The following is a 136,731-nucleotide window of genomic DNA, read 5'->3' as shown; positions in this document are numbered from 1 at the left end:
TCAGTACGCTGATGACATGCAGCTCTACTTCTTCTCATCTTCATCAGGTGAGGCTGCGGATGTGCTGAACTGGTGCCTTGCTGCAGCAATGGACGAAATCTAATAAACTGAAACTCAATCTGGACAAGACTGAGATGTTGTTAGTGGGTGGTTCTGCTGACCAGATGGAGGGTGCTTAACCTGTTCTGGATGGGGTTACGCTCCCACTGACAGAGCAGATTCATAGCTGGGGGTTTGTGGTGGTTTTATTAAGGGTTTAATTTTTGTGAACCGCCCAGAGAGCTCCGGCTATTGGGCGGTATAAAAATGTAATAAATAAATTCTCCTAGAACCATTTCTGTCACTTGAGGCCCAATTGGCATCGGTGGCACGGGGAGTGCCTTCTGCCAACTTCAGTTGGTGGCCCAGCTGTGCCCCTATCTGGACAGGGATAACCTGGCTTCAGTTGTCTATACCCTGTAACCTCCAAGTAGGATTACTGCAATGCACTCTAGAAGGGGCTACCTTTGAAGACTGGTACGATGCCGCAGCTTGTGCAAAATGCAGCAGCCATATTGATAACAGCGACTAGAAGGTTTGAACATATAAGACCAACTCTGGCCCACTTGCATTGGATGCCTGTACATTTCCAAGCTCGATTCAAGGTGCTGGTTTTAACCTATAAAGCCCTACGTGGCTTGGGACCGCAATACCTGATAATGCCTCTCCCGACATGAACCTATCCATACACTACCCTCCACATCTAAGGTCCTCCTCCATGCCTACTCTTAGGGAAGCTTGGAGGATGGCAACAAGGGAGAGGGCCTTTTCTGTAGTGCCCCCCCCCCCCCAATTTTAGAACGATCTCCCTGATGAGGCCTGTCCGGCACCAGCGTTATCTTTTTGGCGCCAGGTCAAGACTTCTTTTCTCCTAAAATAGCATATGTTGAGTTTTAACTGATTCCAGGACTAGCTTTGGCCTGGCTGATGGTTTAAAAATTGTTTTAAGTGTTAGGTGTTTTTATGGTTTTAAATTTTGTATATTGATTTTTTAATGTTCAGTCTTTAATCTTTGTAAACATTCCAGAGAGCTTCAGCTATGGGTCTGTATATAAATGTAATAATAATTTTCCGTCATCTGTGCTGATAAAACGGGTGCGGGGAGCTGATTAGTAGCGTGGGATGAAGCGCCTCTGGCTATGGAATGAAAAATGGATGCAGATCTGGGGGCAAAGAGGGGGGGCTCTGTCAGCTTAAGGCTGCAGGCTGGGGACGAAGGATGCCATGGATCTTCGGCACAATCACGGTTTCTAAGACTGTGCAGGCCTCCCTCCCCCACCCCTCCAGATAGGGTGTTCTTGAGTCTGCAAGGCAGCCTGACTCAGCTTGGTGCCCTGAAGATGTGCTGGACCTGCAACATAGTGGCTGGGGATGATGGCAGTTGTAATCCAACATCTGGAGGGCCCCAGGTTGATGAACGGGTACGAATGAACCACTCTTGGAAGTGTCCATGTCTTTCTCCTTCAGGACTGGCTTGAAGGGTCCACTCACACCCAAGGGTCAGAATTGTGCCCCCACCCGCAGTGGAGTCTGGAAGGATTTGAGGTCAGAGGATGAGATGATGGGGGCAGCCTTCTCCTGGGTGGGGGCACTCTAAACTCGCAGGAGCCTTTCATTGTGTTTCGTTCCTTGAAGCACATCAACAGCCCTCCCACGGCCCACATTTTGGATTTACAGCCGATTTTCTCCATAATTCTGGCCAGGATGTTTGGCATGAACTATGCAAGACCAACATCGCCGGTTAGGCTGCTTGCTCTCCGTAGGCCAAATCTAGCCCCCTGGCCCATCCCCTCACCAACGCCCTTTTAGTGACTCAAAGGAACCTTTCAAGCCCAGCCAGTCTCCATTAGCCAGTGTGGTGTAGTGGTTAGAGTGTTGGACTGGGAGTCAAGAAATCCAGGTTCTAGTCCCCACTCAGCCATGGAAACCCACTGGGTGACTTTGGGCCAGTCACAAACACTCAGCCCAACCTACCTCCCAGAGTGGTGGTTGTGAGGATAAAATGGAGAGGATTATGGTCGCCGCCTTGGGTTCCTTGGAGGAAAAAAAGGTGGGATATAAATGCAATAACTAAAAAAATAAACCGCCTTCTGGCAGAAAACAGCCAGAACCATTTGGCCGCCCCACCCACTGGCTTTCCTTCCCAGGGGTGGCCGGTCAGGCGGTACCCTCTGGGTCGGAGCTTTTGCCTTGCCTAGCTGTGAAAACGTCGGCACAGAGAAGACAACCCACTGCCTGCCGCCTCTACTTCTGCTTTGCTCTCCTTTCACCCTGCTCCCTTTCATATGTTTAGAGAGATGGAAAACGCAGGACATATGGTGGGAATTTGGTCCCATATTGACGGTAGACCCTTCCATGCAGCCCCATCCCTTGGTTGCGCGCACTGCTGTTCTAAAGGTTCTGTTCCTTCTCCCACAGCCATGGAAGATGTCTGTGCTAACTGTGACTCGAAAGCCACAGGATACGCTTGACGTGGGGGCGAGGGAGCAAAGCTCCTGCTCCCTTCTGTCATCTTTGTAACAGAATGTGTATGTGTGGGGTGTGTGAGATTTCCTCTGCCCCCCCCCCTCCATCTCACGTTGGTTTTACTTGCTGATATCTTGACAAATTCTATTTGGGAGCGAGACATGCACACGAGTCATCTTCATGTAGTGCGCCTATTTTGCCTCCTCTGCTCGTACAGGACGGCTGCTTGCTTGCTTGCTTGCTTGCTTGCTCGCTCGCTCGCTCCTGATCCCAGGTGCAGCTTCAGTCTGAGCAGCAGATGGTTCTGAATTCAGGCCCGTTAAATCTGTCAGCGCATTTGGCTCACCCCAGAGAGCTGGCCTTGCTCGTGCATCCCCGAGTCGCCTGTAGCATTTCCCCAAAGACTTAGCTGCTTCATGCTGTCCGTAAAGACACCACGGTTCTTCCCTGGTCTCTCCTGCCACCCCCACCCCCCTTCCCATCAGTTTGCATTTCTTCTCCCTAATCATGAGCCTGGAATATTGTAGGGGACCCCACTCCCCCTCTCCCATCCTTGATTTCTGTGACAGAAGGCTCTGATGCGAGTCTTGCTCCAAGAACCAGTAGTGGATTGCTATGGCAATGGGAAACATTTTGTCCCCATAGCAACTACCCAGCTGTGGACCACAAGGACGTTTCCATGGCAAAGAGATGCTCATTTCTTCCCATCTCCCTTTCCTAGCTGGATGCTTGAGCCACAGGAAGGTGTTGAGGAGGGGGGGGGCAGGGAGAGGGTGAGAAAGAAAGACATTTTCCTTCTTTGTTTTCTCAAGTGTCTTCACTTGCAGAGGAAGGGAGTGTGGCTCAATAGCCACAAAAACCTGGGCGGGTGAAAATGATGCCAAAGCATCCTTCCCCAAACATCAGCATCCCCCAACCATTGGCTGGAATGGTTTAAATCAATGCAATTTAAAACACTGATGTAAGAAAATGGATGTGCAAGGGAAAACAAGTTCATTAAAATCAAATTTCTCATGGGAACGTTTTCATATATTCCCCAAACAATGGTGCAAATTTGACCGTTAAATCATCTTAATTTACAGCTCAAAAGGATCTTATTTACACGGTTTCATTCTTGCAATCAGGCTTTCCATCTCTTTGTTTCATTGTATATATTTTGCACACTTTCCATTTTCACTCATAGAGGGAATGACTTTAAAATATTCCCATATAGGGTCTGTTTTATGACCGGCATCCATGACTGTTTGAGGCTAACAGTGCAATCCGTTGAGTGAAAACAGGCTTACTCCCAGATACGTGGTTATAGGATTTCAGCCTAAGCACAGGTAATACAGGATTCACACCGGAGAATTTTGTCTTTTTCCTCTCTTTTCAGTGTTCCTCTTCTCTGCTTTGCTCTGCCTCGGCCCAGCCTTGCCCTCACAAAAAAAATTAATAAGAACAAAAATGAAATGGCCATGATTGATAGGTCAAAGCATAGTTTGATCATTAATGGGCAGACTAGAAGAGTTTATTTTCGTCAGTCGAAAATGAAATCCCTCTGTTTGGATAGATTATAAGTATTCCTGTTTGAGAAATGATTGGGTCTTCATTTTGATAGAAAAGCCTCCTTACGTATCTGGCTGAGACATTAATTCAGTTTAGACATTTACTGTATGGCTAACATGGTTATTATATCCAGATTATTTAAATGTTAACCTAGTTATTATTTAAGAGATACTTAGTATTTACATATTTAAAAATCCTTTTTAAATTTTTTAAAGGTCAATTTTTTTCTGATGTAAAGAAATATTTTTATCCGCTGTGCTACAGCTCCACCACCACATATGTACGGAAATACACATCGTATCCTGCCTATGTCTTACACCACCATTAATGTGCAAAGGCTTTCATAATAACAACTCTGCCCCCACTGACCAGTCATTAACCTCCTGCTTTTGCAGATGGGGAAACTGAGTCAGAGACAGCCTCCGCTTCCTGAGACTGTGATGTTTCATAGTGTGGCTTTCAAATGAGAGCAACTGGTCAGGCGGCCATGCGTCCCCTTTTACAGCGGCCAGTCCTCGATTTGAAGAGCTGTCCAGTCCAATTCCGGTTTGAAGATAATAAACCGTAAGAAAAGTTGCCCATCAACAGCATGGGCGTGTTGACAACAGGTACCATCACCTGCACTATGGGGAGATGGACCGTAGTTCTATTTAAATCATCATCATTTCTAAATGTGTATCAATACACAAATTAGCATACGCAAATTTTATGCAAATAGATGTCCTTTTGGGGGGGCAATTTGTAAGTGGCCAGCATACCAATGGGGCCCTGCAAAGCCTCCTTCAGAATGAGCTGCTGAAAGTCTTCCACCACTTCCCCCTTTCTCTGTCGTCCCCCTGCCAGCCCTCAACTTTCCCCATGCAGCTGCAGGGACAAGGTTAGATGGGGAGAGGGGGTCACTGGGGGCACCCAGCGCTTGAAACATTTCTCGCCAGGGACGTCTGCCTCAATGCGAGGCAGAAGTTTCATAGTTGGCAACAGAGAAAACGCTAAGGATCTGTGCAAAGGTAAGGCTGCAGAAAAGCGGAGTTCGAAAAGGGGGGGGAAGAATGGCGTTCTTTGTTGCAGGTGCAGCTCATTTGAGAGCAGCGTAGGAGGCCCCCCTGGAAGGCTCTGACAGCCTGAGCCTCCAGCTTGTCTCCTCTGCTGACAAGGGGAGGCACGGCTTGCATCTTAAACAGGCTCCCCGTACTGTCTTTGGCTCCTAGGCCTGCTGCCTTACTCCACTTCTCTCTCTCTCTCTCTCTCTCTCTCTCTCACACACACACACACACTGCTGAACAGGCCATCATAGAATAGCAGAGTTGGAAGGGGCCTACAAGGCCATCGAGTCCAACCCCCTGCTCAGTGCAGGAATCCACTCTAAAGCATCCCCGACAGATGCTTGTCCAGCTGCCTCTTGAAGGCCTCTAGTGTGGGAGAGCCCACAACCTCCCTAGGTCACTGGTTCCGTTGTCGTACTGCTCTAACAGGCAGTTTTTCCTGATGTCCAGCTGGAATCTGGCTTCCTTTATTGAGCCCGTTATTCCTTTATTGAGCCCGTGTCCTGCACTCTGGGAGCATCGAGAAGAGATCCTGGCCCTCCTCTGTGTGACAACCTTTTAAGTCTTTGAAGAGTGCCCTCATGTCTCCCCTCCATCTTCTCTTCTCCAGGCTAAACCTGCCCAGTTCTTTCAGTCTCTCTTCATAGGGCTTTGTTTCCAGACCCCTGATCATCCTGGTTGCCCTCCTCACTTCACTTTCCCAGCTTGATACCTTTGCTGGATTGCAATTCCCATCCTCCTCAACACGAAGAGACAAAGCCGTGCAGCCCTGGAGACCCGTTCCCTCAGGTGTAGGGAAGGGCTCATACCCAATTGCACATGGCACAGAGAGGATGTGCCTCTGAGCTTCTGTAGAAGGCCTTTCTCATTGCTGAGGGAGCCAGTTCCTCCCACATCAGTAACAAGTTCAGCTTTCCCCAACCCTGGTGCCTTCTAGATTTTATTTATTGTATTTCTACAGCGCCTTTCTAGACCAATCGAGGTGGTTTAAAAAAGGTCTGAAACATAAAAACACAGTAAAACAGTAAAAATGCCATTACAAACCATAGAAAATTTTAGAAGCCAAGTTAAAAAGATGGGGTTTGACCCCCTTCCTGAACACAAGACCCTCTCCTACTGGCAGTAAAGAGCATTAATCTATCATTAGTTGCAACTCCAAAGGGAGGGCGTTCTGGAGGTTGGGAGAAACACGGGAACCAGTGCAGGCCTTCCAGTATTGGGTTGATACTATAGAATGAGGAAGAGCAATGGCTGGGAATTATAATATCCAGTGCTGGCCCTGTGTTAAAGTTAGGCCCAGTGAAATGATTAAGAATTAAGTTAGTCACAACTAAATTCCCATTCATTTCCATAGGTCTACTCTATATAGATACTCTGTTAGCTATTTTATGCTTTTGTTTTTAAATTTTGTATATTGAGTTTTAATGTTCAGTATTTTTAATCTAATCTTTTTAATCTTTGTAAACCGCCCAGAGAGCTTTGGCTATGGGGCGGTATATAAATCTAACAAGTAATAATAACAATACGTAGATCCTACGCTCAGGGAGTTGCAGTCCAAGGGCTTCTCTAAATGAGTGATTTTTAGCACGTTCAACGGTCATTCATGGAAGGTTGTGGGTCAATTTCATGACGCTGTCAACAAACAGGATGTCTCCCGCAGTTTCTCCCCTTTGTTCCACTTTTAAAAAGACCAGAGATAAACTGGAATAAACCCATATAGGGGGTGAAATCGGCAGTGTGTAAAGCGCATTGCACTATGAACTTGCTGAGGAAGGATTTTCCGTGTCTGCAATTGAGGAAGAAGAGTAAAATGCCTCCCTGCAACAAAGGGGGGTGGAAATCTGATACCCCACCCCACCAAGAGTACCCATTTTTCAATGGGACTACCCCAAGTAAGTGTGCCTAGGACTGCAGACTTATAGCATGATCTTACATCTACTCAGAAGTAAGTCCTGGCTTTCCTGGGGGCTGCGAGGAAACAGTACAGCACATGAACTAACAAAAATAAGACCCCTCTCCCATTCTTTGCACTCATACCAGGGAGGTGCTCCCTCGATTCAAACTCCATGTGTCTGCTGTATAAAGGTGCAATCCTAATACCGCAAAGAACCTAAAAGCAGAAAGCCATGGTAAGGATGCAGGGTGGGTGTGTTGCTTAATGTAGAGACAGCCCAAGATATCTAGAGGGCACCAGGTTGGGGAAGGCTGAACTAAAGGCTTTTATTCCATCACAGAGGAAATTGCATCTAAGTTAGGGTGACCCTATGGAAAGGAGGTCCGGGCTTTATTATTATTATTATTATTATTATTATTATTATTATTATTATTATTATTTATTTATTTATTTATTTATTTATATAGCACCATCAATGTACATGGTGCTGTACAGAGTAAAACAGTAACTTTAACAGTTGTATAGAAAAAGGAATTTCAGCAGGTGTCATTTGTAGGCCTGCAGCACCTAGTCATCACAACAGCAAGAGCTGCAGGAGCCCTGCCCTCTTGAGCCGATACAAAAGAGGACAGGGCTCCCGCAGCTCTAACTGTTGTGACGAGGGAATTTCACTAGGTGCTGCATGCATGCAAATGACACTTACTGAAATTCCCTTTTCAATGCAACTGTTAAAAGACACAGCAGCCTGGTCCTCCTTTCCATAGGGTCACCCTAAAAAGTGGGCTCCAGCCCTCACATCTGTCTTCCCCAATATACTAATTTCTGGGTTTTAGCTACACTGTTGTGGGATCACAGAAGTCTACACGGTGTTCTTTCAGCAAATATTTGCCTGACCTACCACCGCCTTGCCTATCACGGCCCTGCCCTCCTCCTCCTCCACAGCCCATCTGTTAACATTTCTTTTTCTTCCTCGTTGCCCTCTGCACACATGCCAGGTTTTTTTAGTGTTCTGAACAGCCTCTAGCATAACAGGCGCTGACAAATGAAGGTGTCGTGTAATAGAAAATGGCTTTAATTGAAAATAAGCACACAGCGTTGTTAGGCACACCGCCTCAAGTATTATTATTTTTTCTTCTTTTGGTGGAGGGGTGGATACACAAGGCTACATCCTTAAAATCCCTGTCATTTCGGAATCTGAAGGCAATCTTCTCTAAGGAATAAGCGTCCTGTCTCTTTAAGACTTTTCTTAAAAAGGGGCAGGGCAAAGCTGGTACATCATGAAAGGTTCCCATTCATTGGCAGTTGCTGCCTTTAAAACAGAAAGATCTAAGGGCAGTGGGCAGTCACAAGCCCCCAGCCCGGCTGAGAGTCCTCAAAGTCCATTGCCTTTAATGGGACTTTTAAAGGGGAGGTGATAAACTGTCGGCATATGGCGATTTCTGTCTGATTTTAAACTGAATTAAAAGTGTGCTGCGGCCGGGCATTTTAGAAGTTTTTTAAAAGTGATACGCTGCATATTGAGGTTAAATAATCATCTTCTAGGACAGCCTTCCTCATCCTGGGGCGCTCCAGATGTGTTGGACTGCATCTCCCAGAATGCCCCAGCCAGCTGGCTGGGGCATTCTGGGAGTTGTAGTCCAACACATCTGGAGCGCCCCAGGATGAGGAAGGCTGTTCTAGGAGAATGTTTCCTGGTTCTGTGCCTTTAAGGTGGTGATGCACTTAAAGGAGAAGTGCATGTGTTTGGTGTATAAAATGGCAATTTTTCCTTGGCTGAAGTCTTTTTAAAAGAGTTGGCTAAAAGGTAAGCATTGACATGAAGCATAAATAAGCAACTGAAACACGCTTTCCAAGGCAGCTGTTAGCTGGTTGATTTGGGCACACAGAGGGGTGCCCTTAAGTGCTCTTTAAAGTGAGGTACACAAAGCGTGGAAACCTATATTATGCAGAAGTATGAAATTCAAAACGGTTCCCCTATTTGGTGCCTTTAACAGCCTCTTAACGGTAAGGGCAAATATTTAAGCAAACACAAAGCATTGTTGGACCCTGTAGAGACACATTCTGAAGTCGGTGCCTTTAAGCAGGATGTCTTAAAGGTGAGGTGCACAAATGTAGAGAAAAATTATTTCTCCTACCACAAGCCCATGGATTTTAGATTCTCTTCAAGATGTTGTGTGTGACCACAGAGGTCAGCGTGATACCTCTAAAAATATCTCCTACGCTATAGCAAAGGAGCACAAGTAAGGCTTTGTGCAGAAGTCTAGACAATTTGTACCCAAGTACTGTAGACAAACACTTGACTCAAGATTTCGTGCCTTGAAAAACCTCCTCTAAGGGAGTGTGGGCACCTGAGTGTGACAGACAAAAAGATACACAAATCAAGAACAAAATCCTGAGTCTCTTGACACAAGCATCTTGTACCAGTCTGGACCCTTTAAGACGTCTTTAAAGGTGACGTTCAAAATTATGGTGGACAAAAATAAATAAAACCTCACAACAGTGCCGGGGAAAGTCTTTGAAAAGGTGAGTGAGGCACGTGAGTTTGGAGAACAAGCTGTTATTTCCACCTTGTATAAAGCCGTCCACGCGTAGCTCAAAAGTTTTTATAAAACTGGATTTTTAAATAAATCCTTTAAACGGTCCGACATTGTGCAGAAGACGAAAAACATGTAAAGCTCGCCAGGTAATGCGTCAAAGCTGATTGGAGAGTTGAGCCAAGGAGGATTATGGGAGTCTTGCTATGGTCCAAAACAGCTCCTCCTCGGGTCAATATGGCCGCTGTCCTGAGCCAACTGGAGTTGGGCTTTGGGGGAAGTATGTGGTGCAGGGTCTTTTCTTTTCTTGCAGGGACTTCTTGGGTGTTGAAGAAGGCGAACGGGAGCCTCATAGCACGGAAAGGTCGTTGCAGGATTTTGACCTTTGCTTAAAGAAGCGTCCGTTCCGTGGCACAAGGCTGGAGAGGAAACGTTTGGCTTTCTTTGTGATGCTCTCACGCCGGCCGACGGCTCCCTCCCTGCTGAAGCCCTCGCCTTCGCGCCGACGGCGGCGTAGGCGGATCTGGCGCACGACGCCTTCAAAGAGCTCTTCCGTGTTGTGATGTAGCGCGGCCGACGTCTCGATATGTTTGCAGTTCATCATAACTGCCAGGCTGCGGCCCTCTAGGTCCCGGGATGGGGAGATAAGAAAAGAGAAACAGAACGGAAGAGAAAGATTTAGTAACCTCTCCTGGTTCCTCTCTCCATTTTTCGCCGCCAGGAGAATGAATGAATGAATGAATTCCTCCCCACAGCTTCTAAAAACAGTGGAGGAAAAGCCACGTCTATGGCTGTAGGGCCGGCCCAATTTTGCTGCCTGAGGCAAAAAACCAAGATGGCGGCCATTCCCTTTTCATCTAAAAAAGCCAACTGGATTGACAGTTGAATCTTTCTACAAGACTGGCAATGGGACGGCGTCCTCCACTGCACCTGAAGGGAGTAAAATAACTTAGGATTCACAGGGAAGGCCATGTAGCCCACAGCTCTCTCTTCAACACCTTGCTGCCACCTCCAAGCGTCTGCCGCCTGAGGCAGCCGGCTCACTCTGTGTAGGGTAAACCCACTCCTAGTGCTTAGGTAGCAGTATATATGTAACTCACCTTCCCGCGAGACCTCCCGGGATCGTGCCAGGTCACTCTTGTTCCCCACCAGGATAATGGGGGGGTCCATTCTTGGGCTACCTGCCCGCAAGCGTAGGAGAGTAGGGGGCACCCGTGTGAAGCTGCGGCGATCAGTCACCGAAAAAACCACCAGGAAGGCATCTCCGGTCTGGAGGCAAGATTCCTGCATCCATCCTCCGGGATCTCCCTGTGGAAAAGTTTGTGGGGAGGGAAAGAAGTGATGTTGTGCATGCATTTTGGGAACCCAACCCACAGCCATCCTTCACTCCTACATATAAGCATTGCTATGGATGTCACTCAGTTAAAGAAATCTTAGCTTAGGGTGGGGAACCTCAGGCACGCGAGCCAAATCCGGCCCTCATAGGGTCTAAATCTGCCCCTCCAAGGTGCCTCAAGACACCCTTTCCCCTGACATATTATTCATTGATTTTATTATAGCTTTTTAATGTTTTATTTATCTCTGGTCTAAAAGGCAGAAGTGCCTCTCTTAAGGCTTAGTTACTAGCAGTAAGACCTTTTAAGCTAAAATATGCAGATATATTCCATGCCATTGGAAAGTGCCCATCTGAGAGGTTCTCTGAAAATGAATTTAGCCTTCAGAATGAAAGAGCCAGCCCTGTCTTAGCTGATAAATGGTATGAGTTTTAGATCTCCATCAGACGAGCATTTTATTGCACGCTCGCTACTGGGCACTCACGGATTTTCGCGGGTCCCTCTCATGATGTTGCCTGCCTCCCACACGCCTCCTGCCCCTCCTAGCCGCCTTCATGCCACAAAAAAACCCCAGTAAGTCCAACTTATTTTTAAATACGGACGTTGCCGCTATCTCCTGCTATGTGCAGGAGAAGCAGCGGGATCAAAATGGCCGACTGAATGGGCCACGTGCAAGTTGTTTGCCTCCTCTTTCAAAAGAGGGTGTAATGAGGGACAAACGCGTGGGCGGAGAAGTGATGATAAGCAGACGCGATTTTCCCCTGTGTGATGACCACGTCGCTCTTAATTTATGAACAGAGCGCTCCTACAGAGAGGAGGGAGAGGGACTGTGAAAGAAGAACCACCACTCTAGGCCCAAATTTCTCCCCACGCCAGTTACAAATCCTTCCAAGGCAGCTTACAACTAAAATCAAAATACACTAACAAAAATCCAAATGGGTTGGATCCAGATTTAGTTATACTTACTGTAGACTCATTGGCAGCAATGTGACTTAAGTTTTCATGATTAAAGTCCCAATGATTTCAATGGGCCTACTCGAAGTCTGACTAAATACAGATCCAAAACATCAGGATCTTTGGCCACAGGCATCATGCTATTTGAAAAATGGTGAATTTGGTTAATCAAGATGCAGATAACGGTGACACTTCTGCAGTGGAGGCTGGTGGCTCCATTGTCGGTGGGGCAGTGAATCCGCTCTGTGTTTCAGTCAGAACCAGTCCTGACTGGTTCTGATTGAAATCCAGAGCAGATTCACTGCCCCACCGACAATGGAGCCTCCCTGTCTAATTTTCTGTGGTTTTGCATACATTTGCATGCTACCTTCCCTGACTTCAGGAATGCTGTGAATTTTTAGAACACATTTCCATATGGCTGCACGTTAAAACCAAATAATATTTTTTTAAAAATCCCAGACCATTCCATATGGCTGATTAGATTTGCATAAATGTTGAATATAACTGCATACATTCCACATAACTATACTGAAATAGTAGCTAGAACGTCTTGGGATTTGATCCATATTCATGGGATTTCTTTCCCTCAATATTTACTGGAAACCTTAGTTAGGGTGACCATATGAAAAGGAGGACAGGGCTCCTGTATCTTTACAGTTGTTTAGAAAAGGGAATTTCAGCAGGTGTTCATAGAATCATAAAATAGCAGAGTTGGAAGGGGCCTACAAGGCCATCGAGTCCAATCCCCTGCTCAATGCAGGAATCCACCCTAAAGCATCCCTGACAGATGGTTGTCCAGCTGCCTCTTGAAGGCCTCTAGTGTGGGAGAGCCCACAACCTCCCTAGGTCACTGGTTCCATTGTCATACTGCTCTAATGGTCAGGAAGTTTTTCCTGATGTCCAGCCGGAATCTGGCTTCCTGTAACTTGAGCCCCTTATTCCGTGTCCTGCACTCTGGGAGGATCGAGAAGAGATCCTGGCCCTCCTCTGTGTGACAACCTTTCAAGTCTTTGAAGAGTGCTATCATGTCTCCCCTCAATCTTCTCTTCTCCACACTAAACATGCCCAGTTCTTTCAGTCTCTCTTCATAGGGCTTTGTTTCCAGACCCCTGATCATCCTGGTTGCCCTCCTCTGAACACGCTCCAGCTTGTCTGCATCCTTCTTGAATTGTGGAGCCCAGAACTGGACGCATTACTCTAGATGAGGCCTAACCAGGGCCGAATGTATGCATGCTGGACATGATGGAATACCCTCTTCATCAAAACAAAGCTGCAGGAGCCCTGCCCTCTTTTGTATCAGGTCACTCTAGTATAGCTCCTGCAGCTTTAACGGTTGTGATGAAGGGGGAATTTCACTAGGGGCTGCATGCATACAAATGACACCTGCTGAAATTCTCTTTTCTATGCAACTGTTACAGATACAGGAGCCCTGTCCTCCTTTCCATAGGATCACCCTACCTTAATATTTTCTCATTTTTGCATATATTTTTCTTCTGTTTGCTCCTTGCCATAGCTAAGAGCTAGATGAAGTCTTTTGAGCTCCTTCACTGGCAATCCCACTCAGCAACCTCTCCACTTTCTGAGATTTGGCCTGTCATTGCCCACACATTTCCCAAACCTTAAGGACTAGGAACTTGGCTGGCTCTAAAATAAAATTAAAAAAATATTCTCAGAATGTTGGATTTGTTATCAAGTGCCTATTTCTATGCATGCGCAGAATCCTGGAACGCGCCAACTTTGAAAGTGGAAAACCAGGGCAGATCTTGGAACATTGTTATAATCCCCTCCTAGGAAGCTAACTCCTGCCAGGATACAGTTCGCTGTGTTTTGCACTACTCTGCTTAGATTGGGGCTGTTACCCAGTTAAATAAATCTTAGTACACCCCATACGCTTCCTTTCATGGGGCAAATATCTGCTTTGGTGGAGAGGTAATTTTCATTGGAAGAAAGATTAAATTTCCCTCAGCACCACACCTACCCCCACACACACACACTATTTTAAACAAATGGAAACTCAAATCGCCAGGTCTACACTGTATTGTCTAGCTATGAGTTTAAATTGATTCAAGCTGCAAGCATTTGCATATGACTAAACCAATAGTTTTGAAGACAAGAGCATATTTTCTTTGTTTTAGATTACACATCTATGCATCACGGAGCAGGCGCCATCTTAGAAGAGGTCTGTCTTCCGGCACTTCTAAGACAGTTCTGCCCTCTATGGTTGATGTCACTAATATTAAAAATAATTTAAAAAGCGTTTTTAAGCGTGTCGCCAAATTCATCAGGCAGGCAGTTTTTAAGTCAATCAAAAGTCTTCTAATCAGTTAATCTAGCCAATTGAATGACTAACAGCACAATCCTATAAATTCTCAGAAATCCCACTTTTGGTCAGGCTTATGCCCTACTGAAGTCACCCTATATAGGATAGTTGTAGGCTAAGTACGGTAGCCTTAGATTGGATAGCAAAGTTCTCTCTTTCGGTTTAATAACACTTCCCCTCACTGGGAATGATCCTCTGGGCAAAAGAGATGTGCCTACCTGGTCCCAGATGTCGTATAATATTAGGGTGACTTCTTCATCATCCACATAGAATCTTCTTTCGTAGGAATCCTCTGCGGGACGAAAGGAAGTGTGTGTGAGTGTGTGGAGCAAACGGTGGAATTATTGGAAAGATACCATTTATGGGAGCAAAGGATTTACACAATGGTAGGGTGACCCTATGGAAAGGAGGACAGGGTTCCTGTATCTTTAACCGTTGTACTGAAAAGGGTATTTCAGCAGGTGTCATTTGAATGCATACAATTCCCTCTTCATCACAACAGCTAAAGCTGCAGGAGCCCTGCTCTCTTTTGTATCGCTAGTATAGCAGGGCAGGGCTCCTGCAGCTTTAACTGTTGTGATGAAGAGGGAATTTCACCAGGTGCTGCATACATACAAATGACACCTGCTGAAATTCCCTTTTCTATGCAGCTGTTAAAGATACCGGAGCCCTGTTCTCCTTTTCATGTAGTCACCCCACACAATGCGTGCAACCCTGATTTTTGGAGGAGATTCAAGGCAACTTGAGAATGGCTGATGAAAGTGTTTCCAGATAACTGCATGCTGTCTCATATTTACCGGCTTTGTGGTTGATTGGTTAAATTGCACATGTTTGATAATTTGAACATCGGATTTTACTTTATGCAAACTGTCCAAGATAGCTTTCTGGATAGAAACGTGGGATAGAAATTATGTAGATTAAATTATTTTGGAGGGGCACCACAAGGTGGTCCAAGCATTCTAGCAAGACTCATTCTAGCAAGACACACCCAATTATAATAGGATAAGTTTGTGATATATGGGAGTGCTGAGGTGACCTCCATGTTTTTAAGACATGAGAAGTGTCATGTTCATGTAGGGTGACCATATGAAAAGGAGGACAGGGCTCCTGTATTTTTAACAGTTGTATTGAAAAGGGAAGTTCAGCAGGTGTCATTTGTATATATGGAGAACCTGCTGAAATTCCCTCTTCATCACAACAGTTAAAGCTGCAGGTGCCCTGCCCTCTTTTAAATCTGGTCACTCTAGTATAGCTCCTGCAGCTTTAATATTATTATTATTATTATTTATTTATATAGCACCATCAATGTACATGGTGCTGTACAGATAACACAGTAAATAGCAAGACCCTGCCGCATAGGCTTACAATCTAATAACTGTTGTGATGAAGAGGGGATTTCACCAGGTTCTCCATATATACTAATGACACCTGCTGAAATTCCCTTTTCTATGCAACTGTTGAAGATACAGGAGCCCTGTCCTCCTTTTCATATGGCCACCCTATGTTCATGTCCATCCCTCATCCGTTCATTCAGTATTTAAGAGTCCAGGGCAAACATGAGCTATTTTCCTCCCGCATTTTGAAAATGGCTAAGAAATTCAGCACAAAACCCACCTTCTTCCCATATAGCTCTGTGTCAAGAAAAGCCGCATGCGTTTGAAGTTCTACCTTTCTCACAGTCTTTAGTAGGAATAAGACAGCTACCATATAAAAGATGCCGCCTTCCACGCTATCCTTTAACTCACCTGTATGCTCCTCCTCATGATGGGCAGCCCCTTTCAAGCCTCCGAAGATGGCTGCCAACGTACTTTTCCCTACACCGCCCTCGCCAAGCAACATGATTTTGTAAGGGCCTCGACCCCCTGCAGGGCTTGCTCCTGCGTTGCTGCCCACCTCCGGGGAACTTGGGGGCGAGTCCAGTTCATCCACCGCTGATGCTCTCACTAGCTGGTGTTTAATGGGCAAGGGCATACTGCCACGCCGTGGTCCGGCACCCGCTAGTGCTGGGGGCAACGTCATGGCGGACAGGGAGCTGCAGGAACAAGGTTGAGTGAGGGACATAAGAGACATTAACTAGATGGCCACCACCACCCCATTCCCCCAACTACTGAGGGTTGAGTAATTTCCTGGCTTTTGAGTATTTCCCCCCAGTTCTGAACCTCCTAAGACTGCAAAACTGCAAGGGTTTCTTCCCCCTCCTGTATCTTTAACAGCTGCATAGAAAAGGGAATTTCAGCAGGTGTCATTTGTATGCATGTCGCACCTGGTGAAATTTCCTCTTCATCACCACAGTTAAAGGTGCAGGAGCTATACCGCAGCTATACTGTGACCAGATTTAAAAGAGGGCAGGGCACCTGCAGCTTTAACTGTTGTGATGAAGAGGGAATTTCACCAGGTGTGACATGCATAAAAGTGACACCTGCTGAAATTCCCTTTTCAATACAACTGTTAAAGAGGACAGGAGCCCTGTCCTCCTTTTTCATATGGTCACCCTAATTTTGATGTCTGAATGTGGCCAGTGTCTGGCAGTAAGAGCTTCCACCTGGTACTGGAACTTGAAGGAGAGCCCACCTCCACCTGTGTGTACACTGAGGTAATCTGAGGCCCTTCTCCAGCTGCAACTGTTGACAGAGGCATGGTACCTCCAAGAGGGCCTTTCCTGCAGTCTCCCAGGAAAGCACAATTGGCACCCACGCCGTTGTGTTTTCAGGGGTAAGTGAAACCCTTTTTATTTTCTGAGGGCTTCAAACGCATTTTGAACAAAGAATTATATGAAACTATTATTATTTAGATTGTGTGTGTGTGTGTGTGTTCACCTTCTCAAGGCAGCTTATAAAGTAATCTCTAAAGCAATGATGTAATAGGATTACAACCCAGGAGAACAATAAAATAGCGAACAAGAGCGTTAAATAATATTAAAATAACAGCAGCAGATAAAACCATGATTAAAATGTAGTGCCATAAAATCACCCCTGAGCAGACTGAATAAATGTCTGCTTTTTAGAACCCTTCTAGATTGTGGAGTAAAAATTGATCAAATAAATAAATACAAGCCAGCAGTTTATGTTCACTGAGTGGCCTATTACCACAAATTAAGCTTAGACTGCCTGTTAAGTAAATTTTACCACACGATGTAGAGATACCACAAAATTCTCCAGAGATACTCATAGTACGCTCTGCTACAAAAGGAATGTGTGAAAAAGAGTGTGGATATGGGTAGGGTGACCATATGGAAAGGATCTGGTCACTCTAGCAAAAGTGGGCAGGGCTCCTGCAGCTTTCACTGCTGTGATGAAGAGGGAATTTCACCAGATGCATGCACAGAAATGACACCTGCTGAAATTCCCTTTTCTATACAACTGTTAAAGTTGCAGGAGCCCTGTCCTCCTTTCCATATGGTCACCCTAGTGATGGGGATCACGGTTTTGTCATAAGTATTTTTTGTTGGTGTGACATCCATGAGTATCTTTGAGGAACTCATGACCTTCTCTGCATGCCACAATGGCCCTGTTCAGAAGACACCTTAAACCATGATGGTGAACCCAGAAAGCTGGGCTGTATTCAGAAGACACTTTAAGCCACAGCTTTAACCATGGTGAATAAAGCAAAAAGGCTTATTCACCATGGTTGAAGCCGTGATTTAAGGTGTCTTCTGAACATGGCTTCACTTTCTGGCTTAACCACCATGGTTAAAGCCATGGTTTAAGGTGTCTTCTGAAGGGGCCCAATGTGTTGGAAAACCTATTTTCACCACAGTGCCATACAACTCAAAGGATACACAGCTACGGTTCCATGTCAGGCTAGTAACACTGAGGGAATGCTTATTTACACACACAATGTCTTACGACTAGCGAGTCATGCAGGATATGTGTTTAAAATTACAGACACACTCACACAATGTCTCCATACACACTGTGGAAAATGTATTCACCAAGGAAGAGAAATGAGAGAGAGAGAGAGAGAGAGAGAGAGAATACATGAAGCAGATTTTCAACATCGCACACACACACACACACACACACACAACACCTTCTGTCATAAATTTAGAAGCAGTTAAACTCATCTCTCTCTCTCTCACCCCATACACAGAGAGTGAGAAAAGCACATAATGTACAATTCACAAATATTTCTCTCTCTCTTTCGCCCTCGCTCTCTCACACACACTCTCCACCTCGCTATCACATTAATCCTTGTTACACTGCAGAGTACAAAGACAGACAGACAGGCGTGCGTGCACACACCATTGTGGCTAGTCTAGCCTCTTTTCTTGCTCCACAGTAAAAATGAATTTTGGGAAAGACCCCAAGGGATGTGTGTCACTTTGTTTAGGCATCTGGATTACCATAAACGCGGTGGAGGTTGGTTCTTCCCCCTACTCCCCCAATGCTGATTATTTGAGATGGTGGTCATTTTGGCATCCCTTGTAGCTTGGCTCACTTTCTAGAGTTATCAGGAGATGCTTTCAGGCACCTGGATGGGAACTAAGATGTCCGTTCTTGCTCTTCACTGGTGACTTGCATGTGTGATACTTCCTTTTTTCTTAATTTGAGGGGTGAGAGAGGAAGTAGTTGCCTCTCTTTTTCTGACAGAGCTCCTGCTCCCTTAACAGCTGCAAGACACCCAGAATTTCAACAGTCAAAGCTTTCTCCAGCCTGGAGATCCAATAATGGGAAACACTTTACTTCTTCCATTTCTGCTGGTGTGCAGCTTATGCAAGGCACAGGAGCCCTGCTGGGAGATGGGGGAAAGATGGCCATCTTGAAGGAAAATGATTAATAAAGGTAGCACCCTGGCTTTGAACAGGACTGTTCTTGCAGCTCTGGGATTCTGCACATGCTCAGCAAACGGGCAAGTCACCCACCTCTCCCGCTTCTCACCTGCAACATCTTCCTCCCTAGTACGTGGCAACACATGCACTTTTAATAATTACAGTCAGTAAACGTATATAAGATGCACAGAAAAAATGGGCAGTTTCCTTTTTGCGGAAACTCCCTCGCCCAGAAGCATAAACAAACAGATTAATAAGGGTAAGTCGCAACCACAAAACCATACCCCGTCTGCTCCTGTAAGAACACAGACACACCCACCGCTTCATGTGCAGCATTCACACAACCCCCAGCCGAGGACACCTTTCCAGTTTGCCACGGCTGCACAACAGCTCATGAACAAGATGCAAAGGGTGAAGGGGGAAATCGTCCCTGGAAAACACGCACATGGTTTGCACACACACACACACACACACACGTAAGAACTCTGTTGAGATGCTGGTGCGTGCACACTATTGTGTGCTTGCGAATGTTGCATATGCTTGGAATGCAGTTATGCCTTCATTTGATCCCTCAGATGGGTGGTTTGCTCTGAGACACAGAAAACTCAGAAATGTTCTGTGTATATGAACAGAGGCAGGTGTGCAAACTGATTCAAACAAACACAACATCTCACGTATAACTGTGTACTTTATGCTTATGTTGCCTAATGCACACCGGTACAATGTGGCATGGACAGTAAAATCACACACAAGCAAATACAGTGACATTTTCCACTGTATGTACCTGCGCACTCACCAAAGAAGAGACAAAACCCAACTTTAATGCCTACGTGAACCCAATTCAAAGTGCTGGTTTTAACCCATAAAGCCTTACACGGCTTGGGACCACAATACCTGACGGAACGCCTCTCCCGACATGAACCTACCTGTACACTACGCTCAACATCTAAGGTCCTCCTCCGAGTGCCTACTCCGAGGGAAGCTCGGAGGATGGGAACAAGGGAGAGGGCCTTTTCAGTGGTGGCCCCCCAATTATAGAATGATCTCTCCGACGAGGCTTGCCTGGTGCCAACATTGTTATCTTTTCAGCGCCAGGTCAAGACTTCTCTCTTCTTCCAGGCAGTTAACAACATATGCTGATTTTTCTAACTGACCCCAGAATAAAACGATACAATTTAAACGATATTGCTGTTTTTATGTTTTTAAATTTTTGTATATTTGTTTTTAAAGTTCACTGTTTTTAACTTTTGTAAACTGCCCAGAGAGCTTCAGCTATGGGGCGGTATATAAATGTCATAAATAAATAAACCCAAACACCTTCAGTTCCATTGACTACTGGAATGACTGTGAACCGCCCAGAGAGCTTCGGCTATTGGGCAGTATAAAAATGTAATAAATAAATAAAATAAATAAAAATAAATAAATGACACCTATCCACAACATATCTCTGCACAGCCACACATGAACCCACAAAAGGAAAGTCAGCTATACAACCAGTTCATGGATTGTATATCCTGCAATGACTTCCACTGAGTACACACATCAATGGGCATGCACTGTGTGCATACAAATCTCACTGCCATGTAGACATGCTCTTCCGTTCACACAAAGACAATCACACTTGTTCCCTGCGGATGCTGATTGTGAGTGAGGTTATATGCACACACGTCCAGTGCATACGCTCTAACACAACCATAAACACAGAAATACGAACACACACACACACCTCCCTACTTGTAACGGTTGCAATTCTGAGTGGTGGGAACCCGGAGGGAAGTGGAAACAGATTGTCTGAATTCGAAGTTGCGGATACCAGGGTAGAACCAGCAAAGCGCCATCCATCAAACTCCTTTCAGACAAATCTGGTTCTCCTGGCTTCTCAGCTGCTTGGATGCAAAAAGCCGCCGTGAACTGTCAAGGCACACTGAGCTAAAGTGGGTTGTCTGAAGTGTATTTCTAGTGGAACTCGGTTGTATGAAGGGGTCCATCATGAGGTCAATTGTGACATCCTCCCCTCCACCCCAGCTTTGTCAAAATCCGCCTTGCTGGGAGCATTATAGCCTGTTGCTAGTCCCTCAGAGAAATCGTTTTTCACTTAATCATTTACTACCGCTCTGCGACTGGTAACAATATCATGCATTATTGGGTGGCGGGGAGAGATGCAGTTGGAATCACTGCAATTGTTTTGTGCAAAATCCCAGAAGCAAGGTCCAGTTAATCATAAAGTCCACACACACACAAAAAAGTGCACCCCAAAGAATATCTGCTCAGCTGGTGGCGCAAGATCCTTCAGGAGGCAACAGCCTACTTTGTCAGATGCCAAGGTGAAGATGCAGGTTTTAAGGTAGGGGCTTTCTCCCTGGCAGGCGCCAGCAACTCTAATCTCGTGCATACCCTGTCTCAGAGAGCAGCACACATGCTCTGCCATGTTCTTCTCATACCCACGCCGGCTGGCACGCTCATGCTAGGTAACCCTGACGGCTTGACATGCCCTGTCTCTCACCGAGACATCTGTTGGAGACGTGTTGACAAAGACACAAGTAACAGCTACCCACGGAAGATAAAAACCCCTGGATCCCACATTTCCTTCCTGCTCCCTTGCTTTGGGGTGGGGGTGCAGGGGCTCCCCATTACCCCCAGCTCACCACCTGCTTTCCAGTAGGAGGTAAAATGGGGGAACTGCCTGTCATTCTTTCTCTGGCAGATCTGTCTGCTTTCTCCTCTCTCTCTCTCTCTGCTTTCAAAGCCGTCAGCCTTTAAAATGCCTTTCTTTCCCACCCCTCCAGGTCCAAGAAATCTATCTATCTATCTATCTATCTATCTATCTATCTATCTATCTATCTATCCATCCATCCATCTATCTATATCTGGGGATGCCCCGCCCTGGAGAGGTCAGGCAGTGTCCCCCCACCTGCCCACGCACACACACACATATATATATTTAAAAAATCCCAACCCACCTGTTCGCCACACACCAGAATCCAAAGCAAGGGTGTCCAATTTGGAAGGGATCCCAGGCGGTGCCCACAGCTCCCTGCAGCCCAAATGTGGAGGGAGGAAGGAAAGGGAGGAATTAGCAGCAGGAGGGATGTGTTTGGATGATAGGCAGGTAGACCTAGGAAAGGGGGTGTGGTTCTGGAGAAGGGGCAGCAGCATGGAGGGAGAGGGTGGGGGGAGAGTGAGCGATTGGAGGATGGCTGGGGAGGGAGAGGAACACGGCAGGAGGCGCAGCCAGATGGAGAGCTAGATTAGAGCATGTATATGGGGATTAAGAAAGCATACATCGAAGCATACAACTGCATGGATTGGTGAAGGGCGAGGCAGAACGTTTGCACGGGAAGGGTCAATAGGCTGATTAAATGTAGGGCAGAAGGATGGAGAGAGGAATGAGCAGAAAGGAGGCGAGGATGAGATCCACTCCACCTTTTGGCCAGAAAACTGGTCCAAGACATCGCTTATGACTCAACGTGATGAAAAGATCTAAAAACACACTTCTGGCCTGGCGTGGAGGCAATGCAGTTCATTGCCTCTGCTGCAGGGCAGAGCCAGCTACCTCCCTACTAGCGCCTTCTTCTTCCCACACCCCATCAACCCACACAATCCAGACTGTGTGTCTCAATTAGAAGGTGCCCTATGGGGTAAAGGCACCTGCAGGTGACTCAAGGAAGTGAGCCAAGCTGCGCAGGGCAGTTAGAGCAATGAAGGCACAGGATAAGAGTAATTGCAGAGGTGTTTATGCAGGAAGATACACAAAGACACACTCGGCTTTGCACCGAAGAGAAAGAAGGAGGGGATGTCAGAAGAATATTTCAGTAAAGCACAGAGAAAGAAAGGAGGTGGGTGGCGGAGCAGAGAAGATGAGGTGAAAAGATGCTTGGATGGATGAACAGAAAGAGTACAGACATGAATGGATGGCTTGCGTGTGATTGAAGAGGGGAAATTGTGCATGAGTGGATGTAGCTTGTAAGGTTCGTGGGTTGGTAAGTGCAGTGTACTCAGAGGCAGCAGTGGATAAAGTTGATAACACAGGAAGGGAGCGAACATAAAATGGATAAATGAACAGCCAAAAAGGAAGGAAGGAAGGAACCGTAAATGAAATCATTTCATGGGGAATGGTGTTCATCGATGAACAGTTTTGTATGGGAAGGAAGGGGTGGGCAGAGATGAGAGACAATTCACAGGAGAGGTTTCCTCTCTCTCCCGCTTTAAAGATGCTGAATTAGCTGCTCAGTCTAATTAGGCAAAGGGGGGGAATTATACCATTAGTCACGGGTGGGAGGATGCTAATAAGGCACAATTAATGCCTGCCAGAGGGTGAGAGCCCCGGCAAACAAGGTTGAGGCTGACTGAGGGGTGTGTGTGAGAGAGAGAGCCCAGGGGGACTAGATACAAGGGTGTGCGTTTGTGTGTGTGCATTTATTGTATGTATATGGCACACATCTCTGTTTGCTTGTTTTGCACACCTGAATTTAGTGGTGAGGGATCAATTAAAAAAAAAAGCGTCTAAGTCTCACGGTGCATCTGGTTGCTTTCTAAGGCCCACCTTTCTTTTGTGCACTCCCTACGTTCAGCGATGTGGAGGCTATGGAACCTTGTCCTACTCCATCGGTCAAGAGAGGATTTGAACTCACGCCCACCTCGAAGATGGTTTCCAGACTGTTGACAGGACAGCAAGCGAGAGATGTCTGAAAGGAAGGACTTATTCATTTATTTATTTATTTATTGAATTTCTATATCGCCCAACAGCCGAAGCTCTCTGGGTGGTTTACAATCAACTTACACTCTGTGTACCATTGCACCTCTGCCATTTCCCCTCTGTGTTAAATAATCCAGGGAGTTCCATACCCACTTCAAATGTCTCTCTGCAGCAATGCGTGTGGCTCTGTTGTGGGTTCTTAACTGCACGGGAAGCCGTCTGTGTCAACAAGGTCCCTGGGCTGGTTTTAACAATGCAAAGGAAACCACCTTCACCCCGTCCCTATAAATCAGAGGTTTGGTTGACATAGTTCACTTCGCCTCTGAATGCATGTTCTGAGATCGTCTGCTTCCCATGCGCTCTTGGTTTCCACGCCAACTGGGCCCAGATGGTTAGTGAGGCCCACCTCACCCACAAGCATGATAGTGGGGTGGGTAAAGAGCATTAAAGGGTCACGAATGCGGGTAAAGCAGGAAGGCTGAATTCCATTTCTGATAAACTCTTGGGCCTTATTCCAAAAGAAAAGGGGTCAAGCCCAAATCTTGAAAAAAAAAGGCCAGCATATTTTAGTTTAGGATGGGGGAAACTGCTCAGAAACTAGGAAAACATACAAATTTAGTGGTGGTGGGAAATGGGACACAAGGGAAGGGATCGTTGCCATCTAGGGAACTTTTGAGGGCCGGATTGGGCCCAAAGAAGGCAAGATTTGCCTCCCAGGCCTGGGGTTTTGCACCTCAGGTGTAAAGGAATTGGGGGGAAAGTTGAGAAGGGACTCCAAAATATTCAGTTTGGGCCCCTATCCAAAGGTAGGTCCAACCCATTGCTGGTTCCTTCAGAGCCTTCACAGATTGGCCCATAACTGTGCTGCAAGGAGAGATACTACCCAAAGGACCTTCCTTGTTTTACAGCCGATAAGTGGTGCCATGGCAGAATCCACAAGTGCTGGGTTTCTCCTCAGGCTTGCCGACTCCTCTTCAACTCTTGCAAAGCTGTTACTATTGTTCTCATCTTTCATAGAGTAAAGTGAGATAACAAAGAGTCATTCTCTGCTGGCTTCCATAACCATAGATTATGGGGTTGTCATCTCAGGATTAACGTAAAACAGAGATGGGCAACTTTTGGCCACCTTGGGTTGTTTTGGGCTACCACCTCCATTACCATTAGCTCTAGCCAGCACAGCCAATGGTGAGGGATCATTCGAGTTGTAGGCCCATCTGGAGGGCCACAAATTGCTCACCCCTAAGCCACGTTGGATCAGACCAAGGTGTAGTTCAGTTTGTTCTCACGGTGGCCAGCAAATAGCGTCCTCCTGCTGGTGTTCCCCAGCAACTGGTATAGGGAGACATACAGTCTAATCCCCTTTTAAAGCCATCCAAGTTGGTGGCCATCACTACGTTGTGTGGCAGCTAATTCCATAGTTTAACTATGCACTGAGTGAAGAAGTACTTTTTTTTACCTGTCCCGAATCTCCCACCAACCAGCTTTATGGGATGTCCTAGGTTCTAGGATTATGTGAGAGGGAGAGAAACGTCTCCCTATCGATTCCATATTGTGCATAATTGTCTACACAACCCCTTTACTCGTCTTTTTCCTAACTTAAAAAGCTCTGAAGGTTCTAACCTTTCCTTATGAGGGAGTTGCTCTAGCCCCGTGTTTTGATTGCATCTTTTCCACCTCTATATTATTATTTTTGAGGTGCGGCAACCAGAACTGAACACCGTATTGCAAATGTGCTCATACCATAGCTTTGCATTATAGAATCATAAAATAGCAGAGTTGGAAGGGGCCGACAAGGCCATCGAGTCCAACCCCCTGCTCAGTGCAGGAGTCCACCCTAAAGCATCCCTGACAGATGGTTATGATATTGGTGGGTCTGTTTTCAATTGATTTCCTAATGATTTCAGTGATTGTCACATCAATCTATAAGACCAAAGGATTCTAGTGCATTTTACCCATGGACATTTTGCTACGTACTCTGGGATAACCACAAACTATTCTGCCTCTCTGTGAATCCTCCGTTTCAAAGGATATTGCACTTTTAAATTCTAAATTTAAGTAAACTCTTTTGGGAGATATTGCAGATTCTTGTTTTAGGTTGGCTAATAATAAAGCCAAGGTCATGGGTTCAGTTCCTGTAAGGGCCATACTCTGTTTGAGATGCAGCACAGTACACGGTTGGATTAGGATCTAGAAGACGCAGTGTGAAGGTTTGAGGCCTACATAGGCAAAGTAAAAAAAACACCTGGCTTTAGTGGCCTGGTGTTTTTTCATGTTGGAAGGCAGGGTGGGTGGTATCCCTGAGAGTAGTTTAATTTCTCCGGTTAAGAGTCATTCTCTTGTTAAGTTTTATTTCTCCAGTTAATCTTCATTTCTTCAAAGTGGGAACAGTATTTTCTGTTTTGGGGGAAGAGGGTATAAAAGAGTGAGAGAACCAGAGCCGGGGAAGATCAGACCATAGTTGTTGTTTATTTGTTCAGTCGCTTCCGACTCTTCGTGACTTCATGGACCAGCCCACGCCAGAGCTTTCTGTCGGCCGTTGCCACCCCTAGCTCCCCCAAGGTCAAGTCTGTCACCTCCAGAATATCATCCATCCATCTTGCCCTTGGTCGGCCCCTCTTCCTTTTGCCTTCCACTTTCCCTAGCATCAGCCTCTTCTCCAGGGTATCCTGTCTTCTCATTATGTGGCCAAAGTACTTCAGTTTCGCCTTTAATACCATTCCCTCAAGTGAGCAGTCTGGCTTTATTTCCTGGAGTATGGACTGGTTTGATCTTCTTGCAGTCCAAGGCGCTCTCAGAATTTTCCTCCAACACCACAGTTCAAAAGCATTATCTTCCTTCGCTCAGCCTTCCTTATGGTCCAGCTCTCGCAGCCATAGGTTACTACGGGGAATACCATTGCTTTAACTATGCGGACCTTTGTTGTCAGTGTGGTGTCTCTGCTCTAAAATGCAGCCTGAAGAAGTGCATCTTAGGGTAAACAAACTTATGTTTTTGCAAGTTTTAATTTTCTTTTAATATATTTTGCATCACTCTTGACTAAATACCTTTAGTTGTAAATTGCTTGTTTTACTTTACTAGTAAACTGCTGTGTTAAACCCAAAGTGACTGGAGTGTCACCCCCCCCACACACATTTACTGCCTAAACCCCAGATTTTTAGGAAGTTGTTCCGGGGAGGGTGGGTGTCCAGGTCGCAGAAGGAAACCTGACACCCAGATTCAAGTCCTGCCACATTTGGGCCAGTTAACACTCTCTTTCCATCACAAGCAATTGTTCCCCGCCCAGCCCGAGAGTCCGTAGGTCTCTGAAATCCACAATTAGGTCTCTGAAATCCACAAGCCCAGATTGGCCCTTAATTAATTAGCTGACTCAGAAATTGAAAAGTCAGGGGGGAAATTACTGCTACAGTTCAAAATTTCTTGTTTAATTCTTAGCAAAACTTTAAAGGCAACAAAAGGTGAAATAACAAACAGAACGGCACCAGTTAGTGGTCACAGCTCAATGACAAAAATACACAGTGCAAATATTTTCTCGTATAACTCAACACTACCACCGTTATCCACACTCATACCCAGAGAAAAAACAGAACAGCAGGAAAACATGAACTCCTGCTTCCCATTAAATATCACCACTGATTCACAGATTTGAGAAGAATCTCTGCCAGAAAAAATCTCAAAGGTATAGACACATTCTCTCTCTTTCTCTGTTGTTTCGTTGGAAAACAAAGTAAAGGGCACCAAATCCACCATAAATTCATTTTGACGTGGCTTGCACAGGAGAATATCCTGGTGGATTGGGCCCCTGAATTTGTTTTTCTTGGGGATGGTTTCCATCATGGCAGAACAAGGGCAGGTAAAACAGTAGCATTTTCAGAATCCCGGTTTATTTCCTTCAAATGGAACTTCCAGATTGTACGATTAAAAAGGCGCCAATTCTTTCGAGAGGTTTCCTTTTTACCATTCAAATAATTTGAATCATAGCCATCATTTTGATTTGGAGTGTATCTGTAGTGTGTGTGTGTGTGTTTAATCTAGTGGTTCATTTGGTGAACCACTAGATTAAGTGGTGTATTTGCAATGGGACCATTCGTTCCCAACATTTTGCCATGATGGCTACCGCTTTTGAAACTATCGTTGCAAAATTGAGTCTTTGAACAGGGAATCGTGTCAGGTAGAAAGTGGGTATATACTTATTTCTTTTAACAAACGTGTACTATCCAAGTCCAACGCATTACAATTTATACCTAAAACCTCCTTTTCAAATTATTTTCAATTTGCTAACATTATTGGGCAGAGATTCAACACAGATTTTATGTTTCCCTTTTACTTATAAACACCTGTGTAAGAAGTAGGCTTAAAACTGAACCGTCACCTATTATTTTTATCACATACTATTAAGAGTTATTGAGCTGGATCCAGATTCAGTCATATGTAGGTTTGGTTCACACAATACACTAACCTGCTATGTGTTATCATGTTGTCTGAATGCAGCACATTTTCCGTAGTTTGTTAACCATGCAATGTGGTTTTATTTCCCCCCCCCCCAACAAGCCAGCATGCCTTGTTGTTAATTTGTTCAGAGTGGTTAACAAGCCACACTAAATGATTAACAAGCAACCCTGAGGAAAAAGCGCTGCATTTAGACAACACAATAAACCACGGTTCAACAACAACCCATGCTGGGTGGGTTAGTGTGTTGTGTGAACACAGGCTCAGAGAAGATTCACTGAAATCAATGGCACTTCAGTTATTCATGACTAATTTTAGTCCAATTGCTTTCAATGGATAAATTCTAAGTATATTGTTCCCTGTCCACTGTTAACTGCTCTGAAACCATATTTTGGATAATGTCTTCCTTCCACTTTTCACTGGCTTGAATGAAGGCTTAACCTCACCCCAAAACAATCTTTTAAAATGATTTTTTTTAAAAAGTAGGCAGACATCTTCATCTTTTATATTCTATTTTTTAAATTAACTATATACATTTAAATTGAATCATGTTCATTTTCTAGGTATTTGGATGTGTATTGTCAGTTTTCCTTCTTTTTGTCATTGTAAAAGAAATAATTTGCAATTGTAACTACTAAATCCTTACTCATTTCTTATATCCTCCATACAAAGTTTATCATATTTACAGCTGATTGGATATTCCATGTGCAAAATGTTAACTTCTTTCATTTGATGTGCTTTTAAAAAATAATTTACTTAAAAATATTTATCAATAAAAGATCAAAATATTTCCCAGCTTTTTTTTTCTTTACCTAAGCCTGAAATCATATACATGCTTACTTAGCAGTAAGCCCCAGTCAACATAGTGGGATTTACTTTTGAGTAAACATGCATAGGATTAGACTGTTAAAATTTTATTTTCCAACTACTGCAAAAGTAGTTTCAGTGGAGTCACTGACTTTATTTTCCGCCTCCTCCCTTTCTTTTAACAGTTCTATAGCTTCACAAACATTGACACTCAGCCAATGAAGTCATTGCCTTTCAGGGTTACAATGCCTTTCAAGGTTACTTTTGATTACTACACAAATATTTTTGCTTCCTTCGCTTTTAAGAAGACAAATATCTGCAGTGTCTCCCCACAGAACGTATTCCATTTCCATCCCTTCCTCTTCACTTTTTAAGAACATTTCTTAAAATGTCAAGTGCATGTACTTTTGTACGAGCCATAATTGCAGCGCCAACTGAACCAAAACCTGTTCCACGTAGCTCTCAAAAATGTCAAGATAATTTCGGTGGACCCCATACCCCTTTTCTTTCTTGCCTTATTACCCCAGATCTGAATAGCAATGATTCCAGATAAGAATCATGATTTATCTGGCACACAAATACTATTTCCGTATTCAATGAAGAATTATTTGCAGGCCCCAGTAAATGAAAAAAGCTGTTATATCAACTCTGATCATACAATTTTCCTTCTCAAATGCCAAGCATAGAAACAAAACTTTGAGAACTTTTGTTGTTGAACTGGCAGAGAATTATTTCTTTTCTTCCTGTTCCCACTGATTTACAAATTTGCTCCTTTTGGGGATGGAGACGGGACGGGGGTTTGGAAGTGGGGAAGCTGACCAAGTCCAATCCGGTCATTTCTGTGCATTTGTAACTGGCTGTGAAGTTCTTATTCCATGCTCAGAATGGGAGGAAAGAGACCCCTCAGCCTAGGTTACAGGGAAGGCTTCTCATGTGAGGAGGGGTTCATCGTCAGCCTCCCAGTTGGCAGAGGTGTTGACGTTCTCGAGTCGTGGCTCAGTGAGAGGCACCAGGAGCACGTCATCCTCGTCCACAGGGGATGGAGGAGCACTCAGGGGGTCGCCTGCCTCCCCAGAGCATGGCGGCATGGGGTAGAAGAGCCGCACCCGGAGGCTGTTCATCATTCCGGAGAGCCGCGGAGTGGGAGGGGCAGGAGGCCGGGGCTCCAGCACAGGTTCAGCACGAGGAGGTGGGACTTTCTGAGGAAGAGGTGGGGCTTGCTCTTCCCGTTGACCGGAAGTTGTATTTTCCTCCCCAGAAAACGGCTCAGGCAGGGCGTCAGGAACTGAATGCGATGAAGAGTTCGTGGTGGTAGCGTTGTTATTGTTGGCGGTGGTGGAGGAGGAGGAGGACGACGAAGCGGGCCGAGGTAGCAATCCCAATCGGCGCATGCGCCTCGCCATGCGACGTACGAAGCGGCTGCGATAGGGGCGGTGGCTTCCGTTGGCGGCAGTGGTGCTGGCTGGGTCACGTCGTAACAAGTGCAATAGAGACCTCAAACTCCCCAGCATGGAATTCTGCAAAGAGACGAAGAGCAGGGAGGAGAAATTACTACAGACATCAATCAAATACACGTGTGTCTAACTGTCAAAAATCCCCTCAAGGAATCTTGGGAGCTGTAGTTTTGTGAGGGTGTCGAGTTCTCCATCAAGATATTCTTGTTCTCCCTCAACAGAACTATATCCCATGGTTCCTTTCGGTGAGAGGGAGCACCCATTATAGGTAAAACAGTGAAGTAAAGCTTTTAAAACAGCCTATAGAGAAACCAGGTAATGAAGCAATGTTTTATTCAGGTCTTTGTGTCTTTCCACAAGAAGGGTATGTGGAGAACTCTTTAGAACTCAAGTTGTAAGGAAGGCAGCGATAGCAACAATTCCAACAGGCTCTCAATAAGATAAGACACACGTATGCAGCTCGGGGTTCAAATGAAAGGAAGGACTTCTTCGCACAGCGCATAGTGGAACTATGGAACTCACCGCCACAGGATGTAGCGATGGCCACCCATTTGGATGGCTTTAAAAGGGGGATGGATAAATTCCTGGAGGAGAAGGCTATCAGTGGCTGCTAGTCCTGAGAGGTATGTGCTATCCGAGGCAGTAAGTCTATATGCACCAGTTGCAGGGGAACATGGGTGGGAGGGTGCTGTTGCACCTATGTCCTGCTTGTGGGTTCCTGGTCAACAGCTGGTTGGCCGCTGTGTGAACAGAGTGCTGGACTAGATGGACCCTTGGTCTGATCCAGCATCAGGGCTCTTCTGATGTTCTTAGGGGTTGATTGATTGCTCTTGTTGTTCACTGCCCCTCAAAGCCTTTGACCCCAAATTCCCCAGACTTTGTCTTTAGTCTGGGCATCTCCGAAATAGTGTTCGTAGACACCAGTGTGCCTGCAAACACCTCTCTTGCTGCCCACCATACTTCCTCCCTACTTTTATTTGTTAAGTGTTTTAAAACTTAAATATTAAACTGGGAGGCTAGTATGCTGCAAAAGAAAATGCTGCCCCCACCCCCACCCCAAGCAAAGTCTTTATCTGGGTTCAATAGATATTTTTATTGTTTTGAAGCTCAGACTCCACTTCTGCCTTGTAATCAGATTCTTGGGCCACTTGCTATCCTTTTAGTCTCACCACTTTGCCTTCTGGGAAAGGAGGGTTTTGTGACCCGTCATGTCTGCTATGGGAGCATCAAGCCCCACCCCTTGCCCATGGCAGCCATTTTGTGCGAGCGCCCCCGACACACTCTTAAAATTCCAAATGTGCCCACGGACCCAAAAGGTTGGGGACTCCTGCTTTAGGCCTTTCTTTTTTTTGTAAATGAACTTTGAGAGCCATTTCCTGAGCAGGATTAGAATTGGCCTGAATGTTATGGATGCTTAACAAGCAACTAAACATTCCGAAGGGGATTTGTGTGGTTCGGAATTCCCACAGAAGAATGCGTACGAGACCATTTCAACTGCCCCATCTTTGGGAGAGAAAGAGAGAGAGATGGGGGAACCTTTCCTAAGCCAACTACTGAAGTCCGCCTTGAGAAAAGGAAAGAGGTAGATAACTGGGGCCACCTCACCTGATTGGGGTGCTCAGTGGGGAAGCCTTCGACAGGGGGGATCACGCCACGAGCAATGAGCTGACCGTAGGAGGGGGGAGCCTGGCGTTGCACCAGCTGGGCCTCCATCCGTGACATGGGGGCCAAGATACTGCAGGGTGGGGGGGAAACGCAGAGTATGAAAATTAAGCTCCCCATACATCCCTCTCCCGTTATAATGTCCTTCGCACCCCTTTCTTCCCCTGCTTCCTGATCTCTTCTGCTCGTTGTCTTTCTATTAAACGCCCCTCTCTTCATTCTTCTGGCTTCTCCCACTTTGAGCAACAACAGGATCTGAGCGGCAATAGCTGCCTCTGCTGTGTTCTGCCTTCCTCCATTCCTGTAGGTTCGCCATGTTCAGCTTTCTAGGCACTGTGCAGGACCAGGGTTTCTATAGCACCTCTCCAAAGTAGTTCGCAGGCACATCCCCCTTCCTCCCCTTTATCGCTCCACTCCTCTAGCTGCCACCCCCTCTTGGTCTACTCACTGGGCTTTACTACCTGCTCCCAGTCGTGTCTCTCTAGCCTGCCCCACTGCCCTCGCCGTCCCCCTTTGATCTACCGGGCATCCGTGCCCCTTCCTGCCTGACGGCGCCCCTCACCCAAACTCGTGGCTGCGGAGGGCGTAGAGGCGGCAGGTGCAGGCCAGCGCGACGACCAAGAGAAGGCCGCACACCAGGCTGCCGATGACGGCCGCTGTCACCACCTTGCGCGGGAGCACGTAGGAGCAATCCGCCTCGTCGGAAGCATCGACGCAGTCCGCCTGCCCATCGCACACCCAGCTCTCATAGATGCAGCGGCCGTCTCGGCAGCGGAAGTTGCCCGGCTGGCAGGTGTAGCAGTGACGCTCGTCGGCGGCGTCGGCGCAGAAGGTCTGGTAATTGCAGCGGTCGGCAGCCCCGTAGCAGACGGCGCCACCGATCCCACGCCCCCCGCAGGCGTACTGCCCAGGCGGGCAGCCCTGGCAGCCCTCCTCGTCGGCCCCGTTGGCACAGTTCCAGACCCCGTCGCAGCGCTCCAGGCTGCTGTAGCAAGTGGCCCCTTCGCCGTCCCCGCCGCCACAGGGAAAATCCCACGGGACGCAAAAGCCTCGCACGTGATAGGTGGCGTTGAAGCCGCGGCCTGCTGTTCCCAGCACGGCCTGGTACGTGATCCATGCGCGGCTGGACGGCGAGTCCACAGACACGACCTTGTTGTTACTGGTGTAGTCCAGGTTGCGCAGTAAGCGTGGGGGAGACACAGCTCCGGGCACCCCCTCATACACGTGCAGGGAGTCCCCGACGTCCAGATCGAGGACGGTGAAGCGAATGGTCAGGGGGCGGCTGTCGTGGGCGTCCAGGGCCCACTGGCAATGTGCAGCACCCAAGTGCGAGTCTGAGGTAAAAGCCGGGGGGGAAAGGACCCCGTAGAAGTTGTCCAGGGTGACGTTGCATGGAGGGGCAGGCTGGGTTTTCGATTCTGTAGCAGAGAGAGAAGATAGCCAGGTAAATTAATAGGCACACACTGAGTGGGTTTCCTGCCCGATTGCCATGATCGCCTTTGGAAACTCTTCTCTGGGTGCCCCTGTCCACAAGGGAGCAGCAGGTGGACAGGGGCAAAATGGAGAGGCGGATAAGAAATAAATGTATTATTATTATTATTACCAGGGAGAGAGCCTTCTCTGTAGTGCCTTCCCCAGGGAGAGCCCCCGGGCGTCTTCATTGTAGACATTTAAACACAGGAGCTTCCTATTTAAGCAGCATTTAATCTTTGATATGTTGCTCTAGTTATTAATTTGACTGCTCCTTAATGTTTTTAAATGTGTTTCATGTTTTATATTGCATTACTTTTTGGTTCCTGGGTTTTGTTGTTGTTTGCTTTTAGAATCGTAAACCACTCCGAGAGAACTTGCCAGCTGGGCGGTATAGAAATGTAATAAAGAAATAACATGTGGCATGGTTATTATGACCCGGATTATCGTTTCATCTACCTTTGGAAGGTATGGTTGGGAGGGTCAAAAGAGATAGCCTTCGGTTGTGGAATTCCTTCCCAGACGGGTTTGGATTTTTATCTGGCATGGTTTTGGTTTGGTTTTAATACACTAACGCCTACCTTAATGGTTTTATAGTGGTGTTGCTTTTTTTTAAAAAAACAAACAAACCCACATGTGAATTTTTATTGTATTGATAGTAAAAAGTTGTAATTTTAAACGTAAAGCCCCTTGGCCTATACTTAAAAGATCAGTTCGATCGGAAAGGCAAGGTGCAAAATCTTTTAAATAAAATGCATATATTATAGTTAACATTACAGGCTTTAATTAAAACCTGCAACTTTAATTATAATATACAATTCATACAATGTTTCATTGGTACATTCATCAGCCAAAGCTTTGATTGGTCCCGGCCAATTAAGCAATCTTAAGCAGCAGCAGTAACATGTGATCTATAGAGCTGAGAATTATCCAGAAAACCGGATGAATCAGTGGATGGAGTGAAGGGAGATACAACGGGTGTAGAAACAACGTGGTGAATAGAAAGAGTAGGAAAAAGAGAAATTGATTAAATGGAAGGATAACTAGATGGACATGTGTAGAAAAGTGGATACACAGAATAAAATTATAAGTGGCAGACAGAGACAGAGGGGGAAGAGAGAACCTCTATTATTATTATTATTATTATTGGTCTCTGGCACATCAGACCTGTGGTCCTACTTTTGAGCTTTTATATTGTATTTTATATTATGTTTTTATACTGTTGTTTTATACCAGAATTGTCTTAATTTTGTAAACAGCCCAGAAAGCTTTGGCTATTGGGTGGCATAGAAATGCAATAAATAAATAAATACTGCCTGCCCGTACCTCTCTCATATTTCAGCTGAAAACCATCTCCCATCATGAACTTCCAGCTGTAGGTCAAGGTCACATTGCCACCTTTTATCCGGAGGGGCTCAGGATTTTTGTAGCCACAGATCCTTTTAGGAGGCTGAGCAAGTGAATGAATCGTCAGCACCTCTGAGCCACAGGAGAGAGAGAAGCGCTGGAACCTGTGCGGGAGAGAGGGAGATGCCATGCGAGTGTTTCGTATTTTGTTTTCGTGATGTTCCCCAGGAAGAGAAGATATTGGGGGCTGAGAAACAACAGGTCTATCCTGCAGAGAGCTCTATTCACAAAAGACATTCTCCACACCAGGGGTGCACAACTCACGGCCCGCATGCTAGGTGATATTTGTGTCCTCCTATGAACCCATTGCTGAAGTTACAGTTTAATTTACTGCTGCCTCTGCTGAGAACACTCTAGGAACCCGCATTCCTGGCTACCTTCCCAGGGGATGCTCTAGGAATCGACAGTCAAGGGGCCTGCTTCTAGGAAGACACTCTAGGAACTAGCACTCAGAGGACTTGCTTCCCAGAAGACACTCCAGAAACTAGCACTTAGAGAGCTTTCTTCTGAATTTCGAGGGAAAGTGTGTGCTTGTGTGCCTTTGTATGTGGGGAAAGAGCATATATGGAGAAAGTGTTTGAGTCTGCTCACAAGCACACTCTCGCAGGCATGTGCGGCCCCCGACTCCCCAAGCAACACCTCATGTGGCCTCAGGGGCCAAAAACGTTGTGCAAGCTTGCTCTACGGAAATATGTTCTTCACACAGAAAATCTCGGTTGCGTCAACTGCCTCGCAGAGGAGGTGGGGAGCCTGGGATGCGAGCTTCGGTTGGTGCTAGATCTGAAACGGGAACCAAGCCTGAGGAGGACGACCAAGTTCTCTTCATGACAGACCACTTGCACAGTTTCATCTCACCTGATGTAGACGATGTCCTCAGGGCCACCCAAGATAACCCAGCTACAGCTGCTGAATGACATCTCCTGGGAAGATGGGCTATGAATTTGGCCTTGCGGTTCTCTCCGGAAGTCCGGGTAGCCTTGACAGACAGCTGCAGTGAGGGGAAAAGTCAGGAAAACAGACAGCCCCTCCTTATACTTTCAGTATACTCTCCCAACTCCTCAATTTCTATTATTATTATTATTATTATTTTGCATAGCTCCCTTTAGTAATATACCCCAAGTGTTTCTATCCACATAGAAGACTTGGATTCTGTGATTGCTCCAGGATGCCTCCTAGGCTTTTCTCCCCTGCTGCCCTTCATGCCTCCATGATGCTCCCTCTCTTTACTTCATAAGAACATTAAAAAGAGCCATCCTGAATTAGACCAAGGGTCCATCTAGTGCTGGTATTAACATTCAAAGCCCTAAACAGCTTGGGGCCAGGTTGAAGGATTGCTTCCTCCCCTATGAACCTGCCTGGACCCCTTCAGGGGTCCTTCTCCGTGAGCCCCTGCCAAACGAAGTGAGGCAGGTAGCTACCAGGAAGAGAGCCTTCTCTGCTGTGGCACCCCTAGGGAGGTTTGCCTGGAACCTACGCTGTACTCCTTTTGGTACCAGGTGAAGACCTTTCTACTTCCCCAGCATTTTAGCATCCCAGTTTTTTGTGCTCTGCTTGTTAAACTCCGCCTTTGCATTGCTGCACAGTTCCATACTGGTTGTAAGCTGAAGTGTTTTATATCTTATGCTGTGTCGTACGGTTTTAATTTTTGTGAACTGCCCAAAAAGCTCCAGCTATTGGGCGGTACAGAAGATAGATAGATAACTAAATAACTACCCACAAGTGCAACCGCACCCTCCCGTTCATGCTCTACATAGACATACTGCCTCTGATACTGGAAGTAGCACTAGTCATCAGGACTAGTAGCCACCAATTGCCTTCTCCTCTGGGAATTTGTCTCATCTCCTTTCAAAGCCATTCAAATTGGTGGCCATCACCCCACCTTGCGGTAGTGTGAATTACAGAGTTTAACTATACGCTGTGTGAAGAGATGCTTAATTTTATCTGTCCTGAGTCTTCCTTTAAATCCCTCCTCACAACTCACATCCTCCATTAAGTCTTTATTGAAACAACTCTACTGTAGGGGTGGGGGATTTGAGCCCCTCCAGACATTTCCCCCGTGATCTCTCAACCATCGGCTATGCCGGCTAGGACAGTTGTAGGCCAAAACATCTGGAAGGCCACAAGCTGCCCACTCTTCCTCCACTGCAGTGGTTCCCAATTGGTGGTCCGCGGACCTCAGGGGGTCCGTGTAACCCACCCAGGGGGTCCGTGGCACCATTCACATATTAACTCTGCAAGATCCGTATTTTAATAAAAGAAAATATGCCGTCTCCCCGCTCCATTTGCTTTGACGGTGACATCATGCATCAAAGCCCCTGCGTGATTTAGCGACTAGCTTCAGAGATTACTTCCCTGCACCTAATCCTGAAAACTCATGGAGAAGGAATCCTTCTGAATGTGGTGATTTACAACTAACAACTATTATTATTATTATTATTATTATTATTATTATTATTATTATTTATATAGCACCATCAATATCTGCGGAAGAACGAGATGCACTTGTTGACGTGACTTGTGATGGTTCATTGAAATCATTTTTCAAAGAATATAGACTGGACCAATTCTGGGTGAAGGTTTTTCCTGATTATAAGAAGTTAGGTGAAAAAGCTTTGAAACATCTAGTTCCCTTTTGCTCCACATATCTTTGTGAACAAACATTTTCGACATTTTGTTATATGAAGAACAAGCATAGCAATCGGCTCAATGTTGATCCAGATTTGAGATTAAAAGTAGGAAATGTTGAACCGGATATGGAAGGGATTGTTCGGGACAAAAAGAGGCATGATTTCTCCCATCACATTTAGGTTTAGTAGCTGCTAGACATGTCATAGTTTGTTCAATTGTAAACTAGATGTTAGTAAAATTAAATTCATCTTTATATTCCCAAATAAATCGTTATTTTTGCGTTGTAATATCACAAATTTTATGGTCTGTTTTTTAGTATACCTAAAATCCTTTGCTTATTAGGGGCTACCCCTTATTTTCTCCGAAAAATTGCTTTGCACAGGTAACTACCATACAGATAACAACTTTTTCAAAAGTAGGGGGTCCATGGCTTGGCATTTGAAGAACAAGGGGTCCGCAGTACTTAGCTTATTGGGAACCACTGCTCTACTGTAACTAGGACTACATATGTACAATTGAAATAATTGCCTTTTCTTCCCCTTCTTCTGGCGACTCCATTTTGTCCCTTTCTAGTCTGTGAGCCCTTTGGAGTAGGGACATCTTATCCTTTGTCAGGGGCCACCTACGTGGCTGGCACTATACAAATAAAATCAAAACCAGGTCACCCTTCCGTCTCCACCTTTCCTCTCTGTACTGCTCCCTCCCTCAGGACTCCCACCCACTCCATTTCGCTACTCACCCATGTGCGAAGAGTTACTTTCACTGGGCTGAACGGAACCTAGGGAACAGAAAGCACAGAAAAACTGATTCCAGATGACTCTCCACATTGTGTGTTATTGGGGATGGGAGGAAATAGTAAATAACCTCATGGCCTAGGCTTTTATAGACTGTGGAGCCCGCTTTGCCAGACGCATGCAGTGTTCTCCTCAATTGGCAGGTAAGAACATAAGAAGAGCCCTGATGCTGGATCAGGCCAAGGGTCCATCTAGTCCAGCACTCTGTTCGCACAGGGGCCAACCAGCCATCGGCCACGGATGAACAAGCAGGACACAGTGCAACAGCACCCTCCCACCCATGTTCCCCAGCAACTGGTGCACACAAGCTTATTGCCTCGAATACTGGAGATAGCACACAACCATCAGGGCTAGTAGCCCTTGATAGCATTCACCTCCAGGAATTTATCCAACCCCCTTTTGAAGCCATCCAGATTGGTGGCCAACACTACATCTTGTGGTAGTGAGTTCCATAATTTAACTATGCACTGTGTGAAGAAGTACTTCCTTTTATTTGTCCTGGATCTCCCACAAGTCAGCTTCGTGGGATGACCCTGTTGGGTTCTAGTATTTTGAGAGAGGGAGAAAACTCTCTCTATCCACATTCTCCACACCATGCATAATTCTGTACACTTCTATCATGTCTCCCCTTAGCCTCCTCTTTTCCAAGCTAAGCAATCCCAGTTGATGGAGCCTTCCCTCGTAGGAGAGATGTTCCAGCCCCTTAATCATTTTAGTTGCCCTTTTCTGCACTTTTTCCAGCTCTATAATATCTTTTTTGAAGTGTTGTGACCAGAACTGTACACAGTACTCTAAGTGTGGTTGCACCATCGATTTGTATAAGGGCAGTTTTATTCTCAATTCCTTTTCTTATAACGCCAGATAAATACAGATATGATTAAAACCAACAAACCGCAAACCTTGTAAACAGGATCATGGATTATAAAATAGAAGTAGCAGGAGATCTATGTGGGATCTAACTGTATTCAATATAAAACCAGACTGACTCATTCCAACAGCTGCTGGTGGTAACCCAATGAGTAGGATCGAGACCAATTGAGTTGGACTTAGTTCCCAATGAAATCAACGGGACAAATTCCCGTTGGAAGGGATGAACAAGTGAGGTTTGAGTTAATTGAATTTCCCAATTTCTACCTCAATGCTTGTCTCGCTGTTGCTCCCAAATCTGAACAGGTAAAATGTTAATTTTCAAACACGAAAAATGCATACTTTCCCCAGCGCACACCCCAAATGTGCATTTTCTCTCCATAGGTTAAAGTGTGAAAATTCATTTTTTGGGGGAAAATGCACACTTGTATATGTTTAATTGCTAACACAGGTTTGGGAAATTTCAAGAATTTCCCAGAATTATGCTTCTGCTCACATTCAGGGTTGCAAAAGGGCCATGTCCACATAGTTTGCGGACAGGAATGAAATTGTCATACGACCCTAGAGTAGTCCCACTGATTTAAGTAGGAACTAAGTACAGCTAACGTACCCTGATCCAACCCCATATTTCTCTCCCCTCCTGCCCCCATGCTAACATAACCCTTGAAGAGAAACAGTTGTTCTCCGTAGTCAGAAAAATCCCCCCCACATATATCACAATTGAGTCTAAATTTCATATAATCATTAAAAAACCTCCCTGTAGTACGTCCACCCTGGTACTTTTCTCCTCAGCTGAACTCTTGAGGAGAGCACTGAGAGAAGGGCTTCAGTTCTCCTCACCCACTCAGGCCTTTGGGTCTACAATTAGACCACCACCCCACAAATTTATAAGAGGTTGAGCCATACATGGGACTTACATGGGATTACAACTCCCACCATGAGAGCAGCAGGTCAAGGAAAGCTGGTTTGATCCAAGCAGTCAACCACCCCATCACACAAAGTTTGGGCCTGACTTGAATCAGCAACATTTACACCAGGGTGGGCAACTTGTGGCCCTCAGAAGCCTATGCGGCAGGGTCTTGCTATTTACTGTTTTACTCTGTACAGCACCATGTACATTGATGGTGCTATATAAATAAATAATAATAATAATAGTAATAATAATAACTGGCGGGTCACAAGTCATAGGCCAAATATCTGGATTTACACCAGTGTTGTCAACGCCACAGCTGTGCCTTAAACCAGGCAGGTTCCCACCCAATTTCTGCAAGAAACACAGAATATTATGTAATGATCTCTGCCGCTATGGTACCTTATAGCAGGGATGGGCAGAAAGTAGCTTTCCAAATGTTTTGAGACTCCAACTCCCAGAAGCCCCTGCCATTATGGCCAATTGTCAGGCATGCTGGGAGTCGACCTGCAAAACATCTGGAGATCTACTTCCTGCTCACCTTTACTTTAGTGAGTTACATTTAAAACCCCTCTCATGTTGTTATTTCAGTAACAACTTAAGAGATATTTTTGGATATGGGCAGAAGTATATAAATCTTGATGATGGTGATATCAGAAGCGGGCACAGAAAGGAAAGGTTTCTAATTTTCTCTCTCTTACCCACGAGTAGTCCCAAGAAAAAGGCCCAGGTGACTGCTGAAGAAGCCGACATCTTCGGGGTGTCCCTTCGCTCGGGGCCTGGCGCTTGGAGCCTGCCTCCACTTCCCTCTGAGAGCTGCTTCGCATTCATGGCCAACCTGGATTCTGGACCCTCTTCCCCTGTCGCCTGTGTCTGTGACTGTGCGGCAGCAGAGGGCTTCGCTTCCTTCGATTTTGCTTCGCTTCCCCCTTGACGCCTCTTGCCCAGGGGCAGGTGGGGAAGTTGTTGTCTCAAAGGCACTCGGACCTCAAGGCACCGGGGGCGGAGATCATATGAAGTACGAACTCCGGGTGGGTTTCTCTCTCTTTCCTGCCTTCTCGCCCCCCGCGATTCCTCCTCCGGGCTCTCCCGTTGACCTCTACTCCTCCATCCCTGCCTCTCAGCGCCCTCCGCCCTCCTTCAGGGCTCCCATCCCCGTGGCCTCGCTCCTTGCCCGGCCGATGCCTCCCGGCTTGCTTTCTACTCCGGAGCGGCTGCTCGCCCTCTGTCCCACCCCCTTCGCTTGGAAACTTTGTTTTTCTTCTTCTCTCACTTCCTGCCTTTGCAACTTTCTCAGCCACGTGACGCTGCCCGCTTCCTTTCCTGCCTTCCTTTTCCTCATTCCTGTTTTCACACAACCAGCCTCCTTTTTTAACCATTGCGGGGCATGCTTAGCTTTGCATGTACCCCGCATTTTTTTGGGGGGGGGGTGCATATTCCAAAGGAAAATAAGGATCTCCTAAAACGATGCAGCAGCCTTCTCTTCTCCCCCGCCCTAAAGCGTTAATGGAGCTTAGACCACCCATCTGCTTTAATTCGGAGTGACACCAGTGTTGACCATGAAAAACTGGTCTTGGATCATTTCTCCCCCGCCCCCATTTCTCTGAATCCTTGGCACGAAGGATCAGTGGGGAGGAATCAGCGACCCTTTATTATCCTGACTTTCGCATGGGGATATCCCCCACCCGCACCAGTAATGTGGGTCTGGCCCTTTAAGAGTGGGTGCTTTGAATCACCCCGCACCCTCCCCGGCCAGGATCCAGGACTCCACCTTTGGCCAACGCGTGGCGCCACCTACTGGCTCCCGCACAATTCTGCAAGCCAGGACAAGCAGACACCCACCCATCAAGGCCTCAAAATTGCAGATGTAAAAAATTGCTTGCTCAGACTTCCAGCTGCATTCCTCTCTCGGCGGTGCTAATCTGCTCCCGCTCCATTGCAAACGTTAACCCTTTCTTTACACAAGATCTTCCTTTCTCGCTAGTAAATAGTGTAACCGGGCTCACGGCTTTTCCCAAAAGTGTTAAGACGCATCTTTTCAGTCTGGCCCTTTTATATTGCTTTCGGTGGTTTTAATGTTTTGGCTTTATTGCTGATCTTAATGTATTCATGGTATTATTGGTTAATTTTCGTTTGTTTGCACGCCGCCCGTGGTGACTTCTGTGGGAAGACGGTATAAATATATATATTAAAAATGGTTAAATAAAACACACATGTTTCTTTTCTGTCATCTCAGAACAACCCCAGGGTGGCTGGATGCAAGATCTACTTCTGAATAGAAGAAATGGGCAGGCAGGCTTCTATATTAACATATTATTATTATTATTATTATTATTATTATTATATTAGTGGTTCTCAACCTTCCTAATGCCGCGACCCTTTAATACAGTTCCTCATGTTGTGGTGACCCCCGACCATAAAATTATTTTCGTTCTTCTCTACATGATCCATTGTCATGGGATGGTTTGCTAATGAAAATAATACATAACAATAGCTTTAATAATACAAAAGATGATACATGACATAGTTCAGTCAATACAGTATCCTAAGACCATCGGAAATATGTGTTTTCCGATGGTCTTAGGCGACCCCTGTGAAAGGGTCATTCGACCCCCAAAGGGGTCCCGACCCACAGGTTGAGAACTGCTGTTATATTGCATTTATATCCTGCCTTTTTTCCTCCAAAGAACCCAAGGTGGCGTATATAATCCTCCATTTTATCCTCACAACAACAACCCTGTGAGGTAGGTTGGGCTGAGAGCCTGTGACTGGCCCTAAGCCACCCAGTGGGTTTCCATGGCCAAGTGGGGACTAGAACCCGGATCTCCCAACTCCTAGTCCAACACTTTAGCCACCACACCACACTGTGTAGTTGCTTCACACTGCTGTGAAGCAACTCGCACCAGATCCAATGGAAGTAATGACAATAGTTAAGCCTAGATATAGAATAAATTACTAACTGCCAGTGCCTGGCACTCCACTCTGGCACTCAGGGACAGTATTTGGGAAAATGTACTCCCTTACCATAGTGGCATGTGCAAAACTGAGACAGGCCCTCATCTAAATCTATAGAATTGCTACTAGTTGGTCAAAATACTACAGGGTATATTGTGATACTGCAGATGATGTGGACATTCTAGGCTCTGCACAATCCCCCCCCCCAAATACCAGTGTTTATGCATGCACATGGTAAAGGATTGTTTACATAAATATTAATTTTCCCTTCCTTATGGACATCCTTCATTGTTTATGTTTTTGCAATTTATTAGGGAAGTGCTGAGATGGAGGAAGAAAGCACTTATGATATATTGACAGCACTTCAATACAAAAAAGCCTTAAGCTCCGTGGTTTAAGATGTCTTCTGAACAGGGCCATTATCTACCAAGTGGCTGGGATTTTTCACAAGACATCATCTAAGAAAGGATTATAGCAAACGGTGCAGTAACAGAGCCAGGAATAATAGGTATGAGAAAAGGAAGGAAGCACAAATACAATGTGGTACAGAGCTTAATGTGAACGTGGGCCAGTTTCTCTGAGCAGAACCTACCTCTCAGGATTGTTGTGAGACAAAATTGCAGGGGTAGTGGTGGAGAGGAGTTCGCAACCTTGGAGGAAGGACAAGATGAACGTGTAATAAATATCAAACTAATATAATAATAAAGGGACATGCAAAGTAATTGTAAAGACAGATAACCTCTGACCATGTGCAGAGTGCACTTCCAGTTATTCCCCCCAGCAGTCACAAGCTGCTCTAATACGTCTTGGGTTAGTTAGAGGGCACTCCCTTTGCATCAGGATTAAGTTTTTTAGAAAGTAATTACTGTTTGGATATCAGGAGCAGTAATTAATCAGTGACTAAGACAGACTTTCAATAGGTAAACATACCACTAGAATTCTTACTAGTTGGGCAAAATGCTGTGGGATACTGCAGGACACGTGAATGCATTTCTTCCACAAAGAGCCCAAAGAAACACACGTAAGACTTTAAACGTACTAGCAGTCCTTTAATATTCTCAAACTATTCTTAAGGGGGTGGCTGGGTAAAGCTGCAAAAACCCCCCCCCCCATTCTTTCAGTGGATACTACTTATGGGAATTCTAACCCATATCAGAGACCCAGGGGCTGGGAAGTGTTTTGAATTAATTAATTTGGAATAACAGGGTGTACCCTCTGTCTTTTCTTTCTTTCCAGTCCATGGAACTTGGATCTCTTGCTGCTGGTCTCCAGACGTGGTTCCTGGCACTAATATTTTGCTGATCCCAGATTTTTTTTTTTTTTAAGTTTCCCACTTCCTCTTTCCTCATGCCGTTTTGTTTCTCTTCTTTTCTTGTGGTGGGGTACAGTCCAGCACTCCGGAATAGGGTAGTATGCTCTAGTGATCACACAGGTCTGATTTCCTGTTACCTGGGCAGAAAGAGCCAGGTGTGGGTATAATGAGGTAGGAAAGAGAATGTATGAGTGTATGAGGGGGAGATTCCGGAGAGATCTGGAATCGGATCAGAGCGTGAACGTGGGGGTGGGGTGGGGGCATAGTGTGTGCTTCACTGGGGGAGAGTGAAACTAGTTCCAAGACACTGCTTTTTGGGGTGGGGGTGGGGAGAGGTGGCTACTGAATTATAGCCTTGCTGCTTTCCAGTGGGAGGGAGAGTTGTAAGATTCTGAAATTCTGTCCTTCCATCTGGGAGGGATCTTGTAGGTTAGGGGAGGAAGAGCTGGGAGAGAAATCCTCAAGGCTCCTTTCTCGCACCCACCCCCATGAGATTTTGGCTGAAGACGCCAAGGGGGGAGTGCAGAGACGCTTCTAACTCAGTAAAATTCGACCCTGCTGAGTCAACTGTAGGAGACCATGTCCCGTTCCCCACCCACCCCCTGGCCAGGGGAACATCTGCTGGGAAGGCAAGCCCACATCCTTCTCTAGATCAACATCCGCCACAGTTTTGTCCACCCATTGATTTCCTTCCTAGATTAGCCCTTTTCTCAACCTTTTGACATCCTACATAGGAAGGCAGCCATGGAGAGCCATGCTGGGCCTTCCTCAACCTAGTGTCCTCCAGGTGTGTTGGACTACAGCTTCCATCATCTGCCAGCATGGCCGATTAGTCCAACACATTTGAAGGGCACAAGTTGGGGAGGCCTCTGTTCCCACCGGGGCCAACCCATCTCCTCTCATGCCCCACAAGTGGGGCATGAGAGGAACATTTTCCTTCTGCTTGTGTTCCTCATTAGTTTGCCCACCACAACTGGTCTCACCCAGAGATGAGTAGCCATACAAAGGTAAGCGGAGATATGACAGAGGTATATGAAATCATGCATGGTGTGGAGAATGTGGACAGGGAGACAGATTTCTCCTTCTCCCATAATACTAGTGAAGCTGATTGGCGGGAGATTCAGGACCGATCAAAGGAAGGACTTCTTCGCACAGCGCATAGTGGAACTATGGAACTCACCGCCACAGGATGTAGCGATGGCCACCCATTTGGATGGCTTTAAAAGGGGGGATGGATAAATTCCTGGAGGAGAAGGCTATCAGTGGCTGCTAGTCCTGATAGGTATGTGCTATCCGAGGCAGTAAGTCTATATGCACCAGTTGCAGGGGAACATGGGTGGGAGGGTGCTGTTGCACCTATGTCCTGCTTGTGGGTTCCTGGTCAACAGCTGGTTGGCCGCTGTGTGAACAGAGTGCTGGACTAGATGGACCCTTGGTCTGATCCAGCATCAGGGCTCTTCTGACGTTCTTATTTAAGAGCAGTGTTGGGTCCCCTCTGACATCCTTCTTTTATTAATAGACCTGGCCGGCTCTCTCCAAAGCCTGACTCAGTGGTAGAGCACATGTTTTGTGTGCCAAAGGTCCTAGGTTCAATCTTCTGGTCTCACTTGGCAGGGATGGGAACATACATGCCTGAAAACCTGGAGCGAAACTGCCAGTCTGTTTCGACAAACCTGGGCTAGGTGGACCCATGGCATGAGTCAGTATAAGGCAGCTTTTTATGTTCCCCCAGATACACAGAGAGAGAGTATGACCCATGTTGTGCCACAGGATTCTCTACCATTTGATCAGTGGATGGGAGCACGTAAATCCATTTGGAAAAGTTTTCCTCAGAGTGAGAGTAGGATATTTGAAAACCCATTAAACTAAGGCAATGCTGTCCGTACTAAGAACCCTTTGTAGTTTACTACCCTTCCTGCCCCCATCCTTTCAGCACCACCTCTCCCATCTTTGGCTACTCCCCTTCTTTAAAGAGCAGATGCAAAGCAACTGTTTATGTTAACATAAAAGACATCTGAACATGTACAGAGTGCCATTCCCTCTGTGTGCCGATGTGCACATAGTTAGAATTTCCAGGGCACGCCTCTCTTTTTCTTTTTTAGAAATTACGCTCTGGCCAACATCTCCTTTGAGAGTCCAATTTATGAGTAGGGCGGGGGGTGATTTTAAATCTTATGGTGGTACTCCTGTATCAAGAGGTCCAGGCCCGATTCAAAGTGCTGGTACTAACATTCAAAGCCCTAAACAGTCTGGAGCCAGGTTATTTGAAGGAACGCCTCCTCCCATATGTGCCTGCCCGGACCTTAAGATCATCCAAAGGGATCCTTCTCTGTGAGCCCCTGCCAAAGGTAGTGAGGCAGGTGGCTAACTAGGAGGAGGGTTTTCTCTGCTGTGGCACCCCGGCCGTGGAACGAGCTCCCCAGAGAGGTTCGGCTGGTGCCTACACTGTATTCCTTCCGTCAGCAGCTGAAGACCTTTTTATTTTCTCAGTATTTTAACAGCTATTAACTTAAATTTTAAACTTTGCTGTTTTAATTCCATATTTTAACCTATATCAATTTCTGCTGTGTAGTTTTATCCTGGTTGTGCTTTTTATATTGTATTTTGTATTTGTGTTTTTAGATTGTTGTTTGTTTTTTATGCTTTTCATGATTTGAATTTTTGTGAACCGCCCAGAGAGCTTTGGCTATCGGGCGGTGTAAAAATGTAATAAATAAATAAATAAATAAATAAGATGCTAGTAACACAGACTTTACTTTGCTTTCCTGTTTTCACCACTGCTCTAGGGTCTGTTTTTTGAACAGAATGTTCAGTTATAAAGTTTTGTTTTGCGAGCATGTAAGGTGTTGCCCAAGTCCACAGCAACAAGCATATTAATTGTTTTTTTGTTGACAGCCGCAAGAAAATTAATAGCAAGCAATTGGAAGACAGTTTGGATGTTGACAATATCATTGTGGAAAAAGAAAATTTGGGATATAGGAATAAATGAAAAGCTGACATGGAAATTAATACATAGAGGAATAAAGCAAAGAGACACTTTTAGGAAGGACTGGCAAAAATTTATAGACTATGTGAAAAAGGAATTGAACAGAATAACTTTGGCAGAAGCCTGTAGAAACTCATGAAAAGCAGATGATTAATAAATGAAATGGAAATTTATAATACCACCCTGGATAAGAAAATGAAAAATGTAAGAAGGAAAACTCTGTAATCAAGGGAGGGAACAGGGAGGGACTTTGAATAAGCACTAATGGGCATAGTCCTCTTTTGAATTCAGTGTATTTTAATTTTTAAAACACAATTTAAAAAGGCACAGCAACAAGCATACCTGGAAAAAACACTTCCTTTCAAGAACAGAGATGGACTCATGCCCTTCCCCTGGAAGCCAGGGTTAGCTCCAGGTGTATGTGCATCTGCGTGCGCAGAGAAGGCTCTGTTAATGGGGGCACCAGGTGATAGAATGTGTAGGCTACAACCAAATGGAGTGCATGTCCCAGAATCCTCAGGAGTGTTGCTAAGTAGACACAGGTTGGACCTTGTTGGATGCCATATGCTGCCCCTCACCTGACCAGGTCTTGGTAAGCCCCCAGCCCTATTTGACTACTTGCATTGGTCTTGTCATAAGCCTGTGAAGATGTTGGAAATCAATCCAGTACAACTCAGGCTGCTATCCATCCCTAATGTGGGCCTTCTGTATTTAGGATCGGCTTATTAGGCAGATATTTGAGTTTGTGCAGTATTTATTTGCGTTACGGCACCTCCTATGTCGGCTTGGCTTAAAAAGGCAAACCTATGACACAGATTCTGAAATATATGCTCAGGCTAGGGCTTTGGCGAATCTCCAGGGCAAAGCAGCCACACAAGAAATGGAGCAACCTGGCTCTGGGAAGTCTTGCCTTTGGAATGGCCAAGAATGTGGTTTAGGAAACCTCGCTGAATAAACACTTTGTAAGCCTTATGTTGTAACACGCTTGTCTTCAGAATTTGGGATAACAGAACGCAGGATGGGCTTCTGGCTCCCAGCCCTGTATCTCATTCTACACAACCATTTCTGCCCTTTCTCCTGGAGCCAAGCTTCTCACCCTTCTTTCAAGTCCCAATCTCAAATCTGGGTGGGAAGGAGGCATCCCCAGGAGTTCTGGCTCTAAGCCGGTCAGTCACCCGCCCTTCCGTGAGCCACAGGTAGAATCCAAGCGTCCTCCACAGCAGAGAAAAGACCAGGAACCCTGCATCCCAGCACCACACCTGTGGCCTCATCCTGCTCCAACCACTGCGTTTGTTCCCTAAAGCTGTCGAAAGAGCCCCTGACAGCCTGACTCCAGGCCTGCCTGAACTCTTTGTTCCAGCGCCCTTCTAGATATGAATTCCGGATTATTTTTATGATTATTTCCCATGCACACTGAATTATTCAATAATAATAATAATAATAATAATAATAATAATAATAATAATAATAATAATAATAATAATAATGATGATGATGCACGTTAATTGCACCATCATTATAATTATTGCTGAGAGAGATGGAGGCCAGGGATAAACGGGACGGGACGGGGGCTGTGTAGTTACTCCAGTTTACAGTGCAATCCACTGCATGTCTACTCAGAAGTAAACGCCTACTCCCGAGTATAGGATTGCAGTCAGGCTGTGAGACAGCCCATCTCTAGAGTCCCCCCCCCCCACTTCTTCTTTCTTCCCACTTCTGACCAGGAGGAGCCTGGTCTTTCTCCCCTCCTCTCGAGTAGGGGGGGGGAGTCTCCTTCCCTCCCCCCCTCCCCTCTTCATTTTGGCCTCCTTCCTCTCTGCAACCCTTTAATTGAAGCCAGACCCCGGCCGCCGACCACGTCTCCAGTTGGGGCGAGGGAGAAGGAGACGGGCGGAAGGAGGGAGCGGGAGAAGCCAGGGCCGGGATAGAGGGAGGGAGGGAAGGAGAGGGGAGAGGCGGGGAAAGTCCACAGCAGCAAGTTTTGCGGAACGGGGGTGGGGTGGGGGAGAGGCTGGCCGGGTGGAAGCGCCACACAGAGTCACACTCGGGGGCAGGCAAGATGTGCCCGTGGCCCGCCGCCGCCCTCCTCCGGCTGCTGCCCCTCGCCGTGGCGCTGAGCGCCCTCCTGCACCCCGGCTTCTCCACCTCCCTGTTCAGCCCCGAGGTGAGTGGCCAGCAGCCCCGCGGGGCGCGCGGGTGATGCCAGCAGCCATTTCCACGCCTGGGCTTGCCAGGTTCCCTTCGCCGCCCAGTGGCTCGCTTTCCCCACGGCGTTCCCAGCAGCCCGCGGACCTGCCGCTCCTTTCCTGCCCTTGCATCCCTCCCTGGGCCCTCCGCTTCCCCCACGCCTTTGCTTTGGCCCTCCGCTCCCCCCTGTCCCTCCCTCCATCCCACCCCATTCTACTCTTATCCCAGGAGACCTTTTTGCTTTGAACCCTTCTTTCTCCTCCCATTCTCTTGCATTCATTCCTTTTCTGTAGTCTTTTCCATTCTCTACTTTTCTCTTTCCCTCATTTGCATCCTGCACTCCTCCACCAGCCTGGGTTTCTCAACCCCGATTTTCTGTGCCCATTTTTTTTTTTTTTGGTCTCACCCTTTCTTTGGTTTTCTAGTCTCCACTTGCCTGCTGCGCTCCGTTCCCTGCGTCTCATCTCTTCCTTTGCTCTTTTACCTTTATAATCTGCTCCCAGCCCTCTCTGCCACACTCTTTTGCTTCAAAGCTTGGCATGTAATCCTACACATATTTACCTGGGAGTAAGCCAGCCCCATTGAACTCAGTGGGACTTACTCCTGAGTAGAGATGTATAGGATTGTACTGTTAATGTATGATCCATCTCATGAGGGTTTTTTTTTTGCCCCCTGTCTGCTTCTAAACATGACCATTTCACTCCCTTACTCCTTCCATTTGCCCACCCCAAACTTTTTCCTCATTCCTTGATCACCACATCGCTTCCTTCTTTTAACACACATTTCTTTGTATGTATTTTGTCTTCTACAACACTTACACTAGTTATTCTTCTTACACTAGAAACTCTTATATTTTGGACATTCACCAGTCTTTGTTAAGTGTGGCCTCCCTGCCTCTCCCCCTCCCCCAAATCACTCCAGATTTGTCTTTTCATTTTTCTTAAGTCACGAGAGTCCGGCACGTTCTAAATATTCTTCTCTGCTTCTCCCTTCTGCCAAACTCTGCATCACCTTTGCTCCTATATTCCTTTATTCACATTCCTTCTCCATCTGGTCTATCCATCTACTCCTCCCTTGCTTTTTCTTTTACTATCCTTTGTTTCTTCCCCACCTCCTTTTCTTGGATGTGTTCTGCAGCTGGATGGAGAAGCTGGTGTTCTCTATGCCAAGGCATTTTCTGTTCCATTCGTTCCTTTGCCAACCTTCCCTATTCCCTCACTAGCCTCCACTTATGCGCTTCAATATTCATCCCTCTGATTCTAACGCTTTCTTTCTTGATTTTCGCCGTATCACCTTATTTTTAAAAAAGTCTTCTGCTTTTCTCCTAAGAGTGAACATGATGTCTAGAGGTTTCATCTCTAGCCAAATCTTCCCACGGTCATTGATACACTTTCCTCTTAAAGCCTTTATCCTCTTTGACTGCTGCTTCTTTGCTCTGCACAACTTCAACTGCCCCAACATGGATGAGAATCCTATTCCCTTATTTCTCATTTGCTTCTTTTAGTTCATTTTTTAAAATTTGTTTGAATGTATGTATTGGATTTATACCCTATCCAAACATCCTCAAAGCAGTCCCTTCCTTCCTTTCTGTTATTTTAACTAGATTTCTCTTTCTTTCTGTTTATAATTCATGTACTGGTAGGTCACACCCATTCCTTGATCCTGGACCCTTCAAATTCTCAGCATGTAGATCCTTTCCCTCTTTGAGTGGGATCCTTTCCTTTGTTCTAAACCTTCCCCACCTTCTTTCCTCTGTCTACATGTTTACTTTTCTGCCATTCATATTGGTCCTATAGTTACAGCTATTATGTTTATCTATCCATCCACCCATCCATCCATGGAAGGAAGTCTGCTGCTTTTGGTGTACACTCAGTGTAACAAAAGAAGGGCAATTAAGCCTCTCACATGTCACTTCCAACTTGGGGTGCAATCCTGTGAACGGTTAGACAGAAAAAAAAGTCCCATAACTCCAAGCATGGCTGGCTGGGGAATACTAGGACTTTTTTCTGTCTAACGTGGGTAGGATTGTACCCTTAAAAGTGTTTTGGTCCCAGCCTAACATCCAACCACATCTACTCTGTTTCCCCTACCATCTTCCCTCTGTTCTGATCCCAGTTACGCAATCATTCCTTGAAGGACAAAAACAAACAATTCCGACTTTTTTCTTGGCTCTGAGCAACGGGGTGTCATTATTACAGTTTCTCTTTCTCTCTCTTCTCTCCCTCCCTCCCCTTCCCTGGCGCTTTTCTTGCCCTGTCCAAGAATTTCACCTTTTGCTACTGTGGAAACTTTTGCAGAAGGGAAGGAGTGTTAAGGGCTGGAACGAGGCTGGGATATTTTATTTAGGGGGAAAATCTGAATCGATACCAAAACGTCCCAGAGGAACAAAGAAGTCTGTTGCATGGTGGGTGGTTTGGAAGAAAGAGCCCTCAATGGTCGAGGGATCATCCAGGGCAAGGAGGAGGAAGAGGTGATGGTGGTGGACGTTGCTGGAGAGGCAAAAGAACAAAATTGGAGGGCTGTCGTTTGCCTTCTGTGGAAGAAAGAATGGATGTGGGTTAAGAATAGAGGGAGATGGTGTATGGCAGGAAAAAGGAACTTTTCATGTGGGTGTTCCCAGTTAATTCTACAATTGGAAAAAAGAGAGAGAGAGAGAGAGAAGGCAAGTGAAGGAAACGACCCCAGCGTAGAAAAGCGGAGCAAAGAACAGTTGAGGGAAATGGTGGCACCCTCTTCTGAAAGGGGGTTGGCGGCTCTGACCTTAGCCAACCGAGGTCCGAAAAGAATGACTGAATGAGCGGGGTTTAAATGAATGCCAGGAATGAGGATGTGGGGAAGAGACAAAAGAGGGCCTTGTCTTAACGGCTTCACCCTCATGGAAGCCCGTTCGGACAAGGCGAAGTCCCAGAGATGGTTGAGAATTCACTCTAGGAAGGCTTTGGCCTGGGATGAAACGAGAGGAGGGCAAGACGGTGACCATACCCGAGCCGCGTGGGCGGCGGGTTGTTTGTGTCTCTTTCTCTTCCAAGGGATATTTTTGGGACCTCATGGATGAGGCACGGTGACTTTTTTTAGGGATTGCTCTATCTAAGCAAGAGAAGGGACCCGGCAGGGTGGAAACAGCGCGAGAGTGGAAAAAAAGCGGGGGCATAGGGACCTTTTTTTATACCCAACGTTGGCGAAATGGCAGGAGCAGAGCAAGGAAGAAGGAGGAAAAAGAAATACGAAGGGAAGAAAATAATTGGTAGTGCCTGAGGCTATTGAAATTACTCAGCCTCCTTGACATTACCACCTGGCCTGTTCTAAACTGCTTCCCCCGCTTTTGCTCTAAGGGTGTTTTTCTTTTTTAAAGCACAGTCTTTACGTACAGAGTCTGAAATATTTATTTTTCAGTTGCATTCCTGCCAACTTTTGGAAATAAAGGTCTAGGCTCCTCCCCTTGCCTTTAAAGTCCCCACCCCCTGTGTCCATTTACTTGACCCATTTTCAAAAGTAAGGCCGAAGAGATTAGGGAAGATTTAGGCACAGATTCTAAGTACAGTTACTAGTGAGTAACCCCATCAAATACTGTGGGTTTTACTTCTGAGTAAACATGTGTATAGGATTGTGCTGCAAGGAGAGTTAAGGGCTCTTCTGCTTATGTTGTGAGGATATTTTTTTGTGGTGTATAGCTTTAACAGGGAACAGGTTGGCCTTTTTCTCTAACAAGTGATTGTTTTGGTTTATTAAACTCTACCTTAACTCGTGCTTCCTTCAATATCTCAAAAAGTATATTGAAGTTGTGGTAATGTTACGCTTGTGAGATTGCTTAGGACCTCCGACTGGCTCCTGCTAGAACAGCCTTCCCCATCCTGGTGTTCTCCTGATGTATTGGACTGCAACTCCCATCATTCCCAGGCAGCATAGCCATTGGCCATGTTGGCTGGGGATGATGGGAGCTGCAGTCCCAACTTATTTGGAGGGCACCATCTTGGGCAAAGCTGTGCTAGAAAGAGATTACTGGCTTATGAGGTCCTGGTTGTGCAGTTCTGAGTTTGTGGAAGAGAAAGCGTTGTATTTGTCTGCAAATCTCTTGATCACAAGAGGTTAATGCTACTCCCTTTCTAGCTCTTTTCGCTCCCCTTTAATCCATTGCTCCTTGTTTCCTGAGTTTCTGCCTCTGAGCAACACATCTCCTTTGAATCACCTGATGTTACGTAAGGAGAGAGCTTAAGATATATATCACGAATGTCAATCCTGAACCGCAACTCCTTGCAGCCCTCTCCTCCTCCTCCGCTCTTTTCATGCTACTTAATTCGGGCAGCCCCCTTTCCGCCTTCCCTAACTTTGCAGAACTCAGGATCTGAACTTGGGTGCCTTAGATCTTGGAAGAACCTTACCCAATCTCGAACTCCCTCCCCCTGCTTTGCCCTGGGTCACCCAGGCCGGAAATGGTTGCAGACGGAGTGAGTCACTGTAAGGATCAAGAGGAGGGGGAAATTGGAGACAGCCACCGAGAGGCCTGGCAGGAGCTGACGCACAACAGATAGATAATAGAGGGTTCCATTGGAAGGAGCAGTTATGAGAATTAGTGAGATAAATGGACGGATGGGTAGATAGATGCTGGCCTGGAGCATGCTGGGAGTTGTAGGCCTCCCCCCCCCGTCAAAACATGCATAGGATTGCACCCTTTCCCTGTGCCCTCCATATGTTTGGGAGTACCAGTCCCATGAGCCACAGCCAGCATCTATCTACCCATTCTGATGGGGGTTGTTCAAAACATCTGAGGGGCATCAGGTTGAGAAGGCTGGATTAATGTATGGGAAGACAGGATGAGTTTAGTGTATGGGGATGACTGGGTAATGTTTGGGGATGATTGGGAAGCTTGGAGTGGGAGTCGGATTAGGGGAAGACACTGTTTTGAGGCCAGGGCTTGCTTACAAGGCCAATGATCCTGCAGCTTACTTCTCACTGGGGTGGTAAAGCCATGTCATACCACTTCAGACTGCAGACGGAGCCTCATGTGACTGAATGTCTCCCTGTACCAAAAACATAAATAAAAACCCTCCCTGAAGATGATAAGGATATAATGGAGAAGACAGTTTCTGCTCTTCCCCCTGACATGCTAATGTTCCTTTGATTTGAAGGATTTTTTTCTTTCTAAAATGGAGGGCAATTCAATTGCATGCCCCTTCACCTACAGACTGAAGGGGTACAGACATAAGTTTACCCCCTCAGTAAGAACAATGGCTATGTGTGGGAGTGAGGGGAAAAATCTCTCTGTGTAGTGCGGCATAGTGGTTAGAGTTTGGACTAGAACTGGGTTCTAGTCTTCATTCTGCCATGAAGCTCACTGGGTAACTTTGGGCCAGTCACTGACTCTCAGCCTAACCTACCTCACAGGGTTGTTTTGTCGGGATAAAACAGAGAGGAGGAGGGGGATCATATACACGGCATTGGGGTCCTCACATGAAACGCGATATGTGAATGTAACAAATAAATAAAATATAAATAATCTGGTGTGGTTTTCTCGGAGGCTGAGGCCACCATTATCTTTTTTACTTTTGCGGTTCGTCCTGGTGTCTCTTTCCACGTTTCTCATACTCTGGTTCTGACTCTCCCACCAGGCCTGGCTTCAGCAATATGGCTACCTCCCCCCCGGAGACCTCCGTACACACACTCAGCGTTCCCCCCAGTCACTCTCGGCTGCCATTGCGGCAATGCAGCGGTTCTACGGGCTTCAGGTGACGGGCTCAGCTGACTCCGAGACTCTGAAGTGAGTAACCTCCTGTTGCTGACTCGATTCCTTTCAGTCTTTCAAATTCTCCTTTTTCCAAATCGACTGACAATTCGTGGCTGTTTTCACCACCATCAACAACACCCTCCCCCAAAGAAAAGGTGCTTGAGAATTTTCTGGGGATCCTCCCCACAACACCCTGCGAAGGAGACACTTCTCTGTTTCTTTTGAAGTGATGAAATTTTTACTGCTGTTATTTGTTGCACACCGTGGAAACAAGAGAGGTGGCATTGACCCGTTTGACAGTGCTGCAATTGTATGAGGAGGTGCCCCAACTTGGGCTGGGTCGCTAAATAACATAAAGACAGATACTGGCAATGGCAAACGGTGTCAGAGAGAACTATTTTCTTAACTGCTGGAGTCAAGCATCAACTGGGCAAAAGTCATATATGTATTTCTCACAGTTTTGACACCTTTTATGGCTGCCATCTGTGGCCTTAGCCACAGGAAGGACAACCATTTTGTTGGCTGTGAGGAATTGTGGGTTGGAATGGGCACTACTGGTCATGGTTGCGAGGCAGCCAAAGTTTGGTAGGAGAACTGAGGGAGAGTAGAACCGTGCAGCCTGTTTCGTTTGGGACTTTTTAGTTGGCACGGGCCGGCCTTGATAAAGCTTCATTGGACAGAAAAAGTTTTCTGAATGCAAGAGGTATCACACAAATGACAAATGCAAGCCCTCAGGGCAAGGCAGGACAGGGACCAGGAACTGGGAAGAGACTTGAGAAGACCAAAGACCTACAGGCAACTTGTCTTGTTAATGCCACTGAAAATTCCTCAAGGGTTCTCGAAACATGGTTGGCGAGAACAAGGTATTACGAAACCTCTGAAAAGGCCATGATGTAACCAGGAGAAAGAAGGAGCTTCTGGTTGTGGCTTGGTGGAAGGCCACCTGCTTCCAATTCCAAGGGTTGGCAAGCGGACAGCGTGGCTGAGCTGCATCCCGTCCCAGGGGTGGCCCTGGTATTGCATACAGAGCAAGCAGTGTCTGGTGTAGTTATGGCTGACCGGCGGAACGTTACACCACACGAGATTGGCAAGGGTGCAAAGAAAGGAGGACTCCAGAAGCTGCAAAACTGCAGCTTTACCTCAGGCTCAGTCAGCGAGGGTTGGAGCAGAGAAAATTACAGCATATCACCATGATATTTGATGTAGGGCTAGCTGGTTGGAAGGAAATCAGTACCCCTCACCTGTCCAAAGCTGACAGACCACTGCGTGAAGGCCAGGGCTTCCAGACCAGGTCCTTGGCAGTCTTGTTAATCAAACAGAACAAGAAACAACCCTTTTATGAAGACAAATTTGTTTATTTATTTATTTATTTATTTATTGCATTTTTATACCGCCCGATAGTCAAAGCCCTCTGGGTGGTTTGCTAAAATTAAAACCGCAAAAACCATTCAAAATATAAAACTACCAGTATAAAAGCATAATATAAAATACAATATAAAAACACAACCAGGATAAAATCAATCAGCAATGCAGAAATTAATACAGATTTAAAATACGAGTTTAAAACAGCCAAGTTAAAATTAAGTTACTAGACTGTTAAAATGCTGAGAAAATAAAAAGGTCTTCACTTGGCGTCTAAAGGAGTATAGTGAAGGTGCCAGGCAAACCTCTTTAGGGAGCTCATTCCACAGCCAGGGTGCCACAGCAGAGAAGGCCAAATTCCTGATGCAAACTTTTGAGTCACACCAGTCTCTTCCTTAGGCTTAGATGTTCAGGACAACCAATCCATCAATAAAGCACATACCCAAAATCCATCTAACGCCAGCCCTCTCCTTAAGGACTTGGAACTGCCCCCTAAAATCCATATCACTCTTTTAGAAACCCAGTAACCACCTCACCTCATTGATCAAAATTCATTACTCAGAATATCTACCTCCTGTGTGATTATGAATGTGTGTTTAGAGATTCTGATGTCACTATTTGTTTGCCCGTTTATTTACCTGTTGCCTCATCTATGTAGATGTCGCTTTACAAAGAGTTAAAAGATGGGTCCCTGCCCCATGGAGTTTACAGTCCAGAACCAGAGAAAAGGAAGACAATGGAGGAAGGGGTGGGAAATGGAGGCAGCAGTCAACAGGGGAAGAATATTTGGGGGACTGTAGTGACATGTCCTTAAGATTAGTGACACAATAGTGTGGAGACCAGGAGTTTGTGCCAAAAGCATCACAAGGAAAACTTCTTCATGTTATGTAGAGCAAGTAAAAATTGTGTCTGTGGAGTATAGGAGACACGGGACACAGAAGGACAGACAATGGCTAGTTATAGGAAGCAGCAAGGAGAGACAGTGTACAAAATAGTAAATATTTTTGCCTATGCCATAGCCAGCCCACAGCCTCTTGGTTCCTGAGGCAGAAATCCCAAATGATACCTCTTCGCATGGATTAGCATTGGGCCCAATCCATCCTAAAAGTTCCCTTGCAACCTATTGACAAGTTGAAACCTAAGTCAATCCAAAGAAGCCTAAAAATTGACTACCCAAGGCAGCTACTTCAGTATGCCTTAGGGTGAGGTCACCTTTGGCTCAGGTTGCTCATCATAGGATGCCGTGTGGCACAAACTAAGAGTAGAGGCAGGGCCTGCAGTCAGAAGGTTTGGTTCCATTTTGTCCTCTCAGAAGAACCTTCCAAGTCTCAGCAGTGTGGGGGTTTCTAGTGGCGAGTCAATTGGCTTTTTCATCCATAGTTTCAAGAGAGATAGACCCTCAAGAGCTATTCTACCAGAGGCTTCAGTAAACTTTGGCCAGACTCCTAGGCAGGCTGAGAACTTGAGAAGTCTTGTAAACCACTATTGACCAGATTATGGTGTGCAGGGGCGCTGGTTTAACATTTGACGAACGCAGGTATATCTGGGCAGATGGACGAGCAGAGACTTGTGTGGGCTTGGAACTTCTCCCTTAAGGAGAAGGGAACTTCTCCCTAACATTAAACACCCTTTCCTTCTTCCAGGGCTATGAAGAGGCCCCGCTGTGGCGTCCCAGATAAATTTGGATCAGAAATCAAGGCCAACGTACGGCGCAGGCGCTACGCCATCCAGGGGCTGAAATGGTCACACTACGACCTTAGTTTTTGGTGAGATTTGGAAGAGGGGCTCCTCTGGGCAGGGAGCTGAGGGAGGGGAGGGGCTCATCCACAGCCCCGGAGAGAGAATTATCTTTGGGTCCTGGGAAGGGGAGGCGGTATTGAAATCAACGAGATGGAGTGGAGGAGTGCTGACCTGCCATCAGAAGAAAATGGAAATTATTACTTTTTTAAAAAAGCACATTTTATTAGCATCCTCCAGATGATGAAATTCAGGTATGTTTTGTTGCTGTTGTTTTAAAGTTTGGGGAGAATTTAGAGAAACAAAAATATTTATTTGTTTATTTATTACATTTATATACTGCTCCATAGCCGAAGCTCTCTGGGCGGTAAATATAAGTTTCAGGCAATTTTGTGGGCTCTAGGGTATTGCTAGTGGAAGGGGCTGATAACTATATGGAATGTGTACCCCTTTTCTCTCTAGCTCTGCCTTACATTTCTTGTTCTTCACTCTCGTTTAATCATAGAATCATAGAATAGCAGAGTTGGAAGGGGCTTACAAGGCCATCGAGTCCAACCCCCTGCTCAATGTAGGAATCCACCCTACAGCATCCCTGACAGATGGTTGTCCAGCTGCCTCTTGAAGGCCTCTAGTGTGGGAGAACCCACAACCTCCCTAGGCAATTGGTTCCATTGTCATGCTACTCTAACAGTCAGGAAGTTTTTCCTGATGTCCAGCCGGAATCTGGCTTCCTGTAACTTGAGCCCATTATTCCATGTCCTGCACTCTGGGATGATCAAGAAGAGATCCTGGCCCTCCTCTGTATGACAACCTTTTAAGTATTTGAAGAGTGCTATCATGTCTCCCCTCAGCCTTTTCTTTTCCAAGCTAAACATGCCCAGTTCTTTCAGTCTCTCTCTTCATAGGGCTTTTCTTCCAGACCCCTGATCATCCTGGTTGCCCTCCTCTGAACCCCCTCCAGCTTGTCTGCGTCCTTTTTGAAGTGTGGTGCCCAGAACTGGATGCAATACTCTAGATGAGGCCTAACCAGGGCCGAATAGAGAGGAACCAGTACCTCACGCGATTTGGAAGCTATACTTCTATTAATGCATCCCCAAAATAGCATTTGCCTTTCTTGCAGCCATATCGCACTGTTGGCTCATATTCAGCTTGCGATCTACAACAATTCCAAGATCCTTCTCGTTTGTAGTATCGCTGAGCCAAGTATCCCCCATCTTGTAACTGTGCCTTTGGTTTCTATTTCCTAGATGTAGAACTTGGCATTCATCCCTATTAAACTTCATTCTGTTGTTTTCAGCCCAGCACTCCAGCCTATCAAGATCACTTTGAAGTTTGTTTCTGTCTTCCAGGGTATTAGCTATCCCACCCATGTACACCTCCAAACATTTCTCTAGACAATGCTGAGGACTAGTTCTTTGACAGACAAAGCAATCTGAGACACCAATAGAATTTGTACCACAAGCCCCAGATTCTCAGGTTTCTGGGGAGATTTCTTGCATCTTCCATCCTATCTTTCAGTGTTTTTCAAAGTGGCTGCTGAGAGAAAGGGAAGGCGTCATGAAAGCCCTTGGGTGCCTTCCCTTTCGGTAATGTCCCCATAAGGGAAAAGCAGTTAAATGGGGCTCGTGGCTGAAGAAGATGGAAGAGTTTGGGAGGTAATTTTAGGGGGACTAATGGAATACTGATGGTGAGGGGCAGTAAGCAAGGTCTAGATCAGCCTTCCTCAACCTGGGGCGCTCCAGATGTGTTGGACTGCATCTCCCAGAATGCCCCAGCCAGCTGGCTGGGGCATTCTGGGAGTTGTAGTCCAACACATCTGGAGCGCCCCAGGTTGAGGAAGGCTGGTCTAGATTATACAGCAGGAGGGCTAGGGATTATGAGGCTCCACCCCAGATTTTAACTATTCTTTCCAGAATACTGTGCACAGTTCAGGTCAGCACACCTAAAAAAAAGAGAGAAGATATTGTAGAGCTGGAAAAAGTGCAGAAAAGGGCATTCTCTTCCCCTCCTTATTGTTTTACTATGATTTTATTAGATTGTAAGCCTATGCGGCAGGGCCTTGCTATTTACTGTTTTACTCTGTACAGCACCATGTACATTGATGGTGCTATATAAATAAATAAATAAATAAATAAATAATAATAATAATAATAATAATAACTAAAAGGATCAAGGGTCTGGAGCGTCTCCCCTATGAGGGAAGTTTACAACAGGTGGGATTGTTTAACTTGGATAAAAGGAGGCTTAAAGGAGACATGATAGAGGGGTACAAAACTATGCATAATGTGAAGAATGTGGATAGGGAGACATTTTCCTCCCTCTTTCAAAATACTAGAACCCGGGGTCATCCCATGAAGCTGATGGGTGGGAGATTCAGGACAGATAAAAGGAAGTACTACTTGACACAGCGCATAGTTAAGCTTTGGCATTCACTTCCACAAGATGTAGTGATGACCAGCAGTTTGGATGGCTTTAAAAAGGGGTTGGGTAAATTCCTGGAAGCGAAGGCTACCAATGGCTACTAGTCCTGATGGCTATGTGCTACCTCCAGTATCAGAGGCAGTAAGCATGTGTGCACTAATTGCTGGGGAACATGGGTGGGAGGATGCTGTTGCACCATGTCCTGCTTTGTTGATCCCTGGTCGACAGCTGGTCAACCACTTTGTGAACAGAGTGCTGGACTAGAAGGACCCTTGGCCTGATCCAGCATGGCTCCTCTTATGTTCAATTCAATTCCTTTTATTACAGTCAACAGACCAATAAAACATATAAAATACATAGTAAATATTTAAAATACATGAAATTAAAACAGAGTATGATTACATGAGCCTCCTTAAAATTCTGTGCTAGAAGCAAAGGAAAGTCCTGCCACCATAACAGATCTAGTAAGGATTGCATGATTAAGAAATTTAGCAACTTGTTCGGTGGTACGCTTATCTTGACCCTGTAGAAGGACCGACATAAGGGTCACGGACGATCGTCCAGGTAATCGTTGCGTGAACGATTATGTGCCACTCCTCTTATGTGCCACTGCAGCATCCAGAACTATACGCCCAAAGTGGGCGAGCACGCCACCTTCAGCGCGATCCGGCGTGCCTTCAGTGTGTGGCAGTCGGTGACGCCGCTGCGCTTCCGCGAGGTGCCCTACTCAGCCGTGCGGGAGGGCCGTGAGCCGCAGGCCGACATCATGATCTTCTTCGCTGAGGGTTTCCACGGCGACAGCACCCCCTTTGACGGTGAAGGAGGCTTCCTGGCCCACGCCTATTTCCCTGGGCCCCACATTGGCGGAGACACTCACTTCGATGCTGCTGAGCCCTGGACGTCCCGCAACGATGACCTTAATGGTGAGGGCAGGCGGAGGGTGTTGTGTGGGGACAGAGGGAAGATGCGTAGAGGGAGGCAGGAGGGTGCGTGTAAAGGGTGGAAGACGTGACTGATGGAGCCGTCCGTGTTAGTGACTCACTAAGACTAACATTAGAGAATGAGGAGAAGAAGCAGAAGGAGCTGGTGGGTAATCCCCACCTCTTCAGCTCACCAGCTTGAGATCAACCAAAACCACTCTTTCCAGTTCCCAAAATTTCTTTACGTTGTGACGCAGCTATTTCTAGAATAGGAAGAAGGACTTCCTTGGGAGAAAAAGCCCCGTATTTACTTCCTTATTCTCTTCTCCTCTGTGGGATTAGAACTGGCGTCCTCAAAGGAGACATGGCTCCAATTTCCATTCTCTGATGCCTTCTTGCACCAAGTAGTGTTGGCTCCGTCTTGAGGGAAAGTGTCCCCCCTTCAAGCCTTCCACACTCCTTGAACCTGTTGAGCATCCTCCAGCTTGAGGGGAACTGGAACACAGCCTGATGGATGGGTGGTTGGCTCTTCTAGTTAACTAATATCGAAGGACGCTGACATGTCCTCCCTTTCCACCTTGCAGGGAACGACATTTTCCTGGTAGCCGTGCATGAGCTGGGTCATGCGCTGGGGTTGGAGCATTCTAACGACCCATCCGCTATCATGGCACCTTTCTACCAATGGATGGATACAGAGAACTTTGAGCTGCCCGAAGATGACCGCCGTGGCATACAGCAGCTGTATGGTATGACCCTCTTAACCCCACTGTCACCTTTGGCCCCTTGAACTGATTCCCTTTCTACTCCGACAACCCTGAACTGTGTGACGCGTAACAACCAAACCTGCTCTCGGTTGATTAGAGTGTGCCTCAAGAGGATGGCAGCCATGTTTTCCTGGCCTATTTCAGCCACTCGTGAGAGTTTCTCTATTTGGTTTCACTCAGAACTGTTTTTCCTACTCACTGGAGTGCCCAATTAGGGTAAGGATACATTTCCTGTGGCAGGGCGTGATGGAGGCAGCCATCCCTTAGCACCTGATAATCAGCAGTAGAGCGCACTTGGACATGGGGTGTCCCTTTTAAGCTGCTAGGGCTAATAATTCCCAAGCCATGGTCCTAAACCAGGGCAGGGTGTTAAACCCTTTTCCGCTTGAGTGCCGAATTCCATTTCAGAGCAGCTTCCAGGGATCTGGTTTCCAGTGGTGAAAAAGGGGTTGAGCCAAAAATTTGATTTGATTTGATTTGATTAGATTTATTACATTTAGATACCGCCCCATAGCGAAAGCTCTCTGGGCGGTTTACAAAAGTTAAAAACAGTGAACATTAAAAAGTATACAAAATTTAACACCATCAAAAACATAAACAGTATAAAAACAACGGTATTCATTTTAAAAACAACTGTTCTGAGGTCCGTTAAAAAACAAACTTAGCGTTGTTAAATGCTGTTAAATGCCTGGGGAAAGAGAAAAGTCTTGACCTGGCGCCAAAAAGATAACAATGTTGGCGCCAGGCGAGCCTCATGGGGGAGATCATTCCATAATTGGGGGGCCACCACTGAAAAGCCCTCTGCCACATTTGAGCTTAAAGCTCGTGCTGCCAGCAACTAAATTATTATTATTATTATTATTATTATTATTATTATTATTATTTGCATTTTTATTCCGCCCAATAGCCGAAGCTCCCTGGACGGTTCACAAAAACTAAAACCATTCAAAGTATAAAATAAACAGTATATAAACATGATATAAAATACACATAAAAACTGATTAAAAACATACCATACTTGATTAAAACATCCTTAAAACATCCTAAAAACATTCTAAAATTTCACTGGAGCCTTTTAGAATGGCAAAAAACTGGGGAATCTCCAAATGGAGCAAGGGGAAGGGGTGTGGCCTGACATCCTGCACCCCTGTCCTGAAAAGGAAAGGAAAGGAACCTCTCGTGCAAGCACTTGAGTCATTACTGACTCCTAGAGGGACGCCTGCTTTCGCTGACGTTTTCTTGGCAGACTTTGTAGAGGGGTGGTTCGCCATTGCCTTCCCCAGTCGCAGTTACCTTTCCCCCAGCTAGCTGGGTACTCATTTTACCGACCTCAGAAGGATGGAAGGCTGAGTCGACCTGAGCCGGCTGCCTGAGAACCAGCTTCTGCTGGGATCGAACTCAGGCCATGGGGAGAGTTTCGGCTGCAGTAACTGCCACTTACCACTCTGTGCCACACAAGGCCCTGTCCCGAACTCTGAACTTATTTATTTATTTATTTATTACATTTATATACCGCCCCACAACCAAAGCTCTCTGGGCGGTTTACAACAGTTAAAAACGGTAAACATTAAAAAGTATATAACAATTTAAAAACCATCAAAAACATAAAAACAGTATAAAAGCAACAGTATCCATTTGGATCATGTCGGACCACCGGTTTCTTTCTCCCCCGCATCCCACATCTGCAAGTCCACCCTGTCCCCCAAAGGGATTGAGATGAACCCCTTCCATCCTTGTCTTCAGGGACTGAAACTGGCCACCCCAGTAAACCTCCGCCGATCCCCCGCACCACTGTGAAGCCCCGTGTCCCCGATCGGCCACCGAAGAACCCGACCTATGGCCCCAACATCTGTGACGGAAGATTTGACACCATCGCTGTGCTGAGGGGCGAGATGTTTGTCTTCAAGGTGAGGCTGGCGGTGGGGCTGAGTGGGGAGTGGTGTCATCAGGGCTTTTAGCTGTGGGGAGGGCAAAGCTGAGAAGAAGAGGAAAGAGTTGGCTAGCAGAAATCAGTCCCGCTTCAGAGCCATCTCTGTCTTTTCTGTAATAATATTTCTGTAATAATATAATATAATAGTTATTATTATTAACAACAGCAACAACAACATTAGTAATAATACTATTACTTAGGCTGTGTATTTGCTGCTTAAAACACATCTATTTAACATTCTCCAACGAGGTCCCCCAAATTCTGCAACTGGAAAATGTGGATTCCACAACTTGTATAAACTATGAACATTTGGCAAATCTGCTTGTTTTGCATAATTCATTATACTTCTGTTGGAGACATAGAGCAGTTCAAAACTACTGAAGCCGGTTCACTTGATTATTTGTTTATTTATTTACAATATTTATATCCCGCTCCCCATTCAAAATTAAAACAGAATAAGAACACATTAAAATTGATCTTTTAAAAAAGCAAAATGCAAAGTGAATCATGGCTGGTCATCAAGGGAAGGCTTCCTGGAACAACAACATTTTCAGGAGGCGCCGAAAGGAATGCAAAGTTGGTGCCTGGCTGACCTCCAGAGGCAGGGAATTCCATAGGAGGGGGGCCACCACATTGAAGGCTCTTCCCCTTGGTGGACTCCAGTCGGAGAATAGGTCAATGTGGAACCACCAGGATTACCAGAAATCCTGTGTAGAACTTCATCTGGCTTATGAGATCTCTGTACATATCACAGCTTGCCTATTTGTCCTTGAGGACGAGAAACTTAAATATTGTCAGAAGGTAGAAATCTGCGCCCAATATCAAATTCCATGCTTTGGCGGCTTGACTGTGGAATTGCAGCATACACATATTCTGTTACCACATCACCCATGTTTTGGAAGTTATACTTCTATTAATGCAGCCCAAAATCATTTGCCTTTCTTGCAGCCATATCGCACTGTTGGCTCATATTCAGCTTGCAAACTACAACAATTCCAAGATCTTTCTCGTTTGTAGTGTTGCTGAGCCAAGTATCCCCCATCTTGTAACTGTGCATTTGGTTTCTATTTCCTAAATGTAGAACTTGGCATTTATCCCTATTAAATTTCATTCTGTTGTTTTCAGCCCAGCACTCCAGCCTATCAAGATCACTTTGAAGTTTGTTTCTTCAAAGTGTCTTGGGACAAGGTAATCTTGTCCCAAGACTTGTGCATCGCTTAGAAATTTCTTTAATGTAAACGATTTATAAATCTCGTTACATAAAGAAATGAATAAATAAACAAACAATGCAAGTGAGGAAACTGCCAAATGATCAGCGGTTGGGGAAAAGGAGGGTGGGAGCCCTTGGGGAAATCCAAACGGTCTGTTTGGGATCCCAGGATGGCTGGATTTGGCTCACTGGCTTGAGGCTCAACACCCCTGTTACATATGAAAGACTCCTCTAAAAAGAATAAATGGGGAAAATGGAATTCTGCAGCTTATTTTGTGTTATTTTTTTCTGCAATTAAAAAAAATGGACATCATTTAACACTTTTGCACGCCTTCCAAAAATGTGTCTCTTTCCAGGACAAATGGTTTTGGCGGGTCCGGAATAACCGTGTGATGGATGGATACCCTCTCCCCATTGGCCAGTTCTGGGTTGGTCTCCCTGCGACGATCAACACAGCCTATGAGAGGAAAGATGGCAAATTCGTCTTCTTTAAAGGTTAGTGGATTATTATTATTTTAGGCTCTTTAGCCTCGGATGGCAACCACGTCTTACCAGGTCAGGTTGCCTGAATTATTTTGAGTGCTAATGTACTATTTAGCTACATTTATTATAACGCCCGCCCACCCCCAATATTCTTTTGATTAGCGCAGTCTGAGCAAATGCCGTTGATGCATGATCATTTAAACTCTGACTCATCAGTTAGAGCAGATAATCTGTCAGCTTGGCCCCAAGCGAAATTTACAGTGAGGCACGGCTGGATCTGTGGCTTGGCTTTAGCTTTACCACAACAGCCTAAGTTAGAGCAACGTCAGGTGCTTGGCTGTTCGCTGGTGTCGCTCAGATCTTCGTTTCTGTTGCTCTGTTTCTGTTATTCATCCAGGTTTACAAAAGTTTAAACAGTTGATGTACACAAGGAGTATAAACTAGAGCTGAAGCCCTGCACCATCTTGCTCTTCTGCGGCTTGTCCTATTTCTCTTTGTGGGACAGAGGCAGACAGTAGGAAGGGAAATGGGATACAGCTGCTTTTCTATTGGCTTCAGAGTTGCCTGCATCAACTTTCCACAACATGGTGGCTTCCGGATGTTTTGGACTCCCATCAGCCCCAGCTGGCATGACCAGTGGTCGGGGATTTTGGGAGTTGTGGTCCAAAACATCTGGAGGGCACCATGTTGGTAGTGTCAAGGATAAAAATCCACTTTGGTTGTAAGGCAACTCTGTTTTATCGAGTGTAATACAGCTGCATGGAGAGAGTTCTACAGACAAAGAACTTGAAAAGTGGGTATATTTATACACAGTAGCATCTTAACCAATCAGCAGTTAGCAAAGTTCTAAAGCAAAACAAAGACAGATCAAAGAAAACTTCTTCATTATACCTTATCAACAGGTGGCCCATAACTCTCCTGGCAATGTCAGATTGACCTGGATGGTCAGTCCTCCTTATCAAGCTAGCTTATTTGTCTTATACTATATCAAGAGGTCTTGAAATTCCAATTTGGCATTTCCTTCCAATTATGCAGTTTCAGTATTGCAGCACGTTCAGGCACATACATCTTTCCAATCCCATCATGCAGTTCACTTGCAAGAACCAAACTACATACAAAGGCCTACATAGAGAGCAGGTATATCGAGGCTTGCTTTCTCAGTAGGTCTGATCTACTCCCACCCAGTAGCATTGCCAACACCATGATGAATGGCGTTCCTAGTAGCCACCGCTGGTTCTTAACTCATGGCAGAGTTTGACGTGAAGTGAGATGGGGTATAGATTGCTCCTCCATCTCTAGAGAGTGCTAGGCCCGTTTTGGGCGGCCAGTGCATCTTGGGAAATCGGGTGCCCTTTCTTCTCGCAGGGGACAAGCATTGGGTCTTCAATGAAGCCACTTTGGATCCTGGGTACCCCAAACACATTAAGGAACTGGGCAGAGGGCTTCCCACCGACAAGATCGACGCAGCTCTTTTCTGGATGCCGAGCGGGAAAACCTATTTCTTCCGGGGAAATAAGTAAGTTACTGATAAGCCGTTCTCTTTTGCTGTTGAACCTCTTTCAGCCTGAGGTCTGAATTCAATTTTGGGGGAAATCTTGGGGGGGGGGGCACATTCTAAGGGTGGGCAAAAAGGCAAAAACCGGGGGGCAAAATATAAAAGAATACCTACATATCTTAGCGTAGAACTCTTATGGCAGGAAACGAAGCCTTAGGAGAAGAGGTATTTCACCCATTTGGAATGGGAGAAAAGTCTGGAAAAATACCAAATGAGGGAAAGTGGGGAAAAGCGGTATGGCCCAGAGAAGGAAGTGGGGCTTTTCAGGGAAACTTAGAGAGCCAGTTTTCTGGCCCATGGACCTGAGTTTCAACAGGGGTAGGGGATATGTGCTATTACTATGGCGTCTCAGTGGGATGTGGATGTGGGGAAGCTGATAGTACATTAATTGGATTGTGAGACTATTTTGCGGAGAGGAGCAGGTGATGTGATCATTTTTGATTCCAGTGTATATACTTGTTGACACGGCTTTTGCGATACGTCCTGATCCTCCAAGCTAGGGCAGGTTGTACATGTGAGTAAAGAGACAATGACCTGATTCACACGATCGCGGTACGGTTAACACGCCATGTGTGCTGGTTGGATTTCTCTAATTACCCCCACTGGTGTGGTTTGTTAACCATGTTGCCGTCGTGCAAACCGGCCCAGTGCTTCTGCTGGTTGTGTATGGTGAAAGAAAGCAAAGGGCACTGAAGTGAGCCCTTTCCCCGATCAACCGGAAGTCTTTCTCCTCCTTCTTTCTGGGTTGTGAGATCACCAGGCGTCATTTGCAAATTTCTGAGCTTTTCCTCACATCCTTAAGGGCTAGAAGCTTGACTCTGATTTTAAAAGAAAAACCATCCAAGATTTGTTTATTTATTTATTTATTTATTTATTACACTTATATACCGCTCCCATAGCCAGGGCTCTCTGGGCGGTTTACAGAAATTCTAAAATTGAGGTAAAAACAAGTATACAAAATTTAAAACTCTAAAACACAGAACATACACACATAAAGCATTAAAAACCGATTAAAAACTAAACATGTGGGTAATTAGGATGTGCCGCCATATGCCCGGGCAAAGAGGAAAGTCTTAACCTGGCGCCGGAAAGATAGCAGCGTTGGTGCCAGGCGAGCCTCATCAGGGAGATCATTCCACAGTCTGGGGGCCACCACCGAAAAGGCCCTGTCCCTCATTGCCAGGATTGCGAGGATATTGAACTCTGCACCCTATCTCAAAATCCCTGCCTTTTTGTGTGTGATGTGATCATGTGATAAATAGGATTCTGGTAAAAACGGAAGCATTTCTGACACCTTATTAGATCTGGAGGTCTGACTGTTTTCAGCTACAGTCCCTGCATGTTTGCTGTGAGTTACTAGGCCTACAATCCTAAGGATACTTCCCTGAAAATAAGTCCCACCTAAGTCAGCGGGGACCTTTTTCTTAGGCCCTGTTCAGACAACACACTGAATCATGATGGTTAAGCGCTTCGAGGGGCATTGCTGCGAAAGGGAGCCAGTTACCCTCTCGTGTTTTTCTTTTTCTCTCCTCTGTAATTTAACACAGTGTTCTGTTTTTATTACTCAGATACTACCGCTTCAATGAGGCGACCCGATCCGTCGAGGCCGACTACCCCAAGAACATCGATGTTTGGGAAGGGATCCCTGAATCACCCCGGGGGGCATTTATGGGCAGCGATGAGGGTAAGGAGGGGAGATGTGGGAGGGAGAGGCAGCAATGGGGAGGGAGGGAGGGGGTTAAAAGAGCCCCCTTTTTAGCACAAAGTTAGAAGGAGTGAAGCTCAGTGGTGGTCGGTCTATCTATCTATCTATCTATCTATCTATCTATCTATCAATCAAACAACCCTGTGTGGTAGGTTAGGGAAAGAGAGAGAGAGAGAGAGAGACTGACTTATTGGCCCAAGGTCACCCAGGAGCTTCATGGCTGAGTGAGGATATGAACCTCAGGTCGCTCTGCTTCTAGTCTGATACTGGCGGTCTCCACTGTGGCAATGAGGACAATTCCTCTCCCCTCAAGACATCGACACTGTGTAGTCTGGCCTCACGCACAGGAATCCCCCAGGGAATGCAATGTGTCTCGGTTTGCAGAACAAATGGAGACTGATTGCACATTATGGACAAGTTCCGCCTCCACATAAACTGCAAACCACCCTAAAGATGGGCACGTTGCTTGCTGCTAATAATCCTTTGAGCGGCCACAAGACATTAGTGGTGAGCTACTGTTGACTGTCATTGTTGAGTAAGTGCATGTTCACAAAATGATTCAGTGAGACAACTGGTAACAACTAAACTGAGTTTTGATTATATGAATCTTTCTTCTTATTTTGTGTGTGTGGAGGAAAGAGGAACTTAGTTTGGATGTTCCTAGCTTGCATCAGAAAGTTGTATTGCTTAAGTAAGTTCTGGAATGCCCTTAAAAGGTTGCTAATTTTTTCTGCTGAGAAACCAAAGGCTACTCTTACAAATTTATAACGTGAAATGAAAACAAGGAGGGAAAGGTCTGATACAATATACATTGCATTCAATATGATCATGTCTCTAACTTGAGCCTCATTGATGTCAATGGGTATACCTGTCAGTTTGTCTGGAGCCAACCCAATGAAAATGCCCAGTGTGAAATATATTCCCACTCTGCAAAGGCTCCATACGAAATCACATTTTGAATGTATAATTTACACATGGAATTGAGTCTTAGAGCTTGTCTAGGAAGAAATGCTGGCTACCGTCGCTTCTCCGTCGTCGCTCAGTTACTTCCTGTTTGAAAACAGGAAGTAAACAAGGAGCACGAGGCCCATTCAGTCCGGCGTTGTAATCACGCTACTTCTCCCACACACAGCAGGAGAGAGTAGCAACCAGACTTTTTCTGGTTTTTCTTGCGGCGCAAGGAAGGCCAGAAGGGGTGGAAGGCGCACGAGAGGCAGACGATGTCCATGTGAGGGACCTGAGCAAACTCCGTGAGTGCCCTGTAACGAGTGGGACCTCTTAATGTCAAAATTCAAACAGAGGGCCTGAAATGTAACTATGGGTCCCAAATTCTCTGTTTGGACTGGAATTGGGGGTCAGAAAATGAAATCTGGATACCAAAGTTTAAGGTAGGACTCATCATTTGAATTCCAAATCCGCACATGAAATGAAAATGCAGCATACAAGATTCTCAACTTGGAATTGAAAATCGATTCTGAAAGCGGTCCCGTGACAAATCCCGCGCTCCCAAGCTTTGAAAATGAACTTCAGAATTCCCACGCGAGCTTCTTTGGACAGAAACGGCTCGCGCCTCTCGAATTCTGTTTTTCCCAGCTGTAGTGGCTAAAGTGTTGGACTGGGAGTCGGGAGATTCTGGGTTCTAGTCCCCATTCGGCCATGTAAACCCACTGGGTGACTTTGGGCCAGTCACAGACTCTCAGCCCAACCTACCTCACAGGGTTGTTGTGAGGATAAAATGGAGAGGAGGATTATGTATGCCACCTTGGGTTCCTTGGAGGAAAAAAGACGTGATAGAAATGCAAAAAATAAAATGATTCTCTCTCATTTTCTTCCTTGTCTGCCCCACTTCCCCCCCCCCCCAGTGTTCACCTACTTTTACAAGGGGGACCGTTACTGGAAGTTCAATAACGAAAAGCTGAAGGTGGAGCCGGGATACCCCAAGTCGGTGCTCCGGGACTGGATGGGATGCAGCTCAGATGACCGACGCGAGGGGGAAGAAGTGATCATCATCGAGGTGGACAATGCACCCGAAGGGGAGGTGAACGCAGCCGCCGTGGTGCTGCCCGTCCTGCTCCTCATCACCGTCTTCGCACTGGGAATTGCCATCCTCATCTTCAAACGCTACGGCACCCCCAAGCGGTTGCTATACTGCCAGCGCTCCCTGCTGGACAAGGTGTGACAGGGCGAGCGTCTCACCTGGGCGTGGGGACGGAGGGTACTCCTGTCTCCCACTGTCTGCCACCGCCTCTCCTCCTATGCGCCTTTCTTGAACCCCTTTCCCCAGGTTTGCGCTTTTCATTCTTACCACATTTCGTCCTCCTTTACCTTCCTGCCCTCCGGCCCCTGCTGGCTTCCTTCTGACGCTTGCCATCCTCCCTCCGGGCTGCCGCCTGAAGCCTCCCGTCTCCTCCGTCTCCCTTTCTTTCACCTCCCTCTGCTCCCCTTCATCTTTTCCTTCTGCATCTGGTTCTGCTCCCACCTCCCCTCTTCGCCTCTCTCCCTCGTCTCTTCGCACCCCGCCCCTGCGCACGGTTCCCGTGCCGTGCGTGTGCTGAGCACGCTCACTCACATCACTTGAGGAGGCGAAAAGAAAGAGGACCTCTCTCCATGCCGGTTTTGGTGCCGCCAGGTCCCCTGTTGCATTCCTTCCTGCAGCGGGACATCCCTTGACCTCGCCTCGCAGGACAAGGAGACCTCACTTTGACCCGTCAGTTTGCAAAGCAGGTGTGTGGGCGTGTCGGGCGTTGGTGGTGGTAAGCCACAAATACAAATGCCCGGTAAGGTTCCCCCCCATCAGACCCTGGTGGGATCAAGGTTAAATGATCATGACAACCCTTTGTCTGAAATATCGGTCACAAAGATCTCCTCCCTCACGCCTCAATATTCTTTTTTTGCTTTCTCCCTCTCCCTATTACCTTGTTCCTTCCAAGGGTGAACGGGAATTCATGCTGGCACAAGGATGGATGTTCTTCAATGGTTTATAGAAGAATGAGGGTCGGGTCTTTATACTCAAAAGGGTGTGTCCAAGAAAAAACGACGGGAAGGGATTTTGGATGAAAAAGGGGCAACTCCAGCGTTCTAGGGGTGTTGGGTTGTGGGTACCGTAGCCAGGAAGCTATTACAGCATTCCAAAGGGAACTATATCATTCCATTGGGCGTGGCTTGAAAAGGAGGGAGGAGCCACGGCTGACCAATTGAAGCGCTTCTGTAGATGACCCCCAAAGGGGAAGAGTCAGGGAAGGCAGTTGGTGGAACACAAGGGGTGGGATGTGAAATGTGGGGTGTGTGGCATGCCTCTTGGGGGTGGGGTGGCATTATAAAGGGACCGCCCTGGTCTTCGGGGGTGGGATAGGTGGAATGGGACGGTGCTACCTTGCACACCACAGACAACGGGGCACGTGTGAGAATATGAGAGAAGGGAGGAAGGTTGTGGTGGCCCTGGAGGAAGAGGCAATTGTGGGACAGTGAATTCACTGTGGGACAGTGAATTCGCTCCGGGTTTCAGTCAGAACTCTGACTGAAACCCGGAGCGGATTCACTGTCCCACTCACATCAGAACCAACAGCCACCCCTGGTAGCTGTAGGATAGCCTTCCCCAGCTGCCTTCCAGATGTGTAGGCTGACACATCTGGAGGGCATCTGATTGGAGATGGCTGCTGTAGAACATGGAATGGGATGAAGGTTCAAATTTTGGCAGCACGGTTTGCAAAAGTGTTTACTGCGACATCTGATTATACTTGCGTAAAGTTTACAATTGTCACTTTCAATCCATTCTGGATCCTGCAAAAAAAGAGAAGAAAAGAAAAAAAGCCTAAACGAAACAGCGATTTGCGAAAAGCGGGGGGTGGGGGGGAGTGGAAGAAAATGAACATTGCACCAGAGTACTGCCTCAAACTGTCTTATCCTCCTTTCTTAGGGATTTTTTTTTTTAAAAAAAATTGTTTTGTTGAATATGTAATTTTAATTATTCTATAGAAATGCCTTTTTTAAAATGAAAAGTTAAAAATAGTGCATTAACAGGGTGGGGAAAATAGAACGCGGGTGGGAAGAGATACCCAAAATCCTGCTGGTCGGGAATGGGATGTCTAAACCCTCTCTTGTTCAGACCATTTTTAACTTTCGGGGAGGGCTTTAGGTCATTTTTTTTTTAAATGGTCTCCAAACGGAATTAAACTGTGTTTAACGATACATTTGTGTTTGCGGGTGGGTTTTAATATTGTTTATTGTTCCACTTTATTATTATTATTATTGTTATTATTATTTTGCTATTAATAATAAACATCCATTCTTTGGGAGGGAAATATGCATATTGCTAGGGCCCTGTAGGCTGTTAAATTCTGTTATTCTTTTTAACGTTTAGCAATAAAAAAAAAGCCATTTCCAGGTGGAAATGGACTCAAAATGCTGGGAGTTTTAAAAGATTTATTTTTTGTCCCCACACAAGTTGTTCAGAACTATTTTGTTATTAAAAAGAAGCACCAAAGTATTAAAAAAAATTAATAAATGCTGGAATTTCCCCCCTTTTTTAGTAGTATTTTGTATTAAATTGTGATTTGTTTTTCTTTTGGGGAAAGAATAAATAAATACGCTGAAGAATTGGGATACATTTCTGGAGTATTGGCTCCCTGTTTGGAAGTAGAAATTGCTGGTATAGAAATTCACCATATGCGCTTGGTCCATTAAAAGTGCAACCCTATGCCTGTCTACTCAGAAGTACACCCCACTGAGTTCAATCAGGTTTACTCCCAGGTAGATGTGTATATAGGACTGCAGCCTAAGGATTTAGAGATGCTTTGTCAACCTGGTGCCCTCTAGATGTGAGGCACTAAAACACCCAGCATCCCCTAGCCAGCTTCTAAGAATGAGGCAATACGTCATTTCTTATTAAGAATTTTTTGCACACTCATGCTACTTGGGGAATGTTGGGAGTTGTAGGATTTTTTCCCCTGCCTAAACATGCATGGGGTTGCGTTCTTAGTCAGGTTCGTGGTAGAGTCCACTCGGGAGCCTGTACCATGTCGGAATGACACGTACGAACATAGGAAGCCATTTTATACCGAATCAAACCCTGAGTCCATCTAACCTAGTTTTGTCAGCACTGACTGGCAGCCATGGCTTTCCAGGATTAAAAGCAAGACTATTTCTTCACCCTCTCTGGAGATGCCGGCGTTGAAACTGGGACCTTCTGCACGCCAAGGGGGAACCCCTTGCTTGAAACTGTCTGCATGTGCATTTTGAGGTGGTACGAGCGTGTGAAGGGACTGTACCACATCATTAAAAAAAAGCACATTGGTGTTGCTTTTGGGGTTCAGCTACGTCAGGGATGCGGAACCTGTGCCCCTCCCATCTCCCTTCAGTCAGGGATGATGGGAACTATAGTCCAAGAGCATATGTGAAGTTCTACACCCCTGACGTAAAATGAAAAGTTTGTCACACGGTCGGATTCCGCTTGAGCACGGAGCGGATCACCCGGCTGAAAAGGAGGGGGTGGATTTGTAAGAATGAAAACCACGGAAACAGGATGGTCTACTCACATCTCCCTGCCAAAATGAGTTGTATAAAAATCATCCTTGGCACATCCTAAAGCCGAACCCCAGAGAGAGGCTTTGGATGTGACGTACTTGTAGGGACAGCAGGAAGCTCATGAGCTCATGTTCATGCTCCTGTCCCATTCATGCTCCCGTCCCGTTCAAAAGCAAAGCTGTATAGAAGCCATCCCCAACCTGGTGCCCTCCATATGTGTTGGATTACAACTCCCAGCTGGCTGGGGGATGCTGGGAGTTGTACCACCGACCAGGGGGCAGCCTGCTGTGTAGAATTTTAGCATCTTGTTTTCGAAACACGGTGGGCACTCCCTTCTGGAAATTGCTACCCTGCCTCATCCTATTGTGTAATGTTTATTTTGAAATCTTGCTTCCTGGTATTTTGTGCTTCGCAAAGCAGCCCAGTTCTGGGAATTACTTTTGTTTTTGCAAAGGGGGTGGTGGTGGTATTGCGGTTCATTGAAGGAGCTAGTTGAATTGACTTGAGTTCGGGGCAATGCACTCTGCACATGGCGAGGGGCACCGCGCTCACACTTCCGCCCTTTCTGGAGCTGAGCTGCATAATTTCACAGCTGCCAGCGTGGAATCCCATCGATCAAATGAAGTCCTGGATAATATCTTCTGGAAGAACGTTTTGAAAACAGGCTGAAGATTTAAACAAGTATTCCTTGCGTAGGACACATTAAATTGTGTGTGCGCATGAAATAAATAATAGGCATCCATATCTATTGAAGGCGACATTTGTGCCTTGTTGGGCAGCACTTATAGTTCCATTATTATGGTTTTTAAAACACACTAGGAGAGTCATTGTCTGCGAAAGGAATCATAAAGTATGAGACTAACGGTAAAGAGCACAATGTAAAGGGTTAAAACAAATGACATCTTTTACACACACACACACACACACACACACACACACACACACACACACACTCCTATATAAAAAAATCAAATAATCAGAGATGGATATATGACACAGCCCCTGTATCCTGTCTCCGCCATTGTGACGTTGGTATAACCACGACTTCCCCCTCGATTTGACTGAGTCAGGAATAATTCTGTGGATGCTAACAAGGACAGCAAGCGAGGCTGTGCAGCTGGAATGTCCCAACCATCCCTTGGCTGCATGTGCTAACCTGCGGAGGGATTGGGGTGTGTTAGAAGAGGGGACCTCCAAGAATGCAGGTCTGGGGAGGTGGGCAGTTATACCTCAACAGGAGGTGCTGACTCGGTGGCCTGTGTCTCTTCCCCCCTCTCCTGCCCACCCTTTGGCTGTCCCTGTGGGTCCCGTGCACTTGGCAGAGGCCCCGGGCGCTGAGCTCATCATGCTTTCGTGGCCACCACATCTGGAAGCAATTACAGATGAGTGGGAGGAAAAAAAGATGTGTTCAAAACACAGCTGGAATTAGCAAGGCAGCGATGGCAAGGGTGGGGAAGGATAAAAAGGGGGAACTAGCACAACACACTCCCACCTACCCCAAATATCCTGCATTCTTCACGGTTGGCTTTATATCACCAGTCACTGGTAGGATCGTGGGATGGAAAGATGAGGATATTTTGGAACTGGGGTGTGGGCTGGATGCTCTGCTGTGTTCCCGCCCCTGGCTGAGCCACTAACCCAAATTTGGCATCCAAGTTCCTGTATTAGAAAGCTAAACAGACACAAATCCAGGCCAGAGATGGAAAGGGGGAGAAACGGGTTTCAGAGCATAAGGGCGAAGGAAAAGTTTAGCAAAGCTGTCTTCCCCAGGCTTATGCAACACAGACCAACGTGCCATGTGGTGGACCTGGGTTTTGTTTGATGTATACCAACCCTATGCCGTTTAATTGAATCTAGTCTAATACAGAAGCTGCCACAGCAAACATGAAAAGCAAAGCCAGTCATATTGGCCAGAAACAAAACTCCCAAATTCATATTCGTGTGTCATATCTTTATTAGGCCAAATAAAAGGTCACAAAAGACGTGCAAGCTTTCGAGATCTTCAGATCTCTTCATCAGGCAAGACGGGGTGGGTTTTAAGATTGACATCATGCAGGCACCATGAGTTCAACTCAAGAGTCAGCGTTCCCTGTCACCCCAACCTGCTTTTTACAGCTGCTGAGCCCATTTGATAGTTAAAAGACTGATATTACTATGTTGGAAGGATAAATGTTCGACTCCTATAAAGCAATGGACTGAGGCCAATGCTATCAACATTTGATCAGGTGCTATATAGTGGATAAATTCAGCTGGACCAGGAAGCATTATGCCCACCCGAGTGCGGCCCGCAACAAGATCACCATTGCAAGTGGATAAATACATGGCTATTTGATCTACTTTTTCTGAAATCTATGACATAAACTCCCCCCCCCTTTTTAAAAAAAGAATGGTGTATCTGATGAAAAAAAGATTTCTATACATGTTACGTTTCTTCTTCTTCTTCTTCTTCATTTGTTTTCTGTTCTGTTAAAATCACTTAAAAAAAAAAGCTGTAACTTCTTAAGATCTCAAAAGCTTGCACTTTTTTGGTGATCTTTTGCAACTGGCCTGATAAAGGTATTCTGCTATTGCAAAAATGGTTACTCTGTGTGACAGGCATCCTCCTGCCAAATTTTTACGAAAAGTACAATTTTGAGGGTGGAAGAGGTCCAGAAGTCGTGTATAAAATAGTAGAGTTGGAAGGGGCCTATAAGGCCGAGTCCACCCCCCTGCTCAATGCAGGAATCCACCTTAAAGCATAGCTGACAGATGGTTGTCCAGCTGCATCTTGAAGGCCTCTAGTGTGGGAGAGCCCACCACCTCCCTAGGGCATTGGTTCCATTGTCGTACTGCTCTAACAGTCAGGAAGTTTTTCCTGATGTCCAGCCGGAATCTGGCTTCCTTTAACTTGAGCCCGTTATTCCGTGTCCTGCACTCTGGGAGGATCGAGAAGAGATCCTGGCCCTCCTCTGTGTGACAACCTTTTAAGTATTTGAAGAGTGCTCTCATGTCTCCCCTCAATCTTCTCTTGTCCAGGCTAAACATGCCCAGTTCTTTCAGTCTCTTTTTATACGGCTTTTTTTCCAGACCCCTGATCATATATATATCTCACTCACACCCACACCCCTCTGCCTTTCAGAGCCCTTTCTTTTCTTGCCACACTTGTTCCTTCCTTCCTTCCTTCCTTCCTTCCTTCCTTTCTTCCTTCCTTCCTGTGGCCTCACCTCCAGCAGCAGGTTCCCACATGGCCAAGAAGGGAAGGTGGAAAAAAAAGAAAAGAAAGAAATCTCCAGGGGGAATCCACACGGCAGGAGACAGCGCCGTTGCAGAGGGGATTATTATTATTATTATTATTTATTTATATAGCACCATCAATGTACATGGTGCTGTACAGATAACACAGTAAATAGCAAGACCCTGCCGCATAGGCTTACAATCTAATAAGTTGTAGTAAACAATAAAGAGGGAAGGAGAATGCAAACAGGCACTGGGAAGTGTAAACAGGCACCGGGTAGGGTGAAGCTAACAGTATAGAGTCAGAACAAACTCAATATTTGAAGGCTATAGGGAAAAGAAAAGTTTTTAGCTGAGTTTTAAAAGCAGTGATTGAGTTTGTAGTTCTCAAGTGTTCTGGAAGAGCGTTCCAGGCGTAAGGGGCAGCAGAAGAAAAAGGACGAAGCCGAGTAAGGGAAGTGGAGGTCCTTGGGCAGGCGAGAAGCATGGCATCAGAGGAGCGGAGAGCACGAGCGGGGCGATAGTGTGAGATGAGAGAGGAGAGATAGGCAGGAGCTAGACCGTGAAGAGCTTTGAAGGTCAGCAGGAGAAGTTTATATTGGATTCTGGAGTGAATTGGAAGCCAATGAAGAGATTTCAGAAGTGGAGTGACATGGTCAGAGCGGCGGGCCAGGAAGATGATCTTAGCGGCAGAGTGGTGGACAGAGACCAGCGGACTGATGTGAGACGAAGGAAGGCCAGAGAGAAGAAGGTTGCAGTAGTCCAGCCGAGAGATAACCAGTGCGTGAACGAGAGTCTTGGCAGAAGAGACAGACAAAAATGGTCGAATCCTGGCAATATTATATAGGAAGAAACGACAGGATTTCCTTGGAGGCTGGCCCATATCCATCACCCAAAGTGCATCCAGGCTGGGATCTCCCCCAACTTCCAGGGAAAAAAAGAAAGAAAGCACTCTCCTTGGGCCAGCTGACAATAATAAATCAGAATAAGAAGCACCATTTTGCTTACCTGCCCCCTCCTCCTCTACCCCTTAGGCCTTCCTTGCTAGGACTTCATCTCTGCAATTGAAACAGTGGGATAGCAGAGCAAGGGGTGGGGAGACACACTTTGCGCATGCTCAGAGGCCTTGAATTTCCCTAGGGCTGGATCTTGCCTTTTGAAATAAAATAACAATTCATTGGGGTGGGGAAGGTGGGGGGAGAGAGACACCAGGGCATGAGAACATGTTCTGGGGCGCAAACTCAAATAAAGATCTCTTGCTTTGTTCTTGAGATGCCCACGCCCTGCTTGAAAGCCAGAGTGATCCAACAAATAGAGCATTGTATTATTTTTTTTAAATTGTTTTTATCCTGCCGTTCCTTCAAAGAGTTATGGGGAGTGTGGTCAATTCAACCCTCTTTTTTTAAAAATCCGTACAAGGTTGTGAAGTCATTGAAGCTGCATGTGTGGGTGTGAGAGCGCGACACACACACGCGTACAAAGCGACTGAGCCAGTTTGCCGTTGACTTACAAATCCTCACTTGTTTGGGAGAAATAAAACCATAAGCCCAGTTTGGACGTAAAGCGAAGCTGTCCCAAGCCTGGTTTGTTTACTCGGATTGCGTGAGGAGCAAATGCGCTCTTGACACCTACATGTGACTCACATCCATTGCAATTTATTAAGCCAGGATTCCTGGCTCAAAGTGATGCCCAAATGAGGCCTACATTTGGCCCATCACCTAGTTAGATTTTCATTTGAGCAGGGACGTGAACCTAAACTTAAATCTGGTTTTTTACCTCCTCCACAGCTCTAGTATTTAAACCTGCTTGGAGGGTTCAGACAACATCCGCCCCCTTCATGATTCGAAGTACACATGTGAGGGAGCTGTGCCGCTATGCCACCCCACAGCCATGCCCTCAGATATGCACACCGAACAGGAAGATCATTTCGTTCTAGAGAGACGTGCGATGCCTGGCTGTGGAATAATCTTGGTTTTTTGCCCCCAATGTAAATGTTAGCTAGTCTGAGAAGGTCAAGGCCTGCTTCGTCTTCTTAGCTGACACTTCCCTTGACGACGCTGTGTACAATCCAACCTGCGCAAAGTACAAAATGGCGGCCGCACGGAAACAAAGATGGCCCTAAGAAAGGCAGCATCAGAATGATGTTCAGGATCTCTTATCCCCCCTTTCCTCAGTATTAAAAAAAGAAACGGAACTCTTTCACACTTCAAGCCCAAGATTAGATTGGGGGGGGGGGGGAAGAGTATTTATTTGGGAGGCTGCTGAAGAAGGCCTCCTTTAGGTTGGAGTCGGTTGCGCCGTTTTTCCTCAGCCTGTTGTTCGTGTTCTCGTTGCTTGGCCTCCCACTTCTGGATCCCATGATCCATTTCGGCAGAAATCTGGGCTACACGACACTGAGGGGAAAAGACAAAGAGTTATACAGTGTCTGAAGAAATCTTTCCCAAATTTCTCAACGATCTTTGTGTGGGGAGTACACACACACACTCACCAACACACACACACACACACACACACACACACACACACACACACACACACACACTATTAGTTATTGATTGATTGTATTTTTATACCACTCAATAGCCAAAGCTATTCAGTGCTTCTATGCCTTGTCTTTCAACCAAGTCACCTAGTGGAACCTTTGCTCTGCGAAGCATAAGCAGTATCAGCCATTTCCCAGACTTCACACACACAAAAATCCGAGGGTTCAAGAGTGGAGAGACAACTGTTGAAACCAGCTTATATTTGTAGCGGTGTCGTCCCTCAACCAGGGGTTAAAGGCTCGCTACCCCGGCGCGTTAGTAGCCAATCAAACACACGAGGCTGGAGAATGCTCTTAATCCATTTACTTCCGATACTGCAGTATGGGGGTGCTCTCTGGTTCCACAAGATGGAGGCACCCAGAACAAAGGAATCTCAGTATATTTATAGGCCCTGACTACAAGAGGGTGTTAGTCTCTTTCTAACCCTTCTATTGGTCAGTTCTGGATTAGCAAGTTAAGTTACATTTAATTTTCAAGTTAAGGTGCACAATCTCAATGAGTCATAGGTTACATTCGAAGCCCCATTGGTTGAAAGTTTTCCTCTTTGTCTGCTAGCACATGATGTCCACCATTAAGGAATGCAAATCTGGCATGTAGCCACCTGTAGTCACCCTTTGGCAGAGAAGCCATCTTTTAACCTTGGGCACATTACATTCTTAGGCAAGATGAAATCTCTTCCTGGCTCTATCAGCTGTAATGTAAATGCACCAGGCCTCAAACCTGCCTCTTAGCCTTGTCCCTCATCCCAGATGAGAAGCAAAAAGGCGCTGGGATATAGTTATCCAGTGGTAAGGATGATGGGGCACTCCTCACATGTTCAGAAGCACATTATTCCAGTCCTCCCCAACTTGGTGCCCTTCAGATGGTTTGGACTGCAACACCTATCAGCCCTGGCCAGCTTATCCAACTGTCAAGTATGCTGGGAGCTGTAGTCCAAAATATCTGTTGGGCAAGTGGGTTGGGGAGTTCCCTAGAGTTGACCCCCATCCCCAATTCAGAACATAGAATCATAGAATAGCAGAGTTGGAAGGGGCCTACAAGGCCATCGAGTCCAACCCCCTGCTCAATGCAGGAATCCACCCTAGAATCATAGAATCATAGAATAGCAGAGTTGGAAGGGGCCTACAAGGCCATCGAGTCCAACCCCCCTGCTCAATGCAGGGAGCCTTTCCCCATGGGAAGCAACAGAGGAATAATTCCAGCTTGGCGTGTTTTCATGAGCATCCTGGCAATCCATTAGACCCCCACCCTCCCTCCAAAACTCACAAAACTACAATTCCCAAGGTCCTTTGAAAGTGTGACCCCCCCTTCCCCACTTACTGCAAATTCTTTGTTCTTTTCCTGCCGACGGAGTTGACCTTTCATTGGTGGAGCAGGCCGCCCGTCTGAAGAAAGGAGTGGGGGGAAAGAACACATATCATGGCATTACAGAAGATAGCCTATGTGCTCCTTCTCTCTATGCTCAAGAGTACAAGAATGTGAACTTGTATATTTGACAAGAGGTTGTTAAGGTCCTCTACACATGCATCCTTTTATTGAATCCTCAAGTCAAGGTGGATTCTAAAAAATGTGACAATAACCAAGAACTCAGCAACGAGAATGCGGATTCTGTTCTGGATGAATTAGACTGGGAGGTAAGGAGATTATCTTGGTGTACGGAGACTTAGAAGTGAAATAATATCCCACTACTGTTGAATGTGCATCTGGCAATAAAACACGGCAGGGCTTTTTCACTAGTGGCACCCAGCTTGAGGTGCTTGTTTTGGATTTTTCCTCCTCCCTCCTAATGCTTTTTCCTCGTGTCATGTCTTTTAGATGGTAATCCTGAATGTAGGGACTGTCATACCTTGGTTGTGCTTTTATACAGTATTTTGATATTGTGTTTTTATACTGTTGTTTGTTTTATACTTTGATTCGTTTCTGATGGTTCTAACTTTTGTGAACCGCCCAGAGAGCTAAATGCAATAACTAAAATAAATAAATAAATAAGTAAATAAATAAATATTAACTTACGTAAACCATTCTGGTAGCATTTTTTTGGCTGAAGAGGGGAGTGGGATTGTGGAAATAAATAAAATGCCCTCTTTGACATGCACGCTAAACAGGCATTCCAATATTGACCTGTATTATTTTTTTGCAATGTTGGGTTTTTAATTCTGAATGTTTTTCTTATACTTCCTCAGTTTAGGGTTGTGATTTTGTTGCTTCATGCTGCTTTCCTGCTGCTTTGCGCTAGTTATGTTTTTAGTTTTCATGCCTTGATTTTATTATGCTTTTACTCTGTAAGTTATTTTAAATGGCTTTGTTGGTGCAAAATTGGGCTATATTTATATAAAGAAGATGAAAACCCCACTTTACTTACCTGCAAACGACCAATCGGGCAGGTCTGTTAAAGGTCCAAAACCGGAAGGGTTTATAGGGAGACCTTGCCTGGAAGGAAATACAAAAGACAAAATTGTGGGTCCAGTGGCCAGAACAACAAAGGAAAGATATGATATTGTTACACTGAGCTGGTTCACACAACACGGTGGGCTCATCGCGGGGTTGAGCCGTTGACGCATGCGGGCAACATTTTGAATATGCAACCCCTGCTGGGGTGTTGCCATGTCATGTGAACCCGCCACCGCGGGTTATTTGAGGGTATAAACAAACCTCGCATAATGCCCGCTTTGTTGTAGGGTTATGCGATGGTTGTTTAGCCCCTGAATAACCCTTTATGTCCAGTTTCATATGACGCTACAATCCCTGCTCGGGGTTGCATGTTCAAAATGTTTTCTGGCATGCGCCACAGCTCATTGTAGATGCTGGGGATAACGGGAGCAAGCGGGGGATTATGGGAGTTGTAGTTCAACACGTCTGGAGTGTCCCAGGTTGGAGAAGGCTGTTACAGTCATTCCTTCTCAAAGGCTACAGGCTAGTTTTGATGCTCTACCCAACACCATTTTTGAGATCCACCCTCTAGCTTCAATCTTGTTCTTTCCATCTCTGCCACTCACTTCACTCTCCACTTGCCACCAACTTGGTCCACAGTGCTGCAGTGGAAGCTCCGAGACACTGAAACGATTTTTGCCAGCTGAGGTCCTAGGGAGGTGAAAGTGGAAAGAGAAATACAGGATTAGATAAGATATAAGAATATAGGATTTGTTGAAACAATTCCATAACTTTATTGCCCTGATAAATATGCTTTGAAATACTCAAACCTTTCTCAGCTATTGTTAGAACAACCTCACAAAGCGTTGTTGTTTTCCTTATACATGTTGCCCTTGGGCAAGCTTATTCAATCTCATGGCCTCCAATATCATCTGTACGCCGATGATACACAACTATATCTGTCATCTCCGGAACTTTCTCCTGATGTTCACGATCGTATCTCGGCATGTCTTTCAGATATCTCAGCTTGGCTGCTTCATCGTCCTTTGAAACTTAATATGGCAAAGACTGAATTGCTTGTTTTCCTCCTAAACCTTCTCCTCATCTCTCATTCTCTCTTACTGTCAATGATGTTACGCTTACTCCGGTCAAGGAAGCTCGTAGCATTGGCTTTATATTTGACTCCTCACTCTCCTTTATTCCTCATATTGAGGCAGTAGCTAAATCTTGTCGTTTTTTCCTGTATAATATTGCCAGGATTCGATCATTTTTGTCTGTCTCTTCTGCCAAGACGCTTGTTCATGCACTGGTTATTTCTCGGTTGGACTACGGCAACCTTCTTCTTTCTGGCCTTCCTTCTTCTCACATCAGTCCGTTGGTTTCTGTTCACCACTCTGCCGCAAAGATCATCTTCTTGGCTCGCCGCTCTGACCATGTTACTCCGCTTCTGAAATCTCTTCATTGGCTTCCAATTCACTTCAGATTCCATTATAAACTTCTCCTGTTAACTTTCAAAGCTTTTCACGGTCTAGCTCCTTCCTATCTCTCCTCTCTCATCTCACACTATTGCCCCGCTCGTGCTCTTCGCTCCTCTGATGCCATGTTTCTCGCCTGCCCAAGGGCCTCTACTTCCCTTGCTCGGCTTCGTCCATTTTCTTCTGCTGCCCCTTACGCCTGGAACGCTCTTCCAGAACATTTGAGAACTACAAGTTCAATCGCAGTTTTTAAAGCTCAACTAAAAACTTTTCTTTTTCCTAAAGCTTTTAAAACTTGATGTTGTGCGGACTTTATACTGTTAGTTTTACCCTACCCTGTGCCTGCTTACCCTACCCTGTGCCTGTTTGCATTCTCTTCCCCTCCTTATTGTTTTACTATGATTTTATTAGATTGTAAGCCTATGCGGCAGGGTATTGCTATTTACTGTTTTACTCTGTACAGCACCATGTACATTGATGGTGATATATATATATATATATATATATATATATATAAAAATAATAATAATAATAATAATAATAATAATAATTTCAGACAAATACCCCAGGCTATAAGATTGCAGCTTGTCTTAGGTCACCGTGTGAGTTCATGGTAGAACCATGGAACACTAACCATCTGATAGTGGAAAGCAGGTACACATTCTATATAATATGTGTTAATTGAAGTGTATAGCAAACCCGTGCATATAGCAAGCATCACTGTTAAGAGGTTCTGGTAGAATGCTCTACTAAAGGCATCTTGAAATGTCAAAATCAGCAGAGTATTAAATTTCCATTAAACCCCAGATCCCACCCCCCTACACATACATTTAAAGGTTATAACGTGGTGCACTTTTATTTTAATTGCCAGAGTAAGACTACACTCTCTGAATGCTAACATCCAGCGCATGGTAACAAAATCCACTTTGCGTCCATAAAAACAACGTCATAGAATCATAGAATAGTAGAGTTGGAAGGGGCCTATAAGGCCATCAAGTCCAACCCCCTGCTCAATTCTAGAGCTGAATAGATCCAGCTAGTACGCAAGCACCAACATTAGATAAGAGTTAGAATTATGCCACAGTAACCCGGGCCAATAGTACAAAAACAGGAAAACAACTTTAATCCATTTTACAAAGTAATCTTATGCATGTCCAGTCATAAATCAACCCCACTGAGATCAATGGCTTTTAAGGGTGCAATCCTATGCATGTTCAGAATTGTAGGACTTCTTATCTGTCTGAACATGCATAGGATTGCGCCCTTAGATGCACTTCCATCCTGGAAGTAAGTCCCACTGAACGCAATGGGGCTTACTTCTGAGTAGACATGCAATAGGATTGCTCTGCCTCCCCCGACCGAGCCTATCTTTTTCCTGCCGCTAATATCGCCATACCCAGCCTCTGGGTCACGCAAGCTGCCATTTTGAAGATGCAAAGCTCGGAAAAGAGCACACGTTCACAGAGGCTGTACGGAAAGTTCCGGGGTAAGGGGGCCGCCATTTTTAAAACAGAGCACAATGAGCGCCGCCATTTTGAAACGTTTGGTCAGTGGGAGCCACCCATGCGCGACCGGAAGAATCGCCTTATCCGGCCAGGGCGGCGCCATCTTGTACGGATCATTTCAAAACTATAATAAACACTGTCGGAAAGAGGAGAAAACATCTGGAGAGTACATCATGGAGCTAGATATGGCTACATTTTGACAGCAGCCGCTGCTTGGCCTTTGGGAAATTAGACCTGATTAGTTTTCTCAGCTGCATAACGGTTTCGTGTTCCTACATCTATGAGAGCAGCCATTTTGGCACGGGAATGGAAAGCCCGGATGTGGCTACCGGAAACTAAGCGGGGCGCCATTTTGCAAACGAAGCCTCATTCCTTCGCCATATTGGATTAGGGAACTATCCTTCCGCCGTAGTTTTGTGAGAGGGTGCTTACTGCCTGAGTGAAGGGTGACTTTCGCTATGAATACTAAGAACCCAATTTCTGGAATTTCACAACGGCTTAAAGTCTTAAGAAAGGGGGGCTTTGGGTTTATTTTATATCTCAAGGCAGGGCGCCGCCATTTTTGTTAAGGGCGGAAAGAGCTTCCCGGCCATCTTCGGAACGGGTATGGCTGCTGGTTGCTAAGGAAGCTGTCGCCCTTGGTAACGAGGGAAACAGCAGGAGAGGCGAGGGGCGGGCCCGCGTCGCCTAGGAAGAGCCTCGGACTCCTGGGTTCCCTTGGAGACAGGGTGGATTGGGTTGGGTTTCCACCCCACCCCACCCCACCTCGGGGCTGTTTTTTTAAATAAATAAATAAATAAATACGTAGAGCGACGTAGCTGTAGCTTAGAGACATATAAAATATATTTTAATAGAAATTCGGACAGGATCCATGTCAAGGCAAGGAAATAATATTGAAATATTATGATAATGGGAGCCCACTGGGACGAAGGCAAAAATAAACAGGTCTGCTTGGGTTTCAGTAAAAGGCAAAACACGAATTTCAGCCTGAGATGCAGCTGTAGCAAAAGGTACAGGAGCTCCTGCCAGAGAAAAAGGTGGCACCTTTAAGTGCAATCACAGGGGTAAAAGAGGACACGGACACACACCACTGTCCATGGGAATGAGCTGCAACGTGTCCCGCGTCTACGTGTGATTCCAGCCCCACTATATGACCTGTGAATGTGCAAGAAGGGGTGTGATCCTTTTCCCAGGAATTTTTTTTGCCTACGGCAGGGACACAGTACACGTGTGCCAGATCCAAATGACACTTTGGGCTGGGGTACTGGGGTACACTTCAGGGTAGGGTAGCAAGCGTCTGTTGCACAGAGGTCCTTCTCTCAGAAGAAGAGTTCGGTGTGACTTGGAAGGCTGCCATGACAACCCGTCTGAACGACTTTGCCTCTGCACTAGCCTTTCATTTGCCAAGTGTTTCTAAAAGTTCACCCACTCCAGGACTCGCAGGACACAAAGTCGAAGTGGGGGAATTTCCCCCACGAAACAGCGAGATTGCAAACACACACACACACACACACACACACACACAAAACACCGGATGCCTTCTGTTCAACCCAATCTGCTGGTAGGAACAGTAAGCGCCCGACTCACACGGGTCTATTCCTCCCTGAAGAAGAGCGCTGCGTAACTTGGAAGCCTGCACGCTCTACTGGATACAGAAAGATTGCTACAGGAAACAGTAGTCCACTCTCTGTGTGTGTTGCTTCTTCAGGAAGTCTCTGCTGTTCACGGAGGGCACAGACATGGGGAGATTTGCAGGCATTGCCAATCTCTTATCTTCCATAGTGCTGAGGTAGGCTCCCCCTGCCCCCACCTGGCACCAGACGGACCTTGGACTCAATGGCTCACCCTCCCATGCCCCCCCACCCCACACCCCGCCTCCGGCAACCCTGGTTAGTTCCTCAAGTTAAAAGTGCTGTCCCGGCGGCTTCTTTCTCTTTATTCCTAAACTGGCAGTGGGGGTAGGCTGACAGACCCACGAGGGGGAACTGAGCCTGGAACGGTGAGTGCCTATCCATTTCTCTCTTGCATCCTCCCCTCCTCCCCTGCCTCTTTCTGTCCCCTAATAATACTCCGACTTGGGGGCTAAGAGGATACCCAGCCATCACGTGTTCCAGCACCACACTGTATCCTTCTCCCAAAGCTAAAACCTGGCTTCCAGCCCCTGTGCTCCATCCACTAGACCCCACTCCCCTGTCTCTGGGCACAATCTGAGACCCACAACTCCTGGCTCACTCTCAAACTCTTAAATCACCCTGGACATTACCTTGTGGGCTTTTCAGATTTAAAGGTAGTCTCCAGGCAACGTGGACACCAAGCCCAGATGCCCTGTCCACTGCACTTTTTCCAGAGAGGAGGATCAAGCGATACTGTCCTTCTTTTTCAGTCCTTCAGGCTAACCAGAGGTGGGATCCCAATAACTGGGGAGCAGAAGAACACATCTGCCCCAAACTTTCCTTCTAATACATGTCCACTTCCTGGTATAGTGAACTTCACCTTGGGAAGGCAGGCACACCCCCAGTCCCATTTTCTGCCCACCTGAGCAAGGTAGATCCATCCCAATCTTCTTTGGCAGAAGAAGCTAGCACCTCCTAGAAGGGAAAAGCCATCCTTTGGTGGCACCTCCTGGAAGCAAAGGCCACCTAACCCATCTGTTCTTCTTGCCAAGAGATGGCCAAAACCATCTACGTGCCGGCGGCCGCCCAGGATGACCACGCCGCCAAGCCGGTACGCAACGGGACCTCCTCGCCCTCGCCCAGCCAGCCCCCGGAGGACTCCATGCAGCTGAAGAAGGAAATCTCGCTGGTCAACGGCGTCTGCTTGATTGTGGGGAACATGATCGGTTCGGGCATCTTCGTCTCGCCCAAAGGCGTGTTGGCGTACAGTGACTCTTACGGACTCTCCCTCGTCGTCTGGGCCGTGGGGGGGCTCTTCTCTGTTTTCGGGGCCCTCTGCTACGCTGAACTGGGCACCACCATCAAGAAGTCGGGGGCCAGCTACGCCTATATCCTGGAGGCCTTTGGACAGCTGCCGGCCTTCATCCGCCTCTGGACCTCCCTCCTCATCATTGAGCCCACCAGCCAGGCAATCATCGCCATCACCTTTGCCAACTATCTGGTGCAGCCCTTTTTCCAGACCTGTGAGGCGCCGTACCTGGCCGGCCGGCTCTTGGCAGCTGCCTGCATCTGTGAGTGGGACCGGTAGGCGGCACTGTGGGTGGGGTTGAAGATATGGTGGCGTTGGGGGACCAGGCATCCCAAATCGTGTGTGTGTGTGTGTGTGTGTGTGTGTGTTGTGTGTACTTAGCAATGCCAAGGCTGATACAGCTCAGGTAGGTTGAAGGGCAGCCTCTTTCCCCAATATCTAATCTTTCATTGTTTCTTTATCTTTCTGTGGCCTTCCTTCCCATTCTGCGCAGCTCTTTCCTTCCTTGGCAATGGGTTTCAATCTCCTCGAGGAGTGGAGAGAGAACTGGGAAGCTGCCGTCCTTACGCCCGGCCCCAAAGAATCATAGAATAGCAGAGTTGGAAGGTGCCTATAAGGCCATCCAGTCCAACCCCCTGCTCAATGCAGGAATCCACCCTAAAGCATACCTGACAGAGGACTGTCCAGCTGCCTCTTGAATGCCTCTAGTGTGGGAGAGCCCATAACCTCCCTAGGTAACCGATTCCATTGTCGTACTGTTCTAACAGTCAGGACGTTTTTCCTGATGTCCAGCTGGAATCTGGCTTCCTTTAACTCGAGCCCATTATTCCCTGTCCTGCACTCTGGGAGGATCGAGAAGAGATCCTGGCCCTCCTCTGTGTGACAACCTTTCAAGTCCTTGAAGAGTGCTATCATGTCTCCCCTCAGTCTTCTCCTCTCCAGGCTAAACATGCCCAGTTCTTTCAGTCTCTCCTCATAGGGCTTTGTTTCCAGACCCCTGATCATCCTGGTTGCCCTCCTCTGAACTCCCTCCAGCTTGTCTGTATCCTTCTTGAAGTGTGGTGTCCAGAACTGGACACAATACCCAAGATGAGGCCTAACTAGTGCCGAATAGAGGGAAACCAGTATCTCGCTCAATTTAGAAGCCATACTTCTATTAATGCATCCCAAAATAGCATTTGCTTTTTTTGCACCCACATCACATTGTTGGCTGATATTCAGCTTGTGATCTACAAGAACTCCAAGATCCTTCACATTTGTAGTATTGCTGAGCCAAGTTTCCCCATCTTGTAACTGTGTATTTGGTTTCTTTTTCCTAGGTGTAGAACCTAGCATTTATCCCTATTGAGTTTCATTCTGTTGTTTTCAGCCCAGGGCTCCAGCCTATCAAGACCACTTTGAAGTTTCTTTCTTTCTTCCAGGGTATTAGCTATCCCACCCAAAAGGCCTATCTTAGTCTTCTAGAATGGTCCTGGGACCTCCGGGAGCCTTAAGTCTCAGCCTCATTCTAACAATCGAATCCTGCTCCCCCTCCCAGAAACTTGCCTCTTGAATAGATACAGTGATTTTCTCCGATAAAATCTGTGTTTGGTTCCCACATGTCTTGGCCAATCTAAGCATATCTCAGACTTCTAGGATTAACCCACCCCCCAACAACGTCTCTGCCTTGATCTATAAACTAGGTGAAGTCACCTTCCCCACACTTCCAAGGAGGAGAGGTATGTTACCTGTTGAATTTCTGCCTGAGCAGGCATAATGAAGGAAAATATAATTTTACAGCCATGCTCCCCACTTTTCCCTGCAACATTCTAGGTCTTGTTTCCCTCTGTTAGAGCTCTAGAAAAAACACAGCAGCCCTGATTCTCGTCTCCCTTTGGTCTGGGGGAGGAAGTGGCCAAGAAAGCGAAAACGTGCAAGCCAGGACATGTTTGGGGTTTTAACTCTTGAAACCTGCCTGGATGTTGCTGCTTGTTGCCTTGGTATGACCAAGACAGAAGTTAGTTAATCAGTGGGGAGGGGGAGACACTCTTCGCATGCTCTGAGGGACGCTGTTTTCACGCCACGCCTTCTGACTCAGGGTCTGGTGATTCCTAAGCGCTGCCACCAGCCGCTGCTGATGGCATTTCTTCTGTCTTTGTTCCGTCTAACCGGCGGGTAATTCTGGGTCTCTCTCTCTCAGGAAACGAGCGACTTGCAGCTGAGGGCCGGGCAGTGTGCTGAATCGGCAGCATTTGCCTGGATCCAGCTGGCGAGAAACGCCGCGTCAGGCTCCCCAAAACCGCTCTCGTTGCAACACTCAGGAATGTGCCGGCTGAGAAAGCCGTGGGACCTTTGGGTCAGGCATGGAAGCTGTCTGTGGTGGTGATGGGGGAAGAATGAGCCGATGCGTCTCCGGTTAGGGGGAAATGCTGACTTCAAAGCAAGGGGTGGGGGCCAGTAGGTTAGATCAGTGAATAAGGACAATTGTCAATATACTTAAGCATTTATGTGCCTCTTTCCCAAAGTTTCCAAAGCACTTTACGTCTGTGAACTCTGTAGCAACAGCTCTAAAGGGCTGGGCAGCGTTATATTGTCCCCATTTTGCAGATGTGGAGGCTGAGAGCAGCTTTCCTGTGGCCGCCCTCTGAGCGTGTGGCTGAGCTGTGGCCCTTAGCATCCTCCTGCTTGTCGTCTGGGAGCGAGATGCTCTCCCTTCCTGGCTGAGACTTCGGTCGGCTTGTCCAACACTGAGCCATCAGGTCCATTTTGCAAATAGAAACGGGCTGCCTTTGATAAGGGAACGGCGCTCTGCTGATGCACAGAATCATTCTTGGTGGTGGAACATTTCAAAAAGTGGCAGCCAGCATTCCTGCAGTGCGTTTCTCGCACGGGCCATCTGGTTTGCAGAAAAGGGACAGTTCTGTCCCCGTCTTGTAGAGGTTTGGAGACCGGGGAATTCGCTCACACATTTTGCTTGTGTTTCTGGCTGGATCCCACGCAAGCCTGTTTATACAACGCGGCGGCATTCGATGGCAAATTGTGGGTAATTAATTAACTCACAATTTGCGGGGATGCGTGCTGCGTGCGTGCTGCTTCCGTTTTCTGAAAACCACCTCCGATTGGCACTTTCGCCGGTTGTCAGCAAGATGTGCAAACCCGGGCTGATGGGTTGCTTAGGGGCTAAACAACCCAGCAGTTAACCCAACAACAAACCATGGGTTAACCGTGGGGCAGTTGAGCCCTTAAACAACCCCACGCGAGGTTGTTCACAGAGACTGGAAGCAGTTCACAGGCATCGTGCGCCCCCTTGAATTTTGGGTGACATAACCTGCAGTTAACATGTGAACTAAGTCTAAGGGTGGATTATTTGCTGGGAGAGGAGATCAAGGGAGTCCTGAGGAGTCCCCGGAGCGAGAATACTCTGCCGGCCTCATCCTAAGGAATCGCAGGCGTCCCGTAGAAACAAGATCAACTCACATTATCTGCATTTTCTCTGTTCTGAGCATGTTCCAAGTGCGATAAGAGAGAGGAATTTATTGCCTTGTTTATAAAGAAGCTGAGCGTTGTTTTGGAGGTGACCCCAATTCCTCCCCACCCTCCCCCCAATAGGGAAGCGGCGTCCTCGACCTGGAACCCAGGAGAGGATTCCTGAGGCTGGGAGGGCAGGACTCTACTCTTTGGTCCAGCGTTACCTCCCCGCCCCAGATATGGGTGTCTGGCAAAAAGCCAGATCTTACACAGTCCCTTGAGTCACAACAGCGTGTTCCTGGAATAAAGATCAAGGTTAGAAGATGGAATATAAAAAGAACACGAACTGGGAAATGATAAACAACTCACTTCTACACCTCTTCTTTGAACTCAAGTTGGAATCCAGGAAGTTCCGTCTTCTTCCATTCCGTTTTAACTCTGTTAATCCCGACGCTTGAGTTGTGATTCTTTGCCCGCAGACCTTATTGAACGGCCTAGTTGCAGATTTCTTGCTTCCAGCTGGCTTTCTCCTCCTCTAAGTGCAGCAGCAGTGTGGGCAAGTGGTTAGAACCGTGAATGAAACAAACAGCAAGCGCGGGGAGGCGCTGATAGGGTCACGAAACAAAAGAGAGAGTGAGAGAAAAAGTTCTCAAGTGCCTGAAATTAGTTTTTATTCTCCCTGATGCATTCCGGAAGAAATTCCCTTCTTCCAGGGCTTGCCCCTCTCTCTCTGTCGTAAGATATAGCAAAAAGAATCCTCCCTGTGTATCGTCTGTCGTGAAATTCTCCATTTTAAGATAGAAGCATCCATAGGAAGGATTGCTTGTTTGCAATATATCTGAAGGAAGAAAGAGACACCGCCTCTGAGGAGGGAAATTTCTCACAAAACACATGGGGAAAAACAAAAAATTCTCCCCAAGCGTGAGCATAGAACATGGAAGCCCTGACTCCCAGCATCCTCAGCACCAAACCACTAGGCCGTGCTCCCTTCCCTAGCCAGGGAAGAGTACACTTTGTGTTAGCTTTCCACAACCTGATACTCAGTGCTGGATTTAGGAACAAGCCAAGTAATCCAAGGACCTCATATTATGAGGGGCCCCTAAATATGTCGGAGATAACGAAGCTATATTACAATTCAAATAGCTTTGGCTTAAATATGTTGGAATGTTCGGGGTGACTTAGAGCAGAGTTGCTTTCGATAGAGAAAGCGTGGCAACGCAGCATTTAGTCTTGGAGGCTATAAGCGCAGCGTAGAGCTCATTTAAAAGATGTTCAAATCAGCTTACATTATTAGTGCTTTTATTCACATCTTCAGAGGAGGCTAACACTGCTTAATTACAAGCACCCTCTAATGCTGGATGGTATACTTTTTTCTCTTGATTTTTATGGCATGGGGCCTCTGAGTCTTGACATGGCTTAGGGTCTCAGCATGTGTTAATTTGGCCCTGTGTGTTGGACTACAACTCCCACAACCCCACACCTCACGTTTCCCCCCCCCCCCTCTCCCCCATCCTTTGCTCCAACCTTAGACACTACTTAGCTCTCAGATCTGGTCTGTGCAGGGGGAATTATTGAAAGCCTTTTAGCTCAAGCAAAAGCACTCATCCTTCCTGGATAAAACTGTTTTTCTGCCCCCTTCATCCCCCGCCCTCCATTCGTCCACTACTAGTTAGCTCCTTCTCATCACTCTCTGTCTGTCTCTCTGCGCCTTTGAAACACAATTGTGCTTAACCACCGAGCAGCATGACTAAGAAAGAAAACCCCAGGGAGGAAGCCGCAGATAAAAAAAACCCTGGTTCCTACAGATAGGATAGTGCTGAGTGGCTCCCATGCATTCTCTGCTATAGGACCTAAGAAAACATTAGCAATGTAGTCAGCAACAATTTATGGGGAAGAGGAACCTCCCCACTTCGGCCAGCCTCTCGAAATTGGGCATTCAAGGAAGCAGGGTCCAGGTTTAGCACCCACCCCACCCCTGTACTGATAACTCAAGGACACACACCTTTTTCCTAGGTTGCGTGTGAGGGCATCATCCCACGATATGGGGGTGGAATGGGGGTCAGGTCGGAGGGTGGGGCTGGCCATGTATGCGTTGTGGCTTAGACCAGCTTTCCTCAACCTGACGGCCTCTGGATGGCTTGGACTGCAACTCCCATCGTCCCCAGCCAACGTGGCCATTGGAGGTTGTAGTCCGAGACATTCAGAGGACACCAGGATGGGGAAGGCAGGCCTAGACGTTGGGGGTCATTGCTGCTTGTGAGAAGGGTGGCTTTGTGCCCTATGGGCAGCCTTTTAGGGCATAATGTTATGCATGTTTAGACGGGGGGGGGGGGGGGAGGCCTACAGTTCCTAGCATTGCCCAGCCAGCATGGGAGTTGTAGGACTTTTCATCCTGTAGATTTCAGTTGGGGCCAACGAGAAAAACAGATGGCAACAGAAAAATCTCAGGGGTTCCCCCACCCATAAGAACATAAGATGAGCCCTGCTGGATCAGACCAAACGTCCAACTAATCCAGCCTTCTGTTCATCCAGTAGCCAATCAGTTGTCTACAAGAAATCCACAAATAGAACATGAGTGCACCACTACCCCGCCCATGCTCCCCAACAACTGGTGTACATAGGCACACTGCCTTGGATACTGGAGGTGGCACTTAGCCATGTGGGCTAGTAACCTCCTCCTCCAGGAATTTATCCAGCCCCCTTTTAAGGCCATCCAAATTGAGGGACGTCACGACATCATGGAGTAGCGAACCCCGTAGTTCAGCTCTGCGCTGTGCCTCTCTCCCTCTCTTCTTCGAAATGAACCTTTGGTGGCTGTGTGCATGTACGTGCATTTCTTTAGCATTCGGGATTGGATAGGGGAAGGATCCAATTTATTCTCTCTTGCGTGGATTTCGGAAAGGGGCGCGCGGAGAAAGTTTGGAATGCGGGGAGGTTGAGATGGTCCAGGGACCCCTTGTCTTGGGGGTGATCTTGGTTTGTTCTCTCTTTCAGGTATACTCACGTTTGTGAACTGTGCCTATGTGAAATGGGGCACCCGGGTGCAGGATTTGTCCACCTATGCCAAGGTCCTAGCTCTCATTGCCGTGATCATTGCCGGCATTGTTCGCATCGCACAAGGTACTAACGCTCGGCCACCCGTTCCCCTCCCTCCGTATTATGGTTTAGCATTTTCAGTGTACAAAGCCTTTCTCCATCTTTGTGGTGTTTTGACCTCAAAACCCTGTGAGGTTGGCTTCTATGCTCCTTCTACAGAGAGAAAGAAAAAAACAAAAACGTAAAGTAACCCACTTTAGGCGACACAGTGAACATGACAAGACCCAGATCCAAACTCACCCTCCCGTTTCATTTCAATGGTTTTTGGGGCTCATTCACACGTGAACATTCATCACTTGATGGCTGTAAGTCATCAAGTGATGGTTTGCATGTGTGAATCGGCATCAGAGATCAATTTAGAGAGAGGACGTTTCTGTCACTCCAGGTTTCCTCCAGCACAGCGTTTTTCAGTAGGCCTGGGTCCCCCCCACACAGCTGTGAGTCGAAAGAAAGGTTTATATGGATCTGAAGTGAAACCAGCTGTGAGTCAGCAAGCCGTGATGTGGATTTGAAGGGTTTACATGCCTACACAAACCCTTCTCTCTCCCTACAGGACATTCTGAGAACTTTGACGATTCTTTTGAAGGATCTTCTTGGCAGGTGGGGAACATTGCCTTGGCTCTCTACTCTGCCCTCTTCTCCTACTCTGGCTGGGACACCCTCAATTTTGTCACGGAAGAAATTAAGAATCCAGAAAGGTCAGCGTCCAAACTGCAATAGTGTTTTGCAGGGAAAATGTGGGTTTTTTTGGTTTTTTTTGTCCTTTGCTACTGAGACTGTTGCAGTAGAGAACGCTGTGTGGAATGCCGCAAGCACCTATTGGACAGTGCCTGTGACATCCCAGAGGACAAATGGCATTGCTATCCCTTCCCATGTCTTGTAATGACCTTAAAAATCTGTGCTCTGCTTCCAAAGAGAGGAAGTGTGGAAGGGAACTGAAACTGATTAGCCTCAAGCGCTGCCCCTCACCCACCCACCCCAGCCCTGGACAGGTTTTGATGTCAGCCTTTAAATGGGCTTTGTGCCTTTGTGAAATTGACAGTTGGATGCTCCATACTTTGTCTGGAGATCAGTCGCTCTTCTTTGCTTGCTGAACAGGGCTGGCCTCAAAAGATAGGCCTGGTAGGGCAGTTGCGGAAGATCCGCATCCCAGCAGAGGTTCCACTTTCTCTTTGCCATTGCTTCTCCAGCTGCCTCTCGCTCTGGCCCAGAACCATGGCGTTGGTGAGAAGGAGGTGTTGGAGATGCCACAGCCGGCTTGCTCCCTGCCTGTCAAGCAAGCCAGTGGCAGCAATGATGAGGAAGAGGAGGAAGAGGAGGAGGAGGAGGAGGAGGAGCAATGGGAGCTGGTGTCAGTGGCTGGGTTCAGACAACAGGATAACCAACGATGGTTTAAGTAGTCAACCATCAGTTGAGTGGTCAACGGTTGGTTATTGTGTTGTCTGTCGGGCAAAAACCACCCATGGTTGACCATTTCCCCAAAATAACCAACTGAGAGAACCAACACTCCGCAGAGTTGACTATCTGCACAACCGTTGGTTAGCGTGTTGTCTGTCGGGCTTAGTGGACTATTTCAGCTGGCTACAAAACTGCGCCGGCCGCTCTGCTACAGAGATGGTGCAATTCACAGAAGCTGCTGGGATAGCAGCGGGGGGACTGAGGGAGGAGGGAGGGTGGGGATTGGGGCGGGGCCTGAGTCAGTCAAACGCCAGGTTGACTAATAGTCCACTCAACGCCAGCCCCAACCACTCCACAGTTTAGGAACGCGTTGCGTGGGGAGTACCCGCAAAATAACCCACTGCGAGTTGACTATAAACCCACCATTGGCTAAAGTGTGAGAAAGTAGATTCACTTTTGGAGGGGAACCATTGAGGGTGTCTTACTCAAAGGCCCTCAAAAAACCTGGAGCCAGCCTTGGGCAAGAACTCTCCCTTTGGGGTGCAATAATTCCCATCGTCCTGATCTGTAAAAAAAAAAAAAGTGTGTATGTGGTGATGGTGGTGGTGGCAGTGATGATGATAGAAACCACTGTATCTTCAACAGTTGTATTGAAAGGGAAATTTCAGCAGGGGTCCTTTGTACGCATGCAGCACCTGGTGGAATCCCCTCTTCATCACAACAGTTAAAACTGCAGGAGCCCTGCCCTCTTTTGAATCAGATATGCCTGGCCTCTCGTATTTTTTTTTTTAAATAGGGTGACCCTATGAAAAGGAGGACAGGGCTCCTGTATCTTTAACAGTTGCATAGAAAAGGGAATTTCAGCAGGGGTCGTTTGTATGCATGCAGCACCTGGTGGAATCCCCTCTTCATCACAACAGTTAAAGCTGCACTAGCTATACTAGAGTGACCAGATACAAAAGAGGGCAGGGCTCCTGCGGCTTTAACTGTTGTGATGAAGAGGGGATTTCACCAGGTGCTGCATGTGTACAAATGGCCTCTGCTGAAATCCGCTTTTCGATATAACTGTTAAAGATACAGGAGCCCTGTCCTCCTTTCCCTAGGGTCCCCTTACCCTGTGATCTCTCTCACTCCCACAGCAAGTACTTAGATTTGGTTAAGATCTCCCACCCTTTCCCTCAATTCGAATTTGTGGGCTTTGTTTGGGATGAGCTGCTATTGAAGCGGAGCTGCCATCTAGCGACCAAAGCCAGGCGTCTCAGCACGGCCGGGGCCTAGGATGCCTGGGTTCCGTTGCAGGCCGAGTGGGGCAGCTGTGAGAAACCTAGCATGAGGCATATCGGCTTTCGCTGAGCAAAGGCATAATTGGAAATCTAAAGGTCTGCTTTCGGTTGAAAATGCTCTAAAGGGAGTTTGGGACAGATATTGATTTGACTGTATTGACTAAAACAAAGAAAAAAAAGATTAGCAAAAGAGAGAGCAGGGGCCAATTTTGCAATATTCATTGAAGTAAAACCCGTCCCAAATTATACATTTTACCAGAACGGAACTAGAGCCAATCGTTATATTTTCTGCTTAGCTGGATCATTTTTAATTAACACCTCCACTCCCCCTCACTCTATCATATATATTTTTTCATTTTCCTTTTATACAGGGGATTGCAGTGAGCTGTGTAGGGTACCTAAATGGCAGGCCATGTGGGAAGCTAGGCCTAGGAAGCAGAGGATTCTGGGAGCTTGGCCTAGGGAGCCGTTTTCTAGAGGCTTTGGGTCATAACGGGGCCTTGTGTGTATTGTGCTAGAAGGCTTGATCACGATTCCAGCGTAGGAGTATGGTGCCGAGCAGTGAGGGCTGGTGGCTCCGATGTCAGTGGGGCTGGTGAATCCAGTCCAGGTTTTAGTCAGAACTCTAAAGGAGCTATCCAAGGTGCTGCACCTTTTTTTTTTGAGTTCTGACTGGTTCTAACTAAAACCAGGATCGGATTCACTGCCCCACTGACATCGAAGGAGCACCTTTATTTATTTTTTTATTTACTTAGCGTATTTTTATCCCGCACCTCAGCCAAAAAGGCGCCCGGAGCGGCTTACAATAAATCAGTAAAGAAGACAGTCCCTGCCCTCAGGCTTACATTCTAAAAAAAAAAAAAAGTCATGACACACAAGGAAAACAGGATGGGGAGGGAAGAGGGGAAAAAGGAAATAAAGAAATTAAGGAGACTGTTTAGCAGGACTGATAGGAAGGCCCTGCTCCCTCTTTCTGACTGAAACCTGGAGCGGATTCGCCTCCCCACTGACCTCGGAGCCTCCAGCCTCCGCTGGTGCCAAGAGAGGTATAAAGTGGGAGGAGCAAGGCGCTGAACCTCTCCTTCTGGGTCCCGTCCTCAGGAACTTGCCCCTCGCCATTGGCATCTCTATGCCGATTGTCACAGTCATCTACATCATGACCAACGTGGCCTATTACACCGTGCTGAGCAAGATGGACATACTAACAAGTGACGCTGTTGCCGTGGTGAGTAGCCCGCCCTCCTGCCCGCCCTCCGCCGTGGCCGCTCACTTGGGAGCCCAATTGGTGTGTTCCCTTCCTTCACCTGGAGTTCCTTCACCTGGAGTTCCTACTACAAAGAACGGCTCCAGTTGAGATTACTACAGTGGAGTAATTCTTTAATCAGTTTATTTCACGTCTACCATGGGTTTTTTGCTGGTTCTTCCGCTAGCGGTGGCAGATGTGCGGCCCTCCAGATGCTGTTGGATTGCAGCTGTCATCCTCCAAGACAAGCTGCTGTGCTGGCTGTGGCTGATGGGTCATGGGATCCAGCAACACCCGGAAGGCCAAAGGCTCTCCATCGCTACTAGAGAAACAGCCTCCTATTGAGTTGCATGTTCAGCCTGGAGAAGAGAAGATTGAGGGGAGACATGAGAGCACTCTTCAAATACTTAAGAGGTTGTCACACAGAGGAGCGCCAGGATCTCTTCTCGATCCTCCCAGAGTGCAGGACACGGAATAACGGGCTCAAGTTAAAGGAAGCCAGATTCCGGCTGGACATCAGGAAAAACTTCCTGACTGTTAGAGCAGTACGACAATGGAATCAGTGACCTAGGGAGGTTGTGGGCTCTCCCACCCTAGAGGCCTTCAAGAGGCAGCTGGACAAGCATCTGTCAGGGATGCTTTAGGGTGGATTCCTGCATTGAGCAGGGGGTTGGACTTGATGGCCTTGTAGCCCCCTTCCAACTCTGCTATTCTATGATTTTATATTTGTTGAGAACCCTCCAGCTGAGGGCGTTCGGCCCCAGCTCATTTCGTTCTCATTTTCTCTTCCCTCCAGACCTTTGGCAATCAGGTTTTTGGAGTTATGCAATGGATCATCCCGCTGGCCGTGGCCTTATCCTGCTTGGGGGGCCTCAATGCCTCCATCTTAGCGGCTTCCAGGTAACCTGTGTGTGAGTGTATATGTGTCGATACGTGTGTGCGACCTTATTCATTTCTTAATCAACCTTAGTTCTGACTGGTTCAGACTGAAACCTGGAGCAGATTCACGGCTCCACTGACATCGGATCCCCCGGCCTCCGCTGGTGCCAGGGGAGGTATAAACCAGCATCCTCCATTTGCTCACTCACTCCTTCACTCACGCTTCTCACCAGATTATTTTTCGTTGGTTCCCGCGAAGGGCACCTCCCCGATGCCATCTGCATGATCCACGTCCAGCGGTTCACACCTGTGCCGGCCCTCCTCTTCAACGTAAGTCCCATGAGCCACTGATGGGGTGGGGGTGTGGTGCACATGAGGGGCAGATCCAGCCTGCATTCTGGGGCCAGCCTTCCAAAAAAACCTCTTTCCGAATAGCTCCAAGTGGCTCTCATAAGCGGGACGGACAACGTTCTAGTCCGCAAGGAGAGGCAGCAAACTCTCCAAAGTGCAATTGACTAAACTTCGCAGCCCCAATCTCTTAGGTCAATTAAAGACAGCCATCCTTTAATTGCATGTTTATCCAGAAGAAAGCCCCCTGGGACTTACCCCCTACTGTGTTTAGGATTGCAGGCCCAAAACATCTTTTGATCCAATTAAAAAAAAGTGCTCTCAGTTAACTGGGTAGCAGAGCAGTAAAGCAGCAGTTTCTGCAGCTGAAACTCTCCCCACGGCCTGAGTTCGATCCCAGCAGAAGCTGGTTTCAGGCAGCCGGCTCGGGTCGACTCAGCCTTCCATCCTCCCGAGGTCGGTAAAATGAGTACCCAGTTAGCTGGGGGAAAGGTAATCACGGCCAGGGAAGGCAACGGCAAACCACCCCCCTATAAGGCCTGCCAAGAAAACGTCAGCGAAAGCTGGCGTCCCTCCAAGAGTCAGTAATGACTCTGTGCTTGCACGAGAGGTTCCTTTCCTTTCCTAAACTCTCCCCACCCCAATGTAAAAATAAAATGTTGAGTCCCTTTTCATATAAGTGCTTACAAAGACGTGTGTGTGTGTGTGTGTGTGTGTGTGTGTGTGTGTGTGTGTGTAGGAATTCAGTGGCTTGGCCACCTCCATGGGCTAGGTGTGGTCCAGATACCGTTCCACCAGCGAGAGCAGCAGATTTGGGCTGTCCCAGAAAACCAAGGCGACAAGCTGCTCTGAGCTCCGGGAAGGGCTGGGATGACCTGAAACCCCAAAAGGACATGAACCGGCACTTTCGGGGAGGGTTGGGATACCTTTGGGAGACGTGGGCGGACGCTTTCGGAAGGTCCGGGGGTCGCGGACTTGCGGCATTTATCCCGCGGGATTTAGGGAGAGAACGTGCTGAGCAGGTGATAAGTGGCGTACGTGTGTGGGCTCACGGGGAGGTAGCCGTGCTTATTCCGCTGACGCTCCGCGGGCCCTGCTCCGCTCTCCCCCTGTCGAATCGCAGGGCGCCATGGCCTTGGTCTACCTCTGCGTCGACGACATCTTCCAGCTTATCAACTACTACAGCTTCAGCTATTGGTTCTTCGTGGGCCTGTCGATCGCCGGGCAACTGTACCTCCGCAGGAAGCAGCCGTCGAGGGAACGGCCCCTCAAGGTAAGGGCAGGAGAAACACCCCGGACAAGATTTTTTTTAAAAAGTAAATAAAATAAATTCAGGGTCTGGATTTCTCCGACCTGCCGCCCTCCAGCTGTGTTGGACTACAGCACCCATAATCCCCAGCCAGCGGGCTGGGGATTATGGGTGCTGTAGTCCAACACAGCTGGAGGGCGGCAGGTCGGAGAGAAGGAAATGGCAGAGGAAGAGAGATGGGAGCAAATTATGTAGGGCGGCAGAAAGAGAGGGGCGATGCGACACGTGCTGGGGTGGGGGAAAAAGGGGGGTTTCTGGAACTCTCTTTCGGAACCTAAAAAAGCATCTCGCTGTATCAGACCTCAACGTCTGTCACGTTTTCTCCGCAACGACTCCTCGGAAGCGGCATCTGGTCCGCCAGAAATGGGCCCCCTCTCCCCGCCTGTCCCAAACGCTCTCGCCTCTTTGTTGCGTTCCCAGCGTCCCTTGCGAAGGACACGTATGCTCTCAGAGGCCTGCATGGCAGCGCCTCCCGGCTCTGGTTTGACTGAGCGGGCCGAGGGAATCCTAGCGTTCACGGCCACAGGATGCAACGTTGACCTCGGGGGAATAGAGAAATCCCCAGATGCTGGCTGTTGAGAGCGGTGCGCCCTGGTAGCTAGAGCCTCCGCGTCCAGAGGCAGTGTACCTCGGAGGACCAGCTGCTGGAGACAGGGGTGGGGGGGGGGGGGGAAAGGAAGGCCACGGCTGTCACCTTCCTGCCTTGTGATGTCCCAGAGGTGCCCAGCCTCCCACTGTTGGGCTGAGGCAGTGCGTTGTGTCTCCTGCAAATCCTGGTGCAAAGGCTGGCGAAATGTGCATTGTGGCGGCGGTTATGCGTGTGCGTAGCTGCTTAGGGCAGCCGTCACCTGCTGCTTTGTGCCCGCTTCTGTTCCCATCAGCTCAGCATCGTCTTCCCCGTCATCTTCTGCCTCTGCACCATCTTCCTGGTGGCCGTCCCCCTGTACACCGACCTCACCAATTCCGCCATCGGCATTGCCATAGCTGCTTCCGGATTCCCCGTCTACTACCTGACGGTGTGGATGCCCGAGAGCAAGAGGCCGCAGTGTGTACGCCGGGCTTTTGGTGAGTGAGCAAAGCGATGCCCCCCCTCCTGTTTCTTGGGTTTTGTTTAGCTCATCTCCCTCCCCCAAACCCAGGAGAACCCCTAAAAGTCTAACTTACAGGGCAGAAGTCCATGGGAGACCATGGGAGCAGGACAGCCATTGGTCTGACTCAAAGGATCCAGAAATGGCTTTCCACGAGAAGAAGGCCTCCGTTTGTGGAAGCTCCCTCCGCCTGATTTCGGGGGAAGGGGAAGGATTCCTTCTCTCCGGCAGCTCACCCCGTTCAAAAGCATCGCCTGACTCGCTGTGTAACAGCTTCCAGGGGGAGTGGAGGAGCTGCCGTGGGAAGGAGGGAGAGAAGCCGACTTCCACCTGCTCAGGTGATCCACTGTAAACCTGGCTCTAACCCTCGGCTTTGCTCCTTCGCCCCGGCTAGCAAAAGATGGAATTCTGCAAATTCACCCAACAAACTCCGCATCATCGTTTAGACAGGCTGAAAAATTCAGTCTGACGATGCAAATTAAGTAACGTTATATAAGAATCTCATCCGGTTTGTTTCAATTGGAGAATTAGAATCTTATGGCCCTATTGTTTTTTTTGTGGGGGGGGGACTCGAAGGGGAGGGATTTCTTTTTTAAAAAAATGATGACCGGGAGTCCTCAGAACTATCTCCCACACTGGATCCTGCTAAGCTGTCCTTCCGTGTCCTTCCAGCCTCTTCTCATGGGCTCATTTCTCCTTCTCCCCACAGCCTCGGTGACGCGGTTGATCCAAATTGTGACCTTGTCGGTCCTGACGGAGATGGATCCTGACAGTGAAGTGAAGGCTCAGTGATGGGAGACGCTGTTGTTGTGGGGGAGGCCGGCCACTCCCCCCCATCCCCCCCTTTTTTTGCAATGGACTCTTTTGTGACCTTTAATTTATTGTTTGCTACTGTTGGGAATTGGGGGGCTGTTGGTGCAGGAACTCGTCTTCCCGTTCTATCTTGGGTGCAGAGAAATACGGCCCACCCTGCCTTCAGAGCCCCAATAAACCTTCAGCACACGCCACAGGTTTGCCTGGGAATCTTTTGTGTGTTTTTTTCCCCTTTTGGAATCAACCTCTGCTAACAGCTGTGAACTCTAGAGTCCACTTTCTTGCCTTCAAATGGGTCACTGTGGGCTGGTTCAGACAACACACTAAACCATGGTTAGGCCGCTGACCGTTTTTGCAGCCAACAGTTAGCGAGCGTGTTTAAACCGTGGTTATGGGGCCTCCAGGGAACATGGGAGGGAGGGTGCTGTTGCACCCTGTCCTGCTTGTTCATCCCTGGCCAATGGCTGGTTGGCCACTGTGTGAACAGAGTCTTGGACTAGATGGACCCCTTGGTCTGATCCAGCATCAGGGCACTTCTGATGTTCATATGAACGGTTCACACGCCACGCTCAGCCATTTTGACCCCGTTCAGACGACCACGCTAAACCCCAGCAGTTAAGCATTTTCAGATAAACGTTGTGGCTTCGCATTTCATGTGAACCATGGCTTCGTGTGCCGTGTGAAACATTCTTAACCATAAGGGCTGCATAACCGTGGTTTAATCATGCTCACATCATTTGCAGGCCCAACGTTTAGCACAAAATGCTTAACCGCCGTGGCTCAGCGTGCCGTCGGAAGAGGGCCAGTGTTTCACGGAAAGCCTTTCCTCAGTTGAGTTCTTGCCCCCTTTGTGATTTCCTCCACAACGTCTCTCACTTCCTCTTCCATGCAGCACTTTCTTTCTTCACGGCAAAAAAACTCCCCCCCTGCTTTGACACACGCTCGCCAGAATTATTTCTCCTAGATTCCGCTGGCGTCCGTAGCGTGGGTGGGTACAGGTCTCTTTGCCAGTCTGATGCTGGACTGAACTCCCGGCATCCTCCAGGTAGCACAGGGTTACTGGGAGTCATAGTCCAAAACATCTGGAAGGCATCAGGGTAAGGCTCGTCTATATATACACACTTGCTCTGTCTCTGGAGATTTAGGGTGTGATCCTATGCAGGTTTAGACAGCAAGAAGTCTTACAACTCCTGCGAATTGTAAGCCTTCTTGCTGTCTAAACATGCATAGGATCACACCGTTATATGATTAGCCCAGGCAACACTTGGCTACCGGAATTGATATTCAGAGACACACAACCTATAAAGATGGAGGCTTCTGGCAGAAATATTTGAAAGGAAGTCAACTAGAAGGACCAAATTCTCCGGCAGATAGGAAGAAAGATCCCGAAAGGGTACGTCCCATCATGAGTGGGAACGGGGTGGCGGCTTAACCTGTCCCCTCCAGCCTCTCCCCGTCTTTGCGCCCCAGCTAAGCAGACTTGGATCAAGCCCAAAGAGGAGAAAGAACGTCCAAGTCCTTTATTACCAAAGGTGACAAAACCGGAACAGTGAGCGGTGGTGGGAAACGAACTCTCTGCCCCACCCCAAGTCTCTGTTTTGAGCAGGGCTCCCGCGGCCCTGCCGGTCGCCATTCAGCCCAACGTGTCCTCCCACGGCCTCTTTGGCGGCGGCGGCTTCGTGGCGGGGGGCTTGTGCTGCTGCAAAGGATCGTGGGAGAAGGTCTGCCGCAGCGGCCCTGAGAGAGGAAGAGAACGTAAAAAAATTAATATTATGAACATTAGAAGGGTGGGTTTTGTTTCTGCAAAGTGAGCGGAAAGGAGAACACCCGCCCCCCCGCCCCGCCCCGCCCCGCCCCCCCCAAACTTGAAAACCTGAAACGAAAGCAGAACAAAACCAGCAGGAGTTGCGCGCTGGTTCACACTCGTGACATCATCCATCTCGCAGCTTGATCCCTACACTGGCCACGCAGGTGGCTTTTTGAAACCCACAGGGAGCCCGGAATACAACAGCTTCCTCTCCTTGTACATCAGCTGCTGGTCTTTGAAAGCATAGATACAACTGCCAGCCCTGGAAGGTCCCAGGTCACTATCCCAGACAACAACAGCTGTGGACAGCCATGCCCTCCTTCACCAGGCTGTCATAGCCCCTTCCAAAGCCATCTGGGCTGGTCCAGCGCCCCCCCCCCCCCCCACGCCCCCGTGGTGAGTTCCACAGGTTATGTGTTACGGGCAGAGGTGTTTCCTTTTGTCCGCCCTGAATCTCCTGCAAAGCAAATCCACTAGCTTAGCCTGAGATCTAGAACAAGACAAGAAGAACTCGATGGCTTTATAGGCCTCTTCCAACCCCCCTGTTCTGTGATTCTATGAAAAGCCGTCCCCTTTTCTCCAGGCCCATGCAGGGTCTTATAAACCTCCACCATAAAATCAGACCTTGGAGATCCACTTAGATCGGCCTTCGACAACCTGGTTTCCCCCGCACCGACGTGTTGGACAGCATCTCCCATCATCCCCATTCAGCGTGACCTACAGCCGTAGGGAACTGCAGTCCAATACATCAGCCGGGGCGTCCGATTGGGGAAGGTGACTTAGTCCAACGGCCTTCTCAGGGCAGGCCCTGCAATTTAGGATGCAGCTACAGTGCCCCTGACCCGCTTAAAAGATTTCCAGGGAAGGAAAAACCATCACTTCCCATGCTATTCTGTTCCACTGCCAAAAGCCCTCCTTTTTTTAGGAGGCTTCTCCTAAGACCCAGCAGAAAACGGCTTCCTTACAACTTCCAGTCATCCAGGGCAGGACCAGAACCATTTTTCTTTTCTAAACTAAAACCAAAACCCGAACCCAAATGTTGCACCCTTTCATTGGGAAGGCACTCCGGCCCCCCTGATTGTTTTCGTGGCTCTTTTCTGCACCTCCCCCCCACCCCCCTCGATGAAACGTTTTTAAAGATGCAGCCAGAATAAACCCTGCAAAACGAAGCCCGTGGGCTTAATGTGTAGCATTTACTCTGATGGCAAAGAAGTAGATACGCGCCATCCATGACCCCAGTGGTCATGGATGGCGGCAAGCGAGGGCGAGGTGTGTCGGCTTACCTTTCGCTGCCAAATCTAGGTGGTTTTTGATGCGCCATTGCCGCTCTTCCATCTGTCGACCCGTCTGCGCATTCTTCCATCCTGGGGGCGGGTTGGGACAGGAGGCGGTTAACTTCGCTCGGCCTCGCAGGGAACTTTCCCCTTGCCCCCCCCCCCGCTGCTGTCTTCAATGTCCCAACCCCTCTCTTCGCAACTCACCCTTCTTGAGGCTCTTCACGAAGCCTTCCTGGGCGGGCAGGGCAGCCGCGCTGTGGTGCACATGCTCGGGGATGCGCAGGCCGGCGCGAACGGCGGGCACCCGCAGCACCGCGACCTGCACCAGCGAGAACAGGTTGGATGTCATCCAGTAGGTGAAGACGGCCTGCATGGGAAGGAAGGAGAGGACATCAATGGACCGCCCCCCTGCGTGGCCGCGATGTGGGAACAGCTGCACACGGAGTCGTCCCAATGCGTTTCCTTGGGTGTGAAACTACCGACGCTTAGAGTACAGCACAGAGAGTGGGAACGCACAGGAAGAGGTGCTCTGGCGCCCCCTGGTGATACGTTTGAGAAAGTTCTCTTTGCAACTGCTCATGGTTAGAGTGACCACATGAAAAAGAGGACAAGGCATGTTATCGACGGTATCTATCTTTCTGATTTAAGGAAGACTTTGGGGTAAGCCCATGGGCACCCCTCAGTCTCATAACCATGCTTCTATAGTTCTTCCCCTGGTTCGGCACACTCAGTTATTTTCCTGTCTACAGTAGGGTGACTCTATAGAAAGGAGGACAGGGCTCCTGCATCTTCAACAGTTGCATACAAAAGGGAATTTCAGCAGGTGTCATTTGTAGGCATACAGCAGCTGGTGAAATCCCCTCTTCATAACAACAGTTAAATCTGCAGGAGCCCTACCCTCTTTTGTATCTGGTCACTCTAGCATAGCTCTTGCAGATTTAACTGTCGTGATGACGAGGGGATTTCAGCAGGAGTCGTTTGTAGGCATGCAGCAGCTGGTGAAATCCCCTCTTCATCACAACAGTTAAATCTGCAGGAGCCCTACCCTCTTTTGTATCTGGTCACTCTAGCATAGCTCTTGCAGCTTTAATTGTTGTGATGAAGAGGGAATTTCACCAGGTGCTGCATGCATCTAAATAACACTTTCTCAAAATCCCTTTTCTATAAAACAGTTAAAATACAAGAGCCCTGTCCTACTTTCCATATGGTCACCTGCTCATGGCTGATCAAATCCAGGCCACCGCATGAGAATGGAAAGCTCATCAGGGTCTTTTTGTGTGTGTGTGTAATTAGACCCACTTTTTGGTGGTCCTCAGGGAAACACGCAAGCGTTTCCAATCAAGGCAAGAAGAACAGGTCTGCTCAGCGCGAGTCAGAACTGTCCACGAGATGTTACCTGTGAATATTTAAACATAACCGTGGCCTGTCTGTGGTGCCTTGCGCAGAGGGTGTATAGGACAACAGGAAAAACTTCCTGACTGTTGGAGCAGTATGACAATGGAACCAGTGACCTAGGGAGGTTGTGGTCTCTCCCACACTAGAGGCCTTCAAGAGGCAGCAGGAAAACCACCTGTCAGGGATGCTTTAGGGTGGATTCCTGTATTGAGCAGGAGGTTGGACTCGATGGCCTTGTAGGCCCCTTCCAGCTCTGCTATTTTATGAGTCTACATTTTGGCCGAGGAGTGGGATAATGCAGAGTGCAAGACATGGACTAATGGGCTCAAGTTACAGAAAGTCAGATTCCGGCTGGACATCAGGAAAAACGTCTTGAGTGTTAAAGCAGTACGACAATGGAACCCATTACCTAGGGAGGCTGTGGGCAACTGGACAGCCATCTGTCAGGAATGCTTTAGGGTGGATTCCTGCATCGTTCAGGGGATTGGACTGGATGGCCTTATAGGCCCCTCCCAACTTTACTATTCCACGATTCTATAAGTGCAAACTCACTGTTGGGAAGGAAATTGTGAGAGGCAGGATAACAAGGGGCATCACTCGGAAAATCGTTTTCATCATCCGGAGGTTTGGATTTGACACTCCCGATTCGGCTCCCAGCTGCCAAAAAGAAAAGAGGGTGGTTTGAAGTTGCCTGATCTTCTCTACTCTCTGCCCTTGCCCGCCTCCCGCAAGGCAAGGAAATTTTGGGCAGCCCTATTGGCAGGCAGTGAAGGCATAAAGTTTTAAGCGGGGGGAACATTCTCCCGTCCCCAATAAACCAAGAACTGAATGGTCCTCACGGCTCCCAGAAGCGAGTCCCCCCCCCCCCAAAAAAAAACTGGATGTAAGGTGTGTGTGGTTGACTGCACCTTAATTAAATTAAATTTCTTTACTGCTCAATAGCTGAAGCTCTCTGAGCAATTCGCAACCATGACAACCACGAAACGCAACGCAAAACTTAAAAAGTTTAAAATGGCAGTATAAAACCAAAAAACCAAAATAGAACCTTGCAGCAATGCAGAGATTTAAAACGCAGATAATCGACTGCATTTCGCGTCTAACACCACAGCTGGGAATACTACCTCATCCTACAGACCTGCGCAGGTGCATTTGAAGAATACAGATCGAGGGAGAAGGAAGTATCGCCCCTGGCTGAACTCCGTGAAATCTTTACTTGGGCCCTGCCCAACCTTGTACCGAAAGACAGTGTGGTGTAATGGTTAACCGCCGCCTGCCCTAACCAGATGTGTTGGGACTTCAACACCCACCCTTCCCAGGCAGCACAGAAACAATGGGAGTTGCAGTTCAAGGCATCTGAGGGCACCAGATTGGAGAAGGTGGAGTTGAACAGTATTGCAGCAGACCCTGCCCCCTTGCCCGAGTTCTCTGTGTGTTCCAGAAGCTTTCCACCTTGGACAGCTCCTTTTGAGTTCTGACCGGTTCTGACTAAAACCCGGAGCGGATTCACCACCCTACTGACATCGGAGTCTGCCGGCCTCCGCAGCTTCGAGTTTGCCGCCAGGGCCTTACCTCCAAGATGGCCCACATGGTGACAGTCACCGTCAGGGGCAGGATGTAGTAAGGGTCAGCGGCCGTCAGATCCATAAACCACCAAAGCCCCCCGGTTTGCATGCTGGGCACAGGGAGCTCGGACATTTTGCGCAGGGCGATGAAGAACGAGATGAAGACGGGCGCCTGAAAGGAAGAGCCAAGGGCAGCGGTGAAAACGACAAGCAATACTCTAGAGCAGCCTTCCTCAACCTGGGGCGCTCCAGATGTGTTGGACTACAACTCCCAGAATGCCCCAGCCAGCTGGCTGGGGCATTCTGGGAGTTGTAGTCCAACACATCTGGAACGCCCCAGGTTGAGGAAGGCTGCTCTAGACCTGGGGCTGGATCTAAATTGGATCCAACCGATGATGATTAGAGGTGGGCGGGCGGGGTGGGTGGGGAGAGGGATACGTTGGCATAGCAACGGGATGGAGACTCACCTGGACAAGGGGCACGAGGAAACCTCGCAAGGGGTTGACGTCATGGGTTTTCTGGTAGAGGTTCAGTTCAGAATACGCCTTTGCAACTGCAGGAGAAAAGGAGGGGGACGTGCGTGAGGAACGACACAGGGGGAAAAGTGTGGCTAATTCCCCCGCCCCCTCTGCTAGATGAATTGTTTGCCATAGAATCATAGAATAGCAGAGTTGGAAGGGGCCTACAAGGCCATTGAGTCCAACCCCCTGCTCAATGCAGGAATCCACCCTAAAGCAGCCCTGACAGATGGTTGTCCAGCTGCCTCTTCAAAGCCTCTAGTGTGGGAGAGCCCACAACCTCCCTAGGTCACTGATTCCATTGTCATACTGCTCTAACAGTCAGGAAGTTTTTCCTGATGTCCAGCTGGAATCTGGCTTCCTTTAACTTGAGCCCGTTATTCCGTGTCCTGCACTCCGGGAGGATCGAGAAGAGATCCTGGCCCTCCTCTGTGTGACAACCTTTCAAGGACTTGAAGAGTGCTATCATGTCTCCCCTCAATCTTCTCTTCTCCAGGCTAAACATGCCCAGTTCTTTCAGTCTCTCTTCATAGGGCTTTGTTTCCAGACCCCTGATCATCCTGGTTGCCCTCCTCTGAACACGCTCCAGCTTGTCTGCATCCTTCTTGAATTGTGGAGCCCAGAACTGGACGCAATACTCTAGATGAGGCCTAACCAGGGCCGAATAGAGAGGAACCAGTACCTCCCGTGATTTGGAAGCTATACTTCTATTAATGCAGCCCCAAATAGCATTGGCCCTTCTTGCAGCCATATCGCACTGTTGGCTCATATTCAGCTTGCGATCTATAACAATTCCAAGATCCTTCTCGTTTGTAGTATTGCAATCATTGAAGGCTATGCCCCTGTTACATAAGACTCCGCCCTCCCAGCCTCTTTGCCCCGCCCCCGGCTACCCTAGCAACCCAAACCCCGCCTCCTTAATCACATTGACTTCGATTCAGAGTTAGCCGCGCTTAGAGTAGGCCCAATAAAATCAACAGGCGCATCACTGACATGCACCAAAGGGTCTCCTTCAGCCTTCCCCAACTGGGGGCCTTCTAGATGGATTAGACTGCAACACGTTTGGAAGGCACCAGGTTGGGGAAAACTGGCCTACCTTAAGCAAGGTAGGAATCAAGCCCCCCCGTTCTTCCTAACGGCTGTTAGGACCTAGGCTCCCATGACGCCCTTTTCTCCAGCTCCTCCACATAGCTCGTAGTTAAACTATGGAACTCACTACCACAGGATGTAGTGATGGCCACCCATTGGGATGGCTTTAAAAAGGGGTTGGATAAATTCTTGGAGGAGTAGGCTATCAAGGGCTAGTAATCCTGATGGCTATGTGCTACCTCCAGTATCCGATACACCAGTTGCTGGGGAACATGGGCAGAAGGGTGCTGTTGCAACCATGTCCCACTTGTGGGTCCCTGGTCAACTACTGGTTGGCTGCTGTGTGAACGGAGTGTTGGACTAGATGGGCCCTTGGTCTAATCCAGCACAGCTCCGCTTATGTTCTTCTGTAACCCCGTAGAAAACTCACACTCAAACTGGTTTCCAGTTTGCTTGGCCTCGCTCATCCGGCTGGTCAGTTTGTTAATTTGGGGCATGTGATTGTTGAGTTTCACCGCTTCTCGCTGGCCCTTCACAATGAGTGGGAAAACCAAGCAACGGGCCACCACCGTCCCTGAGAAATTGGAAGAGAGAGAGAAAAGCCCTGTTAGCCGGCCTTAGGAGTCCACTGATACTGACACCCACAATGCAGTTCCAGAGATCTCAAACATACATGAAAGGCTGTACGAATCGGAGAAAGGGCCGGCAGCTCGTGACCCAAAATGCACCTGGGTGCTACTTTTTTAAAAACACACACAACCCAAACCCATTTTACAGGCATGGAGGTTTGTAAGAAAGGGAAGGAAAAGAGAACTGCTCTTAATTATTTACTACTTATTGAATTTAAAATGTTTATATATTGACTTTCATTATCATAGAATGCTAAAATAGTAGTTGGAAGGGGCCTATAAGGCCATCGAGTCCAACCCCCTGCTCAATGCAGGAATCCACACGAAAGCATCCATGACAGATGGTTGTCCAGCTGACTCTTGAATGCCCCTAGTGTGGGAGAGCCCACAACCTCCCTAGGTCACTGGTTCCATTGTCGCACTGCTCTAACAGTCAGGAAGTTTTTCCTGTTGCCCAGCTGGAATCTGGCTTCCTTTAACTTGAGCCTGTTATTCCGTGTCCTGCACTCTGGGAGGATCGAGAAGAGATCCTGGCCCTCCTCTGTGTGACAACCTTTTAAGTATTTGAAGAGTGCTATCATGTCTCCCCTCAATCTTCTCTTCTCCAGGCTGAACATGCCCAGTTGTTTCAGTCTCTCCTCATAGATCTTTGTTTCCAGAACCCAGAAGAGAGAGCCAACACACATGCTATGGGTGTCTTGAGCATCTACGCTCAAAGCAAGGTGTAGGAGGTAGAAGATGGTTCACCATTATTAGAACAGCAGCATTAAGGGCGCAATGCTATGTGCGTTCAGACAGAAAAAAAGTCCTACAAATGACAGCATTCCCCTACAAGCAAAGCAGATACTGGATTCAACCCTATATGAACCAGTCCATAGCTACTGGTCTATGGCCACTAACAAAACCTATACTGTGCAAGACCGTTAGCCCAGGGCTTGTCTGGGAGAACACCTCCAGGATCTCAGGGATGGGGTGACATTTTCTCCCAGCTCCGTTACCCGAATTGATTTTGGCAGTAGATTCTGGGAATTCTGAGGACCTCGTATGTGCTCTCCTGCTCAGCTATGGCCTCTCCCAGTAATCATGCCCATAATGCCATGGGGCCAAAGGCTGAATTACCCACAATGTTCTCTCACTCGGCACTAGTGAGAGCACACCTGGAGTATTGCGTACGATTCTGGGCGCCCCATTTCCAGAAGGACGTCGACAGGTTAGAACTGGTTCAGAGAAGGGCTACAAAGACGATACAGGGACTTGAGGACAGGCCCTATCAGGACAGGCTGAAGGAACTTGGGATGTTCAGTCTGCAGAAAAGGAGACTGAGGGGAGACGCGTTAGCAGTGTTCAGGTACATCAAAGGGTGCCCAGAGGGAAGATGGTCAAGAACTTCTTTCATGGCCACAGAAATTAGGCCCCAAAATAACGGACATAAGTTACAGCTACCTAGATTCTGATTAAATACAAGGAAAAACTGACGGTAAAATCTGTACAACAGTGGAACAGCCTACCTACGGAGATTGTGGGTTCTACATGTCTGGAGGAGTTTAAAAAGAGGCTGGACAGCCACCTCTTCTGGATGGTTTAACTGGTTTTCGCTCACATTGCAGGGGGTTGGATTAGATGACCCTTGTGGTCCCTTCCAACTCCACAATTCTACGATTTTATGATTCTATGATTCTTCTAGTGAAAAGGCCCCTTCCTGCTTCCATCCCCTTATAACTACACAGCAGCTGCTTCACCTGCTACAATGGCCCCCCACCAAGGGAGCCCCACGTTCACATGGAGGCACTCTAACAAAGTCTGGATTAGACCCACTGGGGTGTGAGAGCCCAGGCCCAGCTCAGATAAGCTCAGTTCCTGGACGGCCTGGCCGAGGTCTGCCGTGGAGAGCGTGTTCTCTATAGGTGGGGTGGCTGCAGGCTGGACGACCTGAAAGAGAGAAAGGGAGGGAATTCTGGTCAGCATCTTAATTAGGGTGACCCTTCGGAAAGGAGGGCAGGGCTCCTGTATCTTTAACACTCGTATTGAAAAGCGATTTCCAGCAGATGTCATTTGTATACATGCAACAGCTAGTGAAATTCCCTCTTCATCATAACAGTTAAAGCTGCAGGAGCCCGGCCCTCTTTTGTATCTGGTCACTGTAGTATAGCTCCTGCAGCTTTAACGGTTGTGATGAAGGAGGAATTTCACTAGGGGCTGCATGCATACAAATGACTCCTGCTGAAATTCCCTTTTCTGTGAAACTGTTAAAGATACAGGAGCCCTGTCCTCCTTTTTAAATGGTCACCTTGTCTTAATGCTTAGCACTTGCTTGCTAAGTTTGAGTTATCGCCCGTACTGGCTACCTTTGGGCCTCATCACCCCAAATCTTACAAACGAGCTACCCTTACCTGAGTGCCTGCAGCGGCCGCGGTACTTTGGTAGCGGTACGCCGGTCTCAGCAGGACAGCACGGCAGCCATTTTGAGAACGTGGATGAGAGGAAGAAGGAGGCTTAACACGCAGCCATGTGAGGGAGATGGGCGTTCTGTGGATCTGGAAAGGCAAGTTGTGAGAATCAGCACCCCTAAAAGGTCACTGGGGCCACCCTCAGCAGTAGAGGCCCTACTTTGCACGAAGAATGTCCCCAGTTTAATCCCAGGCGTTTCCAAGTGGGGCTAGGGAAGAATCCCGCCTAAAACTTTGGGAAAGCGGCTGCCAGTCAGTGTCCACCATTCTGGGCTAGATGAAGCAGTGCTCTGACTCTCGTTGTCTCGAAAAAATACCACTTCCAGCAATGGGCGTGTGGAAACTGTGATACAGTAAATGTGTGTGTGTGTGTGTGTGTGTGTGTGTGTGTGTGTGAAACGGCCCTGGTTAGGCCTCATCTAGAGTATTGCGTCCAGTTCTGGGCTCCACAATTCAAGAAGGATGCAGACAAGCTGGAGCGTGTTCAGAGGAAGGCAACCAGGATGATCAGGGGTCTGGAAACAAAGCCCTACGAGGAGACTGAAAGAACTGGGCAGGTTTAGCCTGGAGAAGAGAAGATGGAGGGGAGACATGATAGCACTCTTCAAATACTTAAAAGGTTGTCACACAGAGGAGGGTCAAGATCTCTTCTCGATCCTCCCAGAGTGCAGGACACGGAATAATGGGCTCGAGTTAAAGGAAGCCAGATTCCAGCTGGACATCAGGAAAAACGTCCTGACTGTTAGAGCAGTACGACAATGGAATCGGTTACCTAGGGAGGTTGTGGGCTCTCCCACACTAGAGGCATTCAAGAGGCAGCTGGACAACCATCTGTCAGGTATGCTTTAGGGTGGATTCCTGCATTGAGCAGAGGGTTGGACTGGATTGGCCTTAGAGGACCCTTCCAACTCTACTATTCTATGATTCTATGAAACCTCCTCTGAGCACAACCGCTGTAAAAGCAGTGCAGAAAACATCCTCCACCTTGCAAACAGCAGCTGACTCTGGGAAAGCCGAATCCATATGAGTGACGTTTTAATCCTCATTAGCCGCTCCGTCACACTTGCAATTAATGTAGCCAGAGCCCAAGGGAAGAGTGGCGAAAAAACACACCCGTGGGACGCTACAAAAAAAGGCACAACTTTAATGGGGCATGCTGGGAGTTGTAGTGTTTCCTTCTGTCTAAACTTGCATGGTCTTGCACACCCGGAGATCCAAGATCCAATTCTGAAAGCGTTTTCTCTTTTGTGCCAATTTTAAAGGCAGGATCAACGTAGATCCTGAACGTGGAGTTTTACTTCGTTTTTTCTACGGGGTGAGGATGGGTATTGGATCTACACTGCTTTGGGCAGCCTGCATTGAACACAGAGGAGAAAGTTAAAATTGTGCGTTTTTGGCCCACGTACACGGTCACTGTAGTAGCGTTACAATACGTTTTCCCACTTCAAAATATATCTGCCCAGATCACTGTAGAGAGGGTGGGGATATATATCCAAATACTATGGCTTTGCTGACGGAGTCTCCTGTGCCTTTCACAGCTGCCTGGCAGGAGGAAATTCAACAGGTGCAGCTCCCTCCAGCATGAAAATGCAGCAAGCAGGTAAGATTGGGACCACAAGCAGCTAGTCATAGAATCATAGAATAGCAGAGTTGGAAGGGGGCTACAAGGCCATCGAGTCCAACCCCCTGCTCCATGCAGGAATCCACCCTAAAGCATCCTTTGGTTCCCATTTACAAGGTCATGACCCCTGGCCAGGGTGACGTCAGAGAAATCCCCACCACCACCTTGAGTACCCACCTGCCTGTGGAAGGTCCCAGCAAGGGGGATTGCCCCCGTGACCCCAACCCGGCTCCATGCTCGCCTGGCTACTGCAGAAGCCGCCATCGTCCCCAGGAGGACCCGCCCCGGCCGCATCAGCATCAGCTGGGGGCAGGTTTCAGCCGCATGGACTCCGAGCATGCGCACAGAAGTCACTTGACGCTAAAGTAAGCCCGTTGCTACCATTTCGGTTATGGGCAAACGCTAAAGCAAGTTCTTATGGAGGGGAGACATCTTAGTTAAGGGCACCTCTTTCCATGGGGCGTGCAACTCCTTGTTTAGGTGTAAATAGACATCATTTGGAAAGCAGACATGAATGGAAAAGAAGGAATAACTGCAGAGAGGCCCCAGTTGACCCTTTCCGGCTATTTTAAAAAGGGCAGACCAAATTTGGCATGCCAGGCTGTGGCCATATTTGAAAAGGGCACTGCTATCCGTCTGTGACGCGAGGCGCAGCCATGTTAGTCGTGGGCAAAGTTATGGGAAAGCGGAACCGCGGCCATATTTGCTATGGTCAATGTTTTGTGTACCGCCATAATAAGTGTGGGCAAAACCCCACGCACGCGTCAAAGGACTAATCCTGGCCATTCTACGAGATGGCCACAGGGGGGCAGCGGAGGACCGTCCTCTAAAGCAGTCCTAGCTTTGCAAAGACGTCTCAGATCGAAGCTCCTTCCAGTTTGCAAGTTCCTTATGCCGCCTCCCCTAAACTGGGTGTCCTCTGGATGTGTTGGACCACGAAGCCCATCATCCATATCCACTTGCCCATGCTGGCTGTGGATGATGGGAATCATAGTCCAACATGTCTGGAGGGCGCCAGATTGCAGAAGGAAACTGAAAGTGTTCTTTGTGAGCTCCGTGTGCATAGAAGGTGGTTGAATAACAACAACACAAATTAAATAGATTTATTACATGTGTGCATTGCTCCCCAAAATAAAATTCAGGCTTGAAGTGATTTACACATACAAATGCAGAAATCCATAATTAATATAACAGACCCCACCAAATCAACTTAAACCATAAGCCGCACAATGATAAAAACAAAAGCAAACACCATAAAACATACCTTCTGGAAAGTGTTCATTCTTCTACAATCCACAGTACACAAAATCTCCCTCCTCATAGCTTAGAATGACCACCACCACCATCACCTTAAAAGGCCACTTAGAACAGGCATTGCGGGCCATGGCCATGTCTAAAAGGGTCGATGTTGTCGATTCTGAGAATGTGGCACGGCCATATCGGTTGTGGGAAGTGGAAAGTTCAGCCATATTTGTTGGGGGCAATGTTAAATGCAGAGCCCTCACAAGCGAGGCAATTAATGTGATTCTCTCTTATGATTATTTTACTTCAGGGCACCAATAAGACTATTACTGAGCATGTGGCCAAAGTTTTGAATCTGGCTATTATTATTTATTTATTTATTTATTTATTTATTTATTTATATAGCACCATCAATGTACATGGTGCTGTACAGATTACACAGTAAATAGCAAGACCCTGCCGCATAGGCTTACAATCTAATAAAGTTGTAGTAAACAATAAGGAGGGAAAGAGAATGCAAACAGGCACAGGGAAGTGTAAACAGGCACTGGGTAGGGTGAGGCTAACAGTATAGAGTCAGAACAAACTCAATATTTAAAAGCTATAGGGAACAGAAAAGTTTTTAGCTGAGTTTTAAAAGCTGTGATTGAGTTGGTAGTTCTCAAGTGTTCTGGAAGAGCGTTCCAGGCGTAAGGGGCAGCAGAAGAAAAAGGACGAAGCCGAGTAAGGGAAGTGGAGGTCCTTGGGCAGGCGAGAAGCATGGCATCAGAGGAGCGGAGAGCACGAGCGGGGCGATAGTGTGAGATGAGAGAGGAGAGATAGGCAGGAGCTAGACCGTGAAAAGCTTTGAAGGTCAGCAGGAGAAGTTTATATTGGATTCTGGAGGGAATTGGAAGCCAATGAAGAGATTTCAGAAGTGGAGTGACATGGTCAGAGCGGCGGGCCAAGAAGATGATCTTAGCGGCAGAGTGGTGGACAGAGACCAGCGGACTGATGTGAGACGAGGGAAGGCCAGAGAGAAGAAGGTTGCAGTAGTCCAACCGAGAGATAACCAGTGCGTGAACGAGAGTCTTGGCAGAAGAGACAGACAAAAATGGTCGAATCCTGGCAATATTATACAGGAAAAAGCGACAGGATTTAGCTACTGCCTCAACATGAGGACTAAAGGAGAGCGAGGAGTCAAATATAAAGCCAAGACTACGAGCTTCCTTGACCGGAGTAAGCGTGACATTCTCATTAGACCACTCATGGATGTCTGATCATTATTTTAAACCTACTGATTAGCATTTTTACAGATTTTGTATCCTTTCTTTTTACCATCATGTATTTTTTATTAACCTCTGTGTACTTATGTGCTATAACAATGGTCTGTTGACTGCAAATAAAGATTGATTGATTATGCGATTGAGATGTTCTATGCATTCAACAAAATGACCACACGGGGGCAGCAGTGTTTGGAGGCGCCTGGGTACCTCTTAAAGCGATGCTCACGTCTTTTAAAGCACTATTTTAGCGAGATGCAGGCCGCATCACAATTCTGCAGAAATAAGGGGAAAGCTGCCAGCAGAAAATTCGCTCTGTTTTATATACATCACAGGTACCAGAACCACAAATTTGGATTGCAAGTGCAGAAGGCGACAGGGGTGGCTGAATGAGCCTTCCTATGTCCAGGGATGAAAGAGCAGGAGAATCCCATGGTGGGAAACTTGGGAAATGGACAGGATCCCCCCTTTTGAGCAAGAGACACCCTTCCTCAATGGATACACCCATGGCTGCCCGAGAGGCCCATCTTGGCTTGGAGGCTGCAGGAGATGTGGCCAGTATTCTACCAGTGGAGAAAATTCAAAGTTTAGCAACGAAGACGTTGCCATGGCCATACGCCAGGCTTCACTGCTTGTCTGCATCTCTGCCCCAAAGGGCAAATGTTTGTCATTGCGCCAGTCCCATCCCTGGTGACACGTCATGCCTCCCAGACTGGGTTAGCAGTGGAACAACATGCTAGTTTTTCTTTGATTTCGAAGGGACCTTGGATTTCCTCCAGGACAACTGGTCTCTCTCCAGGGGCTCCCTGGTGACACTGGACCCTTGAGAAGAAATGTTTTTGCATGAAGCACTTTTAAAAAAAATCTTTATATTTGGATTGACTCCTGGAAAAGGCCAGATGGCTCACCCCAAAGAGTCTGGTTCCTTAAGGTGCGGGGTTTTGTGCCTACCTGAACGCGGATGACGTCTTTTCAATCTATTGCACCATCACACTGGATATGCCACAAATCTTTTGACTGTTTTAGCCTGATTTCTATTTGCAGTGTAGTTTTATCATGGTAAACCACCTGTGGACGTCATATATCTTGATTTCAGCAAAGCTTTTGACAAAGTACCACATGACATTCTGATTAACAAACTAGCTAGAAGTGGGCTAGATGGAACAACTATTAGGTGGATCCACAGTTGGCTACAGAATCGGACTCAAAGAGTAATTATCAATGGAACCTTCTCAAACTGGGGAGAGGCAACGAGTGGGGTACCGCAGGGCTCAGTCCTGGGCCCAGTGCTCTTCAACATTTTTATTAATGATTTGGATGAGGAGGTGCAGGGAACGCTTATCAAATATGCAGATGACACTAAATTGGGTGGGATAGCTAATATCCTGGAAGACAGAAACAAACTTCAAAGTGGTCTTGATAGGCTGGAGCGCTGGGCTGAAAACAACAGAATGAAATTTAATAGGGATAAATGCCAAGTTCTACATCTAGGAAATAGAAACCAAAGGCACAGTTACAAGATGGGGGATACTTGGCTCAGCAATACTACAAACGAGAAAGATCTTGGAATGGTTGTAGATCACAAGCTGAATATGAGCCAACAGTGCGATAGAGCTGCAAGAAAGGCAAATGTTATTTTGGGCTGCATTAATAGAAGTATAGCTTCCAAATCACGTGAGGTACTGGTTCCTCTCTATTCGGCCCTGGTTAGGCCTCATCTAGAGTATTGCGTCCAGTTCTGGGCTCCACAATTCAAGAAGGACACAGACAAGCTGGAGCGTGTCCAGAGGAGGGCAACCAGGATGATCAGGGGGCTGGAAACAAAGCCCTATGAAGAGAGACTGAAAGAACTGGGCATATTTAGCCTGGAGAAGAGAAGATTGAGGGGAGACATAGAATCCTAGAATCCTAGAATAGCTGAGTTGGAAGCGGCCTACAAGGCCATCTAGTCCAACGCCCTGCTCAATGCAGGAATCCACCTAAAGCATCCCTGAAAGATGGTTGTCCAGCTGCCTCTTAAATGCCTCTAGTGTGGGAGAGCCCACAACCTCCCTAGGTCACTGGTTCCATTGTCATACTGCTCTAACAGTCAGGAAGTTTTTCCTGATGTCCAGCTGGAATCTGGCTTCCTTTCACTTGAGCCCATTATTCCGTGTCCTGCACTCTGGGAGGATTGAGAAGAGATCCTGGCTCTACTCTGTGTGACAACCTTTCAAGTGTTTGAAGAGTGCTGTCATGTCTCCACTCAGTCTTCTCTTCTCCAGGCTAAACATGCCCAGTTCTGATAGCACTCTTCAAATACTTAAAAGGTTGTCACACAGAGGAGGGCCAGGATCTCTTCTCGATCCTCCCAGAGTGCAGGACACGGAATAACAAGCTCAAGTTACAGGAACAAAAAGAACCACAACAGGCGACCACCAAAGAAATAAAGTTAAACCAGTAAAGTAATTGTTATTCAAATTTGTACATGTTAAACCAGTCAATACATTGAATTAGGACCCCATTAGTAATGAGAGTAATATGCAATCAAATTATACGAGAGTGCAGGACATGAAATAACAGGCTCAAGTTAAAGGAAGTCAGATTCCAGCTGGACATCAGGAAAAACTTCCTGACTGTCGGAGCAGTACGATAACGGAATCAGTTACCTAGGGAGGTTGTGGGCTCTCCCACACTAGAGGCCTTCAAGAGGCAGCTGGACAACCATCTGTCAGGGATGCTTTAGGGTGGATTCCTGCCTTGAGCAGGGGGTTGGACTCAATGGCCTTATAAGCCCCTTCCAACTCTGCTATTCTATGATTCTATGATTGTATGAGGGAAAGAAGCCTGTGTAGAAAACTCATATTCTTTTCATCTGAAAGATTTGCCTTCCACTCCCTGCCATATGGTGCTGTCCAAACTCCTGGGTGGGCAGTGTTTCAAAACCACTTGAGAATCACCGTTTCCTTCTATTCTTTCCAAGTCTTTCAACTGGCATTAAAAACGAACAAGCTGTCCACCGTAGTTCCATAATATATCGTGCAAACTTGTGTATGGCCAAAGATGAAACAAGCAGCTACGCTAGAACCTTCCTGTTCCTTTCTAGGTCCTGTGGGTGTGGCTGCTGCAGGGATTTACAGGTAAATCTCCGTCCCAGTTTCTTCTGAAACACTGTATATAAGAAGCCCAAGCCTTTCACAGCCTTTCACAGGACATTCAAGCTGGATCCCACAATGCAGACCCGCAGTATCTTCCTCCTTTGGGGCTCCTTTGTCCTCGGAACCGGCCTACCATTAACCTCCCACCATGATGCTACAGGTGAGATTATTTATTGATTATTTATTGCATTTTTATACCGCTCAAGAGCTGAAGCCGTCTGGGTGGTTCACAAAAATTAAAACCATTCAAAGTATAAAACAAACAGTAGAAAAGCATGATATTAATACAATATAAAAAACACAACCAGGATAAAATCAGCAGCAGAGCAGAAATACAAATTAAAAATGCAATTTTAAAACAGCAAAGTTAAAATTAATTTATAGACTGTTTAAATACTGAGAGAATAAAAAGGTCTTCAATTGGCGTCTGAAGGAATATAATGTAGGTGCCAGGTGAACCTCCTTAGGGAGCTCATTCCACAGCCAGGGTGCCACAGCAGAGAAGGCCCTCCTCCTGGTAGCCACCTGCCTCACTTCATTTGGCAGGGGCTCGTGGAGAAGGACCCCCTGAAGATGACCTTAGGGCCCAGGCAGGTCCATATGGGAGGAGGCGTTCCTTCAGATAGCCTGGCCCCAAGTCATTTAGGGCTTTAAATGTTAATAACTGCACTTTGAATCAGGCCTGGACCTGGACTGGCAGCCAATGAAGACTGAAAGAACTGGGCATGTTTAGCCTGGAGAAGAGAAGATTGAGGGGAGACATGAGAGCACTCTTCAAATACTGAAAAGGTTGTCACACAGAGGAGGGCCAGGATCTCTTCTCGATCCTCCCAGAGTGCAGGACATGGAATAACGGGCTGAAGTTAAAGGAAGCCAGATTCCGGCTGAACATCAGGAAAAACTTCCTGACTGTTAGAGCAGTACGACAATGGAATCAGTTACCTAGAGGGGATCTACACTGCATACTGAAGGCGCTTGTGTGCGCCTGCAGTGCGCCCCCAAAGCGACTGTGTAGATCCTGCCCTAAGAGGTGGAGGAAGAGGTAGAGGAGGAGGCGGCTGGGGAATCCGGCTGCGTCCTTGCCGCCGCCGCTGCTGCCGCCACCGCCCACCTCCCTGCTGGCCTCCTGTTGCCGGGGAAAGAGCCTGTCCCCATTCTTCTTCCCCCCCCCCGTCCGCCATGCCCTGTCCCCGTCCGTCATGCCCGTCCCTGTTCTTCTTCCCCCCCCTCTCCTGCCAGGTCTGCTCTTTGCCCCAGCCCCCATCTCCCCCCCTGTGATTCCCACCCCAGCCCGATGGGCACAACGCCCCGTGATTCCCACCCCAGCCCGATGGGGACAGGCATGGCGGACGGGGACAGGACATAGCGAGCGGGGACGGGGGATGGGCTTTTTGTTTTTGTTTTAAAAAACAAAGGGTTCCCCGCTCCCCCTGCCCCTGCTTTCCCCCCCACAATGCCTGATGCCCCACCTGCCTGCTTGCTCACCCATCCTCCCCCCGCTCGCCATCCCCTGTGCCCTGTCCCCTGTCCGCCATGCCCAACCCCCATCCCCACTCGCCATGCCTGTCCCCCGTCCACCATGCCCTGGCCCCGTTCTTCTTCCCCCCTGTCCGCCATGTCTGATGTCCCCCCTGCCCAATCGCCATGCTCACCTGATCACACGCCTGCCATGTCCGACGCCCCCTCCATGCCCCCCATCCGTGATCTCCCCACCCTGGCTCTGCCCTTCCCCCCCATCTCTCCTGCCGGTCCACTCTTTCCCCCGGCCCCCATCTCCCCCCCCCCGTGATTCCCCTCCTGGCCAAATGGGTATAGCGCTCCTACGGAGTGCTGTGCCCAGTGTGTGGCTTCTCCCAGTTACTCGCGAGTAAGCGAGCAGCTGGGAAAAGCCACGGAAGTCGCTAGACCTTCCACAGTTCTATACCTCGGAAAAAGCAACCAAAGGCACAGTTACAAGATGGGGGATACTTGGCTCAGCAATACTACAAACGAGAAGGACCTTGGAATTGTCGTAAGTCACAAGCTGAATATGAGCCAACAGTGTGACGTAGCTGCAAAAAAGGCAAACTCTTCTTTGGGCTGCATTAATAGAAGTTTATTTATTTATTTATTTATTTTTATTGATTACATTTTTATACCACCCAATAGCCGAAGCTCTCTGGGCGGTTCAAATTGTGCGAGGTACTGGTTCCCCTCTTTTCAGCACTGGTTAGAGCTCATCTTGAGTATTGGGTCCTCGCAAGGATCTACACTACTGCTTTAATTCGGTTTATAACAGTCTAAGACAATCTAAGAGGTGATAATAGCAATTAGATAACAACGATGATGAAACAATTTTGAATTATTTAATCAATGAAAACAAATAACAATATATATTGGGCCACTAAAAATTCAATAGTATGACATTTAAAAACTGATACCAAATGTGTTTCGACCAATGGTCTTCTTCAATGGTTGGCCACTGTGTGAACAGAATGCTAGACTAGATGGTCCCTTGGTCTGATCCAGCATGGCTGTTCTTATGTTCTTAAACATACACTTTTGTATAATATATATATTCTCCATACATTCAACAGAAATATCAGTAAAGCACCATTGAAGAGTTAAAACCTGTAAACATGAAGACATCATTATATTAAAAGTTTTCTTTATTAAAAATCCCAACTTAAAATCAAAACAAATATATCCCAAAGTATATATATCCCAATGAATATATTAATATTATACAAGAGTGTATGTTTACTTTACCACTGAAGAAGACCATTGGTCGAAATGCATTTGGTATCAATTTTTAAATGTTATACTGTTGAGTTTTTAGTGGCCCAATATATATTGGTATTTGTTTTCATTCATTAAATAATTTGAAATTGTTTCATCATCATAGTTATCTAATTGCTATTATCACCGCTTATATTGTCACCAGGATATCCAACCCAGTTGTTCTGTTTCACTGCTGCATTTTAAGGGTGTTGGGAGAAATTTCCAGTTTTTATAGTTTGTTTGTGGACTTAACATCTTGCATTTTAAACATGAATTGGTTTGTTTCATATTCTGGAGAATGAATAAGTAAGCAAAACATTCGTCAAAACCATATGTCCCAGCTGTAAAACCACAGAATAACCTAAATGGACAATTGTGTAGTTCTTCATGATATAACAACCCATAATATTTTCTGCTTCAGTTATTTGATGTAGTTTGGCTCTTCTGCTCTGAAGGAACAATCTGAGTGCAGAACTCATTTGGCAACAGGGTTCAGCACTCTGGATAGCTCCCTTAGGGGGAGTGATGTCCGGATCTGCACTACTGCTTTAAAACGCTTTAGAACAGTTTTGAAAACAGTATATGGAGTGTGTCCTGGGTCCCAACAGTTGTCAAAACTGTTATAAAGTGCTCTAAAGAGCTTTAAAGCAGTAGTGTAGATCCTGCCCTGGATGATTCTTTGTTATGCTCATTCCTTCATGCGAAAAGCATTATTATTATTATTATTATTTATCATATTTATACCCTGTTCCTCAGCCAAAAAAAGCTCTCAGAGCGGCTTACACTTAGCAAAAAAGACAGTCCCTGCCCTCATGCTTACAGTCTAATAAAGACATGACACACAAGGAACAGGAGTTCAGGAGGGAGGGAGGAGAGAGAGAGAGAGAGAGAGAGAGAGAGTCCAACAGGAGCAGGCCATGATGTTTCTTCTGCCTGCTCCTGTCCCCTTGTTCTTTCATTTTAAATATAATGTTATGATTGGGTTCCTGGAAAGTGCATCAAGCGGAACGTAACAGAGTTCGCTTAATCATATGATCTTTGAAACTGGGCACTGAGAAGCCTGGCTTCTGATTATTGCTTTATTGGGTCCTCTGACATCTTGTCCTCATCATTCCATCTGGTTTGTTCTTCTAGTTAGGAAATGTGATTGGACTATTCATTCATCTGTGTAATTTTCATAATCATAAGAACATAGGAAGTGCCACGGTGGAACAGCTCCATAATATCCTTCTTTAGGTGTGGTGACCAGAACTGTGCACAGTATTCTAAGGCCACAGCTAGACCTAAGGTTTATCCTGGGACCATCCAGGGTTCGCCCCTGCCTGAGCACTGGATCCCCTGTGTGTCACCTAGGTGAACAGGTTTGACCCCTGGATGATCCAGGGATAAACCTTCGGTCTAGCTATGGCCTAAGTGTGGTCGCACCATAGATTTGCATAAGGGCAGTATGATACTGTCCGTTTTATTCTCAATTCCTTTTTTTAGAATGCCTACCATGGAGTTTGCCTTCTTTACAGCGGTCGCACACTGGGTGGACATTTTCACCAAGCTGTCCACCACAATCCCAAGATCTCTTTCTTGTTTGGTTACCGCCCTCTCAGATCCCATTAGGTTGTTTTTTTTTGCCCCAACGTGCATCATCTTACACATGCTTACATTGAACCACATCTGCCATTTGGATGCCCACTCTCCCAGCATGGAGAGATCCCTTTGGAGCTCTTCACAATCCCTTTGTGTTTTAATCACCTTAAATTATTTTGTGTCGTTGGCAAACTTGGCCACTTCACTGCTCACTGCTAATTCCAGATCATTTATGAACAAGTTGAAAAGAATTGGTCCCAATACCGATCCCTGTGGGACCCCACTATTTACTTCCCTCCATTGGGAGAATTGACCATTTACTCTCTGCTTTCTGTTCTTTAACCAGTTACTGATCTGTAAGAAGACCTCTCCTCTTATTCCATGACTACTAAGTTTATTCAGGAGTCTTTGGTGGGGGACTTTATCAAAAGCCTTTTGGAAGTCCAAGTAAACAATGTCCACTGGATCACCCCTGTCTACGTGTTTGTTGACACTCTCAAAGAATTCTAGTAGATTAGTGAGGCAGGACTTGCCTTTGCGGAAGCCACGTTGATTCTCCTTCAGTCATAATCCTATTACGGTCCCATATGTGGTGAAATGGGGAACGGTTATTCTTATTTAAGGTCAACAGATTATATTAATTTCTGGGATTAATCCCTGGTGCCTGGCTTTCTTTGCAGATTTGGGATTAGCTAGTAGCGTTGTGCTAACAGTTACGGCAATTGGAAATTCTGTGGAAATAAACACATTGATATCTCTCCAGTGTGGTTTAGTGGACATAGTCATCCTGGTATTCCTGAGGGCACAGAGTAATGGAAGGCCCCTTTCATAGAATCATAGGATTGTTTTAGAAACACAACAATTGAATGTTTGTACAAAGAATCCAGACACCTTATTGCACAGTCTCAGTAGCAGAGTTTGCAGAGTGCAGGGAGCCGAAAGGTCAGGAAAGTATTTCCATTCTATTCATATCCACAGTTTTTATCTATAATTCTTTTTAAAATGTACGCTCTTTCTCTCTCTCTCTCTAATCTATGATTATTTTCTCTGTCAAAAGGAGACATTCCTAGAGGCCTTTGGCAACTTACGGCATTTCATAATATTTCAGTTTATTTACCAGTAAACGTAAGAATGTGGGAAGAGCCATGCCAAATCAGACCAATAGACCCTGTACCTTAGCATTCGGTTCACCCAGTAGGCCCCTTCCAACTCTGCTATTCTATGATTCTATGATTCTATGAAGAACAAAGACCTGGGTCAGTTGGTTTACGAGGTTGTTGTTGCTGGGTGTGTGGAATGTGGGAGGGTCAGATGCAAGAGAAACTCTATGTGGAGTCCTGGAAGTAATTGCAATTAAATATCCCTCGTTAATGCCCTAGTAGCCCCTGTGCTCTTGAGTTCAGCGTCCAGCATAAAAAGGGAGAAGGTGACAGACAGTGTGGTGGCCTTGAATCGAGATGAGGGAGGTGACATGGGTTCAAATCACCCCTTAACTATGAAGCACCCTGGGTGGCTTTGGACAAGTCACTTTCATTCCTGATGATTCATCTCACAGGCCTGTTGTGAGGATAAACTGGGACCTCGGCACATACACAGCCTTGAGGTCTTTGGCCAGAATATGGAATACAGCTATTGTAGTGGCACATGCATTTTGCTTCCAATCTCAGCCTTCAGCCTTGATTCTATTTTCTGAGAGAATATTAACCCATCCTCCCCTTCATTCCAGAGCCCACCCCTCACATGTCCTAGAAGAGACCACAACAAGGAATATCAGTGAGTGGGTTCTCTTTTATTCAGCCTGAGGCCAAACATGCAAGCGTGGGGATTATTTACAAAGGCTTGATCTGACAATGCTAGAGCAATATCTGGGAGAGGGTGAAGGGGTCACACAATGCTGGATTAGGGTGGTCTTCACTTTGTACCCTGGGATTTCTCCACGCTCCTCTGGATGACCTTTGTGGGGAGACCTTCGTGGACAACCATACATGTGAATCTATTGCCTCGGTTCCATACAGTGTTCGTGATTCTCAGCGTGCTGTACATAAAGAAGGAATCGTTGCTCTTGTCCTTCATGACTGGAGTGTTGACATAGTTGTCTTCTGGCAGGGCATTGTCATTCATTAGCCACTGTACAGAAATATCCGATGGTTCGAACCCTTCGATTGTGCAGATGAGCGACAGGGCTGTTTCTTCAGACGCTCTCTTACTGATGAACATCTCGTTGTGTGGGAGGTAGAGGTACACTTTGGGAGCACTGCTCTTGCCTTTTTGAACATAGAAATGAAACAGGTGAGGCAAAGGAACAAGGCAACAGTTAGTTAGTCAGATTAGGCCAAATCAGTGGAAGCAATGTGGAGAGATGTGGGCTTAGAAGGGAGAAGATGGGGGAGTTCCTGAAAGGGTCCATAATCGTGTTCATCCCACATACAAAGGGCAACTGCCAGAGGTGCGCCTAGTAGGGATATTCAGGAGGGTGTGCCTCACTTCTGTACTACTGACGTACACTTTATGACAGCAGTGCATTTCCAATCATTTCCCCACTTGGAAGATCACGTTATTTGAAGCAACACGAGGATTTCCTAGGCAGGATCTACACTACTGCTTTAAAATGGTTTATAACAGTAGTGACACTTGTTGGAGCCCAGGTCACACTCCATATGTGGTTTTCAAACTGTTTTCAAAGTGTTGTATCCTGCTTGGTGTAGATCTGGCCCTAGAGTCCTCCTGTATTCTCCTTCCTGGACGGGAAATAGCATACCTCTCTGGCATTGACCCCAGTAGCCTGGGAAGGAGTCGAGCGGACCCTCCACTGGTAACGTGCACATGCATAACATATCTATTAACTGTTGGTTAAATTGGCATGGGTTCTCCCCAGTGCTTGGAGTTTGGATTGGGTACTGAGCGTTTCTCTGTTAAGAGATTCCCAGCCCACTTTACAGGCCTCCTGTTCCCTAATAACAGGGGGTGGGCATTAAAGCAGAAACGGAGATAACAGAGGTTTAAGGTACATTCCCCCAGGCCTGTTTCCCAGAAAGTACAGATGCCCCTCAGCACACAAAGACTCTCAGCTTATCTGTCGGAAGCTGCCCAAGTGCATGCTTGAAGAACAACCATGGTTCAAATCTTCTAAATCCCACAGGGCAGCCTTTGAACAGTTCCCATGGAAGCAGGTAGCCTCTCTGGCTGCTTAAATATGCAAATTGGGCTGTGGATGCAAACACTGCAAGAGCTGCCTTTAACAGAACTGGGCCATTAGTCCATCTAGGTCAACCTATGCTGGGTAAACAGTATTAATAGAAAGAGAGGGGATTTGTTCATGGAAGTATCCTGAGCTGGAGGCAGATGATACTTTTTTTTATGATAGTGGAAAGTAGTGTGATAAAAGCATCGTTTCCTGTAGGGAATCCCTTCTTTCTTTGTCCCTACTGTTGCCTTCTGATAAAACATGACATGTGGGGGATTTGTGGCCCTACAAAAACGGCATGGAATGCTTGTGCAAATCTCACAGCCTCCATCGAAATGCTTGCAAGTTGCAACATCTTGAAAATACCATGATGGGTCTCCAGCCTGTGGTGGCCACGGTGTATTGTGGATGTTCCCAGATATGCTGTGTGTGGGGTATGCTTTTCCCAGCCCAGGATGCTGCTGGATAAGAAGGCCCTGAGTCCCAGGACGGAGAGAAGCTCTGTTTCCCCCTTACCTGTGGTCTTGGCAATCGTCTTACTGATGGGTCTGGCCAAGCCTGGATATTCTACTGCGCAGGTGAATGACTCCCCATTTTCCCAATCGTCTAATCTGCCCCCTACGTTCTCTGGATGAGTCCTATAGCTTAGCAAGTTCAAGCACCCCAGACTTGCCTGCCTATCCCCTTCCTTCCTTCCTTCCTTCCTTCCTTCCTTCCTTCCTTCCTTCCCAATCAGGATCCCAGAACCCGTAGGACTGGCAATAGTCTAGGCTCCCCACTGCTGCGTAATCCTACTTCTCTGGAATTTTAGGAGTTTCCATGCATCCCTTTTAACCCAGATTTTAAGGGAAACAAAAACTACACATTGGATGACAAACACTGAAACAAGGAAGCAGGTTTCTAGTGCACTTTGCTGAACGGTTCTCAGTAAGAGCACTGTGTCCCATTCTTAATAACTGAGCAGGAGGGACATTCCCCCATTCCAGATCCCTCGAGCTATATGTTTCTGCTGTCAAGACAATAGTGTTCCATAGGCAGGTCAGGACTCCAGCAGGTGACCCACATAATTTTTCAAAGAAAATCTGGAATTGTGCACCACTTTTCTGAGTGTCCCCAGATCCCTGCTTTCAGGCTTGCCACCCTCTGAAATTCCAGAGAAATGGGGGAAAGCACCAGTCCAAGATTATGCGTGTGTGGCTGCAGGTGGGCCATAAATTGATAAGGGCTTATGTGTTTCTAGATGATAGGAGAACACACTGTGATATGATTAGCATCTGAAAAGACCCTGAGCAATCCTGAAGTCGCTCTCCCCTTTCATCCGACATACTGAAGCCCAGCCAAATCCTAATTCCAGCAGTAGTTATTACCTTCACATCTCTTGGCTTTGCTTTTCACCTTGGTCTGTGATGCTGCATGAGTCATGATGCTGCATGAGTCACACCACAGCTGTGCTGTGGGTACTGAAGGTGTGTCACCCTAGCCACATGGAAAGGAGGACAGGGCTCCTGCATCTTTAACAGTTGCATAGAAAAGGGAATTTCAGCAGGTGTCATTTGTATGCATGCAGTATTGGTGAAATTCCCTCTTCATCCCAACAGTGAAAGCTGCAGGAGCTATACTAGAGTGAATTCCTCTTCATCACAACAGTTAAAGCTGCAGGAGCTATACTAGAGTGACCACTTTTAAAAGAGGGTAGGGCTCCTGAAGCTTTAAATGTTGTGATGAAGAGGGAATTTCACCAGGTGCCGCATGCATGCAAATGACACCTGCTGAAATTCCCTTTTCTATGCAACTGTTAAAGATACAGGAGCCCTGTGTTCCTTTTCATAGGGTCGCCCTACCTGAACTCTCACACACATCATCAGCACAGGGTGGTATTGAAGTAGGTCCTGGGTGCTAGTGGCGTGGATTGTCCAGTCTGGTAGCTTGTGGGCATCTCAGGTGAAGCCAAGACATCACGGGTAGGCAGGACGTCGCAGAGCAATGCAGGGAAATGTGAAAAATGTGGAAAGGGGAGGGAAGGAGCAGTGAACTCACCTGCCAGTGGGAGACTGTTTCCAGGGACCAGGAGCCTGAACAGGAGTAAGAGGATGGCTTTCTGCATTGTGGGATCCGGCTTCGTAAGAGGCTAGGACTGTTTATATAGCATTCCAGAAGGATTTGGTCAGGAGATTTACCAGGACATTCTGTAGCTCAACCCAAGGAACAGGACTGGCCTGAGGAATGGGGGCGGTCCTTCCAGTGCAATCACTTGTTCTTTCTACTTATATCATGCATTTGCAAAAGGTATTGTGGCAGTGTTGTGGCAATACAATCATCACAAAGCAGCACAGGAACCAGGGAAGCTGCCTTATACTGCGTATAAGGTCCATCCAGCCCAGTATTGTCAACACTGACTGGCAGTGTCTCTCTAGGGTTTCAGGCAGTATACTTTCCTCACCCGGCTTGAAGAACCTGGAGATCCGACCTGGGGCCTTCTGCATGCAAAGCATGTGTTCAATGCCACTGTGCTATGGCCCGGTGCATCCGGAGGTCTTTTATTTATTAGTGCCATGTGACTTTCTGATCAGCAAGCCAGCTAAAAGTGGGCTAGATGGAATAACTGTTAGGTGGATCCAGAGTTGGCTACAGAATCGGACTCAAAAAGTGTTGATCAATGGTACCGTCTCAAACTGGGGGAAGGTAACGAGCAGAGTACAGCAAGGCCAAGTGCTTGTCAACATTTTCATTAAACTTGGACGAGGAGGTGCAGGGAACGCTGATCAAATTTGCAGATGACACAAAATTGGGTGGGATAGCTCATACCCAGGAAGGCAGAAACAAACTTCAAAGTGATCTTGATAGGCTGGAGCGCTGGGCTGAAAAGAACAGAATGAAATTTAATAGGGATAAACGTCAAGTTCTATACCTAGGAAAAAGCAACCAAAGGCACAGTTACAAGGTGGGGGATACTTGGCTCAGCAATACTACAAACGAGATGGGTCTTGGAATTGTCGTAAGTCACAAGCTGAATATGAGCCAACAGTGTGACGTAGCTGCAAAAACGGCAAACTCTACTTTGGGCTGCGTTAATAGAAGTTTATTTATTTATTTATTTATTTATTTATTTATTTATTTATTTTTATTGATTACATTTTTATACCACCCAATAGCCGAAGCTCTCTGGGCGGTTCAAATTGTGCGAGGTACTGGTTCCCCTCTTTTCAGCACTGGTTAGAGCTCATCTTGAGTATTGTGTCCTGGCAAGGATCTACACTACTGCTTTAATTCGGTTTATAGCAGGAGTGACAACTGTTGGGGCCCAGGTCACACACCATATACAGTTTTCAAACCATTTTCAAAGTGCCATATCCGGCTTGGTGTAGATCTGGCCCAGTTCTGGGCACCACAGTTCAAGAAGGATGCTGACAAGCTGGAGGCCTGGGCTGCAGCTGAAGCCGCTGCATGGACCGTGGCGGACAACGGACCCAGGTACTTACTGGAAGAAGGGAGCTGGCCTACAGCCAGCAAGTTTTGGAATCGTACCAGCAGGGCTGAGCGGCGATCCAGCTCACTGCCTTCCGCGACACAAACTGTTGACTTTAATGCACAGAAGTGCACAGGCTTGGCAGAGTGACGTGCATACAAGAAAGCCGAGTGACATGGCACGGCACTATTGATTAATTATTTTCCCCCACCCAAACTGTCCTTCCCCAAGACGCACTCGGTGGAAAGGTGCATCTTGCATTTTAGCAGTGAAACTGAACACTTGGGTTGGGTACGCTGATGACAATCTAAGAGGTGATAATAGCAATTAGATAACAACGATGATGAAACAATTTTGGATGATTTAATCAAAGAAAAGAAATAACAATATATATTGGGCCACTAAAAATTCAATAGTATGACATTTAAAAACTGATACCAAATGTGTTTCGACCAATCGTCTTCTTCAATGGTTGGCCACTGTGTGAACAGAGTGCTGGACTAGATGGTACCTTGGTCTGATCCAGCATGGCTGTTCTTATGTTCTTAAACATACACTCTTGTATAATATATATATTCTCCATACATACAACAGAAATATCAGTAAAGCACCATTGAAGAGTTAAAACCTGTAAACATGAAGACATCATTATATTAAAAGTTTTCTTTATTAAAAATTCCTACTTAAAATCAAAACAAATATATCAAAAGTATAGATATCCCAATGAATAAATATTATACAAGAGTGTATGTTTACTTTACCACTGAAGAAGACCATTGGTCGAAACGCATTTGGTATCTATTTTTAAATGTTATACTGTTGAGTTTTTAGTGGCCCAATATATATTGGTATTTGTTTTCATTCATTAAATAATTTGAAATTGTTTCATCATCATAGTTATCTAATTGCTATTATCACCGCTTATATTGTCACCAGGATATCCAACCCAGTTGTTCTGTTTCACTGCTGCATTTTAAGGGTGTTGGGAGAAATTTCCAGTTTTTATAGTTTGTTTGTGGACTTAACATCTTGCATTTTAAACATGAATTGGTTTGTTTCATATTCTGGAGAATGAATAAGTAAGCAAAACATTCGTCAAAACCATATGTCCCAGCTGTAAAACCACAGAATAACCTAAATGGACAATTGTGTAGTTCTTCATGATATAACAACCCATAATATTTTCTGCTTCAGTTATTTGATGTAGTTTGGCTCTTCTGCTCTGAAGGAACAATCTGAGTGCAGAACTCATTTGGCAACAGGGTTCAGCACTCTGGATAGCTCCCTTAGGGGGAGTGATGTCCGGATCTGCACTACTGCTTTAAAGCGCTTTAGAACAGTTTTGAAAACAGTATATGGAGTGTGTCCTGGGCCCCAACAGTTGTCAAAACTGTTATAAAGTGCTCTAAAGAGCTTTAAAGCAGTAGTGTAGATCCTGCCCTGGATGATTCTTTGTTATGCTCATTCCTTCATGCGAAAAGCGTAATTATTATTATTATTATTATTATTATTTATCATATTTATACCCTGTTCCTCAGCCAAAAAAAGCTCTCAGAGCGGCTTACACTTAGCAAAAAAGACAGTCCCTGCCCTCAGGCTTACAATCTAATAAAGACATGACACACAAGGAACAGGAGTTCAGGAGGGAGGGAGGAGAGAGAGAGAGAGAGAGAGAGAGAGAGAGAGAGAGAGAGAGAGAGAGTCCAACAGGAGCAGGCCATGATGTTTCTTCTGCCTGCTCCTGTCCCCTTGTTCTTTCATTTTAAATATAATGTTCTGATTGGGTTCCTGGAAAGTGCATCAAGCGGAACGTAACAGAGTTCGCTTAATCCTATGATCTTTGAAACTGGGCACTGAGAAGCCTGGCTTCTGATTATTGCTTTATTGGGTCCTCTGAGTCTGGTAAGTAACATCTTGTCCTCATCATTCCATCTGGGTTGTTCTTCTAGTTAGGAAATGTGATTGGACTATTCATTGATCTGTGTAATTTTCATAATCATAAGAACATAGGAAGTGCCACGGTGGAACAGCTCCATAATATCCTTCTTTAGGTGTGGTGACCAGAACTGTGCACAGTATTCTAAGGCCACAGCTAGACCTAAGGTTTCTCCTGGGACCATCCAGGGTTCGCCCCTGCCTGAGCACTGGATCCCCTGTGTGTCACCTAGGTGAACAGGGTTGACCTTTGGGTGATCCAGGGATAAACCTTTGGTCTAGCTATGGCCTAAGTGTGGTCGCACCATAGATTTGCATAAGAGCAGTAGGATACTGTCCGTTTTATTCTCAATTCCTTTTTTTAGAATGCCTACCATGGAGTTTGCCTTCTTTACAGCGGTCGCACACTGGGTGGACATTTTCACCAAGCTGTCCACCACAATCCCAAGATCTCTTTCTTGTTTGGTTACCGCCCTCTCAGATCCCATTAGGTTGGGGTTTTTTGCCCCAACGTGCATCATCTTACACATGCTTACATTGAACCACAACTGCCATTTGGAAATTCTGCGGAAATAAACACATCGGTATTTCTCCAGTGTGGTTTAGTGGACATAGTCATCCTGGTATTCCTGAGGGCACAGAGTAATGGAAGGCCCCTTTCATAGAATCATAGGATTGTTTTAGAAACACAACAATTGAATGTTTGTACAAAGAATCCAGACACCTTATTGCACAATCTCAGTAGCAGTGTTTGCAGAGTGCAGGGAGCCGAAAGGTCAGGAAAGTATTTCCATTCTATTAATATCCACAATTTTTATCTATAATTCTTTTTAAAATGTACGCTCTCTCTCTCTCTCTCTCTCTCTCTCTCTCTCTCTCTCTCTCTCTCTCTCTCTCATATATGATTATTTTCTCTGTCAAAAGGAGACATTCCTAGTGGCCTTTGGCAACTTACGGCATTTCATAATATTTCAGTTTATTTACCAGTAAACATAGGAATGTGGGAAGAGCCATGCCAGATCAGACCAATAGACCCTGTACCTTAGCATTCTGTTCACCCAGTGGACAACTGGCTGCCTACATGAAACTGAGATACAGGACAAGAGCACTCTCCCACCCCTATTCGCTAGCAACTGTGCCTTACTCCATAGATATACTGCCTCTGATATTGGAGATAGCACCAGTAATGAGTAGTCATATATCATTGTCTCCAGGAACTTATCCACTGCCCTTTTAAAGTTCTTTCCATCTGTAGGAGCCCAGAAGCTTTGTAGGTGGACAGCCAACTCCACTGCCCTATGTGAGATATATGTCAGTTTGGGGGCCTCAAAGGCATTCTTGGGAAAAGAAAATTGCACCACCTACAACCTTGCCCAACCCTTCACTTAGTGCCAAACTGGGCACCACCACCTTCAATCTGCTGTTGGTAAAGGAAAGAAAGAAGGAAAAGAAAATGCCATGTTGGCAATTGGTGACAGCCGTGCTGAGGCATTTGACCCACACAATATTTAAATGTGAAGGGTTAAAATTAGGGCTGTGCATCGTCCCCCCCATTTGCTTTGGAGGCTGATTCAAAGTCCTCCAAATGGCCCTGATTTCCCTCGGGGTGCTTCGGGGGTTGCCCACCTTGACTTGGCACTGAAGCCAAGGTGAGATTCGCCCCCCCCCCCTGAGGTGACTTGGCCTACTGTTTCCTAGGGAGGGGAGTCCAGCACTGTCTGAAGCATCCCGAAGCTTCGGTACCAATCTGCTTTGGCCTCGGGCTGCCTCAAGCCGCCCCAGAACTGACTTGGAACCAAAGTGAGGCTGGCCGAAACAGCCCGCCTTGCCTCGCTTTTGGGGATTTGGCCCGAGGTCATGCACAGCCCTAGCTAAAATGCCTGGGAGAATAAAATGTGCCAGTGAAAAGATGTAGACGTGAGCACCAGCTGAATCTACATGGGTCCTTTACATTAAGAAACCCCCATGCACCCTTACCAGGTGTCAGATCTTTTTGCATTCACAATGGGCTCCTTCAGACAGCTATCACATGATTTTGAATTGAAAAGGGAACGTTATATCCTTTTAAATGAAA

The 136,731-nt window shown here is 46.9% G+C and overlaps 6 protein-coding genes across 6 annotated transcripts; 2 read left to right on the top strand and 4 right to left on the bottom strand.

Moving 5' to 3' along the window:
• Positions 1-9,873: 9,873 nt before the first annotated feature.
• REM2 (RRAD and GEM like GTPase 2) lies at positions 9,874-21,958 on the bottom strand. The gene is made up of 5 exons (XM_063138054.1): positions 21,861-21,958; positions 15,878-16,164; positions 14,351-14,424; positions 10,625-10,832; positions 9,874-10,148 (listed from the first exon to the last, which is right to left on the bottom strand). The coding sequence occupies exons 2-5, from the start codon at positions 16,149-16,151 to the stop codon at positions 9,874-9,876; spliced, it is 831 nt and encodes a 276-aa protein (XP_062994124.1). The 5' UTR covers positions 16,152-16,164; positions 21,861-21,958.
• A 5,039-nt stretch (positions 21,959-26,997) lies between these two features.
• Positions 26,998-41,300, bottom strand: LRP10 (LDL receptor related protein 10). The gene is made up of 7 exons (XM_063138051.1): positions 40,743-41,300; positions 38,210-38,248; positions 35,698-35,830; positions 34,762-34,946; positions 32,528-33,383; positions 31,909-32,038; positions 26,998-30,366 (listed from the first exon to the last, which is right to left on the bottom strand). The coding sequence occupies exons 1-7, from the start codon at positions 40,870-40,872 to the stop codon at positions 29,779-29,781; spliced, it is 2,061 nt and encodes a 686-aa protein (XP_062994121.1). The 5' UTR covers positions 40,873-41,300; the 3' UTR covers positions 26,998-29,778.
• Positions 41,301-49,353: 8,053 nt separating this feature from the next.
• Positions 49,354-73,813, top strand: MMP14 (matrix metallopeptidase 14). The gene is made up of 10 exons (XM_063136477.1): positions 49,354-49,458; positions 55,088-55,236; positions 58,209-58,331; positions 61,339-61,646; positions 62,228-62,389; positions 64,151-64,314; positions 65,904-66,042; positions 67,396-67,546; positions 69,154-69,269; positions 71,153-73,813. Exons 1-10 carry the CDS (start codon positions 49,354-49,356, stop codon positions 71,467-71,469), a joined length of 1,734 nt encoding a protein of 577 aa, XP_062992547.1. The 3' UTR covers positions 71,470-73,813.
• Positions 73,814-80,249: 6,436 nt separating this feature from the next.
• On the bottom strand, positions 80,250-85,869 carry MRPL52 (mitochondrial ribosomal protein L52). Its single transcript, XM_063137521.1, has 5 exons — positions 85,811-85,869; positions 83,566-83,650; positions 82,932-82,999; positions 81,890-81,954; positions 80,250-80,419 (listed from the first exon to the last, which is right to left on the bottom strand). Exons 1-5 carry the CDS (start codon positions 85,836-85,838, stop codon positions 80,273-80,275), a joined length of 393 nt encoding a protein of 130 aa, XP_062993591.1. The 5' UTR covers positions 85,839-85,869; the 3' UTR covers positions 80,250-80,272.
• A 1,933-nt stretch (positions 85,870-87,802) lies between these two features.
• Positions 87,803-103,847, top strand: SLC7A7 (solute carrier family 7 member 7). The gene is made up of 10 exons (XM_063138053.1): positions 87,803-87,918; positions 88,585-89,103; positions 95,283-95,408; positions 95,938-96,082; positions 99,167-99,290; positions 100,105-100,208; positions 100,421-100,517; positions 101,659-101,808; positions 102,726-102,909; positions 103,642-103,847. Exons 2-10 carry the CDS (start codon positions 88,587-88,589, stop codon positions 103,722-103,724), a joined length of 1,530 nt encoding a protein of 509 aa, XP_062994123.1. The 5' UTR covers positions 87,803-87,918; positions 88,585-88,586; the 3' UTR covers positions 103,725-103,847.
• Positions 103,848-105,250: 1,403 nt separating this feature from the next.
• On the bottom strand, positions 105,251-116,373 carry OXA1L (OXA1L mitochondrial inner membrane protein). Its single transcript, XM_063136488.1, has 10 exons — positions 116,268-116,373; positions 114,413-114,556; positions 113,762-113,951; positions 111,824-111,967; positions 110,254-110,339; positions 109,794-109,958; positions 108,777-108,881; positions 107,034-107,196; positions 106,836-106,916; positions 105,251-105,482 (listed from the first exon to the last, which is right to left on the bottom strand). Exons 1-10 carry the CDS (start codon positions 116,352-116,354, stop codon positions 105,379-105,381), a joined length of 1,269 nt encoding a protein of 422 aa, XP_062992558.1. The 5' UTR covers positions 116,355-116,373; the 3' UTR covers positions 105,251-105,378.
• Between the last annotated feature and the right edge of the window lie 20,358 nt (positions 116,374-136,731).

Source organism: Elgaria multicarinata, chromosome 11, assembly GCF_023053635.1.
Source record: "Elgaria multicarinata webbii isolate HBS135686 ecotype San Diego chromosome 11, rElgMul1.1.pri, whole genome shotgun sequence".
Lineage (NCBI taxonomy): Eukaryota > Metazoa > Chordata > Lepidosauria > Squamata > Anguidae > Elgaria > Elgaria multicarinata.
The sequence above is the reverse complement of the archived record's forward strand: the minus strand, read 5'-3'. Positions and strand labels throughout refer to the sequence as shown.

Excerpts from the sequence above, each read along its gene's own strand:
- LRP10 (XM_063138051.1), bottom strand. The coding sequence starts at position 40,872 with ATGAATGCGAAGCAGCTCTCAGAGGGAAGTGGAGGCAGGCTCCAAGCG. Across the intron at positions 35,831-38,209 it reads AAGTAACTCTTCGCACATGG|CTGTCTGTCAAGGCTACCCG; the intron begins GTGAGTAGCGAA and ends CCCTCACTGCAG. Across the intron at positions 33,384-34,761 it reads TCAGCTGAAATATGAGAGAG|AATCGAAAACCCAGCCTGCC; the intron begins GTACGGGCAGGC and ends TCTCTGCTACAG.
- MMP14 (XM_063136477.1), top strand. The coding sequence starts at position 49,354 with ATGTGCCCGTGGCCCGCCGCCGCCCTCCTCCGGCTGCTGCCCCTCGCC. Across the intron at positions 61,647-62,227 it reads CCGCAACGATGACCTTAATG|GGAACGACATTTTCCTGGTA; the intron begins GTGAGGGCAGGC and ends TCCACCTTGCAG. Across the intron at positions 66,043-67,395 it reads CAAATTCGTCTTCTTTAAAG|GGGACAAGCATTGGGTCTTC; the intron begins GTTAGTGGATTA and ends TTCTTCTCGCAG.
- MRPL52 (XM_063137521.1), bottom strand. The coding sequence starts at position 85,838 with ATGGCAGCTTGCGTGACCCAGAGGCTGG. Across the intron at positions 83,000-83,565 it reads GGTGGCAAGTGGAGAGTGAA|GCAAGGTCTCCCTATAAACC; the intron begins GTGAGTGGCAGA and ends ATTTCCTTCCAG. Across the intron at positions 80,420-81,889 it reads AAAAGAACAAAGAATTTGCA|TGTCGTGTAGCCCAGATTTC; the intron begins GTAAGTGGGGAA and ends TTTTCCCCTCAG.
- REM2 (XM_063138054.1), bottom strand. The coding sequence starts at position 16,151 with ATGACGTTGCCCCCAGCACTAGCGGGTGCCGGACCACGGCGTGGCAGT. Across the intron at positions 10,833-14,350 it reads TATACGACATCTGGGACCAG|GGAGATCCCGGAGGATGGAT; the intron begins GTAGGCACATCT and ends ACTTTTCCACAG. Across the intron at positions 10,149-10,624 it reads CCGGGAGGTCTCGCGGGAAG|AGGGCCGCAGCCTGGCAGTT; the intron begins GTGAGTTACATA and ends CCCGGGACCTAG.
- SLC7A7 (XM_063138053.1), top strand. The coding sequence starts at position 88,587 with ATGGCCAAAACCATCTACGTGCCGGCGGCCGCCCAGGATGACCACGCC. Across the intron at positions 89,104-95,282 it reads CTTGGCAGCTGCCTGCATCT|GTATACTCACGTTTGTGAAC; the intron begins GTGAGTGGGACC and ends TCTCTCTTTCAG. Across the intron at positions 95,409-95,937 it reads CATTGTTCGCATCGCACAAG|GACATTCTGAGAACTTTGAC; the intron begins GTACTAACGCTC and ends CTCTCCCTACAG.
- OXA1L (XM_063136488.1), bottom strand. The coding sequence starts at position 116,354 with ATGGCGGCTTCTGCAGTAGCCAGGCGAGCATGGAGCCGGGTTGGGGTC. Across the intron at positions 110,340-111,823 it reads AACTGGAAACCAGTTTGAGT|TTGCAAAGGCGTATTCTGAA; the intron begins GTGAGTTTTCTA and ends TTTCTCCTGCAG. Across the intron at positions 109,959-110,253 it reads TCCTCGTGCCCCTTGTCCAG|GCGCCCGTCTTCATCTCGTT; the intron begins GTGAGTCTCCAT and ends TCTTCCTTTCAG.